The sequence below is a fragment of the Cupressus sempervirens genome, chromosome 8, assembly GCF_028749045.1.
Source record: "Cupressus sempervirens isolate cs-2001-9-10 chromosome 8, ASM2874904v1, whole genome shotgun sequence".
NCBI classification, from domain to species: Eukaryota; Viridiplantae; Streptophyta; class Pinopsida; order Cupressales; family Cupressaceae; genus Cupressus; species Cupressus sempervirens.
Window position 1 is genome coordinate 342367888 of NC_143125.1, and position 144179 is coordinate 342512066.

At 35.4% G+C, this 144179-nt stretch overlaps 1 protein-coding gene and 1 long non-coding RNA gene across 2 annotated transcripts; both read left to right on the forward strand.

Moving 5' to 3' along the window:
• The first annotated feature begins 17302 nt into the window (after positions 1–17302).
• LOC149542740 (PHD finger family protein) lies at positions 17303–82803 on the forward strand. Its single transcript, XM_089797627.1, has 17 exons — positions 17303–17421; positions 17629–19372; positions 21285–21370; positions 21510–22046; positions 39892–39967; positions 40156–40423; positions 40589–40701; positions 40796–41047; positions 41141–41712; positions 41830–42054; positions 42165–42218; positions 42477–42548; positions 42699–42839; positions 42926–42982; positions 61231–61290; positions 81725–82162; positions 82251–82803. The coding sequence occupies exons 2-17, from the start codon at positions 17629–17631 to the stop codon at positions 82380–82382; spliced, it is 4827 nt and encodes a 1608-aa protein (XP_089653753.1). The 5' UTR covers positions 17303–17421; the 3' UTR covers positions 82383–82803.
• LOC149542741 (uncharacterized) lies at positions 42998–44273 on the forward strand. Its single transcript, XR_016355314.1, has 3 exons — positions 42998–43009; positions 43702–43979; positions 44144–44273. It is a non-coding gene; the product is annotated as an uncharacterized LOC149542741 (long non-coding RNA).
• Positions 82804–144179: the final 61376 nt, after the last annotated feature.

Consider the following 144179-nt stretch of genomic DNA (forward strand, 5'->3'; position numbering starts at 1 on the left):
TTGCAGTAGATTGTGTAGCTGGAATTTCTTTAGATGGTGATTGGCATTGGAGCGAATACTTTCAAGTTATATTTTAATCACAATGTTTGTGTTTGTTGATAATACATCGAGTGCTCTTTTGAGTTTTCAAGTCGAATATTATAGGCAAGAATATGTTTTTATTTGCATAATATGAGTTTTATCAAATGATTGTAATTTGCTTAAAAATAGAGATGTTATCCATTGAATCTTGTTGAATCTATTTTTTAAAAATGCCGATTAAGGATTAAACCTGGTAAATCTTTGAGGAACATTGAGTGGTTTCTACATGAAATGTAAAGAATCGTTTAGAATAGAACTTAGTTTAGCTTTTAATACATGACAATTACCGAAATGTTCTATTTAAATTCAGGGTAGAACCACAAACAATTCACGATCAGAATGGAAAAAATGGATTGTAGGAAAGTGTAGATTTAGCGGATCTAAGAAAATTCCTTAGTAGATCAATATTTTTAAATTAAAATATACTATTGCTATTAAGAGTTGCATTGTTTTATATATAGATTTTGTAAATATTATATAAAAAATTTAAAATAATTAATTCTGAAATTTAACTTATGTATTAAAATTTTAAAAATCTTAAATTTCTTGATTAAAAATCTATTAATTTAAATATTGTGATTTTACAATGCATTACATTAAGTTCAATATTGTTTTTTAAAAAAATTTAAAAATTAAATTCCAAATGTAACTTTTATATTCTACATTTAATAATTTATAATAAGATTTATGACAAAATTACTTTTAGTTTTATTGACTATTTTCATATTATATATTTATATCATGTTTAAATTATTAATCAATAACACATATGATATAAATTGATTTAATATTGTACAATAATTCATATGTTAACTTGGTATTCTCTTCAATTACTCATTTATCAGTTAAATATAATCATGTAGTAATAAAGATATACCATTTCTTTTAGCTAATAATGATGTAAAAGGCCCCACAAGAGAGCTTGAAATAGCACTCATAGAAGAGTGGCAATTTGTAGTAGTGAAACTTATATATTATTATTATTAGGTATTTGTGTTGTTTTATTTTAACTGCACTATGTATAATATATTATTATTATTATATATATAACTACATTTCATTATGATACCTATTTAAGATGTTTTAATAATAATGATTCACTAAAAACAAAGAAAATTAAATAAGTTTTCAAGTATTGCTTTTGGATTTTTATATCAAATTTTTTGAAATCTTATAATTCATTTCTATGTTTCTATGTTAATTGATTGCTATAATAAATAAAACATAACAAAATAACAGAAAAATAAATAGTATTATTGTGCATCTTGTTGATTTTTCTTTTAAATCAAAAAAACTTGTGCTATAGACAATACTTGCAACATGTTTTTCAAAATCTTGAGCAATTACTTTCTCTACTAGGAGAATTATACTAGTGACTAATATAACTAGCTTTAGAAATTCAAAGCACTGTAGAATCTGACAATTGAAAAGTTGATAACAGACTTTACAACTTGAAAATGGATAAGCCAGTATGTATTCCAAGGCCGCAGTGGGACTGTCCTATTATAGGACCAATTGAATCAACCACAATGCAACATGTCTTCATATTTGACTGTTCATGTGTCGAGCAATCTCTCAGGACACTGATAGGCGAGGACTTTCTGAAAAATGCTTCTGGAAAAATTTTCTATGTTGATATTGTTTCACGATTCTTGTCAAATTGTATGGACTTCGTACAAGAAGCAACAATCGTTGAGAAAGTAGCAAATGCTTATGTACAAGAGTACTTTGTACCACCGACAGGATACCATGAAGCAATTTGTGCATATCGAGGAACTCCACATGCATCTATCGTTGGCAACCTCTTTTCTCATAAAGTAGTTGAAGAGTGTGAGGTTGCATCATGCATTTATAGTGCTGTGCGTTTAGCTATTACTAATGAATGTGACCTTGTTCTAGTTCATGCGTTAAATGCACATGCTACTCATTTGGGTGAACGTCTTGTGACAAGAGTGACAAATTTGTACAATGCATTCATGTCTTTGTACACAAATCTACCCAAGGAAACTAGTGTTCCATGTGAACAGAAGCATCCAAGTGACAAATAACTCCCAACTGAAGCAAATCTCACTGCTCCAACTATAGATTTGACTGCTCCAACTCCTTCAACTGCAAGCTCTTCATGAACTGTTTGATTGTCTAGTAGTGCTATAAACTGACTTTTGCTCATAAATTGGAAGTACTAATGTCAAAGTTCAATTACCACATCCTCCTTGTCCTGTGGTTACATGTATGTATGAAGTGTGAAAAATAACACATAGACTATTGTGCTTTGCGTATTGTTACATGTATCTACAAAGTATGGAGAATACTACAGAGACTAGGTGCTCTATCTAGGTACTTTATGCTATGAATGAACAAGTATGTACAACTAATGTAAATATTGTATCGATATATGAATAAAAAGATTATTAAAGTAATGTCTCTTTGAGATTTGTTATGAATATAATTGGTTGTAAACTTATGATACTATTATTACTATAGCGAAGTTTAGAACTTGAATACTAATTATACTATTAAGATGCAATGAATAGTGGAATTTATTGATGCAAAATTAAACATTGTAATTGATAGTCATCAATTGCACATTTATTGAAAAGTATACTAGTAACATGCAATGAATAGTGGAAATCATTGATGGAAAATGAAACATTGTAATTGATAGTCATCTATTGCACATTTATTCAATAGTATGTATGGAATCATTTATATTAATGATATTTGTATGATTATTGCCATAAAAAGTATATCCATGAAAGAATGACACTAAGTGCAGCATATATCTTAGAACTAACTGATGCTTGATAATTTCTAAGAAATGTTCCTCATTGAAAACAAGTTTTTCATCTCCATATTACACAAGAATGGATTTTCTTGATGCATTTGTTTCATTGGAACGTGATACAAATCACCTCTCTGAAAGTCCAGTATCTAGTATTCTTGAAAAATTTCTAGAACTTCCAAAGGAATGCCAAAGGAAAATATTGGAAAGATATTTTTATGATAAGCATGTTGTCATGTTTAGATATGATGGATGGGGAGACATTCAGCCAATACCACACACTAATCAAATTCGTGTTCTATCCCCATTCATGACTAATGGTGAATTGATTTACTTAAAACATCTGGTGTGGCAATATAGGGAAGCTCATATCATAGTTCATTGTGAAGATATCATAAGACATTTCCCTCTTGGAAATCACACTGCACAAGAATTAACAACCATTTTCAATCTAGCATGCAAGACACTATTCTGCGAACTATCACCATTTAGCACGGTTGCTAAAGATGAAACACTTTTGTCCATAATAAAACTTGTGGTAACATATCCAATGTTTTCACTTGAATAGATTATAAGACATGACAACACATAAATTATTGGGCAATGGTATGATAATGATACAGGAGTGTTGGCAGCTAAGACCATAAAGCATCATTACTCATGTCATTTTTTGTTTGTATTTGAGAATAGTTTTGAGCCACTTGGCATTCATCTTGTAGCAGATATTGGGAGATGGCGCTTTCTTTATTGATGAACTAATGATTACAAGATGACAATTACCACAAGAATATAGTGATGATGTATAAGTTTATGCTTACTATGAATGAAAGTTCACAACTTGCATGTAAAAGCTATAATATTTTTTACTATGATATAGTATAATATGTATCTGGTCATTTCAATGTCATTTTCTTCTTAGTGAAGTATCCCTTGAGGCTTCAAAAAATATATTACAATATGTATCTAGTAACTTCCATCTCACTTTATAATATATTAGAAGTTGTTTTGAACTTTCATTGTTGCAAACATGCAGATAGCTTTATTTAGCTAATCATTTTTTTGCAAAGTTGACTATGAACTAGTGAAAGTTTGATCTACTATGTTTAATTTGTGCACAATGATTATGCCACACAATACATTATTTTTCACATATGTAGAATAAGAACTAGTGACCTAATTAATTACATCTAATGTTGTGAAGGTTTGATTATGCTTTTCTTAATACGAAATTTTGATTGCAAAGCAGAAAAATCAACAAGGACCAAATACACAAGCTTGGCAGTTGAGTGAAGAAAAAAATAGTAAGTAAATTTATACATTTGATTAGAATCTAGAAATTTCAAAGTTACAAGTTTCCAAAATTTGCTTGTTTCTTTGTGTATTATTCCCTTAAGATCCATGTTAGCATTTCATAAGATCTCTATTGGCATAAGTTTCTGTCTTCAAAGTAATGATTGCCAACAAAAGAAGTCAAAGACACAGTGTGCTTGAATAGATCTCAAAGATGCAAAATTACTAATTGTATTGTCTTCTTGACTACAAAATCTATAATCAAAACCTCATAGAATAGATTAAAACACATATATACATTTGTAAGTTGAGACCACCCACAGTCAAACAATTTGTTTTCCACTTTTTGAACAATGTCTCTGGATTGTTGACCTCCTTGCAGTGAATGGAGCATATCCACAGAACATGATGACTAAGTTGGCTGAGAACAAAATTGAGCATGTGCCTACCTATGAAGAACTTGTAATAAAAGCATGGATGACACTAATCTTGATAACATTAGTAGGTTTTACACTATTCTTCACAGTGGACAATACTCCATGGTTTGTAACGTTAATTGTACTGTGTACGATAGCCATATTGTATGCATTTGGTATGTAACCAAGCAACATACAATAACAGTAATGTCACTAGTCATGACAGTAGTAATGACAATTAGTATTTATCAGCTGGTAGTGTTCTAATTGATCATAGTATGGAAATAATGTTTATAATGGAGATAAGCTACAAGTAACTACTGACAAAAGATGATTATGAACAATATGACAACATTCATTTTTGACCTACTATTTTCTGGAATTGCATATCATTTTCATTTCTTTATAATTGAAATTGTTGTTTGAGAGGATTGGTCATTTGTAGTGTAATGTAAACATGTGTGTATTGAGACATGTCTTAACAAAAGTTTAATTGTGCCATAGAAACATAAAAGAAGAAATGGAGAAGAGATACAGGGGTGTTTGCAAGAAAGCATCTGGTCGATTTTCAACAGAGATAACATTGCCCAAGCTACGAAGACAAAAATGGCTAGGAACATTTGACACAATAGAACAAGCAGCCTTTGCCTATGATATGGCCAGCATGTCAATGAGAGGTAGTAATGCGTACACCAACTTTTGCCATGTCAACGATACACCTCATAATCAATCTTCCAATGTGCAGAGCACTCAGATCTCAAATGTAATGAGATCAAACAGGAAGAAAACTAAATACATGAAATTGTCTGAATTGCAAGAACGTTTTGAAAAAGTTGAAGAAAAAAAAGGACACATGTCATTTTGCAATGGATCTAAAATTTTTCCAAAAGAAAAGTCATATTGAGGTGTATGGAAACGTTCAAGTGGTCATTATGTTGCACATGTGTGGAATCTTATACAATAGAAGCAAAAATGGCAAGGAACATTTGATACCAAAGAGGAAGCTGCTATCACATATGATCTGGTTGCAATATCCTTCAAAGGATACAAATCCATTACAAATATTGTGCATCCAGATACAGAGATACATGAAACAAAAAGTATCTCTCACTTAGAGAAAGATCAACTTCGATTGACCCTTCAAGTTGAACGATGTCCAATAGAAATAGGTAAAAATGGTCCAATGTCAATGGTCTATACAAATGATCATTTTGGTCAAACAATACCCATCACTGAGAACCAACACTATCTAACCATGATGCACATGAAACCTAACATTCTTGAAAGTTTTCATAGAAATCTAGTACAAGATCTTCCATCGAAACAACATATCAATTCCATATATGCTACTAGCATAGATAGCATGTATTCTTCAGAAAGTGACACAAAAATTTACTATCCATTATTTGAATCAACCTATCCTACTGCAATTCGACTACCCAATTTTGAAACAAGTTATCAGAATATACATCCCTCAAATTTGATAAACTCATGCCCATTGCAACAACTGGAACAAGTTGTTTCCCCCATGCACCTGTCTCATGAAAAATGGAATTCTGCAATTCTCAACATGGATCCAATTATAGAAAAATATGATAGTAATGTTCCCAGTGAAAATGTTCCTTCATTTCTAAACAATCTTGCTGCCAATCCTAACAATATAGACATGTGTGGTGTTAACCATGACACATTTGACTTCTCCAGTTTCCATGTGACATCAGAGAATAATGTCATTGAGCTTCACCATTGAATTTATGATTCAAATGGTACAGACATAGAGCAATCTCAACACTATTTCTATTGCTTGATGACATAGTCAACATATCATATTTGATGTGGCGATGTGAAGAGAAGGTGGAAAAAGCAAAAAGATAATATGGAGGCATGATTGAAGAAAAGAATAGTAGCAATTTGTGTATTCGCTACTTGTGTTTTGTATTAGCATTTTTCTTTACTTCATCAATGACTGTTTAATATTGAGGTGGCAATGTGAAGAGGAAACATGAAAAAAAGCATAAAGATAACATGGAGACATGACCAGAAAACAAGAGGAGTATCAATGTTTGTATTTGCTACTTGTGTTTTCTATTAGCATTATGTTTTTTGAATATTTCATCAAGGAATTCTAATGATGCAATATGTTATGTGTGTTTTAGTCTAGTATCATAATATATCTTTTTCTAATATGCTATAGTAGAAGAGATAAGAAGTATAAGTTTTTGTACTGCCTAGTCTTTAGGTTACATTTATCATTGTGAAATAGTGCATGCAATTATTCCTCTATAAAAATATTAGCATGTTATTTTTTGAATATTTCATCAAGAAATTCTAATGATGCAACATGTTATGTGTTTTCTGTTATAGTATCATAATATATCTTTTTTTACTATGCAATAGTAGAAAGAAGTACAAATTTTTGTATGGCCTACATGTCTTCAAGTTACATTTATCATTGTGAGATAGTGTATGAAATTATTCCTCTATAAAAATATCAATGTGGAAGTACACTTTCTTGTCATGACAACCATAGTGCAAATCTAAATCATTCTATGAAAGTTGAATTTTCCATACTAGATACTTCTGAAAAAATGGGACTACATATTGCAATGTATAGTATAGTTTCTTATGGCAAGTGTAATTTTAAAGAATAGAAAAATCAAAGTGAATAATCCAAGATAACTAAAAATAATATATTGAAAAGATGCATCTTGTCATGCAGGAAAGCAATATCCGCATGTAGAAAAGAAACATAGTGTAAGTATACAAGTGACAAGAAAACCAAGGTGGTACTAGTCCTTCCTGAAACATAAAATGATACAAAATCAAATAGAAATTATAGACCTAGAGCATTACAAGCCAACACGTCAAGATAGAACTTGCAATATTGACATTGCACTAGAGAATGAAGGACTATGCAGACTACCAACATTCAAGTACAAAATAGGAGACTACTTATTTGACACCTTGGAATTCCTACTAAATTATAGATATACATCACTTGAGCTAAGAAATAGAACCATTGATTACTTCTTACAATGCAAACAAGAAGGTGAATCAGAAGCATTGCATTCGTATAGTACAGAACTTCATCCACAAACTCTATATGAATTGCATCGAGTACATGATCTAGAAACATATTTGCGTAGAATGCAACTTTCTGCAAAGCAAAACATACACAATGGAGAAGTCGGACTATGGGGAGATATATTCTACATTCATTGGTTATCGAAGTGGTTAAAAATACAAATATGCATTTGGTCAACAACAACAACAAGAAAGTACTTGCACTTCAATGAATCAACAGAAGAAGAAGCATACTCAATCCTCTTTCATGATACAAATCCTACTACTGGTCACTTTGAACCACTACTAAGATTACAGTTAGAAAGAGTCATTCATCGAGCACAAATGCGATACAACAAATTAAAGAGATTTATAAAACTAGAGAGCCCTAATAGAAAGCATGTACTTCAACTATGTCACCTCAAGAGATTTATCAGAGATTCTCCAAGTAATACTAGAAAAAATACAACAAATGCACTTCGACTATGTCATCTTAAGAAATTTATTAGAGATACGCAAAATAATACAATAAATAATGTAAATCAGAGCAAGAACACTCAAAATAAGTCAACATGCACATCTAGAATCCAAAGAACAAAAAAAAGAAGCAGGACAGTGTCATCTGGTAAAAATATAAAAACTAGATTGTCACCAATAGAGATATTTGAAACAACAGTCCAAGATACACCAAAACACACATGCTCAATTTGTCAACTATTGTGTTTCATGAAAGACATCAGACCAATGAAACAAAAGGAAAAGAACAACTATTATACTCTGACGCAAATAAAATATGAAGCGCCAAATAATTTCATTTGTCGAACATGCTTGTTTGCATTGAAACACTTGAAGCTCCCAACATATAGTACACCAAAAAATATTAGAATTAATGAACCAATAGAAAATGTGCAAATATTTTCACAACTAGAAGAATGACTAGTGTCAGTGAGAATTGCATTTGCTCAAATATGGGAATTAGGATACAAAAGATCACAAGTGGGATTGACAGGTTCTATTATCAATGTTCCTGTGAACATGAATATCATACAAAATGCACTACCACAAACAACCAATAGCACAACAACTATTGCCATTGCTCTCAAAAGGCGACTAGAATACAAAAATGTATTTCAAATAGGAATGGTGCGGCCAAATGTAGTAATGCAAGCGCTCTCAAAACTCACAAGTACACCACTATACATAATGGAAAATGTTAAAATAAAAGAAGATTGGAAAGAAGCTCTTGAGATTAATGTTGAGAACGAAAGGACATATGCAAGTTGCAAAGATGAAACATCCTCTCCATTCAGTGAAAATGCAACACAGTCAGACAATGATGAAGAACATAATGAGCCTTCGTGTACCTTGGTACATGGATTCATTGAATTTAGATCGATACATAAAATGCAAGACAAGATAATTGACGTCGCACCTACACAAGAGCACCACCCAATTGGAATATTCAAAGACAAATATGCTGAGGAAATGAATTTTCCCACATTATTCTTTGGTAAACCACGTGACGAAGACATCATTCAAAGATTTTCTTGCCAAAAGATTGCACGATGGGAACTCCTACAATCAAAAAGGTACTTTGCATACCACACGACAAATATATTCTTCAAGACTATCAAGATATTGGTGCAACAGGTACTCTCTACAATGTGGATAAGAATACGAAAGGGACAATTGAAAGGACACAAATTACAAGCAAAAGATGTTAAGCAAAAACCCAACTTGGAAAGAATTCTCAAATCAGACATTGGATATGTTGACTTCAAAAGAATAAGAATATCACCAGACTACGTACACAAAATTAAGAAGAATGTTTTTGCAATGATACGCCAACTAGGGCCTCCAACTTTTTTTGTTACTTTTACTAGTGCAAAACAAAATTGGGATCCACTATTAACTGCACTCGAACAATTGCACAATGTGCATCAGTCAAAAATTGAACAACAAAAAGAGTATGAAACAAGAGGTGACAAATTCAATCTGATAAAGAAAGACCCAATGACTTGTGCACAATACTATAGGTACAGAATAGATGCAATGAAGAAATTAATTTTAACTGATGAATCGTTCTTTGGAAATGTTGTGGATTACTTCTTTGTAACTGAATTCCAAAATTGAGGAAATGAACATGATCATTTCCTACTCTGGGTAAAAAATGCACCAATATATGGAACAGATAGCAATACATCCATCATAGACTTTATTGACAAGTACATTACTTGTGCAACTGAACATATAGAGCCTAGTCTTTGTACAATTCACAAGCACCACCACACAAAGCGATGTAGAAGACTAAGAAAGATTTCATGCAGATATAATTTTCCTTTTCCACCCCTCCAAAGAACAGTAATACTTGAACCATTGTCAGAGAAGAATGAAGCAATAAGTTCAAAAGCAACAAGTATCTTTGCAATATTAGAAAAGGCAAACTATGACCTGTCATACACATTTCAAATGTTCTTAGATGAAATTGGAACGAATGAAGAAGAATATATCTTGGCTCTAAGATCAACTCTACAACGATCAACGCTCTTTTTGCGATGAAAGCCATTAGAAATTTGGAACAACAGCTTTGCGAAGAGAATTCCACAACTATGGAGAGCCAATACTGATGCACAATTTGTACTGAACGCATATGCTGCAACAATGTATTGTAGCTCATACATGACAAAAGTGAACAAAACAATGACAAATACATTTAAAAGAATACGTAATGACCACAAACAAGATAGTATTGATGCAATACAAATGATAATAAAGCTAGGAAATGCGCTATTAAATTTACAAAAAATGTCATCACAACAAGCAATACACATAGTTCTATCATTGCCACTAAATCATAGGTCAAGAAAGTGCATATTCATAGACACAAGAGATGATCACAATCACACATTTATACTGAAAAGCAATAAAGAATTACTTAAAGAACCTGATGAGTTAGAAAATGTCCTCTCAAAATATTTAGTGGACTACTATTTAAGTCGATCTCCAATCCTTCATAGCATATGCCTTGCATAATTTGTCTCCAACTATAGCAAAAAGGGCACAAAATACACACGAAAAGAAAAATCGAGTATAATATGATTTATCAACTTCAACAAACAAATGGACCTAGAAAATTATTGTAGAGAACAATTAATACTCTATGTTCCATTTACAATCAATGAGAGCACATTGAAACAAAGTTTTACATCATGAGAACAAGCACATTTATACTATCAGCAAATAATCATAACGAATCAAGCAAAGTTTAACCATAACATAGCTCCTGCATGGGGTGACATGGAAAAAGCAATCAAGGATCTAGATACTGAAAATGACAAAATGGATAGCCAAACCCTCACAATCAAAAAACACGAGAAAATTGAGCAATATGACATACAAAAAGACATCCAACACAAGGTACAGAAGATACAAAGCAAAATACATTATAACACTTTTGAAATAAGCCACCATCCACAAATTATGGACAACGATGAGTACTACAAATTGAGGCAAATGCTAAATAGAGAACAACAAGCAATCGTCAAAGATATTGTTAAAAAAAAATTAAAAGCAACAAGAACCCATTGCATCTATTCTTGACAGGCGAAGCCGGAACTGGAAAGACTTTCACTGCAAAAGTTATATACCAAGTTCTCCTTCGAATCTACAATAAGTACATCGACAGTGATCCCAACAAACCAAAAGGCCCAATAACGGCTTACACAGGAAAGGCGGCACACAATGTAGGTGGAGTCACATTACATTCAACATTCCACATACCTTTTATCACATCTGACTTCTTGCCACTCAATAGCGACATACTAGATGCAATGTCAAAGCACTATGATCAGTTACGTGTACTTCTCATTGATGATATATCATTAGTTGGTGCAACATTCCTACGTTACATTGACAAACGATTGCGTGAGATAATGAAAATGCCTACCGTACACTTTGGAAACGTCAATATAATTTTTTGTGGAGACTTGTACCAAGCACAACCAGTACTTGATGCAGTTGTATTTGAAAATAAAGCAACTATGTCAAAATTGATGCCTTACAATTTTTGGATAGACAACATTAAATGTTATTTGTTAACACGTACAGTAAGGCAAAACGATGAAAAATTCATTAATTTTCTCAACAAAATACGAATAGGCATGCAAACAAATGAAGATTTGCACTATATCAATGAACAATGCATGAGAAAACCACCATTGGATCCAACACTGCCATTCCTTTTTTATAGAAGAATCGATGTCGATGCTCATAATACAAAAATGCTTGCAATAGTTCCTGGTGAAATGACTGTCCTCAATGTCGTTGATGAACATGATGAAAATAACAATGCATTACGCCTACACACATGAACAATTTCACTCCCACATCAAATTCATCTCAAACCAAATATTTTGGTAGAACTATATGCAGGAAACTACAACACAAAAGATGGTCTAGTAAATGGATCAGATGGAATATTCAAAGCATACACAAAATATAATGATTTTGACATAGTTTGGATAAGATTTAATGACAATACAATTGGACAGCAACAACGCAAGAAACTCGTACAATGCTATATAGGAAAAATTGAAAATGACTGGGTACCGATACTATGCATTATTCGACCTATCCAATAGGCATCAGTAAAAAATAAAATTATTGTACGAAAACAATTCCCTATACAGATAGCATGTGCAAGAACAATATATAGGTCACAAGGACTTACAATGGAGGCAATGGCTTTTGACCCCACAGGCATTAGACAACATGGATTAACATACACAGCACTATCATGGACTAAAACAATTGACTCATTATTCCTTTTAAAACCTCTAACACCAAAAAAATTTAAAATCAAAGAGAGAATACATCTCGAAATGTCCCACCTAGAATCAAGTGCAAAATGGCAATTCGAGAATGATGATACATGTTGTCATAACACACCATCCATGCTATTATGCACACTAAACACACGTAGTTTAAAGCCTCACATAAATGATATAGCTAATGACTATGATTTAATGTCATCTGACATCATGTGCATTCAAGAAGTACATATGCAAATCCCTAAAATAAATGATGAATTCCAACATTTCAACAACTTCAATGCCTACCACATACATGGTATAATGACACTAGCCAACAAAACCCTAGTCATTTCAAAGATAAAGCAATATAACACAACAAATATAGAATCTATTACAATAACAACTTTGATCAAAAGCAATGAACTAAATATATGTAATGTTTATGCAAGACCTAACACACCCATTGAATAATATGCCACTATTATTCAACAAGTCATCGCATATGTCAAACCAATGACTAATCTATACATTGTAGGTGATTTCAATATTGATATGTCAACAAGAAATGCTAAGAAAGAAAATAAATCTTCAAAAATATATGCAATACCACAACATGAATTACATCACAGAAAAAACACAAAATGTATACAATCCATCAATTGATCACATCTGGACAAACTCAAGTAATATATGTTGTTGTTACAAAGCAGAAGCATACTGGACTGATCACCTTGCTACATTCATAAGGTTCCATACTCCACTCTAGATTGCTAATACATAGACAACCAAACACAAAATTAAACAGAAGAACACATACAAGAATGCAAATACATCTTACACCTAAGAGTTTTATGTATCAAAGACAATAACTCTAATATAATGGTATATATTTCAATGTTCTACATTTTTGTGCAACACAATAATGGAAGAAAGCAAAACAACAGGAAAGGGAACACATGTCAAGCAAGAGCAAACAACAAAAAGGTATTGAGCTTTTCTCATTTTCAATAACATGAATTCCCACATGAAAAATAACAAATAAATACATGAATTTCTAGTATTTGAAGAAATGTTAAATATCAAACCACTACAATACTAGACTAACACCATAATACTTTGTGCAGGTCAAAACTAGGAAACCCCAATGCAATATCAATTGAAGACTTGAATGCAAGAAAAGCAGGAAACATTTTTGAAGGAGACATACTTGTCGTTTATATAGCAACACTGGATAGAGAAAATAAAACACGAGAGGTGCTACGTGCAGACTTGACAGACTCTAAAGGAGAAATGACAATAACTTTGAATGTGACAGGGAACTTAGTACAAGAGTACAAACACAAGATAGTTCCAGGAACATCCATTATAGTGTCAAGATTTCAACTAGGACACAAAACAACCTTTGACCATGGAGATTCAGATTGCATCTTGAAGCTCCAAGATTCAAGCACAATTGAAACTATACCACAACTTTGCCAAGAATACAAATTCATACCAAGTTCCACAATCAAACAGCTACTCACAAGCACAAGTACCTATGCCATTGGTACAATAGGTGCATTAGTAGTTGCAGGACGACAGACTGGCTCCCAATATGTTGTTGACATAAAAGACAAAAATAATGATGATGACAAAGTACAGGTAAAAAACACACTAAATACTTCTTCTTTTTATGCAACATGTATAGTAGTCATGTTTCTATTAAGTACAAAGTTCTAAAAGTAGAAAATAAAATTGTTTTGTCAATTACTAGCTACAAATCAACTCTGCATTCCAAGAAGAATCCATGCAAATAGCAATCCAATTACAAAGAGGTGAGACTCCTGCAATGTTGTTTAGAAACATTGTACGACGAAATGACATGGATAGAACATTTCACACAGGGGTTGCTACATACATTTGTACACTAAAAGACAAGAGAACATTGGATGCCTTGAATGCATTGCTACAAACAACACTACAGGTAAGCAAACTCAGATAATTCAACACTTCAACTATTAATTAATTCTTACACAAGCTACATTAATATCAAAACATATCTTGTAGGTTGATGGAGTTCTCAAAGTAGCCAACGCATTCACAAATCCATTTCATGCATTTTGTTCCCAATGCAACTTAAAATTTGAGGATTATGGAATGTTAGAAGACAAAACAACTCATTGCAATAGATGCAATCAAGAGGTTCCATATGTATATTCATTATACCTAAAGACTATCATCACAACTGAAAACAAATAAATTATACAGTCTTCAATAGACAAGTGCATTGTTGAACGACTACTACTAAGCCTAAAAGACACAAAAGTTGAGGACTACAGACAAGACAAATCAAAGTTCATCTTTATCCTTCGAGATTTCATCGTCAAAGGTCAATTCACATTAAACCAGAACAATGCCATCAATCATGTTGTGACAAATGGAGATTGAACAATTTCTTAGAACAAAAGGTAAACATGACTAGTCACAAATTAGCATTTATTTAAAATATTAAAAACAACTTATTATGAGACATAATCACAATATACTAACATGCACAAAATGGAATTTGCAGGTATCATGGATAGCTATAATGACATATCAAGCTATAATTAATGGTAGTTACAAAAGACACTAGTCAATACAAAGAAAGGTGTGCAATCAAACAATGTATACGCATGAGTCTAATACCCAAGTACACTCTCTGTGTCATATATGTATAATGAAATAATGTGTATGCATTGATATGCTATAAGACATAATTTTTCTCTATCAAGTTGCATAGCATAATTGAGTACATGCTTTGCTAATGTAAATTATTATTGAAATACAATAAAAATTGCATATTTTGCTTTATCCTATTACATATCCAATGTATAAAACACTATCTAAATTGCTACATGTCATATGCAAAAACTATACTAAGGCAAGAACTTTGACGCTTTGCGTCCTTGTTTTGTAGTGGATATCTATGGCATTTCATTAAATAGATTTAGTTAGGGTGCGGTCCCATGAGGGGGGCTGCAAGATCTATTTCTGTGGAGTGGGTGGTCCCATGAAGCCAAAAAATAGTTTGCCACAAGATTAACTGGAATCTTCTCCTCAAAATAGCAGCCCCTACATTTTAGGGTGTATATTTAAGTAGGTGGAAAAGGCAGGGGACTGGAAATTGCCCCACCAGTTTAGGCTTTACTTGTGCCACTTGTCAATCATATACCAATTTCTAAATTTTATCAATATTTTCTTTAAACACATTTATTTATTTAGTAAGTGAATTGAATATCTTAAAATAGAAAAAATCATGAGACCACTTGCTTCCATAAATTATGGGGCTTAAATTTTTTTAAAATAACTCCAATACAAAATTCACCGGACCTCCCACTTTAAAATAATCCTAAAAAATCTCTAGATTACCTATGAATTTTTCTAGGAAGCCCCCCTATGGGATTGGAGATATCTATACTAGTAATTAATCTAGAGAGAGGTGGAGATAATGCATTATGATTTGAAGATATTTGATTTAACTTTAGAACTATTTCATTTACTATTTGCTTCAAGATGTAAATTTAGTGTGCTACCATAAATTTTTTAAATTCTTATTGCAAAAAAAAATTTAAAATTAATTTTAAACTAGAAAAGTTAAAACTAGTGTTTAATATTATTATGCTAATTAGTCTAGAGAGAGGCGAAGATAGTTAATGCATTATGCATTATGAGATATTTTATTAAACTTTAGAACTATCTCATTTACTATTTGCTTCAAGATTTAAATTTAGTGTGCTATCATAATTTTTTTAAATTCTTATTGAAACAAAATTTAAAATTAATTTTAAAATAGAAAAGTTAAAACTAGTGTTTAATATTATTACGTTAATTGATCTAGAGACATAGGTGGAGATAGTTAATGCATTATGATTTGGAAATATTTTATTTAACTTTAGAACTATCTCATTTACTATTTGCTTCAAGATGTAAATTTAGTGTGTTATCATAATTTTTTAAAAATTAAATATTAATATTTTGATATTTAAAATGAAAGATAATAATTTTTTTGAATAGTAATTTCTGAGTTTGATTGGCATCAATGTGAATGTGAGAGAGTGGAGCAGATGGAAAAATCACCCTTAGTTCTAGTGTTAATTAATGTTAAAAGAGACGGGAAATTATAAGTGTACAAAATGGTTTTGTTGAGAAGATTTGAAAAACTTTCAAGCAAATGAATTAACTTTAGATTATGTCTCCTATTTGTTCGATTAATTTGTGTAGATTGTGCTTAGTAAGTTATAGCATGAGATTTATGTAATTAATATAAAAAGAGATGAAATATAGTACAAAATAATAATAATAAGGACAATTAAAAAATTAGAGGAGATTTTTTTTATTGAAAATGACAAAAACATGACTAGATATAGAAAAGTAAATAAACAAGAGAATTTGAACTTTCCCAAAAAGCAGGCAGCGAGTAAAAAGGCTTCCATACAGGCTGTTGTGGCTTCCAGTGTGGGCTCGATCAAGAAACAACACCCCCATTATGGAAGTGCGCCTGCCAATCGGCGGCCGCCACCTCATCAAGTACTAAAGTATGAGTACCTACCATAGAGAACTTGCCACGTGGCAGATGATAGCGATGATCAGGAGGTTAGGTCCCAAACTGCCGCCATACCATCTTCTTCCTTCTTCTCAAACCAAATTTATTTTTTCCCACTTTTCACGTACATTCTTTAAAAATAATTACAGATTAAAACGGAAAAAAAATAAAAATAAAAATTCCTGTAACCCTCAAGATCGCAACCCTAGACTAAACAAGTAACCCTTGCTTGATTTCTGGCTGTTAATGGTCACGGCTGTGACTGTGTTGCTGGATTCTTCATAAATACGGACTTCACATACTGTTATTTTGGGTCATTTGGGGAACTTAGGGTTTTCAGGAGGGCCGAAAGATTCACACTCTGCTGACGCTCAAAGTAGCCGCGATTCCGTTGTGAAACGGACGGCCGTTGAGGTACATGATTTTTCTGCCTCTGTTTGAACATTTTTCTGTAAGGGAAAAGTTTCTAGGGTTTGTGTTGAGAAGGGCACTTTTGCTTCTCTGAGGAATACGTGTTGTTCACGCAAGAAAATAATGCCGTTTTGCGAGGCGTATGTTTTGTTCGCGTTGTGAATGTGATTTTGATCTTGATAGTCTTCTCATTTGGTCATTTGACGGAAGATGATGGGTCGCGGAGCCGACGGTGGTCGTGTTCGTAACGTAAACTTTTGCCCGATACACCAGACTGAAAACTGTGCAAATATAACGTGCCAGAAAGGAGCTCGCACGTCGAATTCGATTACAGATAGAATGGGAATTGATATAGTTGCCCAGGCTTTGAAGGCATTGGCCCTGAAACCGCCATTTGATGCAGACGATGGCTGTGCTATGGCGTCTGATGGTGGTGGCGCCTCGCAGTTTGGGAGCGGAGGGGCGGGTGCAGGAGTAGGGGCAGGGGCAGGGGCAGGGGGAGATGGAAGGCGCAAGCACAGAAAGTTGCAGGGTCGAGGCCACGAGCCCTATTCTGGTGCTACATTTGGTGGTTCTAAAAAGAGCAGGGATGGCAAGAACTCTAAAATTTGGCTTGAAACGGAGGAGTACTTTCGGGAAGTCACCTCGGAGGACATAGAGGCCTTAATTCCCCAAACAAAGATTGATTTCTCTGGCTGGAGGAATGTTTGTGATCCTTGCCTCTTGCTTCCTCGCATCAGGAGGTCCCTTAAGGATGAAACCAATGCTGTACAGAATATGAATTATGCTACCCTCGGAAAAGGCGAGGCAGACCCTCACGAAGACATAAATATTTTTCCAATAGCCCAGGCTGGACCTGAGTTAGCCTCTAATAAGCAACAAATGCCTAATGAATTGAGAATGGGTGCAGAACCTTTAGAGCATGGTTTAGAATCATTTTTAATTACACAGGAACTGATCTCTACTGCTAAGCTAACAGACATAATGCCTGCTAGGCAAGACTCAGCTTCAATCACCAGTCATGCAGTTGCTGTGTCATCTCCCATGGATGTATGCCAATCAAATCACGTTGAAAAAAATTCTAGCCTGGAAACGAACTCTAGTGCAAGAGCTTTTGATATAACGTCAGCTCCTGTAGCTCCTGTGCACAAACTGTATCCTCCCTCAGAATCTGAAGCGGCAAAAGATATCAGGGGAGACTTATGTTCTCGTGCAACCATATCTACTCCTGAAAGCGAGCCAGGTCCTGGTGCAAACTTTGCAACAGCATTGCCTTGTCCTCAGCATGAATCCCGTTATGAAGCAAAGCTTGCAGTGATGTCTCCCAAGAAGGAACAGAGAGCTGATGCTAAAAGGAAGCTCCTTGCTGCAACTTTCTGTAGTAAGAAGAGAAAGATTTTAGAGTCTTCTGCTGAGATGATGACTATAGTTGTATCACCCCTAGAAAATGGTGATGAAGAAATTTGTGATGTGTGCTGTAGTGGTGATAGCTATGAGTGGAATCAAATCCTGTCCTGTGCTATTTGTGACGCTTCAGTTCACCAAGAATGCTACGGAGTGCAAATGATTCCAAATGGCCAATGGCTGTGTTCCTGGTGTTCATATCAGTCTCAATTTCAATCAATGGACGAAAACTTGGTCAGACCTGGGAATAGCTTAGTCAGCCCTAAGCAGAGCAATGGTGGTTTAGATAATGATATACGCCCCTGCATACTTTGCACAAGAATTGGTGGGGCACTGAAGCCTGTGGCAAGTTCATCTTCAGACACAGATAGCAACGGAAACATACAGTTTGCACATTTATTTTGCTGTCAGTGGGTCCCAGAAACATATATAGAAAGTGCAGAGACAATGGAACCAATAAGAAATGTGGAGGGCATAATGGGTGAACGATGGAACTTACTATGTTCTCTATGCAAGGAGGAGCATGGTGCTTGTATTCAATGTAGCCATGGTATGTGTACTTTTAACAATAAGAGCTCCCTCGTGTTGTTTGTTTGCCTGTTTCAAATGCTTCCTATTTGTTTCGGAGCTAAATTACTTTTTCCTAATTTTGTATTTTGGCCTGAAGATATTTGTTCTGTTTTTTAATAACATGGTTGCATTCTGTTTCTAATACTCTATTCTGGGTGGTAAATGGTTGCATCCATTTAATCACAAGACTTTGCTCTGTCTGGGCCTTGCTAGAAAAGAGAAGAATGGCTAGGCTAAGTAAATGTGTTTTGTATCGATATTATTACTATTAGTATCGATCTTCCATATTTCTTATCACTGCCCCAACTCCAGCAAGGCTTGGGGTCCCTCCAGAAACCTCATCAAAATTCAATTTCAGGGGCTCCTTTTCTGGAGGATGCATACTATTTAGTCAGTTTCGTAGTTGGTTGTCCATTACCCCTTGAATGGGCAGCACAGGGGAGAGGGAGAGAGGGGGAGAGAGAGAGGGAGAGGGAGAGGGAGAGGGAGAGGGAGGAGCTCCTTTTCAGAAGGATACATACTATTTAGTCAATGTTGTAGTTGGTTGTCCATTACCCCTTGAATGGGCAGCACGGGGGGGGGGGGGGGGGAGAGAGAGAGAGAGAGATTAGCCTATGCCCTAGCTACTTCCCACTCACCACCTTATTAGTATGGATCTTCCATATTTCTTATCACTGCCCCAACTTCAGCAAGGCTTGGGGTCCCTCCAGAAACCTCCTCAAAATTCAATTTCAGGAGCTCCTTTTCAGGAGGATACATACTATTTAGTCAATTAGTTGGTTGTCCATTACCCCTTGAATGAGCAGCATGAGAGAGAGAGAGATCAGCCTATGCCCTAGCTACTTCCCACACCTCATTATCAGTATCGATCTTCAATATTTCTTATCACTGCCTCAACTCCGGCAAGGCTTGGGGTCCCTCCAGAAACCTCATTGAAATTCAATTTCAAGAGCTCCTTTTCAGGAGGATATATTCTATTTAGTCAATGTTGTAGTTGGTTGTCCATTACCCCTTGAATGGGCAGCACAGTTGAATATCAGAGAACCACTACTTCCCACACCTCATTATCAGTATCGATCTTCAATATTTCTTATCACTGCCTCAACTCTGGCAAGGCTTGGGGTCCCTCCAGAAACCTCATTGAAATTCAATTTCAAGAGCTCCTTTTCAGGAGGATATATTCTATTTAGTCAATGTTGTAGTTGGTTGTCCATTACCCCTTGAATGGGCAGCACAGTTGAATATCAGAGAACCAGAATTTAAGCATTTCATGCTTATGCACTAAACAAAATGGCACCATTAATTAACAAAACTAGGTTGCTTTCATGCTTTTTGTCAGCAACCTGTTGTCTGGTACAAGTAAAGATTTTCTTGTCCCCTTGAGGTATATTTTGAAATATTATTTTAGAATAAATTGCAGTTTATTCAACTATTTTATAGATTTTTTTAAGTAACCGTTTAAAAAAAACCATCTCATAAACCTAATTGTTGTAATAACAACAGCTAAAAATTAAAAGCTTTAGAGGGATGAATTATTGCTTGCATTCAAAACTTCAAAATCTATGTAAATCATCTTGTTAGATTCTTTAATGCATGCTATTCTGTAAATCACATTTCTATCACTATGTTAATTTCAGGGTTATGCAGCTTACTGACATAAGTATCCGGAACTTCTCAGAAGTTTCCTCTGATGTGGGTGGAACAGTACCTGTTAAAAAAGACACAAGTTCATTATTTTATTTTCCAAAAAGAAGTCTGAGTATCCTGAACTTCTTAGAAGTTCTCTATGATGTGGGTGGATCAGTGCCTGTTAAAAAGACACAAGTTCATTATTCTATTTTCCAAAATTTTAAATATCATATCTATGATCTAAATGTTGTTTGCTATTCCAGGAAGCTGTCAAACTGCATTCCATCCCCTTTGTGCAAGGGAGATGAAGCTTTGGATGGGGATTTCTAGTAAGCAGGGTAGTGGTGATGTAAGTTCTCATTCCTATTGTTTCTGTAAAGGCATTAATTTCCTATTATTGTGTGCTTTTCTTAATCTGTAGTTTAGTTTTACAGTTTGCTATCGCAAGGTTTTTCTAAGCAATGGTTTTTACATTTCATTTATTTCAGATTGATTTATGGGCATTTTGCCCTAAACATTTAGTACCTCAAGTTGATGGAACATCATTTACAAGAATCATGTCAAATGTTGGTTCATCAGAAGCTGAATTCGCGCTTACAGGAGATATTAATACATCTCACTATCCAAATGAAATTTGTTTGAGGCAGGAAAGACAGTTGCCCCCCATGACAGGCAGATTTCAGAATATGCATAGTCAATTTATTTCAGAAGATGTCTCATGTAATGCAATGGAAGATAAATGTGGACTCTCTAGAAATTTACAGGGCATCAAAGATAAGATTTCTCATGTGGATGGTGCAGTGACACAGCTGGCATTGGACTGTTCAGAGAACTCTATCCCAGAGAACAGTTTGCAAGTTAAAAGAACTCCTATTTTTAAGGACGTTAAAACAAGTACCAAGTGCAATGCAATCTCCAAAGATGGTGCCCAGGATGTCAGTGCATCTATGCTTTTATCTGAAAGTAAAGAAAGTTCTTTGAATATTGAAGCTGACAACTTTACTTGCAATGAAAATTCAAGAAAGGTATCAACAAGAGACTTCTGTAGTGCTGTTGCCTACATATTCTATGTTTAATTGCTGTTGGTAGTTAATATCATATAAGAATGCTGTGTCAGGCTATAATTTTGTTATCTGTTATCTGTTGGTTGAGAGGCATGAAATTCTGACAGATTTGGAGAATAAAATGTGTGTGTCACCAAATTCACATACATCTTTGAACAAGGTTGGTTTCATTTTAAACTAGATAAAAGGTTAAGAAATGATTCTGTTCTTTGAATTGGTTTCAATACAAGTCTTGTCATAGGGAAATTTAAGAATGTCTTGGTAAAGCTGAATGTTGATTCATAAATTATATTCATAATCGTGTAACATTCAGTAATATAAGGTCAATATTCACTAAAATTTGTAATTGAAGAAAATATCTTTGCTTCTGCAATTATTTTGATTGGTAAATTAGATTTGTGTGATCCACCCTTTTCAGTGCTTTTGAAGTGTTTTTCATTTTGAAGCACTGTACAAATCTTGAAATATAAGAGATTGCTTTCTTAATTGAATATTGCACTTCTTCGTTGTCTTCCCATTTCTAATAAGAATGTGAGGGAAGAAAACCTAGTTTGTGTTTCTTTGGAGGTTGCATAGATGATACCATGTTGGTGCCAAAAGGTGTCACAATCGAATTAGGAGTCTAACTCCTCCTTGAAGAAAGTGACCATAACCATGTGAAACTGATAAATGAGAGGAGCCAAAGACAGAGGTTACTACTCTTACGGAACTATCATTGACGGGGATATGAAAGTCTTCAATGGCATTTTCCAAATCTGTACGAGGAGACTCAAAAACAAATTTGAAAGGTTAATTAACTTGCTCATCCCAAGGAGTTGTCTCTTGAAGACAGGGAATGTTCAGAAATTGTGGATAAAGGAATGCTATTTGGTAGTTGGTAGAACTAGGAGATGTAATGTCAACACATCTTTCTAGAATCTCAGTCAGGAAATTACTCGAAGGTTCAAGTAACCATTGCTTATCTCTTGTAAGTGTCCACACTATCTGCATGCATATTGAAAATTAGTGGGAGGAACATCTGGAGCAAAACATGAGAATGTGCAAATTCTAGATTGATCATTTGCCTCCCATAATTGAAACAACTTTTCTGCAAATCTCAAATGATTATGGTGTCACTAGTGTACTCTAACACTCCTGTCTCAATATTGAAGTTTGATAGATAAAAGGGAGATTAGTTAACAATAATTGTGTGCAACAGACAATGTTGAATGATCCTTCAGTTATGTCAAGAGATCCTCTCCTACAAATATGCATGTGTTGTTGTTACCTGTCAGGATATGTGGTATAGATCAAATTTCAAATGAAGAAAACACACTTTGGGATGAAGCCATGTGATGTGAAGCTGTTGAATCCAGGATCTATTCCCTTTTTGTATTCATCTGCAACAACTATTGATTTGCCCTTTTGACTCTCTCTATATAAAGAAGAGACAAATAAACCCCCTAACATGGTTGAAGCAGTTTTATATGATTGTTTTGTTGAAATTGCGTTAACTTACCAATTGGTTTTGCACAACGTTGATGTTCTTCATGCTTAGGTTTCTTACAAAGTTGTCAATTTGGGCTTCTTTTTTTAAATGACCCATTTGGCGAGCAGAGGATGTCAATATCTAATTATGCTCTTTCATTGTGGGGTTTCCTCGTTCTTTTCTCAAATTTTTTTTTTCAAATTCTTTATAAAAGGGCCTCAATGGTTCAGTGGTGTTGGTGGTGTGAGGGCAAAGAAAATTGGCAACTCCATTAATGCAGGAGGTTGTCAAGTGGGAGTTTGGTATTGGATTGGTTGTAGATAGTGAGGAATTTGTCATGGTGTGTGCTATGGTAGTGATTATTGTTGAGCAGTAGAAATGTAGGTGACAAGTTTAGGTCGTGTGGCTTTTGTTGTGATGGTTATATGGATATTGTTATGTGAGCAATGGCTATACTCCATTATGCAGCCTATAATGTAAGCAAGGTATATTACCTTGTGGGCTTTACCTTGCATGTAATTTAAAAAGCTAATGAATAAACTATTAATATTTATAATTTTACCCCTACAAATAACTCTTTGGATAGACAGATTGTATGGTATGGATGGGCAATTGAGAAGTCAAATTGTTTATTGAGGGCCAGTGGCCGTGTGCTTCTATCTTGAAAACTTGATAGTTGATCAATCATTGGGCTTGTTGGATGTTATAGTAGGGTTGAATTTGACACTCAATTCTCCAAAATGATGGCTCCTAGTTGGATCTGTTAAAACACCTCCCAATTTAAATCTTTTTAGATCTGGCCTCCAATATCCAATTGTGATGTGAGAAAAGGTAAAATTGACTATCTTGGATGTCAAGAATTCAATGGTGAGCTTAGATTTGTTCCATCAAACTCCAAAATACACTTGCAATACAAAGTCCACAAAAAGATTCCCTCAAATGTAGTTTTTCTTTTAACTTTTTTTGACTCTAGATTATCATCAGAAGACAAGAGTTTTCAAGAAAGAACAAGATCTGGGATCTTATATCTTTTGAGAATTCTAATCAGAGGCATTCTGAAGCTTACATACCATGTAAGACTTGGTTATGAAGATAGCCACTTGAGATTTAAAATGCCTAAAGTAAAGAACAAAGAAGATAAAAAAAATGGAATAAGCTATGTCTTAATCAAAGGATGGATTGCAGTAAGATGATCAGGATTTTCATATGGGAGCTGCAAGTGGGTATGCATAAGATACAACATAAAGAAATATGATGTACCACCAATGTGGATTATTACAAGATGTTGCATATGTATGTAGTACAACTCCACTAAACAAGTAAAGTACAAGTCACATGATGCAAGTGCAAGCACACCAAGTAGATACCAATCAAAGCACTTAGCAAACTTATCCTATCTTAGGTGCATACAATGCAATAAAGTAATGAACAAAATGCAAAAATAAAATACCTGATTAAAATACTCTAAATTTTTATGTTGGAGCTCCATTGCACCACTCATGATTAGTTCTCTACCCTCTACCTTGTTATTTCTTGTTCTCTTTCTTTTACGTAGGTTTACTTTGAGGTAGGATTCAGAACATTGATGCATTGATTTTTGCAGGGACAACATGGTATTATTGCTCTTCTCAAAGGTTATATGAATGTCTGGTTATGTAGCTACAATATCAAGCGGGATTAGGTTATCCAAACCTGAAAGACTGCAGAACAGCATTTTGGTCACATGAACATCTAATAGGGATGATTTGTCTGGGGAATCCTTAAATGTATCAAGGAACCAGAAAAGGTCTCTGAAATCAATCTTTAGCTGTGGGCATTGTACACTAGCAAAACTTGAAGTTTCTTCTTAAGTATATGGGGTTGAGAATGATGTTGGGATCATAGTATCAAAAATGTTTCTCAAGACTAAACTGACCATTAAAAGGACTAATGTTTTTTCAATTAATAAGGAAAAAGATCTGGAAATCAAAAAATGCATAAACAAAGAGTAAAATATCTTAAGAAAAAACAGAAATTTTAATCTCCTAGAAATAAATTTCACCATAATTTGAAGGTGCTTTGCTTCTCTATGAAAAAAATCCCCAACATCATGTTGAAAAAGAAATGATGATGGGGTTTTTTGAGTTCCAGATTTGAAAGTGGCTTCAGAGGATCAAGCAACAAATAAATTATTAACACAATTGTTATAATTAAAGAACATACACACCAATCAACAATAAACACCTTTCAACAACTGGGTGATCGGAGTATTCCAAAATTGGAATTATTGACAGATACAGTGGAGACAATTTAAGTTCCACTTGGACCATGTTGGCAGTTGAAACATGGTAGGAGTAGCATGGTTCCCATTAATAACCTCCTGTAACTTGACTGGATGATATTTTTGTTGCCAAATAGAGATCGAATTGAAAGGTCTTTAACACAAGATCCTCTAAGCTGTATTGTGAAAATGGCCTTTTGTAACCACATAAGGCTTACTTATTCTGTCTTCACAGCCTAATGCTCTCAATAATATCAGCTACCTGTAACCCCTCAGCTTGCATCAGATGATTATTTTGCTAAAACATTCGGGTGCTGGGTTTAAAAATATGCCCTTCAAATCCACTATGCATTTTTTTAGAGACCAGTCACAAACTACAATGGATGTTAAATCCATGTGGGTCCTTAGTAATAGAACAGCACACTCTTAAATATTATGACCTTTTTATTTTCAATATCATACAAATTCGGTAATAATCTCTGAAGTTAATGGCATGTAAACCAAAGTGGCAGGATTCCAAAATTCCTAAAGAGATCATGTAAATTTTCTTTACTATCATTCTGATTAATACCGAAATCTTTACTTTGTTCATGTGCTATTACTAGAACAAATCCCGATTTTCATTATCTGTCAAAACTGGGCTATAGCAGTTTGGTCCATGCCTGCTATTTTATATAATAATAATAATAATAATAACCGGGGGAGCTATGCTGAAAACTAAGTATTGAGCTACCGGCATTAAATCAGAGGAAAAAGTGAGCAGAATACTTGCAACTGAAGATCAGAAAAGAACCATCTCAACTGCATGAACAGGACACAAGTAGAGATTTGCTCTGTAGTCTTAGGGAATTGGGGATAAAATCTATGTTCAGATAACATGAGATTGAATATGAACAGAAAGTGAGTTGCATTTTTCCATGGACATGTGCCCCTAAGGGTTTGGTAGATGTCTTTAAGACATGGGAATTTGGATGGGACTTCCTTACCAGCACCGGACAATTTACAACATTTATTGGATTAAAAAAAAATGGTAATTTACTATCTTTTCAAGGAAAAGAATCAAAGAATCCCCTTAGAGTCAAAAACATGGAGGAATGTCAATGCAAAATTCAGTACATTGTGTTTAATTTTAAAAATTTGTGTTTTGTATAGGTTTTTTAGGCAATTTTAACTGTTGTACTCCTGCTGCTCCCAATATTTAGGAATTTTTTGCCATTACTGGAACTGTGCATTCTTCTATCAGTAGCACCCATCCCATAAACCTGGATTAACATTGATTATCTGTGATTTGGTACTCCACAGTCCTCATGGAAACCAGTCTGTTGGGCAAATCAAAATATAATAGCAGGGCAGCAGGAGGAAGAGATTTCATCCAGCAAACTTTTCCTGAGTTCCATTTCCTGTCAAATCAATTACATACTTTAATTTGGATACTTCATCTCATTTGACATATTCTGCTTAAAGTTCTGATCCTCTTTAAACAGATAGAGGGAAGTATGACAAGATATATTATCATTTTATAAATGAGCTTCTACAAATGCTGATATGATAATATTTGTTTGTACATTCCCTACTTGTAGCAGTATCTGTCCAAACTCCAAAGGCTCTTGCATTTAGTCACTGTTATTCAACAACATTCCCTTTCTTATCCATCTTTTTGGATCTGGATCTCTCTCATCTCAAAGATTCTTGTTAAAATTTCTCACCTTCACCAATTCAGATGTCTCTCTTCAACAGATCATTATTTTCAAAATTTCTTAGATCTGGAAAGTGAACTAACTGAACACGTGTGCATTAATAATAGAAAGAGTAACAACTTACAGAGTTAAAATGTACAGTAGTTTGTATGGACAAGCAATTACTGAGGATGTTAGTTATTGTTTTAATAAAATATTGCCAGCAGTTTTTTTTTGCCAAATATGACTGGTAATTCTTGCTGTACACATGAAACACGTCTTCAGGGACTTTGAATGCTTGCGTTGTTTTTCTTATCATGTTGGGTAGTGTGGATTGTTGAATTCAAGCTTCTTTTGTGGCCCTAAGAAGATCTATATAAGTAAATAAGATATCCCAAACTGGTTAATTCCTCAGTGAATGACTTAGGCATATCCTTTCCAAATACCCCGACTTCATATGCAAAGTGTCTATAGTAACATTGGATCAAAGTCAGACAAACTTCTGAACAACTTATGAAACACAAATATTGTATCGTACCACTGAGCAGTTTATGTTGATCAAGTTTGAGAGTTCATGTTAAATTTTTTGAATTTCCGCCATCTCTGTTCAGGTGTAGGAACACAAGGCAGCTGCCAGTGTAACAGAAATCTGTGTTTTATGTACAGAGTTTTGTGACATTTAGATTTAGATTCATCACCGCCTCATCACTAGGATATCATAGGATGATGGTTAATGTCTCTTTAGTTTGGTGTTCATTGGGGAAAAAACTATCTGAAAAGCTGGGTATTCACTGTTTTTAGACTTGTTATTGGTCATGGATCTTTATCTGCTATGTCGTTATAGGTTTGGATTTTAATTATGATATCAAGTTAGATCAGAAATAAACAGTATTTTATGGCCAAGCACCTAGTGAGACTGTTGCCTATTGTTTTAACTCAATATTGCCAGTGAAGACAATTTTGTTTTACAAATTGGATTGGTGATTCATAATGCAGTGTGCACACATGCCACGCATCCTCAGGAACTGAAAATGTTACCCATATTATTTTCTAATATCATATTGGGTTATGCAGACTATTGAATTCAAGCTTCTTTTATGGGCATTAGGAGTATATAATAATCTTTGTCAAATAGATATCTGAAACTGCTATAATGCTTCTTGATTCTTCGGTGATGGCAGAGGTAGGAACTCTTTTCTGAAGTGTCTCTAGTGATATTGGACTTAAGTGTGATGACCTTCAGAATGAGTTATGAAGGACACGTGTTGTAATATGCCATTGAGCAGTTTGTGCTAACGTAGTTTGAGAGTTTTTTTTTTCCTTTCGTTCATTATATTGGAAAAAGCTTAAAAAAGAATTACATATCACTGACAAGCATCAGTAGATAAAACATCAAAAGATGAAACAAGAGCGGCTGATAAGTAGTAACAAGAGTTATTACAAGGTAGCTGTAGAAAACAAACATTACATCAGCCACAGAAATGGATGTGGATACAAGAAACTACAACAGCAGATAACAGCCGAACAGTTACACTAGTCCAGCCAAAGTTGAATGTTAAACTGTAGAATCTCTATTACTCTCGATACTTGTTTGCAGCTGTTAAATAGACTTTAAATTTGCCATCTTGTAAAATGCTATACCAATTTTTTCACAGATTCTTTACTTGGAGAGACAATTTAGCACATATCATTTGAAGTTCTTCTGCAAGGGAAGGATTGTGTTTGAGAAAACAGCATTGCAACGGATTTTCCATGTACATTTGCTCATCACCTGTCTGCAAGTTTGGGATAAAATGTCCAAGGATGAAGAAGCACCAATTAGAGCCAATTCTCAGGACTGTGGCTGAAGGAACAGGGAAGGCAAGGCAGCAAACAGAGCATCCCACATATTGCGAGTTCAAATGTAAAAACAAAAAGCACACTTTATAGATTTTGATTTGGCTTAAAGGGGGCAAGTGGGCGGTAAACAAATTTAAGGCAATGACTAATATACAGTTTAATATGAAGAACTTTGCATGCTGATGGTTTGTATCAGCTTTGGACTTCCAGATTTGGAGGCTTCGTATGTTCGATTTGGAAATTTGAATTATTGGGGAACTTCATGATTATCATGCAGACTTTTTGAGACATTGAGATTCTCTCATAGGACTGGAAATATATTCATAGCATCCTAGTAACATGGTGTCTAGTTATTGGAATGCCAGGACATGATAATAAATATATTACAATTGTGTATTCTTGTTGCTCAGACTTGCTATTCTTCTCTGTTATGTTTCTACTGATATTGAATGGAGTACATTATGTGTGCAGCATCATCAAGAAAAATTTGTTTTGTAACTAGCTACATAAAATATTTTGCAATAATACAAAGATCATTTTCAGGTAGTACTATATGATGAGCACTTTTAAGCTTCACAGTAGGATGCAGTAGAGTTCTCCTGAGATTTATGAGACCTGCAGTCGGTTATTCATTTTTTTCATGATTGTACGTCTATTTTTTGAGAGTCAGATGTAAGCATGACTTGGTTGATATATGACACCTAATAAAAGTGCAGTTGTTTAACACTTCTTTGAACACCATTGTGGTCTATCTTGTTGATTGAAACTTGCAGACATTTTATTCTCTAAAGCTTACTAGAAGAACCTTAATATTTGCCTATAAAAGTGTACAATCTGGATTAATCTTGATTTTGTTTAGACTGTTTATATCTTTTTATCAGAACCGATCCTAACAAATTAACATGGCAGCAAGTAAAACCAAGGTAAGGTGGGCTGGGCACTGGTCGGGGTTGTGGTGGTACCTTCGGTGCAACAAAAGAAACAAAATGAAAAAAGAGATTGATGAGCCCTGACATTCATCAAAACAATGTAGAGTTGATTCACATTTTTTAGGTAAAGATTCCTAGGGATGCGGAGCCTAGACACATTGATTGGAAAACTAGTCACTGATGGTAAAACACTCATCTGTATGCCACAAATTTGTGGTGTATTATCATGCCGTAAATAACAGGAGTTTGTTGCCAAATTCAAAGTGGCAACATGAGTTTATAGCCGCATCCTCATTTTGTAAATGTGCACTAATCCTTTGCATTTCTCCTTCACAAAATTAAGCCCCAAAAATCTCATCACCATATGCAAATACTGATCTTTGGTTTCATGCTAAGATAATATAAAAAATCGGCCTTTGGACTTGACAATATGCTTAATCATTTCAAAAATAAATTTGACACTACAGCATGATAATGATCATCCATCTCAAATCTGCATCATCTTTTTATCATGCACACGATTATCCTAGTGTCTATCAAATTGCTGATTAGTTATTACCAATCTTTGATTCATAGAGAATGCCAGCATGAGTAGTCACCCCACTAAGCTGCTTGGTTGAGTGGTTGTTATGAGAGGCATTTAAGCTTCTTATTCCAACTAAGGCCTCTTATTGGTCCTTGTGGGAAGGTTTATTTCTCTCATCATCAATAAGGGTGCTTGAGGTTACTGCCGATGTATTATATCTTTCTGATCTCCATTCTCAAGGAAATTTTTGCTTCTTTCTGTAATTTAGTACTGTTGGTTTTCTTTCCCAACTATTGTGTGCATTATCATTTGGCTGTAATCTGATAGCTAAATTTGTTTCAGTTTTGGCAAGATTCTATTTTGTTTTTGTTGTCGTGCATCTTTTAAATATTTCCTTGAATATCAGATTTTGGGAATCCTGTCCTGGGCTATTATGCTTCATATCTTGGTTTGAGAAGTTTCTTCTTAATTTTGCTGTCGGTCTTGACTACAAATAAAAGGCTGCTGCTTTTGAAGCGCAACCCCATCCAACATATTTTAATTTCCTTTGCTCGTTTTTGATCCAAATTGCTTTTGTTATCAATTCCTCAACGTTGTCGATGAAATTTCCTTACTGAAGATTATCTTGCTTCCACAAGTATCCCTATTTTCAATTTGCTTTTCAACATGCTTATGCACTGAGTTATTTTTAGCAGTTTCAAGCCTTTTTCCAATTGTTCTCTGCATAAAATTTGCCATGATTTCTCTAAACTAAGACTTTGTCTTGCTTTTCAATGGTCTCTTAAGGTCTTCAAACTTTATGGACTGTTTAAAATAGGTCTCAAGGTCATTTTACTATGTAAGTTTACATGTTACCTTCTGAGAGTATTGCAATTTCCAGTCTTTTATCTTTACTGCATTTGTAAAATCAAATGGAAAACATATATGGTTAAAACTTAATTTCCATAGCCTTTTATTGGTACAAATTTCAGATCAAATTTAAACTTAATTTTAAGGGTTTTTAAAAGTTCATCGAATGTGGACCTTGATGGCTTAACTTTTGCAAACCTTGTGACACAGAAGATAGACATGCTAATTAATGCAGAGTTAGGTCATGCTCATTTTTTATGCCACTTATTTATAATTAGCTTGCAAATAGGTTACAAGGAAGTTTGTCTGGATCATTAATCATGTTATAATGGCCTGTGTAATCTGAAGGTAAAAAAGAGCCCTTAGATATCCAGCCTTTGGTTTTTTCACATGCATCTTGTCATGATAATCTAAGCTATATTAGTAATAGTTAGTGAGTGTAATTCACTTGCATAGTGGAAGGAACATACCGAAATTAAGACTTTTGATATCAGCCTTTATGAAAGTTAAATGTTTGGAGCCTTTTTAAGCTTCGGGCTGTTTCATTCATAAATCTCATGTATAAAAATTATGACTTAGTAGGGAAGCAGTTACAAACAAGATCTAATAACTCGCACATTCATGCCTTAACACCAGGATTTAGTTCTTTTTGAATTTTTCTCTCTGAGTGATCATTTGGAGTCGAGCCTCTACTATTTATTGTTAGCTTACATGATGTCAGGTTTTTCTCGTGCTCATTTCATTTCCATGTGTTGCCGACCTTCTGTCAGCTGTGATAGTTCTGTACTTGAAATCAAAAATTTCAAAAGAATCTTGTAGTTGAACATAAGTAAGATGAGCATGTAATGGCAATAAAGAACAAAGGTGACATCAGATGGAAAATAATGAAATGAAGCTCAAGCATATAATTGAAACCAACTAATTATTATGTATAAAGATAATCTCAAGTTTATATTGGTGTGACATAACAAGAGCATATACTAACTAGTAAATGACCTTTTTGTCAAGGAGCTGGGGAATCAATTCAAGGTCCTTAGTTCTAAGGACTAGTATCAATTACTTAGTTTGACTACCATAAGTAAAGTTTATAAGCGTTCCTCATTCTTTAAATTATGAAAGCAAAAATTTGGTAGAAATTCTTTAGGCATTTTTTCGATCAAAGCTTCAGATTAATCTTCATGACCCATCATAAAGATGAAAAGAGATGTTGAGATTGCAGTCTAGAGTTCTTTATATTAATTATTCAAACACATGATAACAATTGGGCTCATTAGAGGATCAAACAAAAATGAGTTAGTTTATTCTGTAACTGACTAAAGAACTCTGCCTTTGCAAAGTGGTAAAGATTTTTTTTAAGATCAATTAAAGAGGGATCTATAACGGTGATTACCCATGGATGCATGGAAAATAGTTAAACAAGCAGCCAATGTTTTGAAAGCAGTAAAGCTAACAGTCAATTATAGAATGCCCTAACTACTAGCGTCAACCAAAAACCATCAATGAGGATAAAATATGCAAAGTGGATCCAACTGCTTTCCTCCCCACCTTAAGCCACACTTCAACGAACCATGTCCTTCCCTAGTGGCTCTTTTGTGACACCCAAATCACCACCAGAAGTTCCTTCTGAACAGCCTGCATCTAAAGCAGGGAATTTGAACCTACGCAAAACCTTGGCACTCTCTTTGGATCTCATTGAGTTTGGTGGATGCAAAGAGGCCAGTGTGAAAGATTTGGAAACTTTTAAGTTCTAATTGCCCTCAAAGAGTGGGTAACCATGAGATTGGTAGTAACCAAACCTAAATCATTGTTGAAGGCTCAGAGTTTCTTTAGTTACCTATATAGAGATAGCTTTGTATCGTAGAAAAGCTTACGTTTGTGAAATTGCTATCCCAACAAGCATAGACTCCCTAACATCCTCTCCATCCAACCCAATCACCACATAGTAACAATCCAAGTAATGCAACTGTGAAAATATAAAAGGTTTTAGCTGTCAAATCTGTTTCTCAATGATAACACTAGACACCAATTTTTGAATTAAATCCAATTGGATGCAAGCCTTTGATCTTTGAGCTGAGATTCACCCAAACCAATTTCTCCATGGATGGCTTTAATAAAGTCACTAGCTCCCATTCCCAAAGATAAGGATCCCGGGGCTTGGATGGGCCTCTGTGCTGCACCATGTCTACCTCCAATCATGTGAAAGGAAGAATCCTTACACCTAACACAAAGATAAACCATTGGTGTCTTAACGATAAAAAACAATACTCACAATTGAAATGGGCTGAAATTAACCCATAATAAAAAGCTCACATGAGCCAGAGATAAGTACTAACACATGATTGACAAACTGCCAATTCTGTGGACAAGGCTCACATTTTTACCATACTGTTACACCAATCACTAGTCATCATCAAAGGGGGTTTATCACATAGGATAGCACCTACTGCACTCAAGTGTCTCACTATTAATAAGCATATTCTAAAATAACAATCTACCATGGATGAAAGTGACTATTTCTCATGATCCGACCAAGGTTTAGGAAAAATGATATACAAAGCCATTTCATTGGAAGTGTTCATAACTCTTGGGCTTCCTCTATTAGCAAGCGAATCTCCTCCAATCAGTCACATCTTGTTGCCAAGTAACTTACTATTTGAAACTTAACTTTAGAAATCACTCCTAGGAAAGGAAAACATCTTGAGAAATTAAAGAGCTGGAGTCAACCTTGAGAATTAGATAAAAATAAAAACACAGAGGCGAGGGCCTTATTCCAACAGTGGTGCCAAACGAAGATCCGTCAACCTCATAATGTGATCCAAATGGTAGAGACAAAAAGGACACAGCAACAAGAAGTGATTCATTGATTCTTCAGATCTGAAACCAAGCACACACTTTAATGGACTGTGAGAACCTGTTTTATAAGATTGTCATTAGAAAGAATCTGGTGAAGCCTTCCAGCAAAACTGTTAAGCAGTTAAAGGAAGCTCCTTTATACCCAATAAATTTTGCAGACCAATACTGGTGCCTGGGAAAGTGCTTATTTATGAGAAGAGCTAATCAGCGCAGACTGAATATTTTCCAGATGGGTCTCTACTCCAACTAATGCTATCCTTCCAATGCAAATAAGCAATTCTAACATCTTTTAGAAGAGAGCAGTAAATGGTTTTGATCATAGTTGGAAAATTCGGACTTGCCTCTAGCTTGGCAAAGCAATAAATTGGACTTGGAAATGACTCAGGAAAAGACTTGGGAAATGAATTTTTTTTTAGTTTTACAGATAAGATAAGAGAACATAGAATAAATTATTAATGTCCAACAAGAGACCACAAACAGGCCTAGAGGATTGAAGATACAAAAGGCCAGAAGGCAGCAAGACCACCAAATGGTGTCCAAGAAAAATGAAACAAATAGAGCAAGAACCAAACATAGAGAAACAACACAACGTAAGAGAGACCATGAGACTGCGAAGCAACTAGCAGTTCCTAGTCTTCAAAAAGTAGCCCAAAACGGAAGGATACCTATTCGTATGCTGAGAAGTCTGAGCCTGTTGCTTGAGAGAGGGGAATCATTGTCGCTGATGTTGTATGTGCATATAATATCTGCGCGGCCTCACTGATATGGTGTAATAGTAGACGAGCCCCCAACACGCTTGGTTCCTTTGGGAGAGGCAACTGAAGTGAAGAAGGAAGTGATAAGCTAGTGAAGGGATGTAGACCCAGAGGGGGGGGAGCTCCCACAGAGTGAGATCTCGAAGACGGAGGGCCTCTCAGAGATAGAGTGCAAGGCATCACTGACCATCATACCTGAAGGAGGAGAGGGAGCAACACTCTCTGAATAAGCAACAAAACCCCCCACGAATCTCGTAGTAAATTAGATAGTAGAATAGAAAATGGATCTCAGTCTCAACACCCATGTCACAACATTGACAAATCCACTCATCTCTACTAGTTTGGTGATCTGTTTGGATACAGAGCTAGTGGGAGCCAACTTTGGAAGAGCCTAACTGGATACATAGGGCATGGGGCCACCACTTGGAAGAGTAGTAAGGTTGAACAATGATGCCATTTTGAATGTCAATATTGTGCTTTACATAAAAGTCCATATGATGTTGGAGGCCCTTGATGGGTTGACCCAAGTCATGTGAATAAACCTCATGTGGATGTCCATCCTGGTAATCTCATTTAGCTTCTCTTGTGGGGGGAATAGATGAGCGGGAGTGTCTAGGGAGTACTGAAAGGGAGGAAGTCGGTCAATATCGATATACATGAAGCTGAGAAGATTGGAGACTTGAGCATACCAACATCTAGCATGACCATTGGGTCAAAGGCCGCAATCAGAGCTGAGGAAAACTAGGCCAAGTAGGACTAATGATGTTTGCCATCAACAAAGCCCACAAAGCCTCGAGTCTGTGAAGTAACCAAGCCAAATCAAAGATCGTGCAAAGTCTAAAGGGATGAGCACTGAACTTGGCCAAGATAATACTAGTAGGAGTGGTTGGCTGACAGCGGTTGAAGTACCGAAGAAGAAGAGTCTGCACCCTCTCCACCGAAGCCCAATCCATGGTCAACAAGGAGGGCCCCCAAATGGTCGAGCCATAAAGGATAGTAGGTCTAACCAGGGAGTCTAGGATAGACATATTAGACATGGTATCCAGAAAATGGTGTCTGAAGCACTGCCTCTCAAGCAAAGTAAGTGAATCACTTGCAACGTCATGACCGATTTCAAACTGAAATGTGGCCCATTCGACTTAATGCCCAAATAGGTGTAGTTGGAGGTCATCTCAATCTCGGTCCCTTTGGAGAAGAAGTGGAGATGTCAGGTTGTCAAGCAATTGAAAACCATAACTTGGGTCTTGCCTAAGTTAGCCACCAATTGCCAAAAATCACAAGAGGAGGCCAAACCATCTAGAAGACATTGTAACCCCCCAGGGGAGGGGGACAACTGCACCACGCCGTCAACAAAAAGAAGAAAAAATAAAATAAAAAATTAAAAAAATTAATACATTTAGAGAACATAAGAGCCATAATTAATACATTAAGCATGTCACATGAATCACTAATACTCAATGTTTGAAATTTCATCACAGCTTCAAACTTTAAAATGTATATCAGCAGCATAAGTTTATACATGTTTACAAAATGAAAAAGACATAATGATTTGTCTAGATGTGAAAAAGAACAAACTAAAGACCATTTTTCTTTTCTTTTAATATAATTCAATTTTTAGGCCCTGAACTAGTTGGTAAATGAGGAGTTAATTCTTCTTTATCATCAAAGTGCCTGTCTTTGTTGTCCTCCCTTTCATTGGAATCATCCAATGCTGTTGCTTCTTTCTTTTCTGCTGTTCCTCTCTCTAATTCGTCAAGATCTTCAGTAAGGAGGACATCATCACCATCATCTTGTTCATTGATGGTCCAATCACCATACAGATCACTTTCTTCCAAGTCAATGGACTCATGTGAAACACTGTCAACCTTTCTAGTGCGAAGGTGAAGGTTGCACTAAACAAAGACAAGATCATTGAGTCTCTTCTTGGTCAACCTTTTTCTCTTCTTGTAAATGTTCTCAAATAAACATGAGTTCTGTTCACACTCGAAAGCACTACATGAATGGGACAAAATACAGATGGCTATCTCTTGAAGATTAGGCGTGTCAGCACCATAATTCTCCCACCATAAATCTACAAAAAAAAGAAAAGAAATATTAGAAATTTAGCATTGAGTTAAAAATGTAAGTTTATAAAAATCATTATCAAGTTTCTAATTTTTTCTTCTAGTGCTAAACAAGATGTTTTACTTGGTTGTTTTTCTCTCCTGTCAATTGCTTGTTTTGAAGAGAAGAGTCTCCCCTCTGCACCTTTATAGATCTTGAACAATGAACTCCAATTTCATAAATAAGAATCGTCACTCAACATTTAATATTTTCAAATAAATAAATAAGATATCGCAAATGGCAAATCTGACCAACTCGTCAAGAACCTTGTTTTTCAATAGTTTCTTGATTTATAATGGATGGAAACGAAAAAAACAGAGAAGAAGAATCCTTTAGCTGGATCCCTTTTGCTGCTTTGATGTTGCTTCCTCAACTTCTCCAAACCCTTACAACCCTCTGCACCTCTGCACCTTTATAGATCTTGAACAATGAATTCCAAATTCATAAATAAGAATTGTCAAACTCAACAATTAATATTTTCAAATAAATAAATAAAATATAGCAAATGGCAAATCTGACCAACTTGTCGAGAACCTTGTTTTTCAATAGTTTCTTGATTTATAATGGATGGAAACGAAAAAACAGAGAAGAAGAATCCTTTAGCTGGATCTCTTTTGTTGCTCTGATGTTGCTTCCTCAACTTCTCCAAACCCTTACACTCTGAGTCAAAAAGTGAAAAAAAAGAAGGTAATAAGCTGACTGGGCAATTACATGCTGCAGCGAGAGTTAATCATCAGGACTCGAGAGCCCCAATCATGGACTTGCCACAGTCCATGAGAAAAATCTCCCGAGTCTAGTAGTTTAGACTTGCCTAGATTTGACTCCTGAGTCCATGACGAGTTGATTCTGCTCACCAGTGGACTTGTGAGTTTGTTCGAGTCCGTGGTGAGTCCATATATTTTTATAACTATGAAGGGAGTACCATAGAGTGCTTCCATGATTGAACAATGTGGCCATCCCTTCTTACCTTCTTCTAATGGTAATCTCAAACCTTATAACACCAACAAGAATCAAACTCTCCCTAGGATCCAATAAGCTAGCAAGTAATTAAAGTAATTATTTAAGAAATAAACTGAACACCCATCATGCAAGTTGTAGGTGAGTCTCAAACATGTTACATCATGTAAGGCAAACAAGAGCCACATCATTCTCAAATACTTATGTTCAGAAGTACAACTACTAACATAATCATCTAAGAAGTCTCTAGTCAGTTTATTACGAAGAGCTGTGCTTTACAATTCTTAGCTCTGAACACCTGCACCATCCTGAGATTTTAACTTGTGAACTCTCTCAGTTAAGAAGCAGGAATTTCTTGTCATCTTGAGTGACTTACAAATGTAAATTCTCGGGGATGCTGTTGATTTTACCCATGATGGCTTTAGGAATTGCGAGGATTGACAAAAGCTAAAAATTAATCGCTACAAAAAACGCTTTATTTTCAAGCCTAACCCTTTACTATTCCAACAGGCAAAGCATTCTTGACTTTCAGCCCCCACTTCATCCCACAATTTTACTTAACATAGATTCATAAAGAGATGAATGCCGCCGGGATATCTTCAAGGAAGCAAAATAGCCCAAACTCCCAAATTATTAACAATTGCCCTTGCAATCAGGGGTCAACATTGAAAAATAAATCTTAGATTTCACCTCATTTATAAGCTGTCCTGAGGCTGCTGCATAATGTTTTAAGTCTTCACACCAAGAGCGTGGTTTCAGCACCATACTAAAGCAAATAAGTGGTATCATCTATTAACTGTCTACTGGCCGCTAGGTCCAAAGGACCAAAAGAGGAGAAGCTTGACACATCTGCTAGATTACCCCACAACTTGCAACCCTTAATAAGTATGCCCAAGGCTTTATCATAACGATGAAAAGACAAGAAAACAAAAGTAGCCTTGTCCACTCCCATTAGAGTTTTAGAAGCAGCCAAGAGGGTTGCCAATGACCAAGAATGGAAACAAGGTTTGCAGACCACATACATAACCCAGCTAATCCTTTTCTTGTTGAAGCCAAAAACTAACAAGGCAACACAAATACTTCCAACGGACTTGCTCACAGATTCACAGGTATTAACAATGTCCAACTTGAGCACTCTCTCTTTGATATTGTCCTTTCAAACAGAATGAAACAGCTTATGAATGACAATGACTGAATTGTCCAAAATCTGACTGCCTTCCATAAAGCTACATTGCTTCTTTGATATCAATTTTGAGATTAAGATTATTATCCTCTCAGCAATGGCTTTATAGGTCACATTATTGACAATATTACCGTGGACAATTGGCCAGTAGTCCAAAAGCGGGGAAGAATCAAGTTTCTTTGGAACTAGTGCTGAAAAATACATTTAAACTCATGAGCTTTATCAGATGAAAAGGAATTGAAAGAACATTCCTTGAAGGCCATGTAATTTCTATATAGATGTGATTACTAATTATTTTGCTGGAGTCTTATATTTCAGATTATATGTTTGAATTTCTTTGATAGATTTTCTGATTTAATTCTCTATAATATGCTATTGACAAAGAGGATTTGTGTGGCTGATATCCAGGAAGCTGAGCAACTGGCCGATTCTGTGTCAACAAAATTGAAGTGTCAGTTGGAAAGCTTACACACTGAAATGGAAGGTATTTTTTCTGGCAAAAAATAGGATTTGCACTTGGGAATATCAAAAAGTTTGTGCTCTGTTCATTTTGCCAAGATACGCCTTATTCTTTGAGTAGTAATTGGAAGATACTCTAAGAACTGGATGGTCATATGGAGCTCGATATTTATGAAAATAGGTATGTTTAGTGAAGCTTTTTCCATGTGTCAGATGTTCCGGAGGGAATTGGTGACTCTGCTGTTGAAAACAACAGTAATTCAAAGCATGCTTCCTTAAAAACACAGGCTAAAGTGACTGACTGCAAGGAGCTTACTAAGTTGGAGAATGACAAAGCATTTTCTAGTAATCTTCTATTGAAGGGGCACACAATTAGGGAGGACCTAGATATTGCAATGGATGGGAATAATGCTGGTTTAATATTTGAAAGGGATCAAGCTGAAAATCCTCTTATAGATATGCCAACAAATGCTGATATCGAGTAAGGACACATTCATTGTTAGATGCTGTATACTTTAATTTAATTTTGTCTCAATGATCTTATTTTACTGTTTTGGTTTCTTCTGTATGAGCTACATTTAGTTTTTTACATTTATGCATAAACAGGAAGAGATCACCAATAATTCCTTATTATGTCAAATTTCAGAAGCATGAACAAATCACCTAATTACTATGTTCATCCTTACATTCAAAGGAGACTACTGGAATTTCAAAGTGGTTTAGGACTTCGAAAAGGAGATCAAAGAATGAATCCTGATGGTAGGTTCTGTAAATTTGTACAAATTTTCATGCAACATCTTGTTTGTATTATGTACATGAAGTTTTACTTTAATGGCTTTGCATTTTTGAACAGACCATCCTGAAACTAAAGCAACAGCTGGAAAGATTTGCTTTAATGGAGCAAAAAATACCGAGCATGGAATGGGTCCCACTCCTATTATGTCTGATGTTGAATCTATTTCAAGAGATTGTCAAAGAAAGCTGGATATAGGGGCAAGGAATAAAGGAGTTTCAAATCTGGCACCAGAAAATGAATTAGAAAGTGAAATTTTGTTCTTACAGAGCAGTCTCCTGGATTATGCATGGATAAATCGTAAACATATTGGTATGACCCTTCCCTAGGTATCATTCATATCTATACTTTGCTCTCTTTAGTTTTTCAGTGATGGTAATACTACTACTCTGAATATCATTTCAGAGGATTTACTTTTCAGGGTCATAACAAATTTATCAAAAGATCAGCAGGCATTGCGAAAACAAAAAGCTGACAGAGTTCTTGTGAATGAATATCTACGCCGGGAAAGAGAAGCAAAAAAACAGGGCAGGAAAGAGAGGCGGCATAAAGAGGCACAAGCTATCTTAGCTGCTGCTACTGCAGCAGCTGCAGCATCACCTAGGATTGGTTCTTCTAGGAAAGATGGATCAGGAGATGCAGTTGAAGAGCATGGATTGCGTCAAGTTATCTTTCCAAGCAGATCTATACAATCTGATGAATGGAGGATTAGACCTAATTTTTCTATGGCACAACCCATGAAAGTATCACAGCAGAAATATCTGAAGGCGAATGTGGCTGGGATCCCAGGGTCGTCTTCACAGACAATTATACGGGCTAAAGAGAAATTGTCAAGGCCCATCATCACAAAAGTTTCATCAGAAAAGCAATTTGATACTTACTCCTTGTCAGCTGGTTCCCTGCAAAATGTATCACTTTTATGTGATATCTGCCAGCTTCAGAATGGAAACAAAATTTATACCTGTCACCATTGCAAAGTACTTAATTTTAATATTCTTTTTAGTATTGATTCAATTTTTTTTCTATTGGTTGATAGTAATGGTTTATATGGCACGTTTTGATCTTTAACATAATATTCAATTACTTTATTGCAGGTTTCTGTTCACCAAGATTGCTATGGTTTACCTCCAGTTCATTCTTCAACATGGTATTGTCAGCCATGTGAAGATTTAAACTGGAAATTCCATGGTTCCAGATTTTTGTCTGGAGCTAGCCAAGGCAGGCCTGGATATGATCTTGAGTGTGCCTTGTGTGGTGGTCTAAGTGGTGCATTTAAGAGAACTACCACGGGTCAATGGGTTCATGTATTTTGTGCGGAGGTATTATGAAGTTTGATGGATTGAAGATAATAGATATTAACATTATTATATTTTGACATAATATGACTTATTATCTGGTTCATAGTTATTTATTTTATAATAACTTGCAGTGGATATTGGAGAATACATTCAAGAAGGGCCAATTTGAACCCATTGCAGGGATGGTATGTTTACGCTGCCATCCTACTGTATTTCTATCTAAAATGCTACATTTCTGATTTCTTTATGACAGTTGATTTATGCATTGGAATGCGATAATATTGTTGTTTGGCTTCATATTACCCTTGGCAACAATATTCGCCTGGCCAATTTATAGGGCATTTTTAGAAGTAAAATAGTTAGTCTTTTTTTCACATATTGATAATGTCAATTGTGCTATGCACTTTTGTTAATGTAATTCATTAAAATTTTACAAAATTCAGGAATTTCTTTCCAGAGAGAGATCAATTCCAGTTTGCAGCATTTGTCATCGACAACAAGGTGTCTGTTTGAAGGTTAGGACTTAATATACATGAAAGTCGAATTTTTTGGTTAAACTTTCTGCTTGACAAGGATATCCAATATACTGTCAATAGCGTGCCAAATTTCATTTGAAAATATTTAAAATTCGCATTAAAGATGAAAAGGATTTCATATTTCTACAGTGCAACTTTGGCCACTGCCATGCTTATTTTCATCCATTATGCGCAAGAGACTCTGGGCTTTATATGAATGTTGGTGTTTATGGAGGAAGGATTCAACATAAAGCATATTGTGAAAAACATAGCTCAGAGCAAAAGCTAAAGGTAGTGTAACTCAAGTTGGTAGTGAAACTGTGAATTTTCAATATAATAAAATAAAAGTTCTAACAAATATGCTTTAAAAAATGCAGGCTGATTCCAGGAAACATGGAGGTGCCGCAGAGTTAAAAATGATCAAACAAATCCGGGTGAGCATTTTTGCCATGTTTGTGCAGGTTTTTCACATGCTTGATGCTAATAATCTTTTTTGAAAGACTTGTTTCTTTCAGAAATCCTGCACTTACTTTTGAGTGCAAGACCCCATGTTGACCTAAATTATTGATGAAAGAATTGAAGGATTAAAAATATGATTACTGAAAAACCTTTCCAAATAAGATGATGTCATGTCCCCATTTTGGAGGCAATTTGATTTAATTAATTTAATTAATTAGGTTGTCCAAAATAATGAATATTTTATGAGGATGACTAATTAATTATTTTAATTAAATAAATAAGTGGTATTAAGTTAATTATTTATAAAGTTATCAAATAAATAAATATTAAAAGGTAACTTTATATTTAATTAATTTAATAAGGTGACTTGAATTATAAAATATTTTATAAAGTCACTTAATAGATAAAATAAAAAATAATGTTCTAGAAGCTTCTGGAGAAAGTGGAGGAAAAAGAATAAATAGGCACCCCGAGCTTCATTCTAATCATCCAGATTTGTTGTTGTTGATGTTGATGTTTGTTGATCTGCATTGTGGAGCTTAGGGTTTCTGCAATAGTCACAACTGGCCATTGAGAACGAAAACTCTCAATTGGTACGCAATTTTGAGGGTGTGAAATATCACTTGAATTATTGCAATTGGAAGGAAGATACTTCAGTCTTCTATTTGTGCTACATTGAGAAAAAATATTTGAGTACAAAAAGCAGGCCGAAAAAGCAGCTCGAAAAAAGCAGGCCGAAAAAGCAGTTCAAAAAAGCAGGCCGAAAAAGCAGTTCGAAAAAAGCAGGTCGAAAAAGCAGTTTGAAAAAATAGGCCGAAAAAGCAACTCCGAAAAAAGCAATCCGAAAAAGCAGTTCGAAAAAGCAAAAACAAAAAAGCAAATCCGGAAAAAGCAAGTGGTAAAAGCAGATCGGAAAAAAGCAAAGCAAAAGGGGCAGCATTGAAGGAAAATATTACAGCCATCCACAATCAGGTTCTTCACTTCTCATTTGGCATATTTTCTGAGAAATGTAGGTTTTCAGCTGAGTACAAAATATAGCTTCAGCACTTAATTATTTTACATTGTACTTGTCTTTGTTTGCCAATTGGCATTATTGGTACTCAACTTGGTACTCAAGTTGAGACAGTTGTATACAGGCTGCCAAAGGGTGATGTCTTAGGTACTCAAGACGATTTGATTCCATCAGGCAGTGACTACAGCATAGTGGGTTCAAATGATGATTATGAGGGTATTGTTATACCTGGTAGAGAAGAGCAAACATTGAGCATTCATGACTTTGCTGAGAGAGAGTACCAGACACAGTTAGATGCTTCGTCACATGAGGATGGTAGTACTTCACATGATTTGTCCAGCCAGCTGAAGCTGAGCGAAGACAGTATTGTGACTTCATTATCTCATCATGACAGGATGCGGGATGTGATAGAGGATCACATCCAGATGATTCAGTTACAGGGTAGACACAAGGGAATTCAGATGAAATCTTCTTGTGTTGACTTACAGGCGATTGGGGAAGGAATGGGAACGATGAAGTTGAGTTATTTACATCTTCTATTAGATCGTGACCATCTTCTTAGACTTGTCAGAGACTATTCAGATGCCTTGAGGAGGAAGGAGGAAGTTGACAGGCTTTCTCGCGAGCTTGAGGACATTCGAGCTTCTTGAATGAATACTCCATTGGCATTACAGGACTGGGAGAGACATGGGAATGAGCATGGCATGGAGCTGAGCTTAGTTTCATCTTGCACTCCTGATACTCAGTTTTCTGCGGCAGGCGGATCATATGTGGTCGTTGATAATGTTGTGAGTTCATCTTGCATTCACATTCAGGATACAGGGAAAATGTCAGACAGGTATGTGGAGTTAGTTGGTAATAGTCATATTACTCAGGTGAGGAGTTTGCTTGAGTTACCAGCTGATTCTAGTTTACGGATATGGATTCGAGATTGTTATATTGGCGTTTGGGATTCAGTCGACTGGAGATCTTTATCACTTTTTGGTAGCAGTGATTGTTTGAGTGATATCATGGATTTGATTAGCAGATTGCACGGTGTTGTCTTTTCTTGTGCCAACAACTTGTCCGATGTTGGTATTAGTTTTTATACACCAGTGTTGGGCTTTGTTCATATATCCAGTCGACCATTCTTGCTAGAATGTGTTGATGATCTTTCATATTTGGCAGTGTGTACAGATGAGTCCCAGGATCATATTGGCATTGATGACATCCGGGAGGATGCAGTGGGCAGTTTTGAAGACTTAGTTTCTTTGGCAGTTTCTTGTGGTACAGAGGAGTTGGACAACAGTGCTACAGTTTTTGATACTCTGTATGTTGATATGAGCTTTGGAGTTGATTCGCAGGATATGGATGGTAATACTCTAGAGACCAGTAACTTTGAGGATACTCCTTTAGACAGTGCGTCAGAGGAGGTTTGTAGGAGATAGTCTAGCCAGTGTCATCATGTGTCCAGTCAGTTGAGAGTTAGTGAGCTAGACATTGCTATGGCTTGCCAACATTTCGATGCTGCTCGTCAGTTGTTAGCAGTTTATGGATGGGGTTCTCCTACTAGTGATGAGCAGGGAGGCAGTTATTTTCCTCGATAGAGATCCACTCTTTATGGGAGGCTATTCGGATTCTGAGACAGAATTATATGCAGCTGGTAGCCGACAGAGATTATCTTATGGAGTGGGGGAGTACAGTATACGATGCATTATTGGCCAAGGAAGATGAGGTGAGTGAGCTTACTTAGCAGCTCGAGGTGACTTCTGAGATTCTTGAGAGTACACAGTTGGCTTTCGAGGAGTCACAATTTCATTTGGCTAAGGTGACTGTGGAGTTAGAGCGACTGCAGTCTTTACCAAATTCTGTACAGTCACAAGCTATGGTGTCTAGTGATTCGAGGATGTCCATGGTCGAGATTGACAGTGCAGATGGGGATGCATCCATCCTTGATACTAACATTGGCATATCGGGTTCGTTCCCACTAGAGTCAGGTTCAGTTGAGTTGGGTGCTGTAGCAGATTGTTGTGGTATGCTTAACATGGTGGTGGCCTCTATTACTGATGGCACGGAGACTAGAGATGTTGTATCAAAGATCATGTGTGATGTTGGTGAGCCGGCAGTTGGCATGGTTCCTGCTAGTAATACTACTCCCTTGGCGATGTCTTCGAAGGTAGTAGTCAGTTGCAGCTTGGTTAGTGATCGATTGCAGTCTGAGCCATTGACTGAGATTGGCGCATTCTATCGGCATTACACTGTGAGGTATGCTCATCAATTTACCTTTGATGACCATGTTGATGAGATGATGATACAGAGATGTACTTTGGTTCCTAGTGCTTATCATCAGTTATGGGACGGTTTGATGCCTCGGGATGAGAGTTGTGATGGGCATGACATGGCGATAGGTTCTGCGGTTGACAGCTTGATAATACATGACTTAGAGCAGGAGTCTGGGAGTGATGCTTCAGCGGTTGTAGTTATTGATTCTACTCCTTTGGCTATGACATCTCCTGACTTAGCTGGTGATCAGTCACAGTGGGTTGTATCACTTGTTCATGGTGAGCTATTGACCGAGGTTGGTTCTTTTTATCAGCATTATACTGCAGGGTATGTACATCAGTTAGCCTTTGATCCTTTTGTTGAGGAGTTGATGGCAGGCAGATTTGGTTTGGGTTCCATTTCTTGCTGTTTATTTTGTGATGTCTTTTCGCCATCAGCAGTGCATGGGAGTTATGGTTATGAAACAGTGGCCGTTGATCTGCAAAGTTGTGTTGACTGCAGGAGTTGTACAGTGTGTGGATTCTCCATACTTGGTAAAATTTCATTCGGGAGCGTTCACCATTGTTGCAGAGTTGGATTGTACATTCTGTATAGGCCAGTGGGATGCGTTGATGGTATTTATTGTGTTGGCAGTTTGATTTGTCCACTTTACTTGGGCTTTGATTTTCTAAGAGTTTGTGTCTCGTGGGTTTCTGACTATGGCAGTTGTGATTTTGGAGTTTGGTTGAGCTGTAATTGTTAGTTTGATTATGGATTCCTCTTGGTTATATTGCAGAGGATATTGCAGGAGCCTGTGTTGATTGATAGCAGTATAGTACATGACTACATTTGGGATTCAGGCAGATTGATTGGTTTATTGTTCAGCCATTGCTTGGGGACAAGCAATTTTAGGAAGGGCGGACTGTCATGTCCCCATTTTGGAGGCAATTTGATTTAATTAATTTAATTAATTAGGTTGTCCAAAATAATGAATATTTTATGAGGATGACTAATTAATTATTTTAATTAAATAAATAAGTGGTATTAAGTTAATTATTTATAAAGTTATCAAATAAATAAATATTAAAAGGTAACTTTATATTTAATTAATTTAATAAAGTGACTTGAATTATAAAATATTTTATAAAGTCACTTAATAGATAAAATAAAAAATAATGTTCTAGAAGCTTCTGGAGAAAGTGGAGGAAAAAGAATAAATAGGCACCCCGGGCTTCATTCTAATCATCCAGATTTGTTGTTGTTGATGTGCATTGTGGAGCCTAGGGTTTCTGCAATAGTCACAACTGGCCATTGAGAACGAAAACTCTCAATTGGTACGCAATTTTGAGGGTGTGAAATATCACTTGAATTATTGCAGCTGGGAGGAAGATACTTCAATCTTCTATTTGTGCTACATTGAGAAAAAATATTTGAGTACAAAAAGCAGGCCGAAAAAGCAGCTCGAAAAAAGCAGGCCGAAAAAGTAGTTCGAAAAAGCAGGCTGAAAAAGCAGTTCGAAAAAAGCAGGCAGAAAAAGCAATTCGAAAAAAGCAGGCCAAAAAAGCAGTTCGGAAAAACAGGCCGAAAAAGCAACTCTGAAAAAAGCAATCCGAAAAAGCAGAACGAAAAAGCAAGAACGAAAAAGCAAATCCGGAAAAAGCAAGTGGTAAAAGCAGATCGGAAAAAAGCAAAGCAAAAGGGGCAGCATTGAAGGAAAATATTACAGCCATCCACAATCAGGTTCTTCACTTCTCATTTGGCATATTTTCTGAGAAATGTAGGTTTTCAGCTGAGTACAAAATATAGCTTCAGCACTTCATTATTTTACATTGTACTTGTCTTTGTTTGGCAATTGGCATTATTGGTATCAAAGGAAGGCTAGGATTTTGCAATTGAAAGAGCGTTGTAATTTTTAGACTATCTATATTGCAACTCTAGAGTTGATGATCAGCTTATTAGTTTGCATTCCAATTGTTTGACAAAATATCAATTGGCTGTAAGTTCTCTTTTTGGCATAAATAATGTTATAATTTTGCATACTAAGTGTTTATATTAATGCCACTTGGTTGTAAGTGCATTAATGCCATCCTAGGTTGCATCCAAAGTATTTGTCATAATTACTAATTGCTGTAGTTGCATTTTGCAAGTAGTTTAAGTCATATATGTATTGAATATTGCCAAAATTAGTTGCACATTCATATTAGGCCATTGTTTAGACAATCTGGAGTCTTTTTGTAAGCATTCTCTTTGAGGCAAATCCAAACAAGAATCACTGCAGCAATCTGAAAAGTTATATCAGTCAGATGACCCTTGCTTGCAAAGTGTTTGACGAAATGTCAAACAACTGAAGTATAAGGATTTTTTGTGATTGAAGAAATTATAGCCTATTGGGGTTATTATAGATGACCTATTGTGTTCTTAAATTTTGATAATCCAACATGCAAGGTAGATTGTGTCCTTAGGACTGTACATTAGCTTTTAGGATTTGTAAAGATTGTCAAGAGATACAATATTGCAGAAATACTTAAGGCAAGAAATCCTTGCTCTATAATTGTATTGTGTAGTCCCTGTTACATGTGTAAGTGTTATGTACTGACAGACACAGGATACATGATCAGGGACTACATAATTAAATAGCATTCTGCAATATCATGTTTATATATATATATATTCACAATGATGTGACTACTTGTATGTTGTTCCCTACACCTGAATCCATGTCTCCTGATTTTTATGATGCTTGTTCAAATTTCATAGCATTGTGTATTTGATTGAATGTGGGTACTCTGAAAGAATGTTATATATTTTTTCGAAATGGAAAAATGGTAAAGTTTATACAGATTTCTATCACAGTGCTGATGAATGTAAGGTTTTTATTTCAGGTACAATCTCTGCTAATGAAGGATCTGATGTGCTCCACAATATGTATAATAACAATGCAAAGATAAGATAAAAGTTTCTTCAAACTTGATATTTGTACTACCTCCAATCTGCCCACATTAATGAATTTTGATGCTTGCAATATCAGGCGGCATACAATATCTATACAAAAGTGGTTGGCAATATGGGTGAATGGGCATGTCTCTAGATGGAGACATGACCATTCACCGATACACCTGATCGGTGGTATGGTCACACTTGTTGATTAGTTATAACAAAACTAATGATTCCAAGACTTAATAAAGTCCAATGCAATTGATAATGATCAGAATGAATGCGATCATTACTGAGATCAATCTTAGATATAAACACAATAATTATATGCAGTCGGTTCTGAATATTGCAATCACCATGAATAATGCAGATTATATTCATGCATATATACATATCGATATTCAAATCATATTGACATATATGCACACACACATATACTACATACATACATGAGTATATTCTCATACGAACAGAGATATTGTCTGAACTGAAGCTACATGTTTCAACTCTCCCTCTTAGCTAGGGAAGACAAAGTGCATATGAATTCTTCTCATTATAAGAAGTAATATCCTCTAGATATTTTAAGAAATCAAGTCTCGTGATATTCTTTCAATTTTGTGTGTACACAGATATCAAGTCTCATGATTTCCTCCATAAAGGATCATGGCATATCCATAGATATTAAGTCACATAATATCCACCATGAGTTTAAACATATTGATCTTCAATAGATATCAAGTCACATGATATCCATCAACATGCTCTTTTAACTATTATGATTTTGAGGAATATCAAGTCACACGATATTCATCATAATAGTAATCTAATAATTTAATGTCGTCACCTTATATTATTAGAGTCAACATTTCAATATAAAAGATTGTCTCCTTTTAATACTGAACATAGGGTATTCCTATGAGTCACAGAGTCACATATGACAAAAGAGTTTGCACTTTAAACATCTTTATTAAATAAAACAAATTTACAAGGTTTGAGACTCAATCTCATTAACTTACATTTCAACCGAGCCAAGTTTCTTCTTGAAATGATCAACCTTCACTTTAGGAAGTGCCTTGGTAAGAATGCTAGCTGTTTGATCACCTGTATTGATATATTTCAACTGAATAACTCATCTTTCCACCATGTCTCTTACATAGTGGTAAGGAATTTCTATATTCTTGGATCTATCATGAAATACTGGATTCACAGATAATTTGATACAACTTTGGTTATCACAGTGAATAGTGGTAGGTTTCATAGGCTCGCCAATCAAGTTAGAAAGCAACTTCCGAAGCGACACTGCTTTTCTAGCTCCCATTATTGCTGCAATATACTCTGCCTTAGTAGAATTTTGAGCAATTGAAGCTTTCTTTCTGCAGATCCAAAAAATCATATCTGATACTAAACTGAAACAACATCCTGATGTGCTTTTCTGGTCTTTCACACTTCTGGCCTTATCAGAATTAGTATATCCATGTAACTCCAAGCTGGTATTCTCATATTTAAGTTCATAACCAATAGTACCTTGGAGATACCTTAATATATGCTTCAAAGCAGCAAGATGAATCTCACGAAGTTCACACATGAACTGAATGCATTCACAGCATAACAGATGTCAGGTCGAATATTTACAAGATACATCAGGGACCCAATTATCCATCTGTATAAAGTAGGATCAACTAGTCTGGATTCAATACTTGCTTCTTTTAGCTTGGGTAAGTTTTTTTCCATAGGTGTAGACATGGGTCGATTGTCCCACATTCCAAATCTTTCCAAAATATCAACAGTATACTTCTTATGGTGTAGAAAGATATTCCCAGAGTTTTGACGTACTTCCAATCCAAGAAAGAAATGAAGAATTCCTAAGTCCTTCATTTCAAATTCAGAAGCTAAATCTTTCTTACACTGATTAATGAGATGTTCTTCCTTTGTAATCAGAAGGTCATCAACATAAAGAATTAGAATTAGCATATCACCTTTAGTTACTGTGAAGTAAAGATTTGGATCAACCATAGTCTTGGTGAATCCAAGACTTAAAAGGTATTTGTTAATCCTTTCATACCAGGCTTGGGGAGCTTGTTTGAGTCCATATAGAGCCTTCTTAATTTACATACATAAGAGGCAGCATCATGTATCACAAACCCTTTTGGTTGTTCTAGGTATACTTCTTCCTTGATTTTTCCATTAAGAAAAGCAATTTTTACATCCATTTGGTGGATTTTCCAACCTTTGGCTGCTGCGATGTCTATTACAACTCTAACAGAGGTGTATTTGGCAACTGGTGCAAAAAGTTTCTTCAAAGTCGATTCCTTCCTTTTGAGAAGAACCTCTAGCCACAAAACAAGCTTTATGTTCTCAATGCTGCTATCTGCAACATACTTAACTTTGAAGAGCCATTTTGAAGACAACAGATTTTCTCTTAGGTCGAGGAACTATGTCCCAAACATCATTTTTTAGTATAGACTGATATTCTTCCACCATGGCATCTTTCCAAGCTTGATGTTTAAGTGCATCAGAAGTTCTTGAAGGTTCAGGGTTTCGACTCACACATGAAAGCATTGTATGTCAATTTTCTAGGTCTCTTGCTTTCTCGGAAAGTCCTCGAAGTTGTTGCAAATTCATCTCCTTCTTGTATAATTTTCCTTGGCCAAAGTGGCCTTTTAGAATGATCAAGACTCTCTTCTTGAGTCTCAGAATGTATCTCAATTTCATTTGAAGTCTCTTCAAGGTACTTTCTCTGAATCTGAGGAGCAGGAGCTTCTTCTTGAGATACATCCAATGTATCTAGTTCATCAGAAGTTTTGGCTCTATTAAAAACTATGCCTTCCTCAAAAATGACATCTTTGCTTAGTTCTATTTGTTTCTATCCAGGTATGTAGACTTTGTATCTTTTTACTGTTTCACTAAGACCAATAAGGATACCCTTTCTTCCAGAAGGTTCTAGCTTTGTCCTCTTCTCCTTAGGTACATGAACATACATAGGACATCCAAATATCTGTAAGTTATTGATGTCAGGTTTCTTTCTAGAAAATTCTTCTTTAGGGGTCTTATTGTCCAAATACGAGTGAGGACATCTATTCTAAATATAGACTGCTATGTTAGACGCTTCAGCCTAGAAATACATACACAAGTTTTGATAAAAAATCATAGCCCTAGCAACTTCTACAATAGTTCTGTTCTTCCTTTCAGAAACTTTATTTTGTTGAGGATCGTAGGGGTTTGTGAACTCCCTCTTAATCCCAGTGAGTTTGTAGAACTCTTTAAATATTTTAGATGTATACTCTTTCCCATTATCTATTCTCAGAACTTTAATGTTCTTCCTGGAGGAGTTTTGAGTGATTGTTTTGAATTCTTTAAACTTAGAGATAATCTCTTCAGATTCTTTGCACTTAAGGAAGTATATCCATGTCTTCTTTGAAAAATCATCAACAAATATCACATAGTACAAGAACCCTCCTATAGAAGTTAAAGACATGGGTTCACATAGATCAGAGTGTACTAGTTCGAACACATCTTTAGTCTTGCTCAAACTATGAGGAAATGCCTTTTTAGTGTTTTTCCCTAAGGCACAACCTTTGCATGATTCGTTGTGAATATGGCTTAATTTGGGCATTTCGGTTACTAACTTCTCCATTGATGTTAGGGCACAAAAGTTGATATGACCTAATCTTCTATGCCATATTTCATTTGAATCTGAGGTCTCATGTACAAGTGCAAGGTTTGTCGTAGTGCATAGCTCATATAAAAAGTCCTTATCGTACTCCTATTGTTAGAGCCTTCTTTATGGTTGAATTCTTAGGCCAAGCTAGTAATTTACCTGCCATGAATGCAATTTTATAACCATCATCTTCAAGTGCAGATATAGATATTAAATTCCTCTTAATACCTGGTACATAAAGAACTCGAGAAAGTTGAATAGAATTTCCAGATTTCAATTTTATGGTGTAGGTCCCAATTCCTCTTACGGAATGTGTAAAATCATCACCAATTGTAACTTCTTCATCTGTTTCTATTTGCATGCTTTCTAGGTTATCCTGATATCCAATGATGTGTCTTGAAGATCCGTTATCAACTATCCATGTGTTAGATTTGGTTGAAATCTGGCTTGACAATGCTGAATATAAGGCATATTTTTCAAATTCATGTCCTTCATTTGATTTATCAGACTTTGCAAAAGATGCTTGAGGTTTAGATCGATTGAGACAATTTATTGCATAATGTCCAAATAGATCACATCTAAAACATTGAAGTTTTGGACAAGTCTTTCTTCTGTTTAGATTGTCCTTTTCCATGAAAGTTTCTTTTCCTTTTGTTGTTCTTCTTCTTTCCCTTCTTATGAGAGTTTGTATTAAGAACTTGAACGTCTTCATCTAAGGTTTTGTGTTTTTCCTTAATCATTAATCTCAATTCTTCTTGAAGACAATCATTAATCATTAATCTTGTACAAAAGATTCCTAGGAGTTTGGAAGTCCTCCTAATGCTATTAAGGATAATTGTTGATTGTCAATCTCATAACCAAGTGTAGATAATTGATCTCTCAAATATGTGATTCTCATGAAGAAAGCATTTATAGTCTCTCCTTTATTCATGCTAACATTATTCATTTGCCTTTTAAGAGCAAGTTTTCTGCCTGTATAATTAATTATGAATGCATTTTCAAGAGCTCGAAACATATGATATGCTGTTGTATGTTTTGCCACAATAGTACTATGCGGTCTCGAACAACATCCACAATTATCTTTATGGCCTTTTCATTTTTCTCGATCCATTCTGATTTCTCAGGATCATCTTTATGTTCCTCTTTGTCCTCTCTTACAAAAGATTCCAATTTGTTTTCTTTTAATAACATCATTATACGAAGGTTCCAAGATTTGAAGTTATCAACACTTGCAAGGTAATGTTCGAATCTCAATACGTTTGTCATCTTTGTAGAGAGAATGGATTGTAAATTTAAAGTAAAATCTGATCCATATAAACTTAATGCGATCTCTCCTTAGCCTTACTCTGAGAGCATGAAAAGTTTATACAGATTTCTATCACATTGCTGATGAATGCAAGGTTTTTATTTTAGGTACAATCTCTGCTAATGAAGTTTTCGATGTGCTCCACAATATGTATAATAACAATGCAAAGATAAGATAAAAGTTTCTTCAAACTTGATATTTGTACTACCTCCAATCTGGCTGCATTAATGAATTTCAATGCTTGCAATATCGGGTGGCATACAATATCTATACAAAGGTGGTCGGGTATATGGGTGAATGGGCATGTCTCCAAATCGAGACATGACCATTCACCGATACACCCGATCGGTGTTATGGTCACACCCGTTGATTAGTTATAACAAAACTAATGATTCCAAGACTCAACAAAGTCCAATGCAATCGACAATGATTAGAATGAATGCGATCATTATTGAGATCAATCTTAGATATAAACACAATATGCATAGTCGGTTTTGAATACTGTGATCACCATGAATAATGCAGATTATATTCATGTATATATACATATCGATATTCAAATCATATTGACATACACCAACACACATGAGTATATTCTCATATGATCAAAGATATTGTCTGAACCGAAGCTACATGTTTTAACAAAAATTAGTTGTAATTTCTTGTCAAAATCTTTTTTTATATATTCCATGGAGACATTCTAGTCCATGGTCCTTTGTTAAAATTATGAGTAAATTCTATATGTTGATTTTTGCATATAGAATAATTTATAAATTAAGGTTGTATATAATCCTATATATACACATACATAGTTCAATCATAATTTTATATGTTTGTTACTTCATTTATGCAAACATACTTGCTTGTTATATATATATATATATATATTCCTAGATATACCCGTGCGTAAATACATGGGTATATCTTTTTATCTAGCAGTTTGGTGCTGTGGGTACTTATTGTTTTGTCCTTACTTTTCTCTTAATTTCTTTTTTCTCATTGTTCTTTCTCTTTTTTGTTAATTACTAGTCCCCTTGGTTTGCGTGTTGCACTTCCTGGCCCCTTCTCCTTTTCTTTTTATCCAGTCTGGGTCTGCAACCTATTATTTCTTTTCTTTCTTAGTTCTCTCATCCTGATGATGGGTCATTGAGTATGATTTAAAACGTTGATGCTGATAAGTTCACACACAATCTCACCCAGAAGCATAAATAGAATGTGCATACATATCATATAAGAATCATAACAAAATGCCTGAAGGGTCTAAGTTCCAACATATGAAGTGAGGTGTTCATAGTCTTCCATTCTTGTGTCACAATTGCCTCAGATTCTTCTCATAGAATCCCAAAGTGGGATCTTTTGTACGATTGGTTGTTTGATTTGCCCAAGCATGTCATCAAAGGTCTTATAAATCCCTCCAAGGCTAGGAGAGTCGGTATTAGCCTATCTATTATCTCACACAGTAGATTCAATGAAATAGCAAACATATTTGCAAGTGCAAATATTTACAAAAAACTAAAATCTTCAAAAAGGATGGAAATATTTTACAAGTTAGAAACATTAATAAGTTACTAAATAACAAATTAAAAAAAAAAAAATTCGGCAATTTTATAAACTCATTGCAGACGGCTCCTCATCAACAATGATTTTTGTTTCTGCTTCTTTCTTCTGGTGTATGTGCTTCTTGCCATTGATTCCACTTTACATTAACCACCATTAATCCCAAAACCTCTGACTTAAACCATCCTTTCCAACAAAATGAAGCAGCTGACATGTTTAGTGTCCATGAGCTTGAGGAATTCCTCCCTAGAAAATGTCCCAAACAAAGCAAGTGAAGTGTGATGGTTTTAAATGAACATTTGCACATTCTAGCTGTTGACACCATTAGCTTCACCCAAACTATCATCCCATTGTCATCCTAGGTATTGTTCAAAGCATAGATACAACGTGGGTCTAAAAAATGTGCTTATAAGCATCCTTCACCATCAAGTCAGCTAACTTACACACATGGCTTGATTGATCAATGACTGCACAACGTTGGAATATCCAACCTCTTCTATGGCTAAATTGGAAATTGGAAGGTTGCATCCTTCCTTTCTCCAAACAATCAATACCCCTAAGAAAATAAGGGCCATCTAACCTTGTGACAATAATATTGATTGGCAGCCGACATTTAATATCGGTCCACCCATCTGTGATGATGGAGCATCCATCCTTTGTCTATGTTTATCTTATATTTTCTATCAATGAACTAACCTTGGAGTCCAATGTTTCCAAGGGGTCCTAGAGTCCCAAAAGTTTCTTCTATAAGGGATGACACTAAACCCATAGGGGACACATCCCCAAAGAGCACTGAAAATCACCAGTTTATTGGCAAAAAATTGTGATGTTTAAGGTAAAAATTTAGGGGACAGTACCTTACTTAGATCTCTAATTGTTGAGCATTAGGCTTCTAGCTTGGAGCTCCTTTTTGGGATCCCTCTTGCTGTTACTATTGGATGTACATTTGTCTCCATTAGGGTTATTTTGGTCATTAATAATGGGTATTGGTTTTTGTCTTTTCTTCCTAGTGGACATCGTGATTCTGGAACACCTCATAGATTGCAAATACAAGTGTCTGTCTATGAAAGATGAAAAATCATATTTTCTTGTGTAGAATGGATTTGTATGTACACATTGCGTTACACCTAATACATCTGAGAAGTAAATCACATAGCTTTGATTGTGAAACTTTAAACATATCACAGATTTATATAAGCATTTTTGAAAGGGTATTCATTTATATGGTAAAACTAAGGATGAAAGCAAGGGATGTCACAAGCCTGAGGGCACTCTGTGGCAGCTTCAGAAAACTATGAATTATATAGCAAAGCAAATATTTCCACAGTTCTATTCAGTTCAATCTATATTCTAATCTTTACTGAAGCCACAAACAATCCAAGGGATTTCAAGTGATACACCAGACAATTAGACAGAGTGCCCAAGAATTCATTCACCAAACATACTGATGATGAAAATATATGCTGGTCAGCTACTATATTCACATTTGAATGTGAAAACATTTGCTGTGAATTTGTTTGCTGGATTTTCTGTCTGTATTGGTGGTTTCCTTGAATATTAATGGCTTTTTTGTGTTTTTATTTTTAACAAATGTCTTTGAGGAGTCTTGGAAGTCGATAAACATGGAACTATAGCTGCTTCAGATCTAATATAAGAGAAGATATCTATAGATAAATGATCCTCAGGCTCTGGCTTCGAGAGAGTCCCAAATTATGTCATTCTTTTGGCAGGCGAGTTTCAACTCCATTAGCATATTTGCCATTCCGAATGACTTTTTTGTGCATTGAGCTCCGCTAACCACAGAATCAGTGGCAAAGATTGTTAAATTGAGCAACAGAAATATGCCAATTCAGCCTGAATTTTAGCATGTACAACTCTCATCTTTCCCTAAACATCCTTTTAAAACATTGTGGTAAACACACTTTTAAATTAATTACTGCTTATTTTTCTTAATATAGGCCCCATTCCTCACACACATATGTGTGTGTGTAGTTAAAAGTTGTAACTAGTGAGTAGTAGTGTCAGGTCTCAGCTTAGATTTTCCAGATTTGTAGCTGAAAGTATTATATTTGCACAATAAGACTGGTAGGGTGAGTGACACTCCAGTACCAAACGCAGGTGTAATAATAGGGTGAAAGACTCATCTTTGCTCAAGAAAGTGTTGCCAAAAATATATTCTTCAATACAATTGTAATTTGAGGGGTAGTCAAGTATCAAATTCAGCCAGAATAATAGGATGGAACACTATCCTCTTGCTCAAGTATCTTTTGACAATTTATTCATTTAAACTCACTGCCACTCTTTCCAATTTTAAGCTCCAATCCTCGCATCTAAAAATGATTCTTTTGGTAACTGGTGTGCAGAAGAGATTGGACTTGGTTAGTGTACAGGGGATAATAGTGTAAGAATGGACACCCTTAGTTAGTAGTTATTAAGCTATCCTTTATGAAGCCTTGCTCTCTCGGCTGTAGGGATCAAACAGAAGGATAATTTGAAGAGTGATTTAAATGTAGGATGTTGCAGCACGTCTTGCAAATTATTGGAAAAACACAAAAAAATTCAGAGCAAAGTTTTCTTTTAGTTACATCTTCAACTGGTCATCAGGTTTTTATTCAGTCATTGCATTGTCATTATTACGAAGTAATTGGTAAAATACATGCTTGTTATTAACAGAGACCGAGAGGTCATTATATACAAAAGAATGGAATGATGTTTCCTTAGGAAATGATTGTGAAGAATAGAAACATTCTATTCTAGCTGAAAGAAAGCTAAAAATGCTACAGCTAACTAAAGCTAACAAAATATTAGAAACATTCTAATATTTACAATAGTTTACAAATAGATTACCATTAACTAATAATAGACGATTATCTATTATCGTAATAGTCCTGTGTACTACCATTGCACTTAACAGATGCCTTGTTAATCTGGTTTGGTTGGTAGTGTCATGGACAACCTTGTTCACTGCATTAAACTCGTGATGCTTACGGGGTAGACGTCTTCAATGCTCTGTTTGCTTTTGCAGATGGCCACAATATCACTTTGCTTCTTCCAAAAATGGATGGATCATGCAATCTTGAGTTGGCTGACCCCTCTGTGTCCACATTGTCCATTTGATACCACTGATCTGCTTAACCTTGGACAACCTGACAGTTTATGCTAGCGTGGAAGATATCCAATAGCACTCTTTTAAACTTCTCTAGAACATCTAAGGGAATTGGTGGGGATTACTTTCAATTCACACAGCATCATTCTAATGATTTCAAGATAAACAAATTTGTGATGACTGGTGGTCCTAAAGATCATGGGTTATGGCAACAAAACATCCTTCAAGGACATCCAATATGGCTTACTGTGCTACATGATGAGAGCTGATACTGATAACATGATTCCCATGAATGTTCTTGTGAGGTTGGGGCTAGACACATTAGTAGCCCCCTGATCTGGTCATTTGCAAATCATTAAGACAAAGGCTGGTGGGATCCATTTATTGCACACAGATATCCTACTGATCTAACACAGGGCATAGGAATATTTTGTTGACTGATTTATGCACTTTGAACCTGATGACCACCATTAAGCTAATACAGAATCCAATATGAAGACCATTACCAATTTGGAGCAATCAGATGCAAAATCCATATCCAGATGCAATAACCGAACTTGGTTAACTTGTATTGTGAGGTTTCCCTGATAGGAAAATACTGCATTAGAGTGGATGAGGATTAATTATGCCTGCTATTATCTTGTCATCCCACATCCTGCAAACAAAAATTTACATAAGATTCAATAACTTAGAAGCCTGTTTGTTACCAAATTTTACATGAGATTCATTAACTACCAGTGAATAGACAGTCTTATTTATATGATGCCACCAACTATCTTCTCATGCGCTACTGCCAATTACTCCTTTTTGCCAGGCAAAGTGTATGGTTCAGCCAAGTATCCTGTTCCTTAGGGGGTTATAAGATTAGCAAATGTGCGACCTTTGGAAGCTGATCACATTGAGATAAACACACACATTTAGATAATAGCTTCTATCTTTCTTCATTTTTTCTCTATATCTCCAAGACAGTCACATACAGTCTGACTCAAGGTTTGACAACACACAACGAGGAGTTCAGGACTACAAAACCATCTAAGTACACTATCTTAAGCTAAACAAAAAAAAAACTTAGGCAAAAATAAGAAATGCTTCAAATTCAGTTCAGACCACATGGGCAAGCTCTGACAAATCATTAGGCAAATGGGGCCACCAGACCTAGCACCATCTCAGTTGGCTGGATGTACCTACCATGACACTGGAGCTTCAATCTCCAGAATGGTTGTGGCATTACCAGATCAATCAAGGCCTTATAGCTACACAATGTTTTACATATCTCTCTCATGTGGATCTCAGGATGCTTGCTTTGGTGTCCTTGTTTCCTGCTTACAATTATACACACCTTTTCTGAAAACTAAAGTCAATGATGGATACATTGGATCGTTTGATAGATTCTCTTATGCCACTGAGAGCCTTAGGTTACAGTTGATGATTGTTAAAGCCACATTTGAAATTCCATAAGTGTCAATGAAAGCAAAATAAAAATGAGCAGAATAAAGGATGGTGGTTCAAAATATCAAGGGTTAAAATCATCTTAGTCCAAATCACTCACATATATGCACAAGCCATAATAGAAGTACACAGAATTATTCAGGATCACATAGAAATCCACATTGTTTCCTTCCCTGTTCTATTTTTCTTTGTGATCTTTTTCAATCTCCTTTTTAACTTATATTCCATTATCACCATTCTGAAATCTTACCTTTGGTTTGTGCCACTCCAATTCAGCCTTTCCTTTGGAATATCTGACTAACAACTATTCTTTAATGTTTGTTTTTTAATTGATTTGACTAACCTTGTTACTAACCTTATTCTCTAATTATTTTATTTTTTATTGCTTTGCAATTAACATCAAACCTTTGTTCCATTGGTTGACTTGGACATGACATTCAATCCCATGCCCTCTGGCACAGTAATTGATTGGACTAGTTCAATATTATTAGACGTTGACCTTATTTCTTTGGTTTCTGATTTGGTCTTTTTTCCTGTTGTCATCTGCCCTCGAGTCCTCCGTCCAATTTGATGCTGCTTTGGACTACTGTTTTCTTGTTGTCTCTTTTGCTTACCCAGTTATTTCTTGTCATCAGGTTTCTTTATTGTTTCAGGTTCTGTAACTGTGCTTTTCTGCTAAGATCTTCTATTTTCAGGTTATATCTTTATTTTTGCAATCATGATGTCATGTGTTGGCGCTTTCCACTGATCTGCTATCCAATATATTTCCTCTCTCAGCTGTTATATCTTTATTTTTGCAATCAGGATATCTCTTTGATTAAAATATCTTGAATTTTCATGTTTGATGCTAGATATCATCTTACATTGTGGCTATCTGCTGCTGATTCTTCTTAATAAGGAACATTGATTCTTCACTATTGTAATTTCTTAGTGTTTGACTTTATGAATTCCTTTTGCCAGGTTCAATTAGAACGTGCACGACTTATTTGTGAACGCACTGTTAGAAGAGAAAAGTTGAAGGTTAGTTTTTAAAGTTTCTTAGTTAATCTTGTGCCTTTGATACACCTATAGGAAAAAAATGGGTTTTAGTTATAGTATTACACATTTATTTCTGACAGTCTTTGATGAAAAAGATATATTTTTTGAGTTGCAGCTATGTTAGCTCTAATGTATCCTTTAATTACTCTTAAAGTTAATATCTATGGCACCTTCTTGAATTTTTTGACATGAGCATATGGCAAGGATCATATAACACCATAGAAATTTCGAGTACATACAAGTTGTCAATTATATGAAGAATCACTTAAAAGATTAACACTAACGGCTTATCAGGATGTCTTAAATGACATATAGATGCTTCTTAGAGTTGTGCTCATAACGACCTTGTCAACCAATAGTTCTTGAGGAACTAGCTGGCGAGGATCATAAACTGTTCCATATAGCACAGTTCCATATAAGCCTCCAATGTGCCCTTTTTTCTGAACATGCTCTTAAAGATATAGCCTTGTTGCAAGCTTTTTACTTGAACCACACAAATAAGAATAACAAATGGCTGAGTGAGCTATAAAAATATCATACATTTGAGCTGAGAAAAAAAACTGAAGTAATGAAAAGCTAAGAAAGAATTATAAAGAGCTACATTTACAAGCTCTTCAGCTAGAACCCAAATTTGCATGTCATTGACCATCTGTTTTACAGTTTGAGCCTCGACAGTCATCCTTAGGTATGTAGGCTGTTTACATTTCTCAGATAGTGAGGACTGCAAGGTGTTGAATATGGTTATAAAATGGGTGCGACCGCAGGTTGGCAAACTCTCTAATCAAATAGAGGATCCATGTCTGGTTGTGGAATAATTGAATATGTTATGTCTATGGTCAACAAACATTTGGACCACCAATCAGTTTGTGGGTATCCTGTACTATCTGATCAATGCAGTTGTATTATCCTGTATAGTGTGCTTGTCTATTAGTAGTCTAACTAGAGCATCGGCACAGTTTGCTGCATTGTCAGTGAGTTATTACTTGATATCCTCCTCATTCAGCATTGTTTTTAATTTGATAACAACATATAAATAATTGGCATTTTTAATCTTCTCGAAGGCATCAGTTGATTCGGAAAAAACTTCCCATCTGACAAGAAGACTGGGAAATTCAGTAGCACCATACTTCTCCTTTCAAGCTGTTCACCAGTCATAATAGTTCAATTGTTAATCCTGATAGGCTCCTCTTTATAGTGGTATTGGACTTGAGTCATACCATAAAAAACGTATCCAAAATGCTTGCCAATAAGGGAACTCTTAGAATTAGGAAAAGAAGAACAGAAATCTAAACTTGATTTCAACAGTAAAACTAAAAAGTTGGAATTTCATTAAGGCAATTCAGAGTTTAAGATTAAAATTTAAAATTGCTCTGGACATATTTACTGCATTTCTTTTTGTCCTGTTCCATTCTGTTCTATCAAGTGATGGTAATGGACTATGAACATCACATGGGACAAACCATAAAGCTCCTGGCACCCAAACAGGCTCTTTCAGATAAAAACATTGAAAAAATAAAATATTAGGTATTTGAATGAGCATAAGTGTGATAAGTAAGTCAAACAAAGAAAAAAATGCCACTTTAGTTCTTTTGAGATCCAAGTGATCTTTTTTTTTTGTTTTTTCAATTTTGATTGTGTTTTAAGCCAGTTTTTTTTTGGCAATGTACCTTTACACTTTTTAAAGTTTTGTCTGACTTGCTAATTTCAAGAAATGGGACATTACAGTTTTCAATGAGTAGTGAGTTTCATTGCCAAAATCAGCAAGACAGCAAGTTGAGGTGGGGGCATACCAGTTTTTATTGTGTCTCGTCGCTTAGGTTTACTCTATATTCCATGTTATGGACATGGCATGAAAGGAACTGAATAAGGTGAGTGGACTTTCTACGTTAGTATTTCTGTGATCATGAACAAGAGTCTAGTCCCTAGTAATGTAATTTTAATATCCCTTTCTATATTGCAGGTTTGACAGCACCCGTCTGGTACTTATACCTGTTCAGTTCAGGTCTAGGTTTTAGGTGCCCTGGGGTTCACTCGCTCTGCTCTAAGTTCCCTGGGGATACACCCGAAAGAACCCCCGCTCCCATGCTCCAAAAATAAAATAAAATCATAAATTGAAAAGTGCTAAATACATAATATAGTTTATTTGAGTGAAAACTAATGAAGATGGCACATGCCATAAAGGTTCGTGTGGTGTTTAAGGCCACTAGTTGCCATCCCCAATTGTAGGTCCCTCGGTTCCCTTTAGGTTGTATGGGGATGGGGGTACTTGGTACTTCACGTATGGGTACAGATATGGCTATTTTTCAAAGTAGAGGACAGGGGTACTTGGGTACATCATTTTTATTATCATAATTTATTACTTCATAGAAAATCTGAAAATATGAGTCATGACAATGAGTTTTGAACGCAAGAACAGTGATGAAGTTTGCAGATGTAATGTATTTGTTTTCAGTTTCAGATTTGCAATATGTTTGTAAGAATAAATTAGTTATGTATGCTAAATGTTTGGATGCAAAACATAGATGGGAAACTTTAAACATGAACAAAAAGATCATAAAACATATAACAATGACATATCGAATGATAAACTTCTAACTGGAACAGTGATAAAGTTTACTATTAATCGGTATTGGATGAGAGCTTCAAACTGATTACATATTGAGGTAAGCTTGATAAACATCAAGCTAATATGCAAACTAAAAACTGAAACAAAAAGTAGAAATGTAAATCAAGGTCCTTTGTTCACTATCATTGTCTGACCATCTGTCTGGGGGTGGTAGCTAGTGCTCAGACTGAGCTTTGTCCTACACAATCTGAACAACTCCTGCCAGAAGTGACTCATAAACCTGTTGTCCATGTCACTGACAATGCTTGAGGTAATTATGGGATGATAAATTCAATAAGTTGATGACGCATTTTGCTGAGATTATTCAAGTTTTGAATGAGAAAAAGAATGCCTTAATAAATACATATCCAAATAAGGCCAATGAGGTGATGAAAAGGCTCTCGAATGTATTTAAAATGAACCCAGGAAGATACACTCTCTAGGGGAAAACTAGGTATGCCATTGTGATGAACATAGATACTTGCCCCAGTCTATAAGAGACAATACTTTGAGAGCCTTATCACTAAGCCCTCTACAAAGAAGCAAAAATTGGAGGAATGAACATCATCAAAGGTTGAGGAATATTCACCATCCTAGACCCCCATGCATTTTGATAATGAGAATGAAATGGCTAAACATTTGAAGCAGATGGGAGGTCATGATGATATTCTGGTAACAACTGTAGAGTTGGAGGAAGGGATGTCACAGGAGCCCCTAATGCCAGAAATGGATCTTATAGTAGAGGATTTAAAGGGGAAAGAGATGGATCCTGTAATAGAGTAAGCCTACAAGAAATTCAACTTTTATAGAGGTCGAGTATGTCAAATTTTGAAGCAAAGTGCAAAAAGATGAACATAGAGCAACCTGATAAAGAGGACTTTGTTATAAGAGAAGGGATAAAAGAGTAATTGATGGAAAGTTTTAGTAGACTTATAAAAGAGTAATTGATGGAAAGTTTTAGTAGACTTACTCCAAAATCAGGGAGACAAATGGTAAAGGATTCTAGCATATTGATTCTCTTAGAATATTCTAGAATAACTGAGGGGGGCTGAATCAGTTATCCTCGGGTATATATGTACCAATTCAACTTTTAATCACTTCAATTACTTCAGATCTATGCATTTTCTAGCCCGGACTCTGTAGAAAATAATCAGCAACATAAAACTTGCAGTCAACTATCCTAATAGTAACAAACTTTGCAGAATATAAAACATTAACATTAAAACATCTCACATAATATCCACACAAGTATGACATGATAATTTTAACATGGAAACCCAATTTGGGAAAAATTACCAGTACCAATTACCTACTGAGTGCCCGGTACTTGGGTACATTACATTACCCGGTATGCATCCCAAGGGTATGGGTGTGAGTTCCTTCTTAATCATAGACTTTGACTTAGTTTTTTGGTGTGGTATGTTGGTTATCACAAAGGGACTTTGCTATTCATTCTTGTTCAGTCACTTCTAACCTAATAACTTGCAAAGCAAATAAAGAATGTAGGATAATGCTGATGATGGGATGAGCCTCCAACCAATCCTTGCTTCGCTGTATCAACTAGGCATAGGAGGGTGTTATCTTCTAAGGATCCAAGAATCTTTCACATTGTCTATATTCATCCAAATACCCTATGAAGGTGCAATCTGTTAATGTTTTGGACAAGAATATTATAAATGCAATAATCAGAACCTTTAACATCAAAGCACGAGATAGCCAGACACATATTTATCTTGGGAAAAGCCTCCTATTCGAAGGAAAAAAACCCAGCCACACTCAAAATATATCTTTTATTGAGTTTTTGAAATCTGGATACAAAGCTCTCAGGCTTAATCAGAACTGAAATAATCTTTCTGGGATTTTTAACACTAAACAATCAACAATCGAGGCCTTATAACAGCTTGAGCATAACCTGCTTTAACATTCCTCATATTAACAACTCCATATGGTAGCATCAACAACTATCTCAACCAAATACCTCAAATAAAGACATTTCTAATGTGTGAACATACACACAAATATATCGAGAAGACAGACATCGTAATATCTGAAGCAGACCCAATAAAGGCTTTTGCAGAGACAATAATATCACATTAACATCAGCCTAAATAAGCAACACACACCTCACCCATGATACAAGATATATCTTGAAAACAAGAAAAGTGAAAGGTAGACAAAGAGTTACAACAGCAGTTACAACCCGTGACGTTCCATCTTCCACACGATGACAAATACATTTTGTGTTAATATAACTCGTGTCTTGTTATAACCTGTGCCATTGAGCTGTTCTGTCTTAATACATGATGATGCTATTACTCCATAATGGTCAGTGACAGTTACCAATCATTGCCATTTCAGCTTCTAGACATCCAAGTCACCAAGAGCGAGTACCTCTAAATGAGTTAATGACATGATAGAAAATATGCTGGCAGTGATAATACAGCTGTTGTATCAACAAAAGAAATAGGATGTCCATTGCAGGTAAGAATAAACTATCTTGCAGCTATAAAAACTTCAACACTCTCTCTTAGCAAGAGAGAGATTCTGTTAACATGACAAACATAAGAAATTGCAACAGAAAATGTCAGTAACAAAAATCTTATCACAGATTTTCTCAACATAATATTGTCACCTCACTATGACATTCACCATGGCTACTCCTAGAGTGTGAAAACACAAAAAACTGTTATGATGTCTCACATGACTTTCACCAATGCTACTCCCAGAGATTGGATCCACCATAGCTACTCCTAGAGGGTGGAACGAGGACTTTCACCTCAAACTTCTTTTGCAAAGAAGAATGCATTGACAAGGTACTGTACCTTGAACTTCTCTCGCAGAGAAGAACTCATTAGCAATGGATTTCACCCTAAACTTCTCTTGGAGAGAACTCATTAACAAGAGATTTCACCTCGAACTTCTCCTTCGCAGACAACTCATTAACAAGGGATTGCACCTTGAACTTCTAATTCTCCTTCACAGAGAAGAACTCATTAAAGCACATAAAAAGATCATTTGAACGTTGAGATTCCCTCTCAGCCAGGACAACATGCTCGCAGCTTTGACTATCACAATTAATTAATTGACTCTAATGTTTGATCAACAAGGAGCTTTTGTAGTCACATTGCTACAGGAGTTTGCTGATCCTCTGCAAAGGACTTAACACTCTCCCTCTGCCACAAAAGCTCCCTCTAATATTTTTTTTCCTTTGAATGCAAATACAATTTTATATGTTCTCCCTCTTTAGTGAATTAAGTGCCATCAACCCAGTCCCATGACTGCAAATAGATTCCTCATGTTTGATCATTTCTTCAACCTGCACGACTTTGCATGAAATATCTGATCATTCCTTTGCTTCTTGATTCGTGCTGCAACCAAGAGAGATTCATAAGAATCAACCTATCATGAAGAGACATATCCAGATCAATGCTAAAAACATACACTATTCCTAGTGAAATTACATGAATTAATAATAACTATATCAAATTTGTGATCTGTATTCGAAGATATAATCGCAAAATACTTACCTCTTTATTGTCTAAATTTCCGCACAATGCAGCAAAGATCTTTTGCCATCATAAAATTATAGTGCAGGCAGAGTGAAAAATTTGAACACCACCACAGCCTTTAAGGCACTTCAGCCGCACATTCTCATATGAATCCCTCATTTTGAACAGCATATGACACCCATTAGACATCACGATTCTTCTAGAATCCAAATGTTCTATTCTGGTTTTGACCATTTCCTTAAATTCACTTTGATACCATGTTAATGTTTTGGACCAGAATATCATAAATGCAATAATCAGAACCTTAACATAGAAGCACAAGATAACCGGACACAAATTCATCATGGGAAAATCCTCCTACTCGAGGAAAAAATAACCCAGCCAGACTTAAAATATATCCTTTATTGAGTTTTCACAAATCTGAATACAAAGCTCTCAAGCTAATCCGAACTGAAATAATCTTCCCGGGATTGTTAACACTTAACAATCAACAATTGAACCCTTATAACAGCTTAAGCATAGCCTGCTTAAAATTCCTTATATGAGCAACACTATATGGTAGCATCAACAGCTATCTCAACCAAATACTTCAAATAAAAACTTCTCTAATGTCTGAACAAACACACCGATATATCAAGAAGATGGGCATTCTAATATCTGAAGCAGATCCAATAAAGGCTTTTGCAGAGACAATAATGTCACATTAACTTCTGCTCAAAGAAGCAACACGCACCACACCCATGATACAAGATATAGCCTCAAAAGACAAGAAAAGCAAAAGGTAGACAAAGAGTTATGACAACAGTTACAACCTGTGATGTTCTATCTTCCACACAATAACAAATACATTCCGTCTCCATATAACTCGTTTTGTGTTACAATCCATGCCATTGAGCCGCTGTCTTAAAACACGATGATGCTATTACTCCATAATTGATAACAGTTCTTGATAGTTACCAATGGTTGCCATTTCAGCTTTTAGACATCCAAGTCATCAAGAGCGAGTACCTCTGAATGAGTTAATGACATGATGGAAAATATGCTGGCAGTGATAATACAACTGTTCCATCACCAAAAGAAATAAGATGTCCATTGCAGGTAAGAATAAACTCTCTCACGGCTAAAAATACTTCAACACAATCTAAATGAACATCTTCAGTAAAAGTTAAAACACTTTGAAATTCAGGCCCAAACTAACCTTGCACAGTTGCTTACAATCAACAAATACCAAAAGATATGGGCACTAGCTTCACCATTGATCTCCATTCAACAATATCTTCCATTCATCTACATCTACTTCTACTTAACATGAAATGATATCTTAATCTAAGTGAGAGATGCAAAGAACCATGCAATACTCCAAAAATGATCATATCTATCCACCGTGAAGGCCAACATTGAATAAAATACAATTTTGGTAGTACTTTGACAACAATTCACCAACATAACTCCCTTATAAATGATGTGAGCATGCCTTTATACAGGGGGCTCAATTATAAGGAATGACCAATATTGATTTGAATCAAGGGCCAAGGTTAATCCACATAAGCTCAGGTTTCCATAACTGAAGCTACAAATATTAAATATCCACCCAATTATAATTAAGCAGCGCCATGTGGGCCAATTAGAAAATTTCATTGCCTTCATGGGCCAATAAGAAAATAGATTAGGCTTAACAATAGATAAGATGCACCAACAAATGGGTAGTAAAAAACGACAATATTTTGTGGACCCATGAGAAGAGAGGTGAGGTAGAAGCTTGTAGAAGAGACCTGTAGACAAAGTCACTATTTAATGAATCAATAAGATGATACAACTTGTATTTACACCGAGTTCTCTCTAAGGATTTTTTTTCTTTATCCCTTTTTCTATATCACATTATGATGATGTTCTTCCATTAGGACACTTGGCACACTCTCGTCAATTGAGAAAATAGCTGCCACCTTAGGATGAAAAAGATCATTGTAGAAGCCTTATTTGCGACAACTCATATTCTCTAGTTGCTTCATCATCATGATTTCTTCCTTGGATGAATTTCTTGCTCTTTCCCTTGGATGTCATAGAGTCTTTCTCTTGCATTGATCTTCTAGGTTTCTCCAACAAATGAATTTCAATCCAGCCTCGTCTTTCAACACTCATCCTCCTTTTAACCTTGCAAAACAACATTATATTGTCAAAAATCTGGATTTCACATCTAAAACCATATGGATTAATGCTTAAGGAGTCAAATTTTTCAATAAAGATATTCAATGAGCACATATTCAAAGTGCAAAATGTTCACCTTTAAAATCTGATTTCACCTAATCGAATGGAGACTTTGAAGTTAAATGATTTAGTCATAAACACAGTGCATATTTAAAAATTCTCAATTCAGATTCTTCTTTAAAATTTTCAAAGTGTGTTATGCCTTGGATTTGCCCACATTCCTTCATTGCTTCAAATCTAATTTCAAATGTTTGCAATATCTCCCACAAATTTGATTTGCAAGTATGAAGTCCATTCCTTTGATTGAATTTGACTTGTAATTTGTATGGCAAAATTTTTCTCTCTTGGACTCTCCCAATCTTTGGCTTCCTACAATTCCGGCCTCCCACGATTTCTGGGTTCCTATTATTTTGGTTTCATAAAATTTCTGATTCCCACAATTTCGGCTTCCTACTATCTCGGATTCCTTCAATTTTGGCTTTTGCTACAATTTCGAATTTGGACCAGTACTTGGGAAATTTTGACTTACAACTTACTTTTATATAGCCAACAAAACCCCAAGAGACATGACCATTAATCTAGGCAGACTTGGTTAGAGATGAAAATAAATAAATTTCAATCAGTTTATCGATTAAAATCGCCTCCTTTTATTATAAAATTGTGGCTCCATATAAAAGTTGCATCCCATCATTCCTTAACCTGCAAGGCAAACTACCCACTTGTTAAAACCGATGCTATTTGGATAAATTCAATGCCTCAATGGATGAATTAATTAATTTCTATTTGAACTCAATCCGTATTTTGCAAAATTGAGATTAAATTAAATCTCATCTCAAATTAAAACCCATTTTCATTTTTGCATAATCGAGGTAAATTTAATCTCATCTCAATTGAAAACCCATTTTCATTTTGCAAAATAAAGTTAAATTTAATTTATTCTTGATTTAAAAACATTACATACATCTAGAGGCTGAAAAGGCTTAAGCAATTGCGCTTGGAAGAGGGAGATTTGAGAATTTGGAAGATCATTGAATGCCAGGAATGATTTGTAGCAAACTCACTGCATCTTACAAAAGGTGATTTTGCCATGGTAAATGACAAAATTATTTTGGTGATTTTTTTTTCACTGCCTGCCGAAACTTCTGCTTTTAAAATACTCAATTTATGATTATTTGTTTTCACATCTAAGCTTGCACATCGATGCTCAATTCCATTTTTGATCACTCTCCAGTGTTCATTTCTTTTTCCTAGTTCGAAAAACAAGCCATGGAGTACAGAATTGGATCCTTTTCAGATCACACTTTTGTCTATTTAGGAAGCTTTTGGCCCCAAAAGTGAAGAGAGTCAATTGATTAAGGTTTGTGATGATGCATGTGCCACCTTGCCTTGTACTAACAAGTTTTTCCATGTTCAAGCAAACTACTTTCTCACAATACTGACAATTAAAGACAGGTGGATCAAGTTTTTCCATGATCAAGCAAACTACCTTGCCTTGTACCACAGTACAACCACAAACCAAGTTTGATCCACCTGTCTTTAATTGTTAGTATTGTGAGAAAGTAGTTTGCTTGAACATGGAAAAACTTGATTGGTATTGCCTCTTTTGCGCCATTAAGCATACAAAGTGAAAAATTTACCATTCTTGATGACCTGATATTTTTATAATCCTCCAATGGAATACTGATTTTCTTTCATACATGTATGGACTGCCCAAGAGGACTACATGCATCTATTGGTTTTGCATTGAACTAGTGTATTAATGCGTTTTTTGACCCAACCCAGATAATGAGGTTTGGGATTTTGAACCGTTTAACCCCTTGTTTATATACCAAACGCTGTTTAATCTTGAGGGCATGAATCAAAAGGAACATCAACCTAACACCATTGATATGCATCATAATGCTAAATTATGCTTTTGTCTGGACAACTTACCTGCTTTCTTTGCATTGTAATTAAGCCTATAATACTTATCTGAATCACCATCAATATTTTTACCTTTTTCAATGACTAGAGTATCTTCATTGAACGAGGGCATAGAGATTTTCTTGCCTATATTAACTTGTCAGGGTTCTTTCCAGAGTGTCATTTCCAAGATAAGGCTTTACACAACCATCCCCACCATGATGGCCACAATGAAGTACAATTTGTTTCTTGAGCCTTGTAGATTTTACTTTTTGGCCTGGGTATTAGCTCTCTTATCTGTAGGAAAGGATGGAGCACTATCTACTTCATGGTAGTGAGAAAGGTATGTGCTTCATCTATATCCATAAGTTTGTAAAGAAAACCAAGTCTATTAAGACCAGTGTATTCATTAGAGTTTTTTCATATGATGCATCTCTTTCTTTCTGATTGGGTCTCCTAAGGAATTCACTACTATATTCTTATGGACCTTAACCTTGCTTTTCCTTAAGGAATTACCTTTCCATGCATTTTCACTCCCCATGGCAAATGACATAAAATCACTTCTTGATTAAACTCTTTAAATTGTTTTCGAGAACTTGCAGTAACTTGTTTCTTTAGTTCCTTGGAGTACACGAGACCTTCAAACTGAGGCAAGGCATGCTTTGCCATTCTCAACCTAGCAAAGGAAATCTTTTCTTCTAAGGGAAGAGAATGCATGCTAAAATATACCTCCAGTTTTGCCAAACAATGATCAATTTTGTTAGCATCAATTTCTTATTTGAATAGTTGAATCTTAAACTCAGTCTTTGCTGGAAACAATGGTCTCCTTGGAAGGCTCTTTGACTTTTTGAAGACTATCTTTCATTGGAATTAGTCATACACTGGCCTTTCTCCAATCTCTTCATAAGGGTATATTGAGATTGTCACAGCCTCCATGGATTGAGTAGGTAGGATTGCCATGTCAACCTTCATCTTATGGAATCTTGCTTTACCATCAATTTTGTTCCTCTCTTGTTATGCTTCTTCCCTTCCCAATCTATGTGCGGATCCAAAGATATATTTTCTTTCCGCTTGACCTCATTGCGGGCACAGACCTGCAAACTACTCATGCTACACTTCTGCATTCATGCTACCAGTTCTTTAAACCAGAAGGGTATTCCTTAACTAGTTAATCAGCAATAGGATGACACAAAACAAGAGTTTACAGAAGGCATGTTTATTCTGGTGAAACTTTTGGGGCGAAAAATCTATCAAATGAAAGCTTACATCCAATTAGTGTTTCAAAATGGCCTTGCAATGAAAGAATTTCCCCTTTTCTTAATGGACAAAGCCTTTAAACGACTAAAACAACTCCCTATTATCTCCAGCAGCTCACACAATCATTTTCCTTGCCGCTGCTGCTACAAGGACAATCTCTAAAAGCAAAGGATTCTCTACAAGAACTGCACTCTCTACTTTCTAAGATGATAGATCATTGTAATTGAAGCAAATACCCCATGGTGTATGATGAATTTGCTGCTGTGAATATGTTTTTGATGCAGTGCAAGGCAGGGGAATTCCCAAAAGAGATGTCCTAGCCCCCAGCAAATAACCACATAGAAAAATATAAACAATAACATAGAGACTTAAATCCAAAACAATACCAATTCTCATAATAAAATCATAAGATTTACATCCAACATGCCCAGCTGTAATGTCTTCTGTGTTATGGTCAGATACATCAGCAATTATAATAACTGTTTTGCAAGACCTCGCAAGATCCAAACACCTAGCTAGCCTAGAATCACAATTTGGTTGAAAGCCCTAAGAAGAATCTAAACTTGTGCTTGCAAGCCACTAAGTAACCTTTTTTTCCAAAGCCCACACTTAGCGACTAGCTCTGCTAAAATTCTCTCCTCTCAGCTACTCCATATTGAACTCTAGGTTGAATGATTGACTCTATACGTGTAATGTCCCCATCTTTTTAGCATCTCAGTGGAGTTCTTGGCTTTTATGTTCTCCGAAAGCTAAGTGGAGAAATAAGGAGAGATTGATTAAATTGATTTATTATAAAGTCATTAAATAAATTAAAATTAAGAGGTGACTTTATATTAAATTAATTTAATTTTCTAGAAGCACAACTAATTATTGTATTAGAAAGGGGGGAAGCTTCTAGAGAGTGCATTTTCTAGAAGTACAACTAATTATTGCCTTGGAAATTGGGGAAGCTTCAAGGGAGTGCAACTAAATAATATTTAATTTCCTTCTAGAAGGGTGAAGGAAAAGAATAAATAGGGAGGGCAGCCTCATTGTTGAACACCGAATGTGTTGCCATCTACTGTTCTGGATAGCTTGTGGAGCCAAGGGTTTTTGCAGTTGTTATATTGATCATTGGGAACGAACACTCCCATTGATTTGCATAATTGAGGTGGTGAAATATCTTCCGAATGGTTGCGACTATTGGAGAAGACAAATTAGTCTTCTCATTGTGCCAAATTTGTGGCCTAGGGCCAGCTTTGTGGAGTAAGGAATAAGTTAGAACTTGCTATAGTGATTTGTTACTGGAAAATTCATGTTTTTGGAGCAATTCTAGGTTTTTATCTTCTATGTCTTGCATTGTTTGAGAGTAGATATTTAGGGCATTAGTAGGGTTTGTAAAATCTATTGTAATCTGATTTATATCAGAATTTGTTGCCCTAATGTCTTATTGATGTAGATGCATATTTTACAATTTGTAATCAGTGTTATTCAAAAACAATTGCATGTTCATTGTTAGTTGTTTGGTGTGTTCTTTGGAAGCATATTCATTAAAGTTTGGCATTTAAAAAGTAATCAGAATTTACATATGCAATATATCTCTTGCTTGCAAAGTGTTTGACGAAATGTCAAACAATTGAAGTATAAAAGAATTTGGTGTTTGGAGAAGTTATAACTGGTTGGGGTTATTACAATACGTCACAAGACTCTCTACTTATACTAAACCAAGCCATAAGTTGGCCTAGCAAGTTATATTAAATAAACACTCACATTAAATACACCCTCAAGCCACAAGTCGGCTTGGCAACAAATATTGAATACATAAAATAACTAAATACTTAGGACAACCCCCAAGTTTACAATGCATAATTAACTCATAAGATCAAATAAGAGTACACACCTTTCTTGACAATAATGCATTGCTCTGCAATCATACTGCCAAGGTCTACCAAGTAATATGTGACAACTACTCATTTCCACAATATCACACAACACTTGATCAACATATTACCCAATCTGAAAATTAACTAGACACTGCTCCCTTACTTCCAAAGCATGTTCATCATGCAACCAACCAATCCTATAAGGACAAGGATGTCTCACCCTCTTTAAACCAAGTTTCTGAACCATCTCCGCGGCAACTAGGTTATTAGTACTTCCACTATCCACAATCAATTCCAACATTTACCTCCAGATTTCGAGTCTTGAACAAATTCTTCATGTGACAAGGTACCAACATCTTATTACCAAGCAACACTTGCCGAACTAGCAAGTTCTCCTCCACCTCAAGCTCATTCACTGAATCTACATTCTCATGTACCACAACAACTCTTCTATCACCAACCTTCTGGGAACATTCAAAAGATCTATGTCCTTTACCACACTTGAAACAAGTACCCTTAAATGCACCTCTGCCTGATCTTCTCTTCTACTCGACAGGTCTTGGTTCATCCTCAATAATCTGTTTATTCTTCACTTGTTTCTCCTTCCCTCGAGAATTACCTTGATGTCTTCTCGTCAACTTCTCTTCTACCCTAAGAGCATACTGATAAGCATCCTCAACTGAATCAATATTCAACATTCCAATCTCATTCTGAATATTGAATCTCAAACCATTAATACATCTAGCCACCTTTTATTTAGACAATTCTCTATGTCCAGACCGAATTGTCAACTTGAAAAACTCCTCGGTATAATCCTTCATGGTCATATCCTTCGCCTTCATATTCTGCAATGTCTTAAACAACTCAAGTTCATAAGCAAGAGTAATGAACTAAGCCTTCAATTTAGTCACCATCAATCTCCATCTAGTGATCTTTATTTCACCTTCCTCGTCTCTATCTCTTTGCAATTCTTTCCACCACAAAGCAGCGTGTCCTTTCAGCTTAGTTTGTGCCAATCTCACTTTGAGTGGATCTTCAATATCCTCTAACTCAAAGTAGTCTTCCAGCTCACCAATCCAATCAATTAGGTCTTTAAAATTCAAAGTATTAGAGGAATTAGAAACATTTGTTTTATGCTTCAACTTTAATTGAGATCCAGATCTATCCAACCGATCAAATTTGTCTTCATAGGTCTCTCCATCTAATCAACTCTGTCTTCACCACTACATCCAGAAACTCCAAATTCTCTGGCAGCTATAGCTCTCATAATCTTAGAGACTGTATCATTCTTTATCAGCTCCATCTCAGATCTGAAATCTACTTTAACTTTCTCTATAATTCTCGGCTCCACAACATCAAAAAGATCTGCAATTGCTCTAGGGTCCAATCTTCTCGGGGGCATCTTTCATGATCTTCAAAAGCCCAAAGCAACAAATCCACAAGATCAACAAGCTTTGATACCACTTGATGCAATGCAAAGTAGAAGAATCCCCAAAAGAGATGTCCTAGCCCTCAACAAATAACCACACAACGGAATATAAACAATAACACAGAGATTTAGATCCAAAACAATGCCAATTCTCATAACAGAATCATAAGATATACATCCAACATGCCTGGCTGTAAGGCTTTTCGGGTTATAGCCAAATACATCAACAATTACAATAACAGTTGTGCAACACATCGCAAGATCCAAAAACACCTAGCTAGCCCAGACTTACAATTGGGTAGAAAATCACAAGAAGAATCTAAATATGTGTTTGCAAACCACCAAGGAACCTTCTTGTTTTTCCAAGCCCACACTTAGCTACTAGCTCTTCTAAAATTCGCTCCTCTCAGCTACTCCATGCTGAACTCCAGGCTGAATGATTGACTCTAGACTTCACAAGACCCTCTTCTTATACTAAACCGAGCCATAAGTTGGCCTAGCAGGTTATATTAAATAAACACTCACATTAAATACACCCTCAAGCCACAAGTCAGCTTGGCAACAAACATTAAATACATGAAACAACTAAATACTTAGGACAAGCCCCAAGTTTACAATGCATAACTAACTCATAAGACCAAGTAAGAGTATGCGCCCTTAGGCATAGGTCCACATGTCATCCAACTATCCTAATCTAAGAGTGCACATACCAACTCTTTCTGATTGAAGCTTGCAAATGCAATCTCCAAAGTCTGCTAGTATATCAGGAACACGTTACCAGCAGCCACCAGAAACGGCTCTAACTCTAAGATGATTGCTCCAAGTATTATGCACACTTAGGATGAGATTCCCCCATATGCCTCAAACACATCCCCAACTGCTTAAGGCATAACGCCACAAATCCGAGGACAAAGCTCCTGCATACAGAATTGCTGACTACCCCAGGATGCTACTGCATCAGTTTTATTGGTTGCTGAAACCAGCGATTCTTCGAAATTGTCAAAATACAATGCCAGCAAATGGATGTCCCACTCCGTTGTGAGCATTTTCAATGATAAAGCAGTTGTTTTTGTGCTGAAAATGTGCCATTAACTACTAAAGGCAGATCCTTTTTGGATTAGGTGAAGTACAGGGAGTCCATGCTCATGCTTAGTGTTTGCAGTCTTTTACATTAGACACTGTCGTGGTGTTCATATCTGGTACCATATATCACAACTCTTACTACAAAATATAATATTATATTCTGTATGTATTTTTATTCTTTTTGTGCTTTTATTTTCTGTCATAGTATTCTTTCTATTCGTTCACTGTTCAGTCTATCGTTTAGTTAGTTTACTGTCACATTGCTGTAATTTTCTCCTGCTTTCTAAATGTCTTTATTTCAGCAATTTAGAGTGTTGACCCTTGGTCACTTGACATTTCAATTTGGTATTACTTGATAAATATTTGGATTATAACTTTGCATGGCATTCAGATAATTGGCAAAAATTCAGTTCTTGATGAATCATGATACACAAGCTCTTGGTTCATATTTGATATTTATAAAGTAATTTTCCTGTTTGGACTGTTTATGTCCTTTATTTGTAACACGATGCTTGGCATCTGTACCAGATGTGAGTTATTATGCTTTCAAATCATTGATCTGTAGTCCAGTCCCTTCTAACATCGTGTTATGTAGGCCATATGCTTTTATATCTGCTTCTCTGTGTTGAAGTTCATATTATGGTCTTTCTTCATATGAAAATGCATCAGATCTGTTAAAATCTGTTAAAAGCATTATAGTATATACATCCAAGCCTATTCCTCAGCTCTAAACTGACCACATTTTCATGTGGAGTATATTAGATCATCTTAGCATAATCAATATATGCTATTAAAAAGTGCCTAAAATTGTATAGACATGTCAATGTGTTTTTTGTTCTGTAAGCAATGATTTCAAGCTGATCTTTGGCTCAAACTGGGCAACAAGTGGTCCAGCTGTTAGGACCACAAGTAACAAATAAGCAGTCCAAACCATCAAGTGCTACGGCATAGCAGGAGCACAGAGCCTGCAAATCCACTGGCCTAGCTGGGATTTGAAACTTGGTGGTTTCTGAAACAGAATCACCTTTACTAATGGAGATTGACAAAAAGGCCTATAGATATGCCAATTTTTGTTATTCCACTTGATTTTTTTAAATCCAAATTCTTGAGGGCCCATATCCAGCATTTTGTATCATGGGATGCACGAAGTATCTGAATGGAGTCATTCCAATCCAATTGAGTTAGGCTTCCAGTTGGCAGTATAGATGTCTACAATGTTTATGATTTGAGGCTTACATAATACTGTTACCTAAAAGGTACTCAAGTCAGATCATTTGGTTAGATGGGCAGGTATTTTTTAAGAATATTTTATTATGTTTGATGAGTAGCTGCAATAACTAATATTTGTTTCTTGTTCATTTTTTGTGACAATGCTTAATGGTTGCTGGCAGCTCTTAGATTCAGTTTTAATTTATATTGTATAAAAGAAGAATTGTTGATTCTAATGCGATGGTCATATTGTTGTCAATTATCAAACAACTCCATAGATATGTGATGGAAAAGATGGATTGGCAACTTTTGATTTATGACATTTGTTTTAATGGCTGATACTTAGCAATGTACAATTTGAACAATATATAAGCTAAATAGCTGGTTTGTCTTCAATTTGGTGGGCTTCTAGAAGAGGCATCTCATATGCCAAGGTGTTGTCTCTTGGTAGTTGGTGGTGACCTAAAAATGTAAAAGTTTAAATATCTGTTTCCCTGCAGAGAATTATTCTTCAAGTAGTTTTTATTTTTTTTAATTTTCTGTTTTTAATCTTATATAAAAGAGCCAATGATGCTATCGCTAGTCACAATCAAGTAAGATATTGAACTACTTACTAGATATGTGATATAATAGATGGATTGGTAACATTTGATTTATCACAACCATGGTCAAACCCCAGAAACTTAATGAGGTAGGAATATGAACAACATATAAGGTAAATGGAATAAATAATCATCCTTTGGCTTCTACAAGGGCTATTTCATACACCAGTGTGACATCTCTTGGTGGCAATCTAAAAAGGTACCTTAACCATTTTATAGTTGTGAGAGCTATAATACAAAATGTGTTCTACAGACTGATTCTACGTCTAGACTTTTTTTGTGTTGTCACCTCCCATGAAATTCTGTCTTTGATGACCTCGTATGTTTTTTGATCATTAGTGAGTTAGGTTCTTAGGAAATTGTATTTTGAACTCAGTCCATTAAAATATTTTTCCGTAAGTTTTTGTATGAAAGGTGTATCTGTTTATCATCAAGTCACAGAGCTGGTTTTTGCTGCAAGGGATTTGCTAAATTTTGGAGGGATTTTTTTTTTCAAGTCCTTCAGTTTTATATTTTGTGCACTTGAAGTCCTCCTCAATCAGTGCAAATATTTTCTTCACTTTTCCTCTTTTGCAACAGAAGGCCCCGATAATCTTCTTCAGTTCCATCTGAACTGTTTTAAGGGCCATAAGTGTTAACAAAGGGAAACAGGGGCAGATCAAAAATTTGATCTGATGGGAGTGGTTCTATGAACAATGTGTAGGACCAGCTCATGAACATGCCACTTAAATTATCTTGTCCCACCCTCATTTGATATAGAGCTTTCTGTTTATGTAATAACCCCAATAGGTTATAACTTTTTCAAACACCAAAAATCTTTATACTTCAGTTGTTTGACATTTCGTCAAACACTTTGCAAGCAAGCTCTGATACCACTGTAATGGCCCTCCTCAAATCTGCTCTAAAAAATGCTGATGAAAGCTCAAAGAATTTCATCAAACAATTCACATGCAAGGGACGTATGACTGATATAGTATTTCAGCTAGCTTCAAATGACTTTTTTTTCAATTTGCATCAATGAGAATCTTGTGCTAGAAGACTACAATGGACTACACAATGACCTAACATGAGTGTGCTACTAATTTTGACAATATTCAGTGCATATATATGATATAAGCATGAGAAATGAACACCTACAGCCAACTGACATTTTTACAAACAGTTGGTATGCAAACTAACTAGCTGATAAATAATGATATTAAATTGCTTAAATGACACCAGCAACTATTATCTTCTTAATTGCAATGAAAATTACAATGCTCATGAAATATGGCCAAGACTTTGGCATTTACATGGATTACAAAATGATAATGTTGGTATAATGCACACTTAATGCTGAAAGCTTATAACACCCTAAAAAGCAATAGTAACAAAAGAACCTGGTTGTAGATGGCTGTAATAATTTCCTTCTATGCTGCCCCTTCTGCTTTGCTTTTTTCAAACTGTTTTTTTCGGTTCTGCTTTTTTTGATTGCTTTTCCGTATCCGCTTTTTCCGCCTGCTTTTTTGGTTTCGCTTTTTTCGGACTGCTTTTTCGTACCTGCTTTTTCAGTTTGCTTTTTCTATTCCGCTTTTTCGGACTGCTACTATGTTGAATCTCAAGACCATATCTTTCAATGGCGTCAAGATTTTCAGCTTGAAGGGATTTCGTCCTCCAAACTATTGAGACATAATCTTCAGAAAATTTTCCAATTTCTTTGATATTTCCAAGCCTGCATAAAAGAAGCTCTTCCATTTCTTTTATAGTGTTCTCACAAGAGCTCCATCCTTCGTTTTCTCAATGTGGGATAAAACATAACTCCCTCTATGTAACTTATGTCTCCAATTTGTTAGAAAATAAAGGGGACTCTTCTAATTTAAATATTTCCCACAACTATAGTCTATGCATTAATAAAGTTAAATATTTAAATTTAACTTTATAAAATAGCTTTATCAATGCATAACAAATCTTATCATTGATAAACAAGTCTTTTTGTCAATTTTAAACAATTACCATCGACATATCGTTGCCACTGGATGTCCGCCCATGCCCAAGATGACTTACTATAAATAGTAAGTATGCCCAAAGTTGCCTCAAAACCCCTCAGAAAGACCTCCAACTGAAACTATCTAGGCCAAATGGCCTCTAAGTCCCTTTAATGTCCTGGTTAGCCTACGGGACCGTGGGGAAGTAGGCTAACGACAACATCATACTATGAATGCTAAAAAAGGGGACATTACAGTTTAAGAGTGCTTTTTATGTCAGGGATTAGCCTATCCATTCAAGAACTCTGTCTATTGTACCAACTTCATGTGCATGACTGTGCATCTGCTTCCAAAATCAGTAGTAAAATCAGGATTATGGCCTTGAGTCTGAACAAGTGATCTATTGTTGTAGCATTATTGATACCTGAATGCATATTGCCATGCAAATTGGAAGTGATTTTTTTTAATCTGGTGTGATAATTTTGTGGTCTACAGTTCGATAACATTCTGCTTTTTCCTGAAAATTTAGGGCATAGGTGTGCATTTTGTTTATTCTAGTAAATGAACGCTGCTCATTATTTAGTGAATTGGTGGCCATTATACTTGGCTTGTTGAAATCATTCTTGTGCTTTACATTCTATAATTCTGCAGTTTTTCTTCAAAACATAAAACAAGAAGATTTGTCTCAATTGCTATCATATTAAGTTCTGAAAACCATAATTATAATATAAATTTAGAATTGGTGTTGATCTCTACTAATATGATTATGCCTGTACATTTCTTTTGCAGCGCGAAGTGCTTCACTGCTCACATAATATACTTGCTTCCAAAAGGGATTGCGTTGCCTTTTCTGCAGTTTTTCACAGTTCTTTTCTGCTGCCAGATTTCAGCTCACATGCTGACTTTGCTCAGGGTTCCATTACATCTTTTCGTGGACTTACTGATGCAAGTAAATCTTGGAAAGATATCAGTCTAGAAAAGCGTCGATTTGATGGATATGATGTAGATATTGGGTCAGGTCATGTCAGAGAAGCTGCTCCAGGCCGCTCAGAATCAAATCATCCAATGATTACCTCAGATGATATTTTTCGTGACAGAAATCCTGGAGATTCCTTTGCATTAGTAGGGGAATCTGGACGTTCAAGGAAACTATTTACATACTCAACTCAATTAGGTGCTGGTGACAATAGAGAAGATGCAGAAAGAAGGACGAAGAATTCTAGGAAGGTGAGGAATTGTTATTAATTTTTACTATCTCTATTTGATTTTCTTTTTATTTGGCTTGTGCTGATGTTTATGTGCTATGCTTTAGCAGATTGCTGAGACACTTAAAAGAGAAATGGTAATGACACCAACGGAGGCCTCTATGCAAAATAGACGGTTACCAAAGGGATATGCATATGTTCCTCTTCTTGATCTTCAAAATGCTGGGCCACAAGATTCATAATCTTTATCTAGATTCTGGTTGTATTATGATTGAACAAGTCCTCATTTATGTGTATTCTCAATCACTGTCTCAATTGTGATTTGCTTTGTCGACTCAAATTTTTAGGTTAATGGTCGGCATATTCATGCTTGTACAATTATCTGGATTTTTAGGGAGAGAATGCCACTGAATGGGATAAAAAAATAAAGCAATCCATCTCTGCGAGTAGAGATGCCTTCGAGGTTAAGGAAGTTTTGATAGGGAATTGTATCTATATCATGGATGAAGTTGTACAAATGAACAGAGTATCTCCCTCTGTAATTAATACGCATTGCTGGGCTTCTGCCTAGTGGAAATGCAGTGAGGAATCTGCATCTTCCAATATTGTATTTTTAACAGAATGAAATTCAAAAGAAATAGCCAATGTGTCATTTTGTGTAAATTACACGTGTAATTTTTCAAATGATGCTTCACCATTTGCTGAGATGCGTGTAAACAACAAACATTGATGGCATACTTTAGCAAGTTGTAGATATTCTTGTAATATATAATTCTGTGTAGTTCACTTCAAACATACCCACAAGCAAGGGATATGAAATTTTCTCAGCAAGTTAAATTTACTAGCTTAATGTTTTGCCAAAACCAAAGCTATTGAGAGGTGAGTCATGACTGCGAGTGCATTGTTGAAGACCACAGATGGACTTTTTGTTTATGCTTATATATACAAACACGCATTTATGTTCTGTTCACAAGTCTTGTAAATTCATAATTGCGATGCTTACTTTTGTATAGCTGATGGAAGTAGGTGGACATGAATGTATAATAAAAGGAACTGGGATGGGGTTGAAATATATGATTTTCATTTCTCATCGATTCTTAATTTGGACAACTCATGGTCAGTGGTACTGAGCATGTGTTTTTGCTGTTGCCCACCTTGATTGCCATTAAGTATCTTCTTCTAAAACCAAATTTGGCACTAAGCTGTCCATATAGTTTCTCCCGGGAACAAAAATTACGGGCTACATGGTTTCTGCTCAAGAACAACCTGGAAAAAAAGAAGTTTATGGTCTTTTCTTGGTCTTGTAAAAGATAACGCCTTTGAAATAAAATAGTTTTACAGATTTATGAGCCAATAATGTGTTGAGGATTACAGGCATAGCGAATTTTTGTTTTCTGATTACTCTGTTCAAGGTAGATGTCTAATTTTTATCTATACCATGAAAGGTTTCAGTAGCTTTAAGTCTTGATTTTTGAGGATTGTGCACCAAGTTCAAGGTAGATGTCTAATTTTTATCAATACCATGAAAGATTTTAGTAGCTTCGAGTCTTGATTTTTAACGAATCTGGTGATTAATTAATTAATCCTTGAGATATGGGGCTGATAGAACTTTGCACCTAGATGCTACAGAACAGTTACACTCGCAGGTCCATATCCAGTAGTGTTGGGGATTGTAAAGCAGTTTTATTGGCAAGGGAAATTAGCATACAAATTAATAATCCAAATACACACTGGAATATGGAAACGCAGGATCAATAAGGGGAATTTGTCATAATAATATTTAGTACATTTTAGATCAAATAATTCTATTTATCATTGCCATTTCTGTTGGAACAAACATTAATTATTGAATGTGGAGAGCTCTGCACTTTTAGCTTGGGTTGATTGAGAATTAATGATGGAAGAAAGGAAACGACGTGTTAATTATCCCTAGTTTATGGTTGGACTTTAGTTCTTGTTTTAAAAATTGAAACTAAAAACTCATAAAATAAACACTTACAATTCTAATAAAAAGTAAAATGTGATTAATTTAAGATCAAATCATATTTTAATTGTAAATGTGATTAATTTAGATTAGATAATATTTTAATTGTAAATGTGATTAATTCTTGCATCAATAAACCTCTATTGCTTCTATTGTTTTGGATTTGTGTTAACAATTCAAACATCACGCTTTGTCAAAACTGAAGTTTGGTTGTTCAACATATTTATATGGAAAAGGGTTGAGTCTATCAAAAGATGAAAATTTTTCTTTCCTTCGAAAATTTATCAAGAGAGTTTGGTTCATTCAAAGAAAGGAAATTCTCGATGGGATAATCAAGTGATAAAGACCAAAGTCAAAAAATATATAAAATTTGATATTAACAAAGCATGTCATTGGGTTGATTCATTTAAATAAAGGAAATTTCTCCATGAGATAATCAATTAATGAATACTTAAGACCAGAAAATTGAAAAAGACAATTATGAAATTTGATCTTAACACAGCATATAATTGGATTGATTAGGCTTTCAAGAAAGTGAGTTTGAGTACTGATGGTTTTTGTTTTGTATGGTGTGCATTGAGTTTCAATTGGAGCTCAATTTTTTCCCCTTGTTAGCAACAACCTAAGAAAAAGATTTTGAAAAGAGTTCCAATTTTTTTGTACTTGTTTTAGGCTGATAGTCAAGGGTGCCAACTATTATAAAAATTAATGAATAATTCTTTAATATCAAACTTTTAATCTCAATTAAAATCACAAAAATATTGGTTTGAGATTGGATTCTTACCTAGAGAGCAATATCTTTAAGTAAAATTTAGTGTGATTTTTGACAAGGAATTATTGAAATGTTTGCGACCTTAGCTTAGATGAGAAATTGCTCAATTTGATTGGTAAGTTAATTATTGTAAAATGAATCCTATAATATTCTATCGATTTGTACTTTTTCTATTTAAAAAACCCCTAGAAAATGTGGTGCAAAGAAAAAAAAATATCATTAAGAATTTCTTGTGGTACGAAATATCATAGGATGAAAAATCTTCTACCCTCATAGACTATTTTGAAATCAATGTTGAGGGCATATAAAATGTAAAAATATTGGATAGAGAAAAGATCAACCACTAAACAAATTAAACACAATAGCCACATTGAGTTGCAAATCAATTTGAGCTCCAGGCAATACAGATTACTAACGAGAGTGTCAAGTACCTTGTGAAGAAACAAAAAAAAAGTCTCAGTCCTCCAATTGATCTAACAACGCATTTGTGGAATTTTAGAGTGCAAACATAAATATTAGGCTGTTGCTAAGAAGGGCTAGTGTACTCAAACACAAGAAATTTAAAGAAGCCGATAGAATCTAATGAAGGAAACATTTGTTACTTGTTTTACCCATTCATTATCCTTTTTGCTTTCCATTCCTATGCTTCTTCTTGTCATTTTTGTCACATTTGGTAATGAAGAGGATTTTTTTTGTATAATATAAAAGAAAAGTTAAATTTGAAACCATAACAAAAACCTTGGTTATTTGCTAATTAAATTGCTTCATTGTGATAACACATGATCAATAGGACATGTACATATGGACAAAAGTTGTTAGATAGGTTGAAGTGCACATATTACGAAGGGGATACAATCAACACAACTTTGATCTATTTTGACCAAAACAACATACTCTATTGTACCAAATAAGTTATTGCTAGTGACCTCAAATTAGTTTATATATGTAGCTTGTTTTCATCCATTTTGTAGTGCCTACCCTCGTTCGCATCTTTTCTAGATATATTGTTGTTATTATCAGACTTTGATAGACTAGTTTTATGTTGATGGATTAATGGTATTGTTTTGACACTATCAGACATTATGTTATGGATTCAGTGGTTATATGATGAGATCATTTAGATTTTACATTTCATGGATACATGATGATCATTATACTGTTTTCAGTTATTATTGATGATTAGATGGTTGGTTTATTATCTTATGTGTTTTATTATGGATACTTACCCCATACTTGCATGTGTATGGTGTGCGTGTTTTCTTATTGTATGGCGTTTTTGATGTGGTTAAGGAAGGGAATCGTAGTCACCTGCTTAGTCGGGATCTACACGATGCACCACTTCCTGCCATTGTCTGTTTAGCTTAGCATTATATATATATATTGTATGTACATGCATGGTTTTTCTGCAGGTTGCAGGTACCGGGTATCAACTTCCCTGAATTGCCAGCATGAGCGTACCCTATTATACAATCTCAATGATAAGAGAGGGGAGATAAATTCTCAAGTCCAAATCCCAAACCTTTAAACCAATTATCCTAGTGAGGTAGGACAAGTATCTAGATATTTTACCCACCGAATGTGTCGGATGACATGATTCGTGATTTTTAACCCTTTAGACTGATTTTCTCTATGATGGGTTTTCATATTTTGTCTTGAAGGTCTATCGTGAATTGTCTATTAATTAAGTCTTAATAAATGGATTTAATTAATAAATTAATTATTTGAGAAAATTAATATAAAATATCATGTTATTTGATATTTTGATTGTAATTAATTAAATGTGAGTTATTGAGGAAAATGAATTAAATAAAAGAAAATTAGAAAATTAAAATTATTATTAATAATAAAATAATAGTAAAGTAATAAATAAATAATAATAAAAGTTATAAAAATTAAAATAAAAGTTATAAATATTTAAATAGAAATTATATAAAAAGTGAATTGGAGTTATAAGTTTGCATGGGAGTTAGCACACTTCTCTATTTCTCATGTGTCAACAACACGGAGGTTAGTGCATCAATTAAGCACATGGCGTCTACAACCCTATGGCTCGTCAAAAAGGTTGGAAAAGACCCATGCTTAGTTGGTGACACCTTCTAACTATTTCTAGAAGCATTCTAGATGTTTCTTGAAAGCTCTTTATATTCAGGCATTCCTAGAAGCTTAGTGATAGCGTTTGGAGTGCAATTGGAGCATTGGAGGATTCGAGAATTCTGAAGAAGGGAGCTTGCTCTGCGGGTTTTCTGAGGAAGAGCGATTTAGCATAAGAATCCGGGTAGATTCTTATGTTTTTACTTATGCTATTTTCGCATCATGCATTTCCTGTCTTCTTCGTGTCTTCCATATGTCTTCTGAAGAATTTCATAATTTACTGTGCATTCTCAATATGGGTAGATTAATTTATTTGAGAGTTTTTATATGCATGGATCTAAAAAAAAGAAAAAAAAAACACGAGGCTAGGGTTGAAATTTATAGTCAAACCCATTAGATTAATTATTGAAAATTTTTGGAGTTTAAAGGTCTATGGAAGAATTTTGAAAATTGAAGTTTGTATTCATATATTGTCAATTTGTTTATACATACATATATATATATATATACATACATATATATATATATATATATATATATACATACGCTCATATGCTGTGATATTTTAATTCTGTACATACATACATACATACATATACCTTTATATATATATATATATATATATATATATATATATATATATATATATATATATATATATATATATATATACATACATATGTATATAATATATATATGTTTGTTAAAAAACTGGATAACATACCCGTGGGCGGAAATGTTTTAATAAACGTTTTTCGCAAATGAAAAATCGCGTAGCGATTGTTAAAAGAATAAACATTTTTAAGCATTGAGTCGGGGTGGGACGAGACCCGCACCCCACGGACGCAGCGTACCCCATCGCAGGTATTGTGACGGCAGTGGTACGCAGTACCACTGACGCCGCAGGCCCTGCAACTGCAGGGTCCTGCGTACCGGCAATTATATTAATAATGTGTGTGTTGTTTTTAAAAAAAAAAATGTTTGCCATATTCGATTTGGCATTAATTGAATTTGATTAAATTGATTTTGTTAAATGATAAATATATATATATATATATATATATATAATTATATGCTTTATAATTATGAATTTGTTAATTGGTATATATCAAATGCTCATGATTAAAATTAATTGTTTTATTAAAAATGGATTTGGAAGGGGAACGTTTGGATTAAAATTATAATTAAAGAATGGATTTGTATTCATATATAAATGTTCTTTCAAATTCTTTCTCTTAACTTGGAAACATAAATTGAGATCTCTACATTTAAATTCAAGTTGTAAACTTAGTAAAACCAAAACGTGTGTTTACATTGTGTATTCTTAATGCTACTGTTTTGGGTTTTGGGTTGACTAGTGTTGACCAGTATAGGACGTTTACTAGAGGCTTGGGGGTTATGTGATTGTGGTGACATGATGATGTTTTAATCTCGATCTTTATAAACCCAACTATGGTTATGTGATGGAATGCTCTATGTATTGGTTGTGATTACTGATTGTTATAGTTGAGATTCTTATGTATGAGACACTTGACTTAACCATTATTTTTTTGGTCATCGATCAGTTATCCTTGGTTATTTTTCTAGTCGCCATGATGGGACTGTAATGTGGATTTATTTTGATGATGTCATGATGTGACATGTTTGACTCAACCATTTTTGGAGTCTTTGATCAATATGATTGAGATATATATATATATATATATATATATATATATATATATATATATATATATATATATATATATATATATATATATATATATATATATATATATATATATATATATATATATATATATATTTTGGTTATTGAGAACCATTGGATATTTGATTATCAGTGATACTTCAGTTGCCAATAGAGAGCTATTGTGTTCATGATTTTCTATGGATGTTAGCTCATGGAGATTTGATGCTTTTATGCATATTTGATGATTTTATGGATTATCTTTTGTAATTTTGAGATTTATGAGTCCATGAGCATTAGGGTAGGATATCTGCATGTAGTGACGGGAAGTGGCTTGCAATGGGGGCCGGGGCCCTAAGAGGTTGCTAGGGTAACTCATTGTAAGTTGGATTAATAAGTGATAACATTCACACCTAATACTAACTAAATGAACCTAAAAAGATAAGTGTTTTGTTCTCACCCATGCCTTGAGTGCTTGTACAGGCTAGGATGGGAGTAGTGAGACGCATAGTTGCGACCTTGCATTCCGTAGTATGCCTCGTCAGGATGAGAAGATACTAGTGGCCGCATGAAATCAGTATGGACCCGTGGAGTTTAGCTAACTACCAAGGTAACTTGTACGTGATAATTGCGATGACAATTTCTCGCTTGCATAGTAGGTTCCTACATGTCATTGTGTGCCTCTGGGATTAGATGTTAGATTTTGTGTTTGAAACCTTTGAGTTAGTATACTTTTAGGATTCTTGGACTTATAGAGATATGTGCTATGTGATTTTGATAGCCTATTTGGGACTTGAGATTATCTCCTCAGCACAGTGGGAGTGGACCACTTAGGTACCATGCGGTCGGGTGGTAGTTTATTTTCCACTCTTATCATTTGAGATTCATTGAGACATCGTGGCTAATGCGTCCTTCATGATGGTGGATATGTATCCTTTTTCATTGATGATTAGCATATGTTAGATGATGTTATTTTATGCTTTTATTTGCATGTTAGATCTCTTCTATTTATGATGTTGTATTTATTAGGAGTGACATTCCTACTATGTTAATACCAATGATCTCTTCGGTGATTTGGAATGTTACGCACGAAGGGATGGCTAGGATCCACGATGGTCTAATGATGCTATTGACAGTTGGGAGGAACCGTGCACTTAGTTTATTATGTTTGATCTTTATGATGGATGCATATGTTCTCTATGATGTTGTATCATGTGATTATCTCTACTTTGATGTATCATGGATTAGAATAGGATGATGTACCTTATTCTATGTATGTATATTTTTTAGCTTGTTATACCCTGTGACATGTACAGTGGATGAATGAGCATTTGAAATGTAATGTATAAACATTGGACTTATCATTATTATTTCATGAGGATGTTGTACTAGATGGATTCATGTATGTAATTCAACGTTAAGGGATCTTAAAGAATGTAATCTGTTATTTATGTTATGTTTACTTTCAGATGGACAATGCTATTGCTTTCATTATTGTGCATAAGTTATATGTGATGTTTACTATCATGAAAAAAAAAAAAAAGTTTCTAAACTTAGTGAAAATTCTAAGTTAATTCTTTGGATCCCTTGGCGGGGCATTACATTTGGTATTAGAGCCCGAGTTTCTACATTGGGAGCTCTGGGTATTTTGGAACAACTAGGACTATGAACTATTAAGTATAACTTTCCAAACTTGATCTAGGTGAATTGAAACATGACTCAAACTGTTACTTGAGTATTTTTCATACTTCAACACTTAGTTTCAAAACTAGAAATTTTACTTAAAACAAGACATAGAACTGAGCTTAGTACCTCGTACTGTTGTAGGATGGTATCTGGGACTAGGTCTTCTGTTAGAGGCCATGGTAGAGGCCGTGGTCATGGCAGAACTATCAGTGTCCATGAGTCTGCCCATGAGGGATCGGCCCATGTAGAGAGCAGGGAAGAGCACTCTAGTAGACAGCAGGAAGAGAGCCGTAGAGAGGACCAAGCTGAGTCTGAAGAGGTCGGTTTGAGACAAATGATGCAAACTATTCTAGAACGTCTACCTCCTGTTCAAGAACAGCCTAAAGTGCATCAAACAAAACAAGAGCATAGACCCAAATCTAGAAGTCCTCGGAAGGAACGCCAGAGGTCCATTGTGTCCACTCAGATGAAGGATCTTTCAAGATCCAAGGTTAAGCCATTCGATGGGAAAGGTTCTAGTTATGTGGCCGAGCAGTGGCTTATTTCTCTTGATAGGATTTTTGCCATGCAGGAGTTCGACAACAATGTTAAGGCAAGATTTGCGATCACTAACCTAGAGAATTTTGGGGCCACTTGGTGGATGATTGAGGAGAAGAAGTTGGGAATCGATATGAGCAGTGTTACATGGGAATTATTCCTAGAGAGTTTCCATGAACGATTCCTACCAGAGGAATGGAAATAGCAAAGGGCCGATGAATTTCATAATCTCAGATAGTACGCTTGGTCAATGACTGAGTATGAGCGTAAGTTTTATGAGCTTATGCCTTTTTCAGGGTTCAGTGAAAATTCAGCTCAGTTGACACAACATTTTATTAGGGGTTTGAATAACCGTATTATTGGGGGAGTTAAGGTATTTGAGCCAAAAACTCTCAAGGATGCGGTGCATCGAGCTATCCTTGTTGAGAAAAGTGTCAGCCTTGGTCAAGGTGGTTTTGTAGGAGCGCCAGCGGCATCAGGATCTAAAAGCAACTACAATTCAAGTGGTAACAAGAAGTTTTCTTTCTCTAAGGGGAAACAGTATCAGTAGCAGTCTCAACAGACACAGCAACAGAAGGGCTCAAATTCTCAAGCTCAAGGCGGTGGCAAAGGTTCTAACACCAAGAACAACCGTAATGCTCAACGCAATAGACAGAATCAGACCAATCAGCCAGCTCAGAGTAGCCAGTCTTTTGTAAGCGGGAATAGTCGTCAGCAATCAAATGTACCACCTATGGGAAGAGGTTCTGGCAGAAATACGAATGCTTTTCATGTGGTCAGATTGGACATTATGCAACCCAGTGTCCTTAGCGAGAAACTTAGTTTTCAAGTCCTAGACCTACAGTTTCAAAGCCTACAATTGGTAATGCAGGTAGAACTCAGAGTTTTTGCAGCAGTTGAGCAGCATCAGGCAGATCACCAGGGAACAGTGGTTGAGACCACAGGTGCTATTAGAGGTATATCTCTTGCAGTATTGTTTGATTCAGGAGCTACAGATTCATTTATTTCAACATCTATAGTTTCTAAGTGTAAGCTGGATGCGGTGAAGCAAGATCATGGTTGGCAAGTAGAATTAGCCTCAGGCATTAAGGTTTCCATAGATTCTGTAGTTCATAAGTGCGGGCTTAGTTTAGGAAGCTTTGATACGGCAGTGGATCTTTGAGTCATACCCCTTGTTTCCTATGATGTGGTTTTAGGCATGGACTGGCTTGGATCTCATAGAGCAAGTATAGATTGCAGGAAGAAGATTATTATGTGCCAGGATGACCAAGGGAATGATGTGCAGATAGTTGGGATACCGAGGCCTATATCTTTGCGGATGATTTCTGCTATGCAATTGAAGCAAAGTTTCCATAAGGGATGTCAGATATTTGCTGTTATGGTAAATGATCTTGATGAGGAAGATTCCATGAGGAAGACTTTGGATCACCTGATTTTGCAGGAGTATGCGGATGTTTTTCCAAGTGAGATTCCAGGCATGCCTCCAAAGAGGGACATTGATTTTAGTATTGATCTAATTCTTGGGGCAAAGCCTATCTCTAAAGCTGCTTATCGCATGACTACTCAGGAATTGGGTGAGCTACGTCTTCAGCTAGAGGAACTTCTAGCCAAAGGGAGCATTCGACCTATTGTATCACCATGGGGAGCTCCAGTGCTCTTTGTGAAGAAGAAAGATGATTCTTTGCACCTTTGTATTGACTAGAGACAGTTGAATAAGGTGACTATTAAGAACATGTATCCTTTACCTAGGATTGATGACTTATTCGATCCGATCAAGGGAGCTACAATATTCTCCAAGATTGACCTTAAGTCAGGATACGACTAGCTTCGCATTAAGGAAGCAGATATTCACAAGACTGCTTTTTGAACTCGTTATGAACGTTATGAGTTCACAGTGGTACCTTTTGGATTGACTAATGCTCCATCGGTTTTCATGAGATTGATGAATGGTGTGTTTCGATCTTATCTGGACAAGTTTGTACTCGTGTTTCTTGATGATATATTGATATATTCTAAGACTCAGAAGGAGCATGAGGAACACTTGTGGTTGGTATTGCAGTGTTTAAGGGACAATCAACTTTATGCTAATGCAACTAAGTGTGAATTCTTCAAATTGGAGATTCAATATTTAGGGCATGTTATTTTAGGTGATGGTATTTTAGTGGATCCTGCAAAGATTCAAGCGATAATAGATTGGCCTACATCGACTAATGTGTCAGAGATTCGTAGTTTCATGGGTTTAGTTGGTTATTATCATAGATTTGTCCAAAATTTCTCTAGGATAGCACATCCTATCACTTCTCTTCAAAGGAAAGGAAAGAAGTTCGTATGGATAGAGAAATGTGAGGAAGAATTTCAGAAGCTCAAGGAGCTTTTGACCAGTGCACCGATTCTAGCTGTACCTAACTCAGAAGGTGATTTCATGGTATGTACAGATGCTTCTCTTCAAGGGATTGGGGCAGTATTGATGCAGAATGGACGGGTGATTGCGTATGAATCACGCAAGCTCAAAGATCATGAGTTAAATTATCCTACACATGATCTTGAGTTAGCAGCAGTAGTTCATGCTTTGACAAGGTGGAGACTTTTCTTGTTGGGGCATAGATTTGAGGTACATAGCGATCATCGTAGTCTTCAGTACATTTTTACTCAACCTAATTTGAATGCTCGCCAGAGGCGATGGATGGAGTTTCTATGCGAGTATGATTTTGAGGTTAAGTACATTTAGGGTAAGGAGAATGTGGTGGCGGATGCTTTGAGTCGCAGGAGACATGTGTTATCATCGATGACTCTTAGTGTGGATTTGAGGAGTCAAATTCTTCAGGCACTTCCTACGGATTCCTGGTATCAGGAAGTGTGTAGAGAGATAGATTCAGGAATATCTTTGGAAGGTAAGTTTGCAGGTTACGTTCGAGAGTCAGATGGTCTTTTGAGACATTTGGGGAGGATTTATGTGCCATTTTCGGATGAGCTTCGCACCTTGATACTAGCAGAAGCCCATCGTACACCTTACTCAGCACATCCAGGTGTCAAGAAGATGCATGCTGATTTGAGACGTTTGTTCTTTTGGTCTGGGATAAAGCGAGATATTGCTGATTTTGTGGCTAGGTGCCTTGAGTGCCAAAGAGTTAAGGCAGAACATCAGCACCCGACTGGACTTTTGCAGCCTAATCTCATTCCTTCTTGGAAGTGGGATATCATCTCCATGGATTTTATTATGGGATTACCTATGACAGTTCGACATCATGATGCTATCATGGTCACCGTTGATCGGTTGACTAAGGTGGCACATTTTTCACCGATTAGGTCTTCCTACACAACAGCTTCTGTAGCTAATGTCTTTATGCGTGATATTGTGAGATTACATGGTATTCCTAGAATGATCATTTCTGACAGGGATCTTGTATTCACATCTGCATTCTAGACATCGCTGCAGCATGAGCTTGGAGCGCAGTTAACTTCAATTTGGCATATCATCCAGAGACTGATGGTCAGATAGAGAGGGTGAATCAGGTTTTGGAGGATATGTTACGGATGTAGGTGATGGATAGGCAAACACATTGGGAGGATTATCTCTACCTAGTGGAGTTTGCTTACAACAATGGATATCATAGTTCTATTGGTATGGCACCATTTCAAGCATTATATGGACGTCCTTGTCGTACACCATTGAGTTGGGATAGTCTTGAGGATCGCATCCTATTGGGTCCTGAGATGCTTCGTGATATTGAGCAACAAGTAGTGCATATCCGTGAGCATTTGACTACAGCACAAGATAGGCAGAAGAAGTATGCCGATGCTCATAGGACTGATAAGCAGTTTGCTGTGGGTGATAAGGTTTTCTTGAGAGTGCGACCGCGAAAGAGTCCGATCTGATATGGAAAGGGTTCTAAGCTAGCACCTCACTTTGTGGGACCATTTGAGATTCTAGAGAGGATTGGCCCGGTTGCTTACCATCTTGCTCTACCACCCAACCTAGCTCGCATTCATGATGTTTTCCATGTTTCAGTGCTTCGGCAGTATATTTCTGATATTGTACATGTTCTTGATTGGAATGCGTTGCAGGTAGAGGACGGGCAGCTCGCTTTGGAGTCGGTTCGTATTCTGGAGCAGCGGGAGTTGACCCTCAGGGGTCGAACCATCGAGCAGGTAAGGGTCCAATGGGACCCTACTGATGATTCTTCAGCTTCTTGGGAGGATGTAGCTAGATTGAGGGAGTTATATCCCTACTTGTTTGCAGGCTTCTATGAGTAAGCCTAACCCAAGGGGGGGGTGGATGTAGTGCCTACCCTCATTCGCATCTTTTCTGGATATATTGTTGTTATTATCAGACTTTGATAGACTAGTTTTATTTTGATGGATTAGTGGTATTGTTTTGACACTATCAGACATTATGTTATGGATTCAGTTGTTATATGATGAGATCATTTAGATTTTACATTTCATGCATACATGATGATCATTATACTATTTTAAGTTATTATTGATGATTAGATGGTTGGTTTATTATCTTATGTGTTTTATTATGGATACTTACCCCATACTTGCATGTGTATGGTGTGCATGTTTTCTTATTGTATGGCATTTCTGATGTGGTTAAGGAAGGGAGTCGTAGTCACTTGCTTAGTCAGGATCTACACGATGCACTACGTCCTGCCATTGTCTGTTTAGCTTAGCATTATATATATATATTGTATGTACATGCATGGTTTTTTTGGCAGGTTGCAGGTACCAGGTATCGACTTCCCTGAATTGCCAGGATGAGCGTACCCTATTATACTATCTCAATGATAAGAGAGGGGAGATAAATTCTCAAGTCCAAATCCCAAACCTTTAAACCAATTGTCCTAGTGAGGTAGGACAAGTATCTGGATATTTTACCCATCGAATGTGTCAGATGACATGATTCGTGATTTTTAACCCTTTAGACTGATTTTGAGTGATTTGCTCTATGATGGGTTTTCATATTTTATCTTGGAGGTCTATGGTGAATTATGTATTAATTAAGTCTTAATAAATGGATTTAATTAATAAATTAATTATTTGAGAAAATTAATATAAAATATCATGTTATTTGATATTTTGATTGTAATTAATTAAATGTGAATTATTGAGGAAAATGAATTAAATAAAAGAAAATTAGAAAATTAAAATTAATAATAATAATAAAATAATATTAAAGTAATAAATAAATAATAATAATAAAAGTTATAAAAATTAAAATAAAAGTTATAAATATTTAAATAGAAATTATATAAAAAGTGAATTGGAGTTATAAGTTTGCATGGGAGTTAGCACACTTCTCTATTTCTCATGTATCAACAACACGGAGGTTAGTGCATCAATCAAGCACATGGTGTCTACAACCCTATGGCTCATCAAAAAGGTTGGAAAAGACCCATGCTTAGTTGGTGACACCTTCTAGCTGTTTCCTGAAAGCTCTTTATATTCAGGCATTCCTAGAAGCTTAGTGATAGTGTTTGGAGTGCAATTGGAGCATTGGAGGATTCGAGAATTCTGAAGAAGGGAGCTTGCTCTGCGGATTTTCTGAGGAAGAGCGATTTAACATCAGAATTCAGGTAGATTCTTGTGTTTTTACTTATGCTATTTTCGCATCATGCATTTCCTGTCTTCTTTGTGTCTTCCATATGTCTTCTGAAGAATTTCATAATTTACTGTGCATTCTCAATATGGGTAGATTAATTTATTTGAGAGTTTTTGTATGCATGGATCTAAAAAAAAAAAAAAAAAACAAGGTGCTAGGGTTGAAATTTATAGTCAAACCCATTAGATTAATTATTGGAAATTTTTGGAGATTAAAGGTCTATGGAGGAATTCTGAAAATTGAAGTTTGTATTCATATATTGTCAATTTGTTTACACACACACACACACACACACACACACACACACACACACACACACACACACACACACACACACACACACACACATATGCAATTATATATATGTATATATGCTCATATGCTGTGATATTTTAATTATGTATATATTTATATATATATATATATATACATACATATATATATATATACATATACCTTTATATATATATATACATATACCTTTATATATATATATACATATACATACATATGTATATAATATATATATGTTTGTTAAAAAATCGGATAACATACCCGTGGGCAGAAATGTTTTAATAAATGTTTTTCGCAAATGAAAAATTGCGTAGCAATTGTTAAAAGAATAAACATTTTAAAGAATTAAGTCAGGGTGGGATGAGACCCACACCCGACTACGGATGCAGCGTACCCCGTCGCAGGTACTGTGACGACAGTGGTATGCAGTACCATTGACGCTGCAGGCCCTGCAACCGCAGGGTCCTGCATACCAGTGGTTATATTAATAATGTGTGTGTTATTTTAAAAAAAAAATGTTTGCCATATTCGATTTGGCATTAATCGAATTTGATTAAATTGATTTTGTTAAATGATATATATATATATATATATATATATATAAGTATGTATATAATATGTAAATATAATTATATGTTTTATAATTATGAATTTGTTAATTGGTATATATCAAAGGCTCATGATTAAAATTAATTGTTTTATTAAAAATGGATTTGGAAGGGGAACGTTTGGATTAAAATTATAATTAAATAATGGATTTGTATTCATATATAAATGTTCCTTCAAATTCTTTCTCTTAACTTGGAAACATAAATTGAAATCTCTACATTTAAATTCAAGTTGTAAACTTAGCAAAACCAAAACGTGTGTTTACATTGTGTATTCTTAATGCTACTGTTTTGGGTTTTGGGTTGACTAGTGTTGACCAGTATAGGACGTTTACTAGAGGCTTGGGGGTTATGTGATTGTGGTGACATGATGATGTTTTAATCTCGATCTTTATAAACCCAACCATGGTTATGTGATGGAATGCTCTATGTATTGGTTGTGATTACTGATTGTTATAGTTGAGATTCTTATGTATGAGACACTTGACTTAACCATTATTTTTTTGGTCATCGATCAGTTATCCTTGGTTATTTTTCTAGTCGCCATGATGAGACTGTAATGTGGATTTATTTTGATGATGTCATGATGTGACATGTTTGACTCAACCATTTTTGGAGTCTTCGATCAGTATGATTGAGATATATATATTTTGGTTATTGAGAACCATTGGATATTTGATTATCAGTGATACTTCAGTTGCCAATAGAGAGCTGTTGTGTTCATGATTTTCTATGGATGTTAGCTCATGGAGATTTGATGCTTTTATGCATATTTGATGATTTTATGGATTATCTTTTGTAATTTTGAGATTTATGAGTCCATGAGCATTAGGGTAGGATATCTGCATGTAGTGACGAGAAGTGGATTGCAATGGGGGCCGGGGCCCTAAGAGGCTACCAGGGTAACTCATTGTAAGTTGGATTAATAAGTGATAACGTTCACACCTAATACTAACTAAATGAACCTAAAAAGATAAGTGTTTTGTTCTCGCCCATGCCTTGAGTGCTTGTACAGGCTAGGATGGGAATAGTGAGACACATGGTTGTGACCTTGCATTCCATAGTATGCCTCATTAGTATGAGAGGATACTAGTGGCCGCATGAAATCAGTATGGACCCGTGGAGTTTAGCTAACTTCCAGGCTAACTTGTACGTGATAATTGTGATGACAGTTTCCCGCTTGCATAGTAGGTTCCTACATGTCATTGTGTGCCTTTGGGATTAGATGTCAGATTTTGTGTTTTGAACCTTTGAGTTAGTATACTTTTAGGATTCCTGGACTTATAGAGATATGTGCTATGTGATTTTGATAGCTTGTTTGGGACTTGAGATTATCTCCTCAGCATGGTGGGAGTGGACCACTTAAGTACCACACGGTCAGGTGGTAGTGTATTTTCCACTCTTATCATTTGAGATTCATTGAGACATCGTGGCTGATGCATCCTTCATGATGGTGGATATGTATCCTTTTTCATTGATGATTAACATATGTTAGATGATGTTATTTTATGCTTTTATTTGCATGTTAGATCTTTTCTATTTATGATGTTGTATTTATTAGGAGTGACATTTCTACTATGTTAATATCGATGATCTCTTCGGTGATTTGGAATGTTACACACGGAGGGATGGCTAGGATCCACGATGGTCTAATGATGCTATTGACGGTTGGGAGGAACCGTGCACTTAGTTTATTATGTTTGATCTTTATGATGGATGTATATGTTCTCTATGATGTTGTATCATGTGATTATCTCTACTTTGATGTATCATGGATTAGAATAGGATGATGTACATTATTTTATGTATGTATATTTTTGAGCTTGTCATACCTTGTGACATGTACAGTGGATGAATGAGCATTTGAAATGTAATGTATAAACATTGGACTTATCATTATTATTTCATGAGGATGTTGTACTAGATGGATTCATGTATGTAATTCAATGTTAAGGGATCTTAAAGAATATAATTTGTTATTTATGTTATGTTTACTTTCAGATGGACAATGCTATTGCTTCCGTTATTGTGCATAAGTTATATGTGATGTTTACTATCATGAAAAAAAAAAATTGTTTCCAAACTTAGTGAAAATTCTAGGTTAATTCTTTGGATCCCTTAGCGTGTCATTACATTTGGTATCAGAGCCCGAGTTTCTACATTGGGAGCTCTGGGTATTTTGGAACAACTAGGACTATGAACTATTAAGTATAACTTTCCAAACTTGATCTAGGTGAATTGAAACAGGACTCAAACTGTTACTTGAGTATTTTCATACTTCAACACTTAGTTTCAAAATTGGAAATTTTACTTAAACCTAGACATAGAACTGAACTTAGTACCTCGTACTGTTGTAGGATGGTATCTGGGACTAGGTCTTCTGTTAGAGGCTGTGGTCATGGCAGAACTATCAGTATCCATGATTTTTCCCATGAGGGATCAGCCCATGTAGAGAGTAGGGAAGAGCACTCTAGTAGACAGCAGGAAGAGAGCCGTAGAGAGGACCAAGCTGAGTCTGAAGAGGTTGGTTTGAGACAAATGATGCAAACTATTCTATAACGTCTACCTCCTATTCAAGAATAGCCTAAAGTGCATCCGACAGAACAAGAGCATAGACCTAGATCTAGAAGTCCTCAGAAGGAATGCCAAAGGTCCATTGTGTCCACTCAGATGAAGGATCTTTCAAGATCCAAGGTTAAGCCATTCAATGGGAAAGGTTCTGGTTATGTGGCTGAGCAGTGGCTTATTTCTCTCAACAAGATTTTTGCCATGTAGGATTTTGACAACAATGTTAAGGCAAGATTTGCGATTGCTAATCTAGAGAATTTTGGGGCCACTTGGTGGACGATTGAGGAGAAGAAGTTGGGAATCGATATGAGCAGTGTTACATGGGAATTATTCCTAGAGAGTTTTCGTGAACGATTCCTACCAGAGGAATGGAAACAACAAAGGGCTGATGAATTTCATAATCTCAGACAGTACACTTTGTCAGTGATCGAGTATGAGTGTAAGTTTTATGAGCTTATACCTTTTTTAGGGTTTAGTGAAAATTCAACTCAGTTGACACAACATTTTATTAGGGGTTTGAATAACCGTATTATTGGGAAAGTTAAGGTATTTGAGCCGAAAACTCTCAAAGATGCTGTGCATCGAGCTATCCTTGTTGAGCAAAGTGTCAACCTTGGTCAAGGTGGTTTTGTAGGAGCGCCAGCGGCATTAGGATCTAAAAGCAACCACAATTCAGGTGTTAACAAGAAGTTTTCTTTCTCTAAGGGAAAACAGTATTAGCAGCAGTCTCTAAGTTTTCTTTCCATGAGGAAGACTTTGGATCACCCAATTTTTCAGGAGTACGCAGATGTTTTTACAAGTGAGATTCTAGGCATGCCTCCAAAGAGGGACATTTATTTTAGTTTTGATCTAATTCGTGGAGCAAAGCCTATCTCTAAAGCTCCTTATTGCATGACTACTCAAGAATTGGGTGAGCTATGTCTTCAGCTAGATGAACTTCTGGCCAAAGGGATCATTCGACCTAGTGTATCACCATGGGGAGCTCCAGTGCTCTTTGTGAAGAAGACAGACAGTTCTTTGCATCTTTGTATTGACTATAGATAGTTGAATAAGGTGACTATTAAGAACAGGTATCCTTTACCTAGGATTGATGACTTATTCAATCAGATCAAGGGAGCTACAATATTCTCCAAGATTGACCTTAAGTCAGGATACCACTAGCTTCACATTAAGGAAGCAGATATTCACAAGACTGCTTTTCAAACTCATTATGGGCATTATGAGTTCACAGTGGCACCTTTTGGATTGACTAATGCTCCATCGATTTTCATGAGATTGATGAATGGTTAATTTCAATCTTATCTGGATAGGTTTGTGCTCGTGTTTCTTGATGATATATTGATATATTCTAAGACTCAAAAGGAGCATTAGGAACACCTACGGTTGGTATTGCAGTGTTTAAGGGACAATCAACTTTATGCTAATGTAGCTAAGTGTGAATTCTTTAAATCGGAGATTCAGTATTTAGGGCATGTTATTTCAGGTGATGGTATTTCAGTGGATCCTACAAAGATTTAGATGATAATAGATTGGCCTACATCGACTAATGTGTCAGAGATTCGTAGTTTCATGGGTTTAGTTGGTTATTATCGTAGATTTGTCCAAAATTTCTCTAGGATAGCACATCCTATCACTTCTCTTCAAAGGAAAGGAAAGAAGTTTGTATGAACAGGGAAATGTGAGGAAGCTTTTCAGAAGCTCAAGGAGCTTTTGACTAGTGCACCATTTCTAGCTATACCTGACCCAGAAGGTGATTTCATGGTATGTACAGATGCTTCTCTTGAAGGGATTGGGGCAGTATTGATGCAGAATGGACGGGTGATTGCGTATGAATCACGCAAGCTTAAGGATCATGAGTTAAATTATCCTACACATGATCTTGAGTTAGTAGCAATAATTTATGCTTTGACAAGGTGGAGACATTTCTTGTTGGGGCATAGATTTGAGCTACATAGCGATCATCATAGTCTTTAGTACATTTTTACTCAGCCTAATTTGAATGCTCACCAGAGGCGATGGATGGAGTTTATATGCGAGTATGATTTTGAGGTTAAGTACATTCAAGGTAAGGAGAATGTGGTGGCGGATACTTTGAGTCGCAGGAGACATGTGTTATCATAAATGACTCTTAGTGTGGATTTGAGGAGTCAGATTCTTTAGGCACTTCCTACGGATTCTTGGTATCAGGAAGTGTGTAGAGAGATAGATTCAAGAAGATCGTTGGAAGGTAAGTTTGTAGGTTATGTTTGAGAGTCAGATGGTCTTTTGAGACATTTGAGGAGGATTTATGTGCCATTTTCGGATGAGCTTCACACCTTGATACTAGCAGAAGCCCATCGTACACCTTACTCAACACATCTAGGTGTCAAGAAGATGCATGCTGATTTGAGACATTTCTTCTTTTGGTTTGGGATGAAGCAAGATATTGCTGATTTTGTAGCTAGGTGCCTTGAGTGCCAAAGAGTTAAGGCAGAACATCAACACCCAGCTGGACTTTTGCAGCCTAATCTCATTCCTTCTTGGAAGTGGGATATCATCTCCATGGATTTTATTGTGGGATTACCTATGACAGTTTGACGTCATGATGCTATCATGGTCACTGTTGATCAGTTGACTAAGGTGGCACATTTTTCACTGATTAGGTCTTCCTACATAGAAGCTTCTGTAGCTAATGTCTTTATGCGTGATATTTTGAGATTACATGGTATTCCTAGAAAGATCATTTCTGATAGGGATCCTATATTCACATTTACATTCTAGACATCGCTGCAGCATGAGCTTGGAGCGCAGTTAAACTTTGATCATTTTCAAGACTTCAAAATTTTTGTAGAAAAGCAATCTGGGAAAGCCATCAAGGTTTTCCACACAGACAATGGTGGTGAGTATGTCAACCATCAGTTTGAAATATTTTGCACTTCAGAGGGGATTGATTTACAACATTCAACTCCATACAATCCTCTGCAAAATGGTGTTGCAGAACGGAAGAATAAATCCTTGAAGGAAATAGAAAATTGTATGATTCACTCTAGATCTCTTGCACTACATTATTGGGCAGAATCCATTAATTGTGCTTGTTATATCCAGAATCATGTTCCTCACCAAGCCTTGAAGGGAGTTACTCCTTTTGAAGCTTGGAGCGGTCGAAAACCATTAGTTAAGCACTTTCAAGTTTTTGGCTCCCTTGCATGGGCCCACATTCCTACAGAGAAATGTAAGGCCTTGGATTCGCAAAGCAGACCTTGCATATTTGTAGGTTATCTTGATGGTGTGAAGGCTTATCGATTGCTCCACCCTACTACACATGAGTTATTCATTGAGAGGAGTGTTTAGTTTGAGGAGGGATCTTCAAGCTCACTTTCTATCACTTCTCCAACTACTTCTACCTTGACATTAGAGTCACTTGGAATACATGACAGATCTTCTGATGAGTTAGATTCACCTGAATAGTATTCTACCTCTACTTCTGATGCATAAAGTGATTCAGAGAACTCACCTCTTTCCTCTCCTAGTCATCATTCAGAGGTTAATGATTCCCCTCCAGATTCTCCATCTTCTTGCCCACTTTGGGCTAGACAGACCTTGCAGTCTGTAGGTGATTGGGTTGGGGATCCATTAGACACTAGGCGAACTCATTCACAATTCCAAGATGCTCCACATGTCTTCATTGCTACTGCCTTAGATCCACAGTCCTTTCATGAGGCTTCTGGTATTTCTGAGTGGGATACAACTATGCAGGAAGAGTATAGTTCCTTGATGAGGAACCACACTTGGGATCTTGTCCCTCTTCCTAAAGGAAGAAAACTTGTTTGATGTAAGTGGATCTATCAAACAAAATTTGTAGCAGATGGGTCAGTTGACAAACACAAGGCTCGCTTGGTCGCCAAAGGATTCTCCCAGGTTCCATGGATTGACTACTCTAAGACTTTTGTGCTAGTTGCCTGAATGAATTCCATTCGAATTGTTCTTGCCATTGCTGCAGCTAATCATTGGGAAGTACATCAGATGGATGTGAAGAGTTCTTTTCTTCATGGTGACCTTCATGAGGAGATCTACATGGAGCAGCCATAGGGCTTCCTTCAGGATTCTTCACTTGTGTGTCATCTTTGAAAGTCTCTCTATGGCCTCAAACAGGCTCCTCGGGCCTGGTATACCAAGATGGACTCCTTCCTTCTATCAGTTGGGTTCACTCGATGCCATTCTGATCCTAATGTCTACATTTTGCAACAGGGTGATTCACTTCTATTTTTGGTTTTGTATGTTGACGACTTGCTGATCACAAGAAGTTCTTCACCCACCATTAAGGCTATCAAAGTGGCGCTTCAGGACAAATTTTTGATGACTGACTTGGGCTTGTTGCATTACTTTCTCGGGATTGAGATCCTTCAGTCTCCTTCTGGGATCACCATCACACAATCCAAGTATGCTCTAGATTTACTCTCGAGGTTTCATATGGCTGACTGTAAGCCTGCTCTGACTCCCTTCCTTTCTAGAGTCAAACTTGAGGCTCAATGTTCTTCTCCACTTGTTGATGGCACTTTGTACCACCAACTTGTTGGGAGTCTCATTTATCTAACTCATACGAGACCTGACATCTCCTATGCTGTAGGCATGGTCTCTCAATTCATGCAGGAACCCCATGAGTTACACTAGAAAGCAACCAAGCGGATCCTTCACTACATTCAGGGTTCTCATAGTTGTGGGATTCACTACGCAACAGGTATTGAGCTTGATTTGGTGGGCTACACAGATTCAGATTGGGTAGGTGATTCTGAGGATCGCAAGTCTACTTCAGGGTATAGCTTCTCACTTGGGTCAGGTCTTGTTTGTTGGTCGAGCAAAAAGCAGTCTGCTATTACTCTGTCTTCTACTGAGGCTGAGTATCGAGGGGCTATAAATACTGCCACTGAGGCCATTTGGCTTCAACATCTTCTCATTGAGTTTGGTATCCAGATCAGACGACCATCAGTCATATTTTGTGACAACCAGAGTGCCATTCAGATCTCACGAAATCTAGTTCATCATCAACGGACCAAACATATAGAGGTCCACATGCACTACATCTGGGAGCTCATCGATGGTCATGTCATTGACCTTCGCTATTGTCCAACTTCTGAGAAAGTTGCTGATATCTTCACCAAACCCTTCACTGAGAGCAAGTTCCTTCATTTGCGAGCTTTGCTGGGGGTGCGAGATGCTTCATCTTTTGGGGGGGCCTCTTCCTCTCAATCGGAGTCCTGACCTTTTTTGTGTGGGGGGTTCTCTTTTCTCTCTCTTTTGGGAAATCTTATGTACATGGGTACCTCATCAAGCTTGACTTGCCGGGACCCATTTCTACATCCACCTAAGCTTCTCTTATGGGGGGGTGTTAGTGTAATTTTTTATTTTTCCTATTTTGCTAGGTTTTTCCTACACTTAATAATCTCGCTTAAGTTAATAAAGCATGTCTTATTAGGTGAATGGTTGTGAGGTGTCACCTTCCTACATGTGAGCATCCATTAGCTATCTTGGGAAGATACTTTGCTATCTTTAGTCAATAGATGGTTGCTCCTCATTGGTTGGTGTTGCCACGTCCTCCCTCTTCCTAGCCTATATAAGTATGCTACCTGGCTTGTGTTTGCATCTCTTGTTTTTGCATCCTCGTAATGCTATTTTGCTTCTAGCATTTGCATTACTCTCTTGGAGACTAACTCTGTGTTGCTATTTTGATTTTGTATCATTTGCATTCATAGTTTAGATATTTAACCTTTGCATTAGTTTTTTGGGTTGTTAATCTTTTCAGATTCTAACATTACAAAGCGAGATGACAATGCATGATGGGTCTCGACTACTAGGCCATGTTAGCTGCCCTTGTAAAATATGCATGTGAAAAAGATATGCACTAAAATAGCTCATAAAGTAGAGAAAGAGGGAAAACCTCACAGGAGAAACCTTCCCCCAAAAAGAGGGATGAAAAAGTAAAGCAAGATACATGTATGGATGGAGTAATCAAGACCCCCCATTATGACATACATCATGCATATTGTTAGTAAATAGTTTTTCTCATAGGGGCTCACATGCAAAATAGAGAAAAAGTGTATACCAACAAATGAATTCCTAAAAGGACTAAGGAATTCTCTGCTTAAAGTTTCCTCAATGAAAACCGGTGCAACTACCTTTATTGCAAATAAATAATTTTTGATCTTAAAACTCAATAAAATAACCTTTTTAGAATTCAATCTGCTGACATTGTTGAATCAACTTATTCTATCTCATCAACACAAAATCAAATTTTATGCTGAAGAACCACACGATTTTAATTATCAAGATTATCCACATAACTGAAAATCAAATAATCGAGCAGGCAGATTTAATAAAACTAACTTCTCACAGCATTCCAAGTCCTGAATTGACAACTTTAGAATCAATAACAAACACATCTAAGAGCTTTTGCATAAATAGTATCTTCAAAAATATTGATTTAAATAGGCAGACAATAGTATCTACTTACAAAGCCATTAACCAAAATCAAACTACAGAGTTTTCTTCATATTTGCAGAGTTCTAAAATGCTACTTCTAAACTTAGAATTAAACCACAAACAAAAATAGTTTTGTCTATTGATTTGCTGGAGATTTCTACCCCCTATACCATACTAGTTATTACATATTTATAGGCATGGTGTTGGACAACTACCAAAATTACCCCATCGGGAGTAAATAGTCTCTTGGTTAACATAACTGTTAACTAAAATGTAAGAAAAGAAAAATGACAAAAGAAAGAACAACTAAGCGACTAAGTGTAACTGTTTCTTCCCATCAGGTAGCACCATCTCCACTGGCCATGCTCCTTGCTGCTTTCCACATTTCATAGGCAATTGAAAAGGCTGAAATGACATATTGATGTGGCAGATCGATATAGGCAAACCGTTGTTTCCAGATCTCCTTTTCTTTCTTCAGTTCAGCTACCTTTTCTTCATGCATTTCTAAGTGCTTTAGATTAATGATTAGCATGGCCTCTATATGTGCTACATTAGAAAAATCTTGCTTAGTTGGAGCCTTCTTGTCATGTAGTTCTTGGAACTTTTTCTGAACCTCCCTGATTACCTCTTCAGATTGGGCAATGGAGTCGTCTTCCTTACCTGTGAACTGCTTGACAAACCACTTAAGCTCATTTTGAATTATTTGATGTATGATCTTAAGTTCTTGCAGATTTTCCTTGATCTCAGTCACATCTTGTATCAATGCTTCATTTCACCATTCGATGCAGTCTTTAATAACATACAAGACCTTTTCATCCAAACCGGCCATAGGACATTCAACCTAGAATTTTTGCAATCCAAATTCTTGAACATCTTCTAGCCACATTACTACCTTTGCCCAATTATTTCTCTCCTTCTCATAGCCTTCATTGCTTGTTTCAACCTTTTTAGTAATGGTTAATATTTCCTTCGAAGCTTCATCCAGGTGACCTATGTGTTTTACGGTGTCATCCAGGATGCATTGTACCCATTCTCCTGCTGTTTTCACCACTGTTTTACATTTGTGCAAGTTCTTCAGTGATTGCTGGTTAGTTGTAGAGGACACATTGATGATCATTGACATCTCACTGATCAGCTTTGCCTTCAGGTGAAGGATAGCATTAATATATTGTGCCATGTTCTTGATAGTTTCCTTTATTTCTTGTTTGTCCTGTCCATCTTTCCATACTCTATGCACAATCTTTTTATTGGAGGCTTCGAAGAATTCCATATCAACCTCACGGTTCCCTTTTCCTAGATCAACTTTTGTTATCTATTAGTCTTGAGGTGCTAGGGACTCGCATGAACTTCTATCTAGTGGTGTAGCTATCTTTGCTAACCAACACCCAAAATTCTTATCAAAATTAATCCTTGCTTCAATCCTCACCTTCTTCACTTTAGGCATCTTTCCCAGGCATTGATTGACTAAATCATCAATCAGCATCAATAAAGGAACCATAATCCTCTTCTTTTCCACTGAAGTCTTTAACCATTTAGGCATGACTTGGTCCTTATCTATAGTAGGGGAGAATTTGGCTAAGGCAAGAATACTATCTTGGCCCTCGATATTTACTGGCAAGCTCTGAGGTTCCAGTACACTGTCTGCCATAGGTGTTTCTTCTACAACCTCAAGATCAACTATTATGGTACCCCTGCTCTTGGTGGTTGACACCTTCCTTGTGCTTGAACAGGTCACCCGCTTTGCCCTAGGAGCACCTTCTTGAACTTGAAGTTGAAGTGGCTCTGGAACTACTTCAACTTCAACTTCAACCGGACCTGTAACAGGATCATGAATATTTGATTAGTGTTCTCTTTTCGCTTTTGGGGAGTCTTTTTATTTTTTCTTTTTGAAAACTTCCCAAAAAGATTAGGAGTGGCAAAAATTTTTGATTTTATCCATTTTGTAGTTCTAGCTAGCACATCTTTAGTACGGAAGTAAACATCATCTTCTTCCCTTCTTCCCCAATCAATTTTGGGGATGGGCATGCACTCAATCTAATCAATGTAGAACGGGTCAAGCACTTCTTCAGAATCCTCCTTCTTAGCCCACATGTATCTAGTTCCACGTTAAACATATCAATTTTTTTAATAGTGAGGCATGACCATAGTCTCCTTCTTACTTCAAATTCATTAAGCCCAATAATCTTCTAATTGTGAGGTGTGAACAAGGGATGCTGCATTCTTAACATTATTTTTGACAAAACTTGTACAATCAAAATCTTCCCGGGAAGAGAAGGGTTTAAAGTAAAAATGAGCCAATGATTCCTTTGCTAACATAGCTTCCTTTAGGCTGGGACATCTATAATGTCCAATTTCAATAGGGAAAAATACTAAAGAAGACCTCTTGGAAACTTGAAAAGACTCTACTATAGAGAGAAATTGGTTGCATACTTTAGATAAAACCATAGAGTCTAAATAGTAATGAGGTAATTTCAATGACTCACTAGAAAAGCCACCTATCCTGATATATGTGAATCTAGGAAATTGAATATAAAAGTAGCTGTAGATTTGCACAACTTCCATGGCTTCTTCAGAAAACCTATCATTCTCATGACCTTGAAGTTCAAAGACCAGCCTTCCTAGAAAGACATCATTTACCTTTCTAAACTCTTTACACAAAGCAGTCTCCTGAAGATCACTATAATATTGGTAAATGGGCATTTCATCGACCCAAGGTCTATGTGGGAGGTTTTCCCATTCCTTAGAAGCTACTAGAATATAAATAAGATAGGAAGATAAAAAAAATGGACCAAAGTTGTTGACAACTATTAAACCTTTATGTAAATTCTCGACAATCAGGTCGGACCAGTCAATAAACTTACTTCCTTCAACAATCTTTTGTATAAAAAAGTACATCCAGGATTCCCAGTGAAAAGCATGTTCATTCCCCTTAATCCTATTCAATAGAAGAAAAATTTCTACAATCTCCTTTATAGAATGCTCAATGGTTAAAGGCTTGGGCAATCTGGAAAGCCCCTTCTACAGGTTTTAGGAGCTAGGACTAAGCTACCCTATTATCATAGCTACTTTTTCCTTCGGCATATAGGTGCTCTACTTTTTTGAATGTCCATGGCTCATAAGGCTCTTTGTGGGGAATTCTAAAAGCTGAATAGACACTGGTTTTGTTGATTTTAACTATTACCTCCCCTGAAACTTTCTTAATGCACCTAGTGACAAGGTTGTAATGGTTTGCACACTTGATAACAAGTTCTGGGCACGTGATTGCAGCGGGAAAGGTGACAACTTCCAATAACCCACTATTAGCTAACTTTTGATAAATGGGGCTTGACTGGGTGTTTTTGGTTCTCTCAATAACATCAGACAAATTCTTATTTACCGAAAATGTATCATGAATTTCAAGCAAATGAGAAAAATGGCTTTTCAAACTTGGGCATTTTAGGACGAAATAACGTCATGATTGCTATGAAAGATAGGTTTTAAAAGATACACCCTAAATTATCCCAAAGTAAAGCAAACAAAAAATGAAATTACAGAGGGTTATGGCAACACACTTACAGTTTGATAGAGCTACAACCTGTAGTTCATTCTCCTTACCCAACAACACCAAAACTTCTTTGTAAATGGCAGAATGATTGGGAAAAAAAAGGTAAAATGAATGCATTTAAGGGATGGTTTACAAGGAAATTGCAAGACAGATTTGGTAAGTTAATGCAATAATTACTTATTCATGCAACATGTATTGGAAAAGACCCCCATGAGTGATTTTCTTTAAATGCCCCTCAAATCTACATGCTTACTGACATTTCGTATCATCATGAAATGAAAAATTTAGCCTTTCCCCAACTCTTTCCGTGTCTACACACATACCACCTTAAAATCCTCTATTTATAATCTTGCATGCCTTGGGAAACATTTTTTTATTGGGGCTCACCTTACTTTTAGCTTGAAGATTGAAAACCGGCCTGAAAACAAGTGTCAGTATGTAAAATTGACATCAAAGCTAAAGTTGAAGTTTTAGTTGATTGAGCTTCAACTTCAACTTCGTCTTCACTATAGCTGACTCGAGGAACGAAAAGGGCTATGACACATGGAAGACTAACACTGGCTTGAACTTGAAGGTGAAGTAAACTGAAGCTTCAAGTTCAACTTCAAAGTTAAGAAAAGACTCATAAGTAAACCATGGTTGAGGCACGAGAAAAATATAAGTGGTAACACATATATACAATACAAATTCCCTCAATAGGAAGGAAACAATAAGACATGATATTCCCTCCATAGTGAATAATCTCCTGCGAGTATGGTGAGTGCTTGAAGACAAAATGTAGTCCAATTTCTACAAACAACATTTCTCCCCTTAGGAAGAAGACCTACCAAGTACTAATACAAGAAGGCTTCCCACTATGTATAAGAAGAAGGAAAGTGAATCCAAATGAAGTATGAAGTCTCTAAAGTCTAATGAAATGTCAACATGTCCTTGGTGGATGAAAATGCCATGAACCAATCAGTATCAAGAAAACTAAATGATGTTCTTCCATTTAGGAAGAAATGGTGTCATGGGCGTATAGAATAATTCTCACAAATTAGTAGGAAGAACCCTCAAAATGTGTGAAGTCTCAAGGAACCAACTAGTTGGAATCTCCAACACATGATTATGATCAACCTGAACTATGCAGTGTCTCATCTCAAGTGAAGCTCGAGACTCATGAATACCGATCTCCAAAGAATCAAATGTCTTCTTTGAAGTGAAGTAGAATTCCAAATAGTGTATCAAGGGATCCACAATCATGTCAAATTCAAAGGAATGATCAAGTGGAGAATGTTGAGCTATAGAGTGTTCCCTTGGAAAACTAAAGAAGGATCATCCTCAACAAAGATAAGATCGATGTCATCATTGTAGTCTCCCAAATCCTCAATGTAGGATTCCACAAACAAACCTATAATATTTGTCAAGAAGTTATCCCAAGGAGGTGTAAAAAAAGGACAAGGAATGTCTCATTGCAATGAACCACAAGTAATATCCTATTACACTATATCACAAGCAACTATGGTTGGAACAATAGAAGAAATATTAGGAGCAACATTAGGAGAAGTGATCTCAACTAGATAAGTAGGATTTGCAAATGGAAGTTTTGGATCATCAAGCCTCTCATCAAATGCAAGTTCTTGTTGAACTCTAATGTATCATCATCATATGGAATATCATTTACATCATCAAATGAAATGAGACAATCTACAAGTGGATCAATTGGTGCTAGAGGAATATTCAAATCTCCAAAATGTTCGCAAATAATATTCCAAACTAGGTGAGGGGAATAGTCCTTCCAAATCTTAAAGTAGACTCAATGATATTGCCCCAAAGAGACACTCCTACAAATCACCCATCTAATAAGTGAATTTTTAGTCATCCTACGTAGTCTCTTCTATTGAGATAAGGGGTGTTGCACACATTGCATAATATTGTTATATTGTATTATTTTATTTTATTATGTAATGTTCCACCTAGATGGATGTGCAATATGGAAAGATTCCCATGGGATATACTCGATTAGTTATATTATAACATTGTGATAATATTTGATGTAATTATTCAATATTGGGGAAAAAAATTAAATTTTCAATATTAAATGTGGGCTCAATGCGTTAGGTAGCACATGGTTTTAGCACATGGTTTATGTAATACCACTTGGTGGTTTTGTGGGACTTGCTACTATATAAGTAGCCACAAGGGTAATTGCAGAGATAAAAAGATAGAAGGAAATAAGGGAAAGAGTTGAGCGAGACAAGGCTTGGCAAGTTAGTCAAGTTTGTGAAGGTTGGAAGCATGGCATGGTATGTGTGGATTCATGTTTGTTTACATGGATTGCTTGGTTGTAGCTATGGCATTGAAGGCTTCCATGGTTGTATTGCAATGGTATTTTTGTTGAATAATACTGGTGATGGATGCTTTTGGAGGATGGGTTTTTTCCTCAATGAGGGTTTCCTACGGTATATCTTGTGTCACAATTTTATGGGTATGTTGTCTATTATCTTGCATGTGGATCTCAATTACATGTTTATCTTAGATCTATTATAGGTTATGTGGAAACAATTAATTTTTTGTTGCAAGTTTCCTTACAAGTGGTATCAGAGTGATGGTTTTATTATTGTAACCCTAGATTGAATCCATGGGAATGCATGAGAGAATAAAAAAGGGCAACATATATGAGTTATTTATTGAAGATCTAAGGGTTTTGGGTTTTCTTTTATAATGAGATGTTGGCAAATTTTGGGCATGTGAAATTGTTGGACAAATGGATTTTTTGGATGCTTAATTTAAATGAGTGTTGTTTTGGGGGAGCTTGTAGAAGTGACATCCTAGGTAAAAATAAACCTTCAGGTCGATGTTTCCATAAATTTTGATATATAATATGCCCTAGTTTGGCCATGTTCAGATGAAATGAAATAGTTTTATAGTTTCAACCCATGATGGTGATCAAATTTATTTCCATCAAAATTTTTGTCACAAAAGAAAATAAAAAATAAAAAATGGCAGTGAAAATGGAAAAATACTATCATAGTAAAATGACCATAACTTTCTCTCTGAATATTAGATTTTAGACTTATTACATTTGTTGGAAAGCTAATTTAGAGCACTACAAGTTGGTGTAGGTTTAGTTTTGTGATTTTTGACATTTTTTCAGGTTTCAAGAGCTCAAAAGTTAGATGTTATTTATTTTGAGCACAAATTAGGGCATACAGAGTCAAATTTTGGATTTTGAGTAGTCAATGGAAAGCTCTTGGAGAGCTCTAAACATTGGTTCAAATTTTGGTGCAGGTTTGACATAGTTTATTTGGTCAGATATTAATCTAAACAATTTATGCTATATATTGACTAAGGTAGCATTATGAGTTTATGACATTGCATGTTTGGAGATTTAATATTTGATGTCGTTGTATACTCAGTTCATATTTCAAATTGGTCTCATGATGATATGGTTATCAATGTTTGGTTTGAATATGTATGATGACTTGTTGGGTCTATAAGTTGTACATGGTTGTAAGCAGTCCATACTTTCAGGTTGTATTTATGGCTTGGATATGGGTTATCTTTTCCTATTGATCTTTTATTATTGATGCATATTCAAATATATGGCTTGGATTTGGGTTGTCTATGCCCTAAGTCACATGATTCACTAATTTTTTTTCATGTAGATGGGATGAGATGTGTTACTAGGTACAATCATGGTGGAGGATTGTAGTTGACTATTTTATGTTGACAAGTTGGACACATTGAGAGTTGGATGCTGAGTACATGGATGTGATCATGGTGCCATGGATTTTGGCATGCCATAATTGGATATATAGGTACATCCTTGATGTTCATTGGCTTGGATTTTTGATTTGGTTATGGTGATATATCTTTTTGGTTGAGGATCATGGTTATTTGGTTTCTTTTGAGGAGCTAATGATGTGCACTTTGAGTTCTTTGATGGTTTGATGCCTTGGTTGATTCTCATGGTTAGAGGATGATTTTTTCATCATTGTCATGGATAGCTTGGATACACAGTTTAGTGGGAGCTTGTGACAGTGATGAGGTGATAGTGCAGGATTAGTTCCTGGTTTGGTTTGTATCTTCTTGGTTTGGAGATCTTGTTTTCACTTGGTATTGACACTTTGGTTGTGTGTATAGAACTAGAGGATCTTCATGTAGGAGATGTATTTTATGATTCCATAGGTGACTTGGTACCACAGTTGAGTGGAATTTTTTTGTTTATTTTGAAATTAATGTATTTATTGAGTGTTTGCAAATGTTGGAGATTTGTCTTAGATCCTATTGCTGTAGAAGCATCTTTGACATTTTCATGGTGCACATGGTTATCTTCATGGTGTGTGAATATGGTTAGATCTTGAGGAATCACATGGTGCTTAGTCATCTTCATGGTGTGTGGAGATAGTTCTTCATGGTATGTGGAGATGGTTTTCTTTATGGTGTGTGGAGATGGTTGCATCTTGAGGACACATAGGGTTCTTGGTTAAGGTGTGGTTTATTCTTTCATTTGACATGTTATCCTTAGTGTGAAGATGGTTTTATTACTATGTCATGGTATACTCTTGATATGAATTTAGAGTTTTGACATGTTATAGTATCTTCATATGGAGCATGCTGTTTCTGTTGAGATGGTAAGACCATGTTGTCATGTTTATGTTCCTTAGGCCATGGTTGAAACTTTGACAATGATCTTGGTTTAGTCTCTTTATATTGAGTACATTAATTAGAAGCTGGATACTTCATGATATTGCTATGTTACATTTGGAGTTGGCATGGATTGATTGGTTATAGGTGCTCATGGATACTTAGAGGTGGTGGTGATGTTGATTTCTCTTGGATTAAAGATGTGTTTGTTGGGGCAGTTGATGGTTTCAACAAGAATTCTGAGGGGAATTCACTTGATATGGACTTTAGAGGAGTTTTTTCTTAGACGAGTCATGGTTGGAGACTTGGATATCTTGACGAGCATTCTCATTCCCCATTCTTATTCTACTTGAAAATTTGCTACTTGAGTGGTATAGCCCATTGTTTCTCTTAGGTGCATTATGTTTATGCTTGTCTTTCATGATATGGATCTTGAGCTATGGTACATGAGTTGGTTCTAGAGGGTTCATTTGAGAGATGGTTTAGCATTGGTTATCTCCATTTGTATATGTTGTTATGTTGGTTGAGTTTTGGAGATGGTTTTATATTGGGCATATTGCTTGGATTAGGAATAGTTTATGAGTTTGATCTTGTTGTGAGAGGCTTACATCCATGATTAGTTATATGGTATGGTTTGGTTGTTGTTGAAGCTTCTTGATTGGGGTTTTATGGAGGAGATCATACTTGCACAATTCACATCTAGAGGTGTGTGTAGGACATGATAAATGTTATGATTTTCATGGTTTCTCTTTGGTCTTGGTTATCTTCCTGGATGTTTAGTTTTTTCTTACATTGGATTTAAGATTGGTTAGAGATTATGATCACTGGTTTGTGCTCATGTATGTCATGAGAGATGACATGGTTATTCCTTTATCTCTTTCCTCTATTGTTTGTGGAGATCTTGAGAGACTATTGGAGATTTTTTTATGAGAGTTGTTCTTGCAAGTTATTGGTTCATGTGTTGTGGATATCCTTGAGACTACATGGATTCACTTCTTTGAGATGTTGTGAGTGGATTGGTTATATATTTGATATTATTTTTTGTAGTGGGAGCTTCTTGGTATATATGTGGTAGTTATTACTCTTGAGGCTTGTGATTGCAAGTTACAAATTGGATATGTTAGTGATGTGAGATTCACTTGGTATACCTTTGGTAGTATGGATAGTTGGATGGGTTTGGAATTTTCTTTGGGTACTATTTTAGCTATGGATATTTTGACAACTATAGATACATGTGATTACCTTTGGATCAGGGTTTTGTGCTTGGCATTTTAGCTGGTACAATATTTTATGAGCTTTTAATGCGGCAGGTTGGGTGGCTTTCTCTTTGGATGGTTTCTATGTATGTTTGGTGATAGTGACATAATAGAAGGTGAGATATTCTTGTTTGAGATGTTGGATATTTATATTTTGTTGTAGGTACCAAGATGGAGCACTTCGTGTACTTTGATCCATGGTGGATGTGCTAGGAGTTATTGTTTCCTTGTTGATTTATGTGGCTACAGATTAACCCTATGCAATGTATACAACAAGTGAGAGATTGTTGAGATAATGGGTGTTGCACACATTGCATAATATTGTAATATTGTATTAGGTTATTTTATTATGTGATGTTGCACCTAGATAGATGTGCAACATGGAAAGATTTTTATGGGATATACTCGATGAGTTGTATTGTCACATTGTGATAATATTTTACGTAATTGTTTTATATTGGGGGAAAAATTTAATTTTTGATATTAAATGTGGGGTCAATGGGTTACGTAGCAGATGGTTTTAGCACATGGTTTATGTAATACCACTTGGTATTTTTGTGGGACTTTCTACTATATAAGCATCCACAAGGGTAGTTGTAGAGATAAAAAAAATAAAAGGCAAAAAGGGAAAGAGTTGAGCAGGACAAGGCTTGATAGGTTAACCAAGGGAGCATTTGTGAAGGTTGGAAGCATGGATTCATTTTTTTTTTCACATGGATTGCTTGGTTGTGGTTATGGCATTGAAGACTTCCATAGTTGTATTGCAATAATGTTTTTGCTAAATAATACATGATGATGGATGTTTTTGGAGGATGGATTTTTCTCTCAATGATGGTTTCCCAGGGTATATCTTGTGTCACAATTTTATGGGTACGTTATCTATTCTCTTGAATGTGGATTTCAATTACATATTTATTTTAGAGCTATTAACAAATATGTGAAAACAATTATATTCTTTTTTGCAAGTTTCTTTACATCTTCCAATATGTTTTTGGCTCAGGGACAAGTCCATAAATATTAGGCAAGATTTTAAGCTATCTACAATGTGTGATGATTCCTTTTCCCATAATGCATAATTATTGCTATTTAATCATATGAAAAGAAGATGTATTGCCACCTTGATTACATCAATAGTGTAACTCCCAAAATTTAATGAAGATTTTGACACTTATATGTAGTGCATATACATTTTCCACTTGCTCAATTTGGCGAATGTAGATTTCTAATTTTGACAATCACAACAATAGATATTAATGACCAATAAAATCAATACATTTTGGACACAAGATCACTAAAGGATCCACAAAGTATAGGGAAAAAATAGATTAGATGCTGAAATTACTATGTCCACTTATAGTTTCTCCAAACTAATACTAGATCTAGAAAGTAGAAAAATAATTATGGACTATAAAAAATGACTCTTGAAAATATGTTTGTGTGAGCCCAAACAGAGCTTTTGAAGTTGGAAAATCAACAATTGGAAAAACACACTCACCAAAATGTGGACTTTTTGGAAAATATATCCACCAAAATTGAAAATAATAATTGTACCACCAAAAAGTCTAGAAAATCTAGGCCAAAATAAAAAGTATTGTGTTAAAATTGGAGATTGTATAACCAAGCTGTGGTCGCTATAAGTTAGACTACCAAACTGCAAATGGTAAAGAGGTAGAAAATTTAGATCTTGATGATATTAGAATACCTATAGATCAAACTTTGTTATCAAATGATCGTCACAGTAAAAAGAAATACCGATACTTGATGATCAAATAAGCATCAATTTTATCACAATGAATCTAAATGTGTGGCAAAAAAGAAGGCCAATCATAGGATGACTAGATGTTGACTTGGCACTTGTGATGTGACATGCTAATTTTTTGGTCTCTATTTTTTCAGGTAAAGGCTAGGTGATAGATGTTGATGTGGATGTCACTAGTAGTGCACCTTATGTGGATATGTATCAATAAATATGACTTCTCTAATGCCAATCTGGGTCTCTAATCAATGTCAAGTTCAGCTCTAGAATGATGAGTAGATCAGGTACTTGTGTGAAGTTCCAAATCAATGTTATTGGTTATACACTATACCATGGGGGTCACTGCAAAGTTTCAAAGAATGTCTCACAAGCTATATCATGCACTATGCCTTTGATCATTGTGACTCATATGAGAAATGCAGATTGAAAGTTTGATAAGGCCTGGGGTGGCTAGGAACCACTTGATCCCATGGGGGTTGTGTTTAGACATGATTGGATGTGGATCATGGTGAAGATATATTGGATTTATGCAAGAGTGCTTCTTGGAGTATTAGTTGCTAAGGATCAAGCTCAATGAGATGGAGTGGGAAATCATTGGGGCTTTACAACTGCAATGTTAGATGATGAGGATGGATACTTACTTGAGATCCAACGATCAATGTGCTGGGAAAGTTGGCTGAGATAAGATCATGGATGTTGTGATTAATGGAAACATTATGCAAGGTTAAGTTTTCTTAAGGTAAATATATGGTTTGGTATATTTTAGAGAAGAAAATTGACTTACGTTGTATTCAAGAAAACAATCCACAATTGTGTTGTTTGCCAGCTTCAGAGGGAGCACCTACAAACCTACAATTTTGGAGTATGGTATAATGGAGATTCTACATAACATATCTAATGCCACTTCAATTAGTTTTACATTTGGCACAAGTTTTGGGTAATTAACCAGTTGACATTTAGTTATCGCAGAAACATAACACATGGGACAACATGGTCACTTTGGATGAATTGATTTGACTTGTCAAATCAAGAACTTAGGAATGTAGGGATGACATCCTAGATACTAAACCTCACATAACATATGTTAATATTATGTTTTGGTAGCATGTTGATAATGCACATAGTCAACTAAATAAGAGTTAAGAAAAAGTATATAAAGATAGATCTTTTGAATGGTGAAGTTATCAATGCTTATGTTATGACATGATTGATATGTTTGAGCTTTGTTTATGTTAGTTAGATGCTATTTTGATTATCAAAAGCATATGAGCATGTGCAGGGATAGCACATGACTAATTTTGGGTTTTCAACATAGCCATATTTTGATATTTATCTATACTACTTGTAAAGTTGTATATTGTTGTAAGAGCGATGAACTCACCTTTTGTATTACAAATCCTAACAAGTTTGAGGCATCTAACAAGGTCAAGTAATATAAAAAGAACAAATAAAATACATGTATGTAACAAAATCCTAAGAAGGTCAAAACCTTTCACAATATATTTTTGATTAGTGGATCATTTAGTGGGTACCATCTCCACTGAGGTTTTCCCTTGGCTAGGATTTCCCTAGTTAACAAAATATAGTGTTATGAATTACTTTATGGTTTACTTGTTATTATTGTTTAGTACATTGATAGATGAAAGTTTAAACCATATTTGAACAAAAGGTACTCGAACAAAGATTCATCCCTCTCAATATCCCCTATTTCTAACACAATGATCATTGCCAATACTGATTGTAACTCATCATGATGTTTCTACCTATGTTTAGGCTGAGTGTGATCTCAGTAGGTATGAAGTAATGACATTGTTGGGTGTGATGTTGATGTAGGAGCATCTAGTGGTGTAAGGGCAATCCTGTATCACCCAAAAAATATTCTTAGAGATAGTTTCTGTTTAATGTGTTTACACTTTTGGATACCCATTTGGGTCAAATAAAGGTTCCAACTCTCATAGTTCCACTATTAGTTTTTTGGGTTAGAGTTGTATTAGTTTTTAAGCACCTTGGGATATGTGCAAATGTAGAAAATGAGTTATTTTGTAATTGATGCAAAATTATGATGAGTTAGAGGGTGTAATTTTGAGGGATGATTTCACTTGTAATTTAAAACACTCTAGGAAAAAGAATCAAGTCAAAAAGCTTTACAGTTAGAAAGTTATTGCAATTTTAATTTTCTTAGAGACCTCCTAAGAGCACTTCAAAGTCAGATATGGGGCCTAAATGGCATTTTATGGGGAAAAAAAAGGGAGACAAGTGAAGCTGGTCCATAAGGCTATAGAGCACTTTGAGAGCTTTTCGAAAATGTAAACGGTTCGTCAATCGGAGTTATGGTTCAAAAGTTATGCCTCTCAAAAGTTGGACTACCGTTTCTAGTTTCTTCTAATTTTACACCAGCTTCTAACATGATTTCTAGAATCTTTTGTTTTGGTGGTGGATGCAAACTAGCATAATCTAGAATGTATTCCTAACCCTAAACCATTTGGGGCTTATTTAAGAACATTTCTAGCATTGTAAAGGTAACTCTTAGTGGAGTTAGAGAGAAGGTACTGTGTGGAAGATTTATTTCTCTAGAATCATATTGTTGTAAGACCATAGGGCATTTTTCATTGATAATAATATTTTCCTTTTCCTATGTGTTCATTCTGGTCTTTGGTTGTGTCCCCATCAAGTGGTATCAAAGTAGGTTTTCTTGAGTGTGTAGACAGAGCGCCGACTATGAGGCAATTTGCACCCGGATTGTGTGGTTGTGAGTTTGAGAAAAGAAGATGCCTCAATGAAGGCAACGTGGTGGAAGGGCCAGAGTTGATACTCCTTAGGTGAAAGCCCTCCAGAGACAAGTTCAAGCATTGCAGGAGGAGATCAGTAGAGGACTAAATGTTGCCGTAGGCAATGAAAGTGAGGAAGAAAATGAAGAAGAAGAAAATATTGGATAGGAAGGGGAAGTCCTAAATTAGGAAGAGGAGAGGATTTTTAGGACCATTTCTAATCTTGGAGAAAGACTTAAAATTTATGGGGATATGTTTTTAGGAAATCTAAACTCGGATGAGTTGATCGACTAGATCAATGAACTAGAGGAGTATTTTGAGTATGAGGATATTAGGGATCCATATAGGGTTAAGTTTGTGAAGGCCAAAATGAAAGGCCATGCCAAAATCTGGTGGCAAGGGATTCAATTGAAAAGAAATAGAAGAGGAAAGGAGAAAATCAAAAGATGGGATCGCAGGGTGGACAAACTAAAGAAGTAGTTCATTCTTGTTGACTACAAGCTTGATTTGTTCAAGAAAATGCAAGGATTAAAGCAAGCAGGAAAATTTGTCTAGGAATATATAGAGGAATTTTACTAACTTCTTATTAGGGTAGGGTGTATAGAAGCAAATAAGGAGAAGGTTTCCCATTACCTTAGTGGGTTACGACCTAGCATTCAGGAGGAGTTAAGTCTCATTAGAATGACTAGCATTGAAGAGGCATACCAGTTTGCCCTACAAGTTGAAGAGAAGCTAAACAAAAAGTTTTATGGAAGGAAAAGAGGGCATGGTCAAGGAGGAAGGGGTGGTGGTAGATCATTCAGAGGCTGAAATGAGACCCAAAAGAAAAATACATATGTGGGTACTAGCAAGAACCAAAGGAATGAGGGCTTTAACTGTTACTGTGATCAAACTTTTGGAGATTAGAGAGGAAGAGGTAGAGGATGTGGAAAAGGTTTAGGAAGATGATGCTTCTATGGTACCTATTTTCATTGCAATAAAGAAGGTCATTGTGCATTTGAATGCCCTCAATGACAAGGAAGGACATATATAAGAGCTGATGGTCAAGCAAGGATTTCTCATGTAGACGAAGATGCATAGTCATTGCATTTTAAGGATGCAAAAAGAGGAGAGGTTCTTGTAAATGAAAGGGTCTTACTAAGTGGTGAGACTAAACCTAGACAAAGGAGGAGTTTGTTTCATAACAAGTGCAAGTGCAAGGATAAGTGTCGTGATGTGATTATTGATGGTGGTAGCACTACAACTTGGTGTCTGAGGAGATGGTCTCTAGACTAAAGCTCAAAATGGAGAAACACCCCCAACCCTATTGGATTTCTTGGGTGAAGGATGATCATAAGGTCCTAGTCAGTGAACAGTGTTTGGTGAAGTTCAAAATTGGGAGTTACCATGATGAAGTTCTCTGTGACATTATTCCAATGGATGTCTAAAATTTATTGTTGGGAAGACTGTGACAATATGATAGACATGCTATACATGATGGTCATTCAAATACATACTCTCTAAAAAGTGATGGAGTTCACCACAAACTAAAGCCCATGATAAAGGAAGGTGAAAAGGTATGCAATAGTGCTGGGATATGTCTTGTTGATGGAAGAAATTTTTTGGATGGTATGAAACATCAGTGTATGTGTTATGCTTTGATTCCTAGAAGAGATAAGGAAGGTAATAATGAAATTCCACCTAAAGTTTCAGGCCTATTAAGTGAGTACGAAGATGTCATCTTTGATAATGTTCTAGAAGGGTTTCCACTAGTAAGGTAGATCACTCATCAGATAGATTTAATCCTTGGAGCTAGTTTTCCTAACAAGGCTACTCAAAGGATGACTCCTACTGAAATAGAGGAGCTAAACAGACAAGTTTAGGAGCTATTGAGGAAGGGTTTGATTCGAGAGAGCCTGAGTCCATGTGCAGTACCTATAGTATTGGCACCAATGAAGGATGGAGAGTGGAGAATGTGCACAAACTCTCAAGCTATAAATAGAATAACCATCAAGTACCGGTTTCCTTTGTCAAGAATGGATGATCTTATGGATTGCTTGAGTGGAGCTCAGTACTTCACAAAGATAGATCTCAAGAGTGGCTATCACTAGATACAGATACGAGAGGGAGATGAGTGGAAGACTACATTCAAGACCAAAGAGGGTCTATATGAGTGGTTAGTCATGCCCTTTGGACTGACCAATGCACCAAGCACCTTTATGTGGCTTATGAATGAGGTTCTAAAGAAGTTCTTGGGAAAATTTGTTATTATCTATTTGGATGATATTTTAATTTTTAGTAAGACTTTGGATGAAAATTTATTGCACATTTGTAGTGTCCTTGAAAGGTTGAGGGAAGAGAAAATGTTGATTAATTTGAAGAAATGTAGCTTTGTAAAAAAAGAGTTAGTCTACTTGGGGTTTGTTGTATCGTCTGAAGGTCTCATAATCGATCTAGAGAAGGTAAAGGCCATCTTGGAATGGCCTACTCCAAGGTCTACTACTGAGGTGAGATCATTTTATGGTCTAGTTAATTTTTAATAGAAGTTCATTAAGAATTTTAGTGGCATATGTGCATCCCCGACTGAAACAATATTGGGGGATAGGAAAGAGTTTAAGTGGACTACAAAAACTGCAAGGAATTTTGAATTGTTGAAGAAGAAGGTGACAAAGAAACTTGTATTGGCACTTTGAAATTTTAATAAAGTGTTCTAGGTAGATTGTGATGCTAGTGGCAGTGCTATTGGGGCTATATTGAGCCAAGATGGTAAGCCTATTGCATATTTTAGTAAAAAATTGAATGATGCAAAGAAGTATTCTGTTTATGATTAGGAGTTCTATGCAATCGTTCAGGCCTTAAAGAAATGGAGGCATTATTTATTTCCAAAAGAATTTGTCTTGTATACTGATCACTAGGCATTGTAGTACCTAAATAGCCAAGGTGAATTGAACCATAGACATATGAAGTGGGTAGAGTTCTTGCAGAGCTATATATTTGTGTTGAAACATAGAAGTGGAAGGTCTAATAGGGTTGCAAATGCATTGAGTAGGAGAAAGTTGTTGCTTATAGTAATGCAGGTTAAAATGGTTGGATTTGATGAACTCAAGAATCTATACCTTGAGGATCCTAATTTTGTAAAAGTGTGGAAGGCTTGCAAAGAACCTGTTACTATAGACAAAACCAGGTGGCTAGATTATTTGATTCAGGATGGTATGCTATTCAAGGCCAATCAATTATGCATTCCAAGGAGTTCCATGAGGGAAAACTTGATCAAAGAGAAACACAGTGGGGGAATGGTAGGACACTTTGGTCGAGATAAAACCATTTCCATTCTTAGAGAACATTATTTTTGGCCTCAAATGTCACAAGATGTGAAGAAATTTGTGCAGAGTTGTCAAGTATGTCAAGAAGCCAAAGGATTTAGTCACAATACTGGACTTTATCAGCCATTGCCTATTCCATTGAAGCCATGGGAAGACATAAGTATGGATTTTGTTCTTAGATTGCCGAGGACACAAATGGATAATGACTCAATATTTGTGGTGGTTGATAGGTTCTCCAAGATGGCACATTTCATTCCATGCCACAAGACTCATGATGCTGTACATATTGTAGATTTGTTTTTTAGAGAGGTGGTGAGACTACATGGTCTCTCAAAGAGTATTGTTTCAGATAGAGATACTAATTTTGTGGGGTATTTGTGGAGGACTTTATGGAGGAAGTTGAGGATGGAATTGAAGTTCAATTTTACACATCATCTGCAGATTAATGGACAAATAGAAGTGGTAAATAAAAGTCTGGGAAATTTGTTGAGATGTTTAGTGGGAGATAAGCCTAAGGGATGGGATTTGATTCTACCACAGGTAGAACTTGCTTACAATAATTCTATAAATAAGAGTACTAGTAGATCACCATTCCAAATTGTGTATGGTAGTAGCCCAAGGACTGCACCAAAATTAAGGAAGATGGAGCAAGGGGAGAGGACAAGTGTCGAGGCAAAAGAATTTTTTGAACATGTCAAGAGCCTACATGAGGAGGTGCATGCACACATTACCAAGATGAATCAATAGTATAAAGCTAGGGAAGATCAAAGGAGGAGACATAAGGAATTCCAAGTAGGGGATATAGTTATGGTACACTTACAAAAGGAATGGTTTCTAGTGGGTACTTACAACAAGCTGAAGGTGAAGAAATTTGGCCCCTACAAAATTTTGAAGAAACATGACTCAGGAAATGCATATGAGGTGGAGTTGCTAGATGGGATTCACATTTCTCCTATCTTCAACATTACAGACTTAATTGAATATCATGATGATGGTGTAGATGAGGGGTTGATGCTGGAGCCATGTCCAATTCCTACTTCTAAGGAGGAGATAGAAGAGATTATGGATAGTCATGTGGGTAGGAGTACCAAAAATAGGTAGTATGAAGAGTACCTAGCGAAGTGGAAAGGATGACCAATAGAGGACTCAACTTGGATATCAACAATGGAGGTTGCCCATTTTGAGTTTTCCTCTACCATAAAGTGACAACGTCACTTTTCAATCTACATTGGGTGTCTGATGTAGGAGCATCCAGTGGTGTAAGGGCAATCCTGTATCACCCAAAAATATGTGCAGAGATAGTTTCTATTTAATATGTTTTCATTTCTGGATACCCATTTGGGTTAAATAAAGGTTCCAACTCTCACAGTTCCACTACTAGTTTTTTGGGTTAGAGTTTTATTAGTTTTTAAGCAACTCGGGATACATGTAAATGTAGAAAATGAGTTATTTTGTAATTGAGCTAAAATTATGATGAGTTAGAGGGTTTAATTTGGAGGGATAATTTTAATTGTAATTTAAAACACTCTAGAAAAAGAATCAGGTCAAAAGGATTTACGATTAGAAAGTTATTGCAGTTTTAATTTTCTTGGAGACCTCTTAAGAGCACTTCAAAGTTAGATATGGGGCACTAAATGGCCTTTTATAAGGCCAAAAAATGAGGGATGAGTGAAGCTAGTCCATAGGGCTATACAGTGCTTTAAGAACTTTCCAAAAATGTAAATGGTTTGTTAATCGAAGTTACAGTTCAAAAGTTATGCCTCCCGAAAGTTGGAGTACCATTTCTAGATTCTTCTAATTTTACACCAACTTCTAACGTGATTTTTGGAACCTTCTATTTTGGTGGTGGATACCAATTGGCATAATATAGAATGTTTTCCTAACCCTAAACCATTTGGGGCTTATTTAAGTACATTTCTGGCATTGTAAAGGCAACTCTTAGTGGAGTTAGATAGAAGGTACTATGTGGAGGATTTCTTTCTCCATAATCATATTGTTGTAAGCCCATAGGGCATTTTTCATTGATAATAATATATCCCTTTTCATGTGTGTTCATTCTGGTCTTTGGTTGTGTCTCCATCAGATGTAGTTGTCATTCCCTATAAAGGAAGAGTTATGGTCTAGCTCAAATCACTCATTGTGGATTGACTCAATGTGTTTGGATTTGAATTGTGGGGGTTGGCTAGAATATTCTATTTTGAATGCTTGGAGTAGGGTGGTGTGTTCTTGTCATTTTAATGCCAATCTGTGATACCAATCCAATGTGGCATGAGGGAAGGAACCCATATGTAGTGGATCTCCCAATCCAATGTTGCTTGAAGTCAAAATTCACAAAGTCTCTAATTGTGTTTTTGAATGGCTTGTCCTTAGAGTGACCAAAATATCATTGCATGACAATAGATGCCTCTTTATATGATGAAGCTTCCACACATTGAAACAATCATTAAAAAGGCCACTATTCCATAGGATGGGTGTAGGTTTTAGATGGCTTGAGCAAGTAGTTTAACTATCTCTATAATAGTCATACAGAAAGGTTTGGAAAATAATTGAAATTGATGAATGATCTTTTGAGTAGAAAATTCAGATTGTACCATCAAATTGCCAATCGATAGCCCAAGACCAATTTGCAAAACAAATTTGACTTTTGTTCAACACAAGAAAATTTATATTCAAAATTTATGGAAATGACCAATTGAATGCAATGGTGAGGTCTTGTCTTTCTCAAAATGCTCACATGAAAATGCTAATATGAGATCTGAATGGTGGCCTTCCACAAGATGAAGAAAAATGCTCTCCAATGGCTATGCAGTGAACACTCCAATGACTCTAATATCTAAGGAAAAGAATGAAAATGCCAAGATCTAGAAACTCAATAGATAGCACAACAAGAGAGTCAAAATGATACGATCCTCAAATAACTTGAATAAATGATGATCAATACCCAAATAATATTTTAGATATGTAAATGTAGCTATGCCTTAATATATAGAGAATGCGTGATAATTAGGAGTCATGATAGAGATAATCTATCAACTAGACAAGGAGTAATCACATGTCCATTTAAGTATCCTCCATTGTGTAACAAAGTATGTGGAACAATGGGAGGATGATAATGTGATAAGAACACAAAGGTGCAACTTACAAACAACGAGGTGTGAGACAACAACAAAGTGCAAGTGAATTTCTCCTACGCCATTTTCTAAAATAGAATGCAAACTCCTAGGTGTGTACATGAAAACTAATATGATAATGCATTACCCTAAGTAAACTTAAGTAAAGTATAATTAGTAATATTTAATTATACCAACAATCATTCATTACTCTACGATCTTGGATTAGTATATGTCTAGTTATAAACTAATTCACATAAAGCCAATTCAAGTCAAATATGAGTTAATCTTATTATAAAATTGAGCCAAAGTTTTACCCAAGATTTTTTGGTGTCTATTGGGGAAAGGTATCAAAGATGTAAAACCGTAGTGAGTTAAGTTAGGGCCAATACATCTTGAAGAGATTCTATGCAATTGTTTGCCTTGTTAGGTACACACTCTTGATTTTTGGTACTATAAATTAATAGGTGCATGAATAGAGTCTAAGAATGTTAATCAAGAGATTCATCATGAGAGCCTAGGAATGTTAATCAAGAGATTCACCATGAGGCAACAAGACATGAAGAATTTTTTGTATAGAATCTAGAAAATGATAATCAAGAGATTCATGATGATGCAATATGATAGCAATAAATGTCTTAAGAAAAGTTAGAGAATGCTAGCTAGGTGATGCAAGATATACAATATGAAGCATTGTAGATGGAGAATGAGGATATTTTTGATAAAAATATTAGGTAAGAATATTTTTTTGGAGCAATGGTTAAAATATTCACTTGAATATCCAATCATTATGCATATTGAAGTAAAGAAGTTGGATGAAGTAATTGAAACACCGAGAAAAATAGGAATTCTTATTGAAACAAAAATATGAATTTTGGGCTTCAATTCTCTAATTGAAAGAATATAATTAATTATTTCAAGCTCAAATTCAAGAAGCACCATCGACAAAGTTTTGGAAGGAAGAATACATTAGTAAGCTAAAAATTAGAACTAAATAGGTGACTGTTGGTAAATATCCATGCATAATAGTCCACAAAAATAAATAAATCATGAGGTAAATGCAGAAATAATGACTTTAATAAATCAATAGTAATCTACAAAAAATTCTTCCATTAAGAAGTAAAGTCCACACACAATTGAGGTGAGTGGGGTGGTCGGGGGGGGGGGGGGGGGGGGGGCGGTGGGGGGTGTGGGGGGGTGAATCAGTTGTGACCAAATATAATTAAAACCAAACTTATAATGTGATGTCTAACAATTAAAATAATAATGTAAAAAAATAAGAAACCATACACTATAAAAAAAAATGATTTTTAAACTAGGAAAATGCTTCATTAGAGGGAAAACCTTGGTGGGGATGGTACTCACAAGATAATGTACTAATATATAAGTTCCTTGTGAAAAGATGTGACCCTGGTAGGAGTCAATACAATTCATTTAGTATAATAGTCCTTGCTAGAGGATAGATCCTTGTCAGGAAACCTTTGAAACCTTGTTAGAAGGTTCCAACCCTATTAAAGGATGAAAGGAAAAAAATAGACCACTACTTAAATGCCTCAACAAATGTGTAAGACAATGTTTTAGGATAACATATCCAAAAGCATGAACTGACTGATCTACAACTTAATTTCCAAATTAATTCCTTTGCAGCTCACCTCAATCAACAACCTCATCACTTCTCTACATTAATCATCTAGTATAAAATCTTATATCGTATATTCTCATACATCTTATCTTATTATCAACTAAGGGAAACATCTTTCCTTTATACCCTTTAATTGATTAGGTCAACTTGTTCGGACTTTCTTAGTGTACATTTAAATATGTAGGTCCATGCTAAGGCATACAAGCCTTCATAATTATTATTATAATAATTACATTAAAGTTCCCACATGTTACAATAAAGAATTATATGTTTCCTCAATGCAGTCATTTACCAGTAAAATATACCACACACTAATCATTAGTGATCTTTCTAGAATAATCCAAATGGCTACCAATCACCTTCTAATCTCATCATGGTTAATTCCTATTTGCCAAAATGATATGTTCAAATGTCAACAAGTATTTGTTACTGTTTTCCATTTATTGGTCTTCTACCAATCTTCACCAATCAAACTAAAACTCAACCAAATATTCACATAAAGCTTAGAGAACACATATATAATATCTATAATCATTATAATACACACATGTATGTTTGCATAAAAATTAATGTCACCAACTAACCTCGCTAAACTAATAATCAACCTAAACATAGAAGCATATGTTGTCATCAATGGAAAAATTAGTCATAAATATATCTTGGCAACTCATCCAAGTGCCAAAAAAGGCCTCAATTCATAACAACATCTTAATTGGGTCTATAACTACTCTCTTTTTGCATGAGGGCATGTAAAATACTCACCCAGTAGAATGATGAAGCAAAAGTGTGTTACTTGTCAATTAAATACCCGATTTGTCATAAGAGGGGTTCAATAGGAGGACATGCACATATGCACAAAATGTATTTGATGGGTTGAAGTATGTAGATGAAAAATGAGATAAAATAAAAATAGTTTTGATTTGTTTCGACCAAAATGACATCCTTTATGGTACTAATTAGGTTATGTATTGTGTCCTTAAATTGGTTTGTCTACCTAGTTTTTTATAATCTATTTTATATTTGTTGAGGTCTTGAAATAAATGCCCCATTTCAAGAACTTTTCCAAAATGGGTATGCCTTTTTTTTCTTTTAGAGTTCTTTGGTTTCCTTCTAGTTTAGTTGCCTTCTCTTTTTTGATGTGTCAGATTGTGTTCACTTCTGAGTGTCCTCGATAGTTGGGTCTAGTCTTAGGTGACCCCTGTTAGTCCTTTCTAGAGTTTCAAGTTTCTAGGTTTTTTATGTTTTGTCATGTTTTCCTTTTTGTTTCTTCTTTTCTCCAAGTCCTTACTTTTTTTGAGCTTTTTGAACAACAACCACTTAAGTAATAATACAATGATAAATGCAGTAAAATAGAAGTATGCAAATTCATACGTGAAAGAATTCATCAATGGGAACATATATTTGTATGTGAAAACCCTTGATGAGAGGATAAAAACCACTGTTGGGATAATATATCCACTAACCTCTTACTACATACAAAAAGTTACCTAGTTAAGAGCTACAACTTATTCCTTATGTGAACACATCTGGTTAAGAATGTATGCAACCTGTTAGGGTTAAAATCCAACTATTAAGGCTACCTTTTTACATCATTTAGCATTGCTTCTAAGAGGCACCTTGTAAGAGGATTTATCATATGATTTCTATTGAAGCATGCTCAAATAAGAGCTTACATAATGATTACAATGGCTAGAAAACAATACACTACAATCTAGAATATATTGTTGATATGAGATTGTTTTGAAGTGAAGAACTTGTAATGGAACAATCATTATTTTAACAATCATGTCAAACCTTCTTCCTACTAGGGAGACAATTCCTTTTTGATTTGAAAGCTATCATTTAGTTGAATGATGAAGAGGATTTGAGAAGAGGAGATAACAATAGCACCTAGAGAAAGGTTGAGTTATTTGGCATGTAAAAGAAGCCCTAAGACCAAGTAAGACATTGATACTATAATGAATTGTTTATTTACTTAAAGTTTGAAATTAAAGATTACTACAGTTAAGATTGGAAGAAGATCAACTATGAAATGTTTTTGTTGAGCCTTCCTGAGCAGTCAGTGCAAGCCAAGTAGAAATCAATGGATGCTGAGTGAAAAACAAGCCTTGTTGAGAAAAGATGAAAAACATTGCAAGTTGAGTGATTGCCAGTATATGCTGAGTAAAATTTAGTTGATACTAAGCATTAATAAAATTTAGTGTTCTTTGAGTAAACTAGTTTTGACCAAGTGGAAGAATAGTATAAAAGCTAAGTGACAACATATTGATGCTGAGTACTAGTATTCATGTTAAATCATAGATTTGAGGAATCTAAACTGACTATTTTATTTTCTTGAATTGTGTGAAGCATGTGGAAGATAACTATGATGAGATGGTGGCACAAAATTTAAGGTAAACCATTTTGTAATGAATTCAAGGAAGATTGAAGAAGAAGTTTCTAGAGGAAACAAATGGAAAAGTCGATAGATTCAATGTATCCTACCTAATTCTACCTAACCCTAAAATGGATGATTGTGATTAAGTAAAAAAAAGATCTTAATTATCTATTTATAAAGAGAGCTGATCAAATGAAAAGATTGTCATGTGCAAGAACCTAAGGAAGACAAGGAGTCTAGGGTATTTCTTCATTCAGTGGCTGAATAGAAGAGACTAAAATTGTCATGCAAAGCAATAAGGCTTAAGAGTATGAATGCTTGTAGGGTGAACAAGATAGCAGAGCTGAAGAGTGTGAAAGCCAAGAAAAATGGAGGATTGAAATAAAGATCTATAATCTACAAGTGACTTGTGATTTTTTATTAGATCAAGCCTTACTATTACTTTCTAATAATTGTATCAGTCTAGGGATCCTTTGGATTAAGGTTGACCTAACATTCATTTGTAAATCCTTTAACTAGGTGACATTCCAAGTGAATGGTCTAAAGTCCTCTAAAAAGGCTCACTCCTAATAGGGTGATTGAAATCCTTTAACCAAGTCACATTTAATAGTGTGTATTGTAACCTTTAACAGGGTTGGCCTTTCAAAGGGCATCACTTCAGAAGAGTGAGAATTAGTAGCATGTTACTAGTGGTTTTTATCAAATTGAGTTTCCATATAAAATTCTAATGTCTAATGTGTTATTGAATTTTTTATGTTTCATGTTTCAATTTCTACAAAGTTTCTTTGACCTAGGACAATAACCTACAAAGTTTGAGTATTGTATGATCTAATGGATGCATGCATAATAAGGTTTTATAGATATGGGTCTACTAAGAATTGAAAAGTTTTATTTGTACATCTAGACCTTGGATAACAGATTCACCCCCTCTCAATTATTCTAAAGATTTCCAACAATTGGTATCCGAGTTCCATAGTTCTTAGGAGGACTAGTTTGAAGGTACTAGAAGCAAATGATCAAGATGTCAAAAAGAGAGGTACCCAATCTTAACAAGAAGAACTTCCCTACATGACAAAGTCTAATGAAGCTATACCTAGGAGGTCTTGGAGATGATGCACAATCTACCATCACCATTAAGCATGTCAATCCTGCTAGAGCCCTAATAGTTGATGATCTTTAAAAGAAGAAAGAACACAATCAAGCAATGTTGGAGATTGCCTCTACCCTAAGTTATTCTATGTTAAATGACATCAAGGGTTGTGATCCTACAAAGAATATGTGGGATGCTCTTCACATCATTTATGGAGGAGATGCAAATGTTTTGAGAGCCAAATTTGAAAGTCTTAGAGGTAAGTTCGATGATATGAGGGTGCAAGAAGGTAAGAATGTTGCTCAATATTGCTCTAGAATAAAAGATGTTGTTAATGCTATAAGAGGAGCTACTAGTAAAATTGATATTGATACTGTATTAAGAAAAGTACCAAGAACACTGATGTCCATCTATGCTATTAGAGTTTCTACCATACAAGAATTAAGATGTGTAACAGGTTCTAATCTAACTCTTGAAGGTTTGGTAGGTAGGATTACTACCTTTGAACTCTCTAATTTTGATAACTTCAAATATGAGAATGTTGAATCTGCTTTCAAAGCTAAAATGCCACTAAAATAGCCCAAAGAGAAGAAGAAAAAAGTCAAATATGTTTCTAGTGATAGTGATATAGATGAGGAAGATGTAGAATAGCTTGAAACACTACTAGCAAGGATATTTCATAGAGGCAAGGAAAAATTCAAAGGTAAGTTACCTATCATATGTTTTAATTGCAATGAGGTTGGTCATATTGTTGCTAGATGTCTAGAGAAGAAGAATAATAGATGTGGAGATAAATACATAAGTAAAAGGGATGTGGACAATAAATATTACAAAGACCAAGGCAAGAAGTCTTGGTACATTATAGAAGATGAAACCAAAGATGGATCTAATGATCATGATGATGAAGTGGTGTATGTTGTAATTAAGGATGATTTTGATGAGGATGAGGAAATTGCACTAGTGTCTTATGTGAACAAGAGTAACATATGGATCATTGATAGTGGGTGTTCACATCACATGACTAGGGATAAAAGTAAGTTCATCACTCTGAATTATTATGATGAAAATAGTGTAAAGTTTGGTAATGATGCACCCTATTTGATAAAAGGAAAAGGATCTCTCAAAATCATAGAAAAGATCTTGTGTGACAATGCTTATTATGTTGAAGGACTTCACTATAATTTTTTGACTGTATCACAACTGAATAGTTTAGGTTGCAAAGTTGAGTTTGAGAACAAGATATCTAAGATCTATGATACTAATAGGAAACTAATTGGGAAAGGTGATCAAACTAGAGGTAATCTATTTTATCTTGATATAAATAATGCTACTTATCTTGTTGTAGAATTTGATGATGTATGGTTATGACACAAGAGGTTATGTCATGTTAACTTTGATAACTTAGTAAGTATGAGTAACATGAAAAGAGTCAGAGCTTTGCCTAAATTAAAGAAACTTGACAATATAATTTGAAAACAATGTCAATTAGGCAAGATGACAAAATATAGCTTTAAAAGTAGGAATCACACATCTAAAAAAATTCTTGAGATTGTTCATACTGACTTGGGTGGACCAATTAATGTGCAAAGCTACAAGGGTAAAAAAATAAATTATCCTATTTGTTGATAATTATTATAGGATGATGATAGTTATGTTTTTGAAACAAAAATCTTATGCTTTCCAAATGTGTAAGTGGTACTTAGCTAGAGTTAAAAAGGAAACATGCAAAAGCCTAAAATGTTTGAGATATGATAGAGGAAGATAATTTACATCAAATGAGTTTAAGATGTTATATAATGATAAAGGAATCAAAAGATAAACATCTACACCTAGGACTCCTCCACAAAATGGAATTACTAAAAGGAGGAACATATTTGCAATGGATTGTGCTAGGATACTCATGATGGAGAAGAATGTTGCTTTGAAATACTGGAGAGAGGTTGTAAGTACAACTTTCTATACCTTGAACTATGTGAAAATTGAGAAAGCTACCCACTCAACACCTTTTGAATTAGGTTATGGATACTCACCCAATGTAAAATATTTTAAGGTATTTGGAAGCAATTACTACATTCTTAAGGATTTCAGGAATGGTAAATTAGATGCTAAAAGTGAAGAAGGTATATTCCTTGGCTATTCCACAAGAAATAAAGCTTATAAGCATTTAAATATTAACATTAATAAAGTTGTGGAAAAAGCAAATGTGAAGTTTGATGAATATACATAGGTACATGAAGCTGAACCTATAAAGGAACCAAAGGAGTAAAAATCATTTGTATACTTTGATCAAGGTATGCCTATTGATGAAGATGATATAAATCAAGTTGCAAATCAACAAAAAGCTTTAGTGACTTCCGAGTCACATACAATGGATGTCGAGTTGCATTCAAGAACCGAGCTATAGTCAGGAACTAATTTGCATACAGAAGCTAAGAAACATTCTTATTATAAGATTAGTGTACATGAAAGAAATGTTGAATTACCTAATAAAGAAGTATATAGTGATTTAAAACTTGACAAACCTAATGAGGAAAGTAGAGTAGAACCAAGATTGTCAAAGTATGTCAAAAGACATCACCTTGTTGAACAAATTAGTAGAGATAAAGATGCTAGACCAAGAATAAGAAATATACTGAGAAGTGACACATGTTTGTTGAGAATGCATGAGCCTAAGATACTAAAAGATGCCTTAGAAAATGATGACTAGATTAAAGCCATGAAAGAAGAGATTGAGAAAATTGAGAAGAAAAAGACATGGACTCTAGTTCCCAGACCAAAGGACAAGAATATTATCAGAACCAAGTGGGTGTATAGAAACAAGTTAGATGAAAATGGTGAGGTCACAAGGAATAAGGAAAGATTAGTTTACAAAGGGCATGCACAAGAAGAAGGGATAGACTATGGAGAAACATTTTCCATGTTGCAAGATTAGAAGGAGTAAGAACTTTGCTTGCTTACTCTACATATAGAGGTTTCAAATTTTATCAAATGGATGTGAAGTCAACATTTTTGAATGACAAATTAGAAGAAGAGGTTTATATAGAATGACCAAAAGGATTTTTTGATGCTAACAACAAGAACATGGTATGTAGACTACACAAAGCTTTATATGGTTTAAAGCAAGCCTCAAGAGCATGGTATGAAAGACTTCACAATTATATTATGAAGATTGGATTTGAAAGGATTGATGATAACAACAATCTATACTTGAAGATAAAAGGAGGTAAAGGTATTTTACTAGGTGAAATTTTTGTTGATGATTCCATATTTGGAGGTCAAGATGGATTATGTAAAACATTTGCAAATGAAATGAAGAAAGAATTTGAGATGTCTATATTTGGAGAGATCAAGTTCTTTGTTGGTTTGCAAGTATATTAGATGTAATATGGTATATATGTCACTCAGTCTGAGTATGTGAAGGAAATATTGAAAACTTTTGGAGTAGAAGACTCCAAACTAGTTAGCACGCATATGATGATAGGACACAAGTTGTCAAAGAATGATGATTTAGCTGATGTAAATCAAACATTATACAGGTCTATGATTGGAAAATTGTAATATATAGCACATAGAAGACCTGCTATGGCATTATCTGTTGGGTTTGTTATAAGATTCTTTGCTAATCCTAAGGAGAATCATTTAATGGCTATTAAGAGAATTATGAGATATATGAAAGGAACATAAGACTATGGTCTATATTATAAGAAAAATAAAAAGTTTGATTTGAGAGCCTACACTAATGTTGATTGGGCTAGAAATATTGATGATAGAAAGAGCACAAGTGGAGGAGAATTTTTCTTAGGAAAGAGCTTGGTCACCTGGACAACAAGAAAAAAAATTGCATATCTCAATCTATTGCTGAAGCTGAATATGTGGCTTCTATAGTAAATTGTACAAACATTGTATGGATCAAATGACTACTCAAAGGTATGAAGGAAGAAATCAATAAACCTATAGTACTTTATTGTGATAGAACAAGTGCTATAAATATATTAAAGAACCATATGATGCACACAAAGACTAAGCACATTGCAATTAAATTGTCATTACTTGAGAGAGTTAGTTCAAGACAAAGAAGTGAGGATGAAATATTTGAATACAAAAGGGCAGATAATTGATATCTTCACAAAAGAATTACCTAAGGATGCTCATGAGTATCTAAGAGGTAAACTAAGGGTGATACCACTATCCAAAGCTACTTAAGAAGCATGAGTAGTTCCTTGCATCAATTGAGTTGAATGTTGTATCTTACAACTTGATGCAATGGATATTACTTTAGGAGCTACCTAAAGTAATGATGAAGCTAAATTAATAGAATTACAATCACATGATAGGTGACAGAGGGAGAATCTAAAATTGATTATATCTACATATAGAGATGACAAGTCTTTGGCATTGTTGTCAAAGAGGGAGAAATGACCTATTAGAGGGAAAAATGACCTAAAGAGAAAGAGGGAGATGCAACTAAAGAAATACATCTACCTAGTAAGAGGGACCAAGTACTGAGGGAGATATAAGTCACAAGGAGAAGATATAGTAAAGGAACTTGACCAAGCTCGCATTACCCTATACAAAGGAAGGACATATACTACACTAATAGAGGGAGAAATTTTAAAGATTTATTTTCTTTTTTTTGGTATTGTTGTTGGTATTGGCTTTCCATCAATATCAAAGAGGGAGATTGTTGATATGAGATTGTTTTGAAGTGAAGAACCTATAATTGAACAATCATTATTTTGTCAATGATGTCAAACCTGCTCCTTGCTAGAGAGACAATTGCTTTTTGGTCTAAAAGCTATCATTTAGTTGATTCATGAGGAGGATTTGAGAAGATGAGATAACAATAGTACCTAGAGAAAGGATGAGTTATTTTCTATGTAAAAGAAGCCCTAAGACCAAGTAAGACATTGATACTATAGTGAAGTGTTTATTTACATAAAGTCTAAAATGAAATATTACTATAGTTTTTGATTAAGTAAAACAAGTTTTACAGGGATCATGAAACTCAAAAGTATTACAACATATTAAAAATAAAAGTTTTCAGTAAAGTCCAGCTAAAATGAAATAGCTTAATAAAAGCCAACCATAAAACTGGCCTGCAGCTAGTAACAAAAAACTAGTAAAACTAGATCAAAAGAGAACCAAAAACACTAGGAAAGAACAACAAATTAACTATCAATTCTATTTATCAAGAACCTATAGGGATTCTATAGCTTTAATACTCTTTCTATTGTTTGTGTCCTCCTAGTCCTAGTTCTGAGCATCCACTCGATCCTAGTTTTGAGCATCCACCTGGTCCTTGGTCTCTTTTAGATAATCTTTAGCTTGCACATTGTCTTGGTTTTCCTTCTCCAAAATTTCCTCACCAAAACCAGAATTAATTAGTGATTCACCCAGGCTATTGATATTTTCATTTATGGTAGTCAAGGTGGTGATCACCTGACTCGCAAGGTTGTGGTGGAAGAATTCAATCCTTTGGACTCTTTTTTCAACCTTTATGGTTCTATCCTTCTGGTCAATCCTGTGATCCTAGATATAGACATGTAGTTGAGTTTCATCCTGGCTTCTATCTTGTTTAGTGTTCCCCTAATTACTGCCTCTATTTTGGTCACCTTCCTAGCTTTTTCTCCCCTTGAGTTCTTCAATTTCATGGAACAACCACTTAATGGACCATAAATTGTGTATCATGCTGTTCCTAGCGTCAACATGTTCAAAAGGTTAAGCCCAATTTCCCTAGTGTTGTCTAAAATCACAACCAGACCAGCATCAATGAGGTCCTCATAACGGGTTTTTCCATCAATGTCCTCCATCACTTGAATGTTGAAAGGCTCCCTGACAATCCCTAATTTGGTTTTATTTGAATTAAAATTCCTCCAAGACCTCCTCCTATTTTTCATAACCACGTCCCCACTCTCTTTTCCCAGAATGTCTACAGTCGTGGAAGAAGTGGGGCCAGGGCTAGGAATCTCAAGAATCTAGTCTTTAGTGTCAAAGGCCTCTTCAACTTTCCTTTTCTTAGGATTTCCTGACACATCTGCATAATCCACCTCCTCCTTTTCAATTTCCCTCCCCTTCTTCTCCTCCTTCTCATTGCCCTCTTCCTTCTCCTCTTCCTCTGAATCAATGTCCTCTTCCTCCTCACTATCCTCCTCCACCTCTTGAGGCTTAGGCTTAGGGGGAATGAGGGGTAAACCTCTTGGGCTCTTTCTACAGGGGATGCGGGTAGAGGGTTTCTTATCATCTTTGGATTTGAACACCTCTTCCTTGGATTTTGTGCTCTACACTTCCTCAAAGTTTGAGCTCCCAGTTTCCTTGAAAGCACTCCCAACATCACCAAGGGATTTTACCCTAGTTTGAGCCTTCAGATTCTCATAAACTAGGAGGATTAATCCCTTATGAAGGGTTGGGTTAGCAGCGGGTTTTCTCTTAAAACCCTCAATACCCTTTCTCATGGAGATAAAAAGATAGAAGGAAAAAGAAAATTTGATTTTATGCCTAAACTGATTAAGCAAGACAAAATGATGCGTTCTTATCTTGTCAAATTTGGGGTCCAGGGAAATATACTCAATGATGATCCTAAGAACATACCTCCATAGCTTTTTGATTGATCCATGTCATAGTACATCTCCATCCTAACAAGATTATTCAACTCCTTTTCATCCTTTGCAAAAACTTTGACAATGTTTATCAAAATTTTCTTGTCTTTGAAAAAATTGGTCCCTTCCAAAGTAATTTCAGCAACCCAAGCTATCAACTCTGCATTGAATTGATGGGAGACCCCATCAATTTTGACTCTCCCATTTTTCTAGGAATCCACCATAACCTTGGTTATCCCTACATCAAAACCATGGAGCTTCTCTAGGAATCGAGAAATCCCACCCTTTTCCAGTTTGTGCCAAACCTTCAGTTTCTCCTTCCAGTTCTCTGCCTCTCCTAATAGCTCCCTTCTGTTTCTCTCTCCCACCATGGTTTTGTTTGCAACTAAAAGCCTCTACCTACTCATAAATTTCTTCTAGACCTCAGCCTTCTTCAAATTGTGAAACTCTAACATGTTTTAAAAAATGCTAGTATTAATGGTAGTATTCAAAACAACCCATAAAATGTGCCATATGTACACGCTATTATGATAAAAGACTTTCACATGATTTTTAATAACTCCCCCTCCTACGTACAATCTTGAAAATCTTTCCATAATTTATTTGAAATATTACTATAGTTAAGACTAGAAGAAGATCAAGTATGAAATGTGTCTACTGAGCCTTGTTAAGTAGTTAGTGCAAACTAAGCAAAAATTAGTGGATGCCGAGTGAAAAATAAGCCTTGCTAAGAAAAGATGAAAAATAGTGCAAGCTGAGTGATTGTCAATATATGTCGAGAAAAGTTTAGTTGATGCTAAGCATTAGTAAACTTTAGTGTTCATCAAGTAAACTAGTGTTGACCGAGTGAAAGAACAATATAGAAGCTGAGTGACAACATATTAATGTTTACTACCAATATTCATGTTAAATCATAGATTTGATTAATCTAAGCTGACTATTTTGTTTTCTTGAATTGTGTGAAGTGTGTGAAAGAAAACTATGATTAGCTGGTGGCATAATTCAAGGTAAACCATTTTTTAGAAAATTTAGGGATGATTGAAGAAGAAGTTCATAGAGGAACCAAATGGAAAAGTGAGTAGATTCATTGTATCCTATCTAATCCTACCGAATCCTAAAATAGATGATTATGGTTAAGTGGAAAAAGATCTTAGTTCTCTATTTATGGAGAGAGCTGGTCATAAAAAAAGGTTGTCATGTGCAAGAACCTAAGGAAGATAAGGAGTCTAGGGTATTGCTTCATTTAGTGGATGAATAGAAGAGACTGCAATTGGCATGAAATAAAGAAGGGTTAAGAGTATGAATGCTTAATGGTGAACAAGCTATCAGAGCTGAAGTGTGTGAAAGCCAAGCAAAATGAAGGACTGAAACAAAGATCTATAATTTGCAAGTGAGTTGTAATTTGTTATCAGATCAAGCCTTACTATTACTTTCTAATCATTGTATCAGTCTACGGTAAATCTTTTGGATCAAGGTTGACCTAAGAGTCATTTGTAAATCCTTTAATTAAGTGCCATTCCAAGTGAATGGTCTAAAGTCCTCTAACAAGGCTCACTCCTAACAAGGTGATTGAAATCATCTACCCAAGAAACATTTAACAATGTGTATTGTAACCTTTAATAGGGTTGGCCTTTCATAGGGCATCACTTTAGAAGAGTGAAAATTAGTAGCATGTTATTGGTGGATTTTTTCAAATTGGGTTTCAATGTAAAATCCTTGTGTCAAATATGTTATTGAATCTATTGTGTTTCATGTTTACATTTTTGCAAAGTTTCTTTGACCTAGGATAATAACCTAAAATTTTTAAGTATTTTATGATCTAATGGATGGATGCATGCATGATAAGGTTTTATGGATATGGGTCTACTAAGCATTGATGTACATTTGGACCTTGGATAACTGATTCACCCCCCTCTTAGTTATTCTAAAGAATTCCAACATATATGGCACACCTTTCCTAATAGATCTCTAGTGTATATCAAGAAGATGTCTTGACCCTCTTATGCTACTTGGGTGAAACCTTTGGTAGCTTCCACATCACCTCTTTCTTTTTTTTCTTGCCTTTGTCTATAGTGCACAAAGTTGTATTGGCTTGATATTAATCTCTATTCTTTTCTTTGTTTAGTAATACTTATTATTGTTCTATCTATTTGTGTCCTCTCTTTTCAATCTCTTGCCTCACACACACTTACACTCAAGTATTTTATACATATGTATCCTTATATCTCTAAGTGTCAAAACCTTGGAAAAATATCTTGCTAAAAAAATTGAATTCAAAATTTGAATTGTGCTACTGAGTAGGTCACAAACAACCTATGACACCTATCTCATAAGGTCTAGACTAGTAGCCCTACCATTCTATGCTGCGTCTAGCCTCAAATTCTCTATCCTTCCTTCTTTCTATCATTTTGTTAGAATGCTAATCTGATTGCAATGTTTTCCATGTCTACTTCTACCAAGTCATACTATTGGCTCATCATCCTGAGTAACTATCTTTATCTTGTCTTCATCTCTTATGCATACAATATAGATGTCTACTTGTATTCATGAGATAGTATACTTCTCTTAACCAACTACCAATCAATGAATTTTTTTTTGTGCTTAGAGTATTTACAACACGAATTTCCCTTCATAATTCAAATGACACCTATAGGGTCAACAATCTCCTCCTTTGGCATTGATGGAAACACTTCCTTCTTGATTTGATTAACCTTGTGATTGAAATTTATTCTATTGATACTAGTCATTATTCACTTTTCTTCATCATTGTCCTTGTGACTATCCCTATCTTTATTTGTCTCTCCTTATGTGCATTGTTCTACTTGAATCACTCTACATTTACACATTTTGATAGTATTCACTTTATCTTTTGCATCTTCCCTTTTGATGTCTAACTTGTATGTTCAATATACTTTTCATTATCTCCCCCTTTGTCCTTGTCTTTTATATCTTCCCCTTTTTTCTTTGTATCTCATATCTCACCTTATATTTTATGTCTCCCCCTTTGTGTCATTACTCTTTCTTTTTCTTTATATCTCTCCTTGCATATTCTTGCATTTTCATCTCCCCCTTTCTGACATCAATGAGAAAAGGTCATAGAATGTTTGGGTGCCTTGTCTTAACAACATCCATGTATGTATTTTGTGAGTGTTGGAGGCTTCTGAGTGCCAATACAAGGCTTGTAACTTCTAGTAGATGGCTCTCCATGTCTTCAATGGTATTCATGGGGCTAGTGGATATTAGTATCTCTTCTTGTGCACACTCATGGATAAATCTTATTATTGGGGATAGAAAACATTATATCTCAAAGACCATAGAGGTTCTCTTATGTTGTTTTGTCATGATCCAGTTGATTATATGTGTATTTTCTTATATCTGGCATGAATACTTGATTGCTAAACTTGTTGTGATGTCAAATGAAGTATAAGTAACCTGTAATGCTTCATGAGTCTTTTTTAGAGAAACATTATTTAGAAAATATATTGTTGTATCTTTTGCTCGTACAAGTTCCTTTATGTGTTTCTCAATGAGTTGCATGATCTTATTTTTTTTTTCCCCCCTTAACTGATTTCACTAATTGATTCATTTATATCTATAATATTGATTAGTTGCTCAAGTTGACCTACAAGATCTACATCAGTATCATATTTTTCATCAATGACTAGTTCTTTGATCATTCTCGTACTTTGATCAATGTCTATGATCGTTCCTATTTCTAGTGAGGTTGTTTTATTGCTTTGAATTTTTGAATATATTGATGATGGTGATCGAGCTCTTCATTTGCTCATCTCCTTTACTCTTCCAACATTCAAGTCTACCTTTCCTTAAATTTTCACAGGGTCTTCTGCTACTTTAGCACCTTTCTCAAACAATGTTTCTTCATCTTCAAAGCTTGAAGAAAATGATGATGAGATGGTAACCTGTGCCTTTTCCTCCTCTTCTCCTTTCTTTGTTCTAGTCCACCCTTTTTTAGTTGGAATTTCCTCTTTGTGGTTTTAGAAATAAGTGATCTGCGAGACCTTTGGGTGATGCCAAAAATCATTCTAGACTTTTTTGGAGTAGCATGCTTGATTAGTGGGTCAGATTTGTGTTGAATAACTCCTTGTATAGGTTTTGGTTGGATCTTTTTGTTCATGTCTCTTTCTAGACTCTTCTTTACTTTGACAAAATTGTCTCCTGAGATGTCAACACATCTGTTGCATCTTTTTCCATATCTACCATAGTGTTTTCTACTTATTGATTTTCTACTGGTGTACTTGATTGTTTAGCACATTCATCATTTCCTTCCTCTTTTTGTGTTTTTAAATATTTGGCTAGATTATCTGCCTATGGTAGCTTGGTTTTCTTGGGAGTTTTAGTTTATTTGAATATTCCTGGAGTATTTTATGGATTAATCAACTCTTGTGATTTATTACTTTTTGGAACAACTCCACTGTTATCAGTTGCATATTCTTCTCTTCTTGGTGAGTTAATATGGTTGAAGTCTACATGTATGTTTGGGATTTCTTCAATGTATCCCTCTCCTTGATCCCTTATGCTAGATCCAACAAGCTTAATTCTCTTCTTCTTTTCCTATATCTAAATACCCTTACCTTTTCGATCTACCATAGTTTGAGCTTTGGCTTTCTAACTCTAATTATGTTCACATATTATTTGCATTTCCTCTTACACAGTCTTCCAACACCTTATTTCATTTTCAAATGCTTCTTTCTCTCTTCCTATGGTAATCAACACAAAATTTTATTGAGTTGAAAAATCTTCAAATTAGACTTCCACATACATTTTCCTTTTTGATGGGGCATATTCTAGCTTAACCTTAATCACTGGATCATCTAGAACTACTTTGATTCTTGCAACTCCATCTTTCCATATTTTCCATATGATAGGTGCTAATTCTTTTTGCAACTCATTTTTCACCATTATAGGTATCCTACTATAAGTCCTCACACTAAGTAGAACAACAGCAATGAAATTGGTTTGATCTTTCTCACTCATAAGTGGATATCTATAATTTATTTTGTTGTAGTTTCCATTTTGAAATATATTATTTACTATATCCTAAGAGTGGAGACATTGGATTACTACCTCTTCTAACAAGTTTGGTTGTCCTTAAAGATCACTCACTTGTAGATGGATTTTATCTCTAATGGATGGGTGAGTGCTTCTTCATTGCTTCACATTCATTCTTATTCTTCTTGGACATTTCCTCTCCATTCATATTAGGTTCAGGTGAGGATGACTCTCTTCCTGAATCAATGTTCATCTCTTTGTCTTCCTATTTCCATGGACTTGGTGTCTCTTCATTGATGACCTTCTTCTTCTTTCTTGAACCGATTTGAGGTTTGATTCCACTTTTCATTTTGTTTTCTTTCCTTTGTTCCTTTCTAACTTGATCCTCATCTTTCTCAAATTTGATGATTACACTCATTCTCATTGTGCTTGTGTTGCATGTTGGCAACTTGGAGTTAATAAGCATTGAAAAAAGTAACTCAATAGAAGGTATAGTTCCCTCTTTCTCTATTAGTTTGTACTAGAATACTATAAGGCAATGTGTCTTAGGCTTTACAACCTATATCATGCATGTGTCTATCCAAGCTAGAAAACATAACTCATTCTTGTACTCTTCTAGTAGAGTAAAGGGTATCCTTTCCCTTCTCTAAATAACCTCTTTAAATATATTA

Excerpts from the sequence above, each read along its gene's own strand:
- LOC149542740 (XM_089797627.1), top strand. The coding sequence starts at position 17,629 with ATGATGGGTCGCGGAGCCGACGGTGGTCGTGTTCGTAACGTAAACTTT. Across the intron at positions 42,219-42,476 it reads TTGAACCCATTGCAGGGATG|GAATTTCTTTCCAGAGAGAG; the intron begins GTATGTTTACGC and ends TACAAAATTCAG. Across the intron at positions 42,549-42,698 it reads AACAAGGTGTCTGTTTGAAG|TGCAACTTTGGCCACTGCCA; the intron begins GTTAGGACTTAA and ends ATATTTCTACAG.